The sequence below is a fragment of the Paroedura picta genome, chromosome 12 (assembly GCF_049243985.1).
Source record: "Paroedura picta isolate Pp20150507F chromosome 12, Ppicta_v3.0, whole genome shotgun sequence".
Taxonomy (NCBI): domain Eukaryota; kingdom Metazoa; phylum Chordata; class Lepidosauria; order Squamata; family Gekkonidae; genus Paroedura; species Paroedura picta.
In genome coordinates, this window is record NC_135380.1 from 5,124,901 (window position 1) to 5,235,162 (window position 110,262).

The 110,262-nt window shown below is 47.8% G+C and overlaps 1 protein-coding gene and 1 long non-coding RNA gene across 2 annotated transcripts; both read right to left on the reverse strand.

Moving 5' to 3' along the window:
• Positions 1–1,592: 1,592 nt before the first annotated feature.
• Positions 1,593–56,557, reverse strand: LOC143821378 (uncharacterized). The gene is made up of 3 exons (XM_077305271.1): positions 56,219–56,557; positions 54,658–54,774; positions 1,593–3,145 (listed from the first exon to the last, which is right to left on the reverse strand). Exons 1-3 carry the CDS (start codon positions 56,321–56,323, stop codon positions 3,011–3,013), a joined length of 357 nt encoding a protein of 118 aa, XP_077161386.1. The 5' UTR covers positions 56,324–56,557; the 3' UTR covers positions 1,593–3,010.
• Positions 56,558–57,077: 520 nt separating this feature from the next.
• On the reverse strand, positions 57,078–91,874 carry LOC143821379 (uncharacterized). The gene is made up of 5 exons (XR_013225787.1): positions 89,499–91,874; positions 74,757–74,932; positions 72,404–72,561; positions 63,587–63,693; positions 57,078–60,864 (listed from the first exon to the last, which is right to left on the reverse strand). It is a non-coding gene; the product is annotated as an uncharacterized LOC143821379 (long non-coding RNA).
• Between the last annotated feature and the right edge of the window lie 18,388 nt (positions 91,875–110,262).

The following is a 110,262-nucleotide window of genomic DNA, read 5'->3' on the forward strand; positions in this document are numbered from 1 at the left end:
CACAGTCCATCCATAAAAAGCAGCCATTTTATCCTGAAGACCAATTGTAATACCAGGAGATCTCCAGCCACAACCTGGAGTTTGGCAACCTGAGACAGCACTGTAGGATTGTAGGATTGCCAACTCTAGGTTCGAAATGCCTGGAGAATTTTGTTGGCAGAGTTTAAATATGCAAAGCAGATCACATAAACTTTATAGGGAAAGGAGAGAACAGAGTCCTGTCTGTATAACAAATTGTTCTGCATTCGTTCTGGAGGCAAGCAGGGAGGAAGTGTACTCAAAGGAGCAGGAAGTCTCCAGAGAGCCAATCAGGATGCTGGAGAGTATTTGAAAAACATCAGGAAGTTTTTAAGCTAACTATGCTAAATACACATCTCCTCCAATGCCCCCTGCAGGACATTCTTCTCATGTTTCTGAATCATGCACACTTCAGATCTTGCATATTCCAACAGTTTGGGGAGTGGAATTTGTGGGGGGGGGGCAGGGTTTGGGGTGGGGTATGCAGCCTTAGAATCCCCCTTCCAAAGCAGCCATTTTCTCCAGGGGAACTGATCTCTGGTGCCAGGAGATCCCAGGTGGCTTCCATCCTCACCCTCTCAGGCCCTCTCTCTGACATCTCCAGTGTGGACAATCTCAGGCAGTAAGTCCTGCAAAGGGACCTTGCTTGGCTTCTGGGTGAGTGTCAGTGGAGACTGAAGCGGACGGAATAATCAAATTAAAGATTTTGTTTTGGTAGTGTTTTTAAAAATGTTTGGGGGCATCAGCTTTGTATGGTGCTTTCCCGGGTACGAATAATGATAGGTTTTTGGCAGGCACACATGCCTTTACTGCTGTTGCCGGAAACGCCCGCTCTTTCTAACTATCATCACGGCATGTGAGAATCCCCTTGGATATAATGTTTGTGTGTGTTGCCCCCCTTCCCCCCCCCATTTCAAACTTACATTCCCGGTCTGCTAGAATTCATGCACCCTCCCCAACCCAAGTCTGCGCAACAGAGCAAGGCGCTTCCCACACACAGACATTCTTCCGCCTTCTGTGCTTTGTCCGCCTATCGGCTCAGACGCTGGGCGCTGTTAGGGGGCAACCAGGCTCCAGAGCTGCTCCGAGGTTCTTAAATAACCATCCCCACATGTCCGGGGGGCGGGGGGGGGGGGCTGAGATGGTCAGATGTTGAACCACCAAGTGAAAATATGAATAAAAGTGCCATCTTCAGGGTTGTGTCTGTAGACCTACCAGGAACCGAACTTGAAGTCTGAGGCAGGATCGTAGCTTACGATGTAATTGGCCATGCGCGGCTAGATCCCCTCTGCTGGATCCAGTCGGAACTGAAACTGACCAATCGCACACAATGGCTGGAAGATCCATTGTTTGCTTATGTACATCAGTTGTGGGGTTTTTTTGTGGGGGAGGGGTTTGTTCAGTTCTCAGTAGGGTTGTGCGCTTCGGCCACCTATGTGGCCGCTTGAGACCGAAGCAGCCAGCACCACGGCGCAGGGGGGAGGGGCGGCGCTGGCGCCGCCCCTCCCCCCTGCACCATGCCACTGTCTGCTTTGGTCTCAAATGGTCACATAGGTGGCCGAAGCGCACAACCCTCGTATCATGCTGGGGTCTTAATAAAGAGCTCAAATTACTACCAGTGTCTGTGTCCACCTCTGAACCCATGGATTTAACATCCAACGTGGGGAAAACCTTGAGATTTTGGGGGAGGAGCCTGAGGACGATGGGGGTTTTGGGAGGGGCGGAGCCTCACTGTGGTCTAGAGCCTACCTTCCGAAGCAGCCATTTTTCTCCAGGAGAAGCTCATTTCTGTCGTCTGGAGATCCACTGAAACCCCAGGAGGCGTTCCGCCACCACCTGGGAGTGAAGACGAATCAACAGCAAACAGAATAATAGAAATATGCAATCCCCAGCAAGTCAGCATTGCTGTGAAATGCTAACCCGAAGTGGAGACTCTCATCCGTAGCAAGTAAACACACCGAGTCACAAAACTAAGGCACGAGGCATTCACAGCAGAGGCCGAAATCCTGGGAGTTGGGAGCTCTAATTATGATGTTGAGTTAGGCAGAAGCAGAGAGCCAGCTTGGGGTCATGGTTTCTAATCTAGGGTTTGATTTCCCACTCCTCCTCCACATGCAGCCACCTGAGTGACCTTCGACTAGTCACAGTCCTGCTACAGCTGTTTTCAGAGACCAGGAGGAGACACACCGTTTACGGAATCTTAGTCAGGCGCAAGGGCAAACGCCTGTAATCAAACGCTTGACTTTGGTGACAGATGAGGGACGGCAGTGGCCGGCTACCGTGCCCCATCAGGTATCGAATGAAAAGCAAAGGACGGATTCTGAAGGTACCAGTGAGCTTTGGGCAACAGTAGTTTTACGGCCGTGACAGGCTTGGGGAAAGAAAAGCCGCATTGTGGGCCGGGATTAGCCGAACTGCAGGATTTCACTAATGACTGACTAGCTTTTTAGCAAAACAAAGAGAGTTAGGCAGTCAGAGAGAACATGGCCAGAATGAAATGGTGTGCGGTACGGCCCTTGCAGGAACGTACCACTTTGGACTGCAGGGGGGGGGGCATCATGTGGCTGAAGCCACCGCCGTGGAAAAGAAACCTCGTACAATGCAGCTTTCCCATCTCTCCGTTTTATTTGCTTTCCACCTGCAGGGAGATCCTTCTCCCCCCCCTCCCCCCCAGGCGGTTGACCATAGAGTTGCCAACCTCCAGGCAGAGATCTCGTAGAATTACCACTGATCTGAGGAAATGGCTGCTTTTGAGGATGGCTGAGGCCCCTCCCCTTCCCCAACCCCTCCCTCCTCAAGACAGCCTCCTAATCCCCAGGACTTTCTCAGCCAGGAGTTGGCAGCCCTCGTTTTCACAGCTGTGACTGATAAATGCAAAGAAATATGAAAGTCGGTCAAGGCCCTCACAGTCTGTCTCAATCCTGTGGATGGAAGAAGCGCCATGAAAGATCCAGCTAGAGACCGGGGTCTGAAGCCATCCAGGTGGGGTCATTCACTTCTGAAGCACCTCCTGGAGGGAGAAAGCCACATAAGGGGTGGTATTTGGATCCTGGGCCCACTCCAGTTTGGGCTTTTCCTGGTTTTCCCAAGTGCAAGCTTCTGGTTTCCTTTCCGACTTTCCTCCTACCTATGAAGAAAGGAAGAATCAATGAGTACTTTCCGCAGGGCCTGCAAGACAGAGCTCTTCCGCCAGGCGTACGGTTAAGCCAGGGTGGTACCCGGTGTTACCATCTGAGGATCTCTAAATTGAGGTCAACTAAGTTCCTCACTCCCAGTGAGAGAGAGTGATATGGTGACCCATATGCTGAACGGGGGAGGGGTTTGGTATTTTATTGTCTGCCATCTTGTTATGCTATATTATATTTTTGTATTAAGGGGTATTTTAGAGTATTTTACTGCATTTTTACTGATTTTTGCAAAGCTGGCCGCACCTTGATTGGCCCTGCCCCTACAGCTCCCGCCCTTCTTCCCTGGACGCTAGCCACTTTGCTCTCAGATGCCTGAGAGACACACACAGAGACACAGAGAGCCCTGCCAAAGCACAAACAACCCCTGATTACCTGCTAAGGCTCCTGCTGCGAGGGAGAGACAGAAACAGCCACCCCAAACTGCAAATGAGTCTTGATTCCCTCCTACAAGGAGCCCTGATTACCTCCTATGGCTCCTGCTGCCATAAAGAGAGAGATCTGTGCCTGCCAGTGTCCCCTGGGCCCATTGCATTCCTGGCTGCAATGGGCTTTCTTGCTAGTATAAATATAAATAAATAAATAAAATTACTCTGCATAAACAGCTCTAAGAGAACCACAACTGGCCCCAGGCCACCCAGCTGGCTGCACCTGGAGGAGCGGGGAATCCAACCCAGCTCTCCAGATTAGAGTCTGCCGCTTGTTAACCACCAAACCAAGAGGGATCAACATCAATGCAACATCTATCGCCATGAGACTTAGAACTCTCATGGTGTCTCATGTCAACCGGCTGCTGGTGGTGCAAGAGAGCTAGATGGCAAATCAACAGCAAATCAGCTTAGACAAGACTAAGGTTGCCAGCCTCCAGGTGGAGCCTGGAGAGCTCGCAGAATTGCCATTCATCTCCAGACTACAGACCTCAGTCTCCCTGGAGGGTCGCCTCTATGGCATTGTGTTCCATTGGGGTCCCTGTGCAGACTCCACCCCCCCACCCCCACCCCTACCCCCGATTGTCCAGGGATTTCACACCACAACCAGGGTCACTAGGAGACCCTGCCACAAGAGAGAGCTTGTTCCTCCCTAAGCACCACATTTAAATCAAGGCTAAATTCTATTATTTCCTGAGGGTTTTTTCAAACGTCGTGGTGGAAGTGATGGGGGGTGTGAGGCGAGAATTCCAAAGAAATCTTTACAATTTCTAGCCTTTCCTGGCTCCGCTGAGCTGAGAGAGACGGCTGCAGATTTTTCTGTTGAGGGAGGAAAGAGCTTGTTTCGGTGGGGGCAAAGAAAAAAAAAGTTAGGTGGCTTAACAGAGAGAGAGAGAGAGAAAAAGCCATGCCATTCACATGAATGTCACGCAGGCCGAAGCATTACGTTCGATCTCCAATGGAAAAGAATGCTAATTTCATTCGGGCCTTCGCCCATGCACTTCCTAGAGACCTTCAAGCAGCAGAAATCTTCTTCTCCCCCATTTGTTTAATGCAAGGTCGTGATTTCATTGGGGGGGGGGGTGGGCTCCCGACTGCGCTGGCAGGGGCTATCAACATTTCAGTGGGATTCTGATCACGGTGGGTTGTTTTTTTTTTTTTTTTTTTAAATATTGCATGCCGCTCTGCCCTCTCTGATTTCACGCTGAAACCTTAACAAGAGCTGACACTGGAGATTAGAAGCAGACAGCTGGAATGCCAGTTCTTTGTTGTAACATGGCGACGAGCCAACACCGTTCAACCGCAGCCAAAGACGACCTGGGAAAGTCTTCTTAAGAAAGGGGAGGTGGGGAAAGGGGAGCAGGGGGGGGGCGCGAGGAGGCCTGGGGGGGGGGACGGGACGGACGGACGCACACACAAGGTACTTTACTGGAGGGCGCAGGCCGGCCGAGGAAATCTGGAAAGGGTCCGCAGAGATGACAAACCCAACACTCGGAGTCATCTTGGAGCTGTGAAAAGGGGAGATGCTTGGTGGGGAGATGCTTGGTGGGGTGGGTGGAGGTAGAACTTCTGTTTGGAAGTTTGGAAGGGAAAAGGTCACCTCGTTTGGCCACCCCGTGATCTACCTGCGATGCCTGGAATGGGCTTCCAGGGTGGAATCAGGTTTTCTTTCTTCCTTTCTTCCTTCCTTCCTACCCTCCCTCTCCTCCTTCCTTCCTTCCTTCCTACCCTCCCTCTCCTTCCTTCCTTCCTACCCTCCCTCTCCTCCTTCCTTCCTTCCTACTCTCCCTCTCCTCCTTCCTTCCTACCCTCCCTCTCCTCCCTCTCCTCCTTCCTTCCTTCCTTCCTTCCTTCCTTCCTTCCTTCCTTCCTTCCTTCACTCTCCTCCTTCCTTCCTTCCTTCCTTCCTACCCTCCCTCTCTTCCTTCCTTCCTTCCTTCCTTCCTTCCTTCCTTCCTTCCTTCCTTCCTTCCTTCCTTCCTTCCTTCCTTCCTTCCTTCCTTCCTTCCTTCCTTCCTTCCTTCCTTCCTTCTGTTTAGATTTGTCTGGCTGCTCTCACCCGGATGCCAGCTCGGGGAGACAACAGGGGTAGTCAAACCTGTGGTCCTCCAGATGTTCATGGACTACAATTCCCAAACGCTGGCAGGGGCTCATGGGAATTGTAATCCATGGACATCTGGAGGACCACAGGTTGACTACCCCTGGTATATGCTATGTCCAAGGCAGCCATTTTCTCAAGGGGAACCGATCTCTTTAGTATGAAAACGAGCTATAATTCCAGGAGATCCTGCGTTGAGCAGGGGGTTGGACTAGGTGGCCTGTATGGCCCCTTCCAACTCACGCGTTCTCCTTCCTTTCAATGACCTAGCAGGGTTGGCATTCTGCTGTTGATAGTCCAGGGCTAAATACAATTAAATGACTTGAAATATCAACAATCTTTTTAACATCAGAGGCCTCTGAAGAAGCATGAACTACCAAACATATGTATCCACAGCGATCTCCTCTCCATATTCCTAAAAGAATGAGAAATACCTGCTGGCATTCCATGTAAATATGAGGGCTGTCGGACTCCAGGTGGTAGGTGCAGATCTTCCAAAATTACAACAGGTTTGGAGATCAGTTATGCTGGAGGATATAGCTGCTTTGAAGGGTGGACTCTAGAGAAGAAGAAGAGCTGTTTTTTTGTTTTGTTTTGTTTTTAATTCCTTGCTTTTACCCAAAGGAGCAGTTTGCAAACACCTTTCCCTTCCTCTCCCCATAATAGACAACTTGTGAGATAGGTGAGGCTGAGTGAGCTCTGAGAGAACTGTGAATGCCCAAGGTCACCCAGCTGGCTACATGTGGAGGAGTGAGGAATCAACCCCAGCTCTCCAGATTAGAGACCACTGCTCTTAACTGCTACACCACGCTGGCTCTCAATGGCTTATCCATGACTTTATGGCCTTATACCCTGCGTCGCCCACCCCTTCCCAAACCCCACTTAAATCTCTAGGAATTTTCTAACCCAGAGTTGGCAATGCAAGTACTCACACGTGAGTATCAATGTTGACCGTGGGTTACTATCATATTGCAAGCAGACTTAAGGCCTTCAAGCAGACTTAAGGCCTTCTAACCGCAGGAGAGCTCTCATTCTGGCCAATCTCTGCCTTTCAGTAATCCTTGAGAGAGATTATTCCAAGTTTGATTATGAAGCTCTATTTGTGGTCAAAGATGTCAGTTACGATTAAACTTCCCTTTGTTAACATCTGGAAGCAAGCTGATTGCCCTGATTCTTGTCCTGCTTTTTTTGGGTGGGTTTTGAATTCCAGTCAGCAGAAAACAGCTTATTTACTGGAGGGACCCACAAATGGCCTATGGAATTTCCTTTATGATTGGTCCTCATATTTTTTGTCATGGGGGGAAAATGTTAGGAAGAATTTTATAAAGTCAGCATGGCATAGGTCAATAGTTCTCAACATGGGGGTCGGGACCCCTTTGGGAGTAGAATGACCCTTTCACAGGGGTCGCGGCAGGGCAAGCAGCTTGCCCAGGGGGTGCCATTTATACAACAGCCTTGCAGGGTAGATCAAGATTGTGCATTTGTCTGTCTGGAGCAGCGGAAAATATCGAGATCGACATGGTGAGACAAGAGGTAGAACTGAACTGAGAAACCCCAGAAAGAAAAAAAACATGTATATGCAATCATGACCAATGGATCTTCACCCCATTGATCAGTTTTGGTTTAATTTCTGTGAAAGAACACTGGCCTAATTTTATGGTTGGGGGGTCACCACAACACGAGGAACTGTATTAAAGGGTGGCAGCATTAGGAAGATTGAGAACCACTGTCGTAGGTGGTTTTGGGAGATACTCAGTGGCGTTCTAGATCTATACATGCTCCCCGCGCTTGGCCGGTCAGCTGATAGCTTTGGAAAAAAAGACAATCAATATACACCCCTGAAATACAGAAGAAAAAAATTTTGGGAAAAAAACCCCATGCTGAAATAAGACAGTGGATGGAAACGAAATAGCCATCAGTGAATCTGCTAATACCTATCGACCTTTCCCACATTTGCATCATTAGTCCAAGTTAACGAGAGACCTCCCATGCTTGTTATCATTATCCCTCATTAGAAGTCACTCTCCGAGCGCTAGACAAGCATTTCGGGGCCTTGTTAATTGGTTTTACTCAGCAACGTCGATACCAGCCGATGGCTCCCGAGATGAGCTGCCGAATGGCCTTCGGGGCAAAGCGTTGTGGCGATTCATGCTCAGTGTCTTGGAGCATGAGAAAAAAAAGAGCTTAATGGCAGAACGGCTTGCACCGATGGACGGAAGAGGGTCAAGCGTGCATGGGCAGAGGGGCCGGCTCTTTTTTCCTGAATCCTAACACGGAAGAAGGAAATCATAGTTAGGTAGAACTAGGAGACTGGCTCAGAGTAACCTTCGTCGTATTTCACCTTCGGGTAGGATGTTAGCAGGTTTGGTACCATTTCCCTTACAGCAGGCGTTCTCAACCAGGGTTTTCTTGCTGGCCCTGGAAGAGTTTTCCGAGTGGGTGGGAGTGAATTAATTTTAAATATATATGTATTTAATGGGTTAAACTTTATTGGGTGATATGACCATATATGGTCATGTAAAATCCATTTCTTTCCTCCCAAATCGGCCAGGACCTTGGACTTCTTATAGCAATGCTGTAGTGAAGGCCATTAGTAGGATTTTCAAACTGCAGGTTATGGGGGGGGGGAGGAAGGGAGGCAGGGGCTTGCCAATGTCCCGCCAGTGATTTTGCAGCAGAGGCCAGACTTGAAGTGAGTAGACCAGAGGTAGTCAAACTGCGGCCCTCCAGATGTCCATGGACTACATTTCCCATGAGCCCCTGCCAGCGTTTACTGGCAGGGGCTCATGGGAATTGTAGTCCATTGACATCTGGAGGGCCACAGTTTGACTATCCCTGGAGTAGACCTTATAGCTCCTGTGCTTTAGCTACTACACTGTATCAGCTACCAAGAACTCCCTAATCTAAAAAAAGGCAGTCAGGGAAGGAGGAAGAGGCAGGGCAGGGTCCAGAGAGGACTGAAGATGGGTAAGACACATTTCGGGGAGAGGACAAAGAAATCTGGTTGGCCCCTGTGTGAGGCAGGATGCTGGACTAGATGGACCACTGCTCTGATCCCGCAGGGCTCTCTCTCTCGTTCTTGAATCCAGTGAAGATGGGGATTAGTAAGATTCCCATCCCCCTACCCCACCCCTTGGTAGGACAGCAAAAGTCCTATTAGGACAATACTGGAATGAGGACTTGCTTGGTGAGAGATATTCAAATGCACACCTGCATGTGACATACAAGGAGATTAAATGGGTCTCAACCCAGGGCATTTTCAGCCCTGGCTTGTGGAATGCTCTGTCAAATGAGTTCAGAGCCCTGCAGAACCTTAATTGGTTCCGCAGGGCTTGTAAGATGGAGTTGTTCCACCAGGCCTATGGTTGAGGCCTGAAATGACATCTGGAACCACTGGTCTCCCTGCCAGAAATCTGCCAAATCGTATGATATCCTAACAAAGGGGGCCTTTATGTGACCCTCCCCCCTGCCTTCTCCCCTGTGAGAGAGGGACTTGGGCATTTTTAGCATTCATTCTCTGGTTTTAAATTGTTTTAACGCATTTTAATTTCTCTTTTGCCCTTTACCTTTCTCTGCACAAACCCATTTTGCTGCAATCTGCCTTGAGTCTCAGGAGAGAGGGCAGAAAACAAATATAAATGCATGCACACATAAAACATACAAGCAACTAGAATCCTAAGTGCTTACAGTTTTCATTATGCAGGGGTCTATTTGAATGTCCGGACGCTTTCCATAACTGATGCTCTGCTTTTCTATGGGGAATGGCCACACCACAGGAGTCTGGTTCGTTTAGGTGCCAAGTAGACACTCATTCACACATGTGCACATCTCGCAGGAGTGTGGATGCCAGCCTCCAGGTAGGACCTGGAGGTCCTGGGAATTACAGCTCATCTCCAGATTACAGAGAACACCTTCCCTGGAGAAAATGGATGCTCTAGAGCAGGGGTAGTCAAACTGCGGCCCTCCAGATGGCCATGGACTACAATTCCCAGAAACCCCTGCCAGCATTCGCTGGCAGGGGCTTCTGGGAATTGTAGTCCATGGACATCTGGAGGGCTGCAGTTTGACTACCCCTGCTCTAGACAGTGGACCCCACGACATTGGACCCCCCAGGTTCCAGCAAATGCTGGCAGGGGCTCATGGGAATTGTAGTCCATGAACATCTGGAGGACCACAGGTTGACTACCCATGCTATAACCCTCAATTTAGAACATTAAGAAAACCCCTCTGAGGAAGATCACGTGGCAAAAAAAGGACCAGGGGTGGGGGTGGGGGAGTTGCACTGTTTCAAATGACCATGGCACTTCATTAATGGAGGGAAACTTGCTGTATGATATCCCATCCCCGTATTGTTTTAATCAAAATTAGGCCAGCAACAAACAACATCCGGCTTAGAATGATAATATGTAAAAATGCACTGCAATGAATGCAATTTTTCTCTTTATGGACGGATGTCTCTGCAGTCCCCCTCTCCCATGGAGTGCCAAACAGACAAACGGCATTCCAGGTAAGGCCACTGCCTTTAAAAAGATATCGTAGATCCAGGATCCTTTAAACACTCTGCTGCTGCCCACCCCTTGCTGCTTCATTATTCACTCTTTCCTGTAAGAACAAAGAGTCCCGGGAAGTGGTGAATTATCATCAATTGTCAGCAAAAATTCCTCGTTCAGCATTCTGGGCTGATTTACATTCAGCCCACACATTCCAAACAAAACAGGTGGAAAGGCAGGGTGGGTGGCTGGGTGGCTGGGTGGCTGGGAGCCAGCTACCAAGACCAGCCAATACATACATAATGTGTGACTCAATGGCTCCAAATTTACCAGCATGGATTTCCACGGAAAACACCGGACTGTTCAAATGCACTGCAACTTCCATAATATACGAAAATGAAGCACACGGGGACTTGGCGGATGATTCATCCTTCTGATTTTAGCCAAGGGTGAGATGCCCAAAGTGATCTTACTGTGTTGGTGTCAGTTCAGAGGTCCTTCCTGGCCCATTTCTCCTTTATCATGTTTTTCTTTGCTCCAGAAAATGTTCACCTGCTCATGCAGACTCTCCAAAAGGAGAGAAAAAAAGAAGAGACAAACACACAAAGCTGCCTTATACTGAATCAAACCCTTGATCCATCGAGGTCACTAGAGTCTACTCAAAGGGGCAGTAGATCTCCAGGATGTCAGGCAGAGGTTTTACCCATCACCTGGTCCTTTTAACTGGAGATGCTGGGGATTGAACCTGGGACCTTCGGCATGCCAAGCTGAGGCCCTTCCACTGAGCCAGGGTCCTCCAGTCATTTTCTGCATGCAGGGCTCTGAGAAGAAATTCCGAGAGGGGGGAGTGGGAGGAGCCAATGGGGGGAGTGCAGTAGATTTAGCTCCTCCCTCCCAGTCCTTTTCCACTGTATGTGAATTCAACAAGGCTACTGAAGACCAGAGAGATAATCAGAAAGCCACTGTGTCCTCATGACTCTTTCCTGGGATACTTAATTAATTTTAAACAAATTAAATCCCCTTCCCCCACAACTGGAGTAACCCTGGAGTAAACCTAGGATTACTAGTAACCCTGGCTAAAAATGACTGGTCCAAGGCATTCAAATATATGATCCTCCAGGCCTTCCTGTCCTCTACCATTCCTCAAAGTCCATTTAAGTTTACTAAAATAGTCTCAAAGTATAATCTATATAATCTCTATTACATATAGTATGTATACCTATTCTATTTCTATCTTTAATGGAAAAATAAAAATCTATTTAAAATATAGAGCAGGCAGGGGTAGTCAACCTGCGGTCCTCCAGATGTCCATGGACTACAATTCCCATGAGCCCCTGGCAGGTTGACTACCCCTGCTCTAAGGTGTAAAACAGTGCTCCCAGGTAAACATGAGGAGGGTTATAGCATTAATCGTGCCAATTTACTTTTGTGCCAGAAGAGAAGCAAAGGAACTCAAGGCCCACTTCTTTGATGCTCAGATTTTGGAGCCGGTTGTCTCTGTAGCCTCGGAACTTGCTTAAAACAAACAAACAAACCAAAGCAAACTGAAATGCTCAGGATGCAGGCCAACAGCACGAGAGTTTCCCCTTCATCAGGGGGACGATTTCTTGTCCAGTCCTTCTCTGAGGCCGCCTACAACAGTCATTTAAGTCCCGGATTGGAAACCACATGTTATATGGCTTTCAGTTCAGCTCTTCCATAGGACCTGACTCTGTATCTTCCAAGAAGGGAAACATTCCCAGTCGACATACGGTATAATTATATATCATTATTAAATTACAATGTTCTGACGAAGGCGTCTTCATTTGTTTCATTAAGCATATTAGCTGCATGTTTCACTTGGCCGGCTCCGCCCTGCTCGTTCCTGGTGGCTGACTGGAGCCCCCCCCCCCCCCCCCCGAGCAAAGAAAAAGCTTTTCGATCCCAGATTCTTAACCACACTTTCCACCTTTTTGAGTAGGCTTCCAAGTCTAGTCCAACCCCCTGCAGGATGCAGGACACTCACAACCCTCTTTCACCCCATTGGTTCTGGTCTGTCTGTCCAGGGCAAGAGAGAACAACTCTGCTCCATCCTCTACATGGCAGCCTTTTAAATACTCAAAGATGGTTATCAGATCCCCTCTCAATCGCCTCCTCTCCAGGCTAAACAGACCAAGCTCCCACAACCTTTCCTCCTACGTCTTGGTCTCCAAACCCCTCACCATCTTTGTTGCCCTCCTCTGGACACGCTCCAGTTTGTTGACATGATTGCTCTCTTGAAGTATTTGAAAGGTTGCCCCTTGGAGGAGGGTAGGGAGCAGTTCCACTTGGCACCAGAGGATAAAACCCAAAGTAATTGGTTTAAAGTATGTGGAGAACACTACAGGCTAGATCAGGGCAAGATATTAGGAAAACAACTGCTCACAATTTCAGTAGCAGAGCAGAGGAATGGGCTGCCTATGGAGGTGGTGAGCTCCCCCTCACTGGCAGTCTTCAAGCAGCAGCTGGACAGAGACTTATCCTGGATACATGAGGCGGATCCTGCATTGAGCAGGGGGTGGGACTAGATGGCCTGCATGGCCCCTTCCCTCTCTATGGCGACACCCTCTCTTCTCCGGATTGGTCGAATCCGCTGCACAAACTCCCTGGCACTCCTCCCCCTTATCTCCGAGACCCCTGGCATATAGCAAATAGTGATGATTCGATATCCTGTTCTTCTTGGACTGAAATAGTTATTAAACTCTTGAGTGGGGAGTGGGGGAAATGCTAGCATTTTTGTTCATCAATTCAGATTAAAATTTTAATTTCACGGTACAATGAACCCATACACAACTATATCTATTAAGGTCACCCGTTTCAGAAAGCTGCCGTAGGAACCAATGGACGCAAAGCTCTTTAGACGATAAGAACCGCTCACCTTCTGAATTGCCATTCTAAACACGAGACTGGCTGTTTTTTCTGCCCCACCCCCCACCCCAATACCCAACATGATGTTCTCTGGCAGAAAAGACTCTGATCTCTCCATCGATTAATACAGGAGGTTGAATACCTGGAATAGTGCTTCTGATTTTCTTGGGGGGTTAGGGGGTGGGGGGGAATAAAAATAAACACAGTGCCAGGCAGAGCTGAGATATATTTGTTCATTATTACCGCCATTGTGATATTGTAGAGTTTTAGAGTTATTTTATGGGGAGATTGTTTTATACTGTTGATATTGTTGTTCTATGCTTATGGATTGGATCTCTATTTTACATGCTTGTAAACCGGTGCGAGCCAGTTCGTTGAGAGCAGTGGTCATATAAATCCAAATAATAAATAAATAAGCCCTTTTCACATGTTACAGTGAAGGAATATACATCCCATCTGTAGGGTCACCAGCTCTAAGTTGGGAAAAGGGCTGGAGACCTGGGGGTAGAGGGTGGGGAGGGCATCATGCCGTGGGGTCTGCCCTCCAAGTCAGCCACTTTCTCCATTGGAACTGACATCTGTTGCCTAAAGATGAGTTGTAAGTCCAGATCTCCAGCCACCCCCTGGACAGCTGGCAATCCTAAAATGCACACATCTGTTTGCAAGAGAGAACCAATGTGCGTTTACACCACAAAGGAGACTGTGGACCAGTGTCTGGCTAAATGTGGGGTTAGTTACCACACATTTCCACTGCCCATGCATTGAACAGAAGATGAGAATTAGCGGCACACATGTAGAACAGTCGAATCCACACTGTACTCACAGAATGCGCTGAGGTTCACTGTAATTTGCAAAGAGGGCTAGTTTTTCATCAGAACTTTCAGCGTTCCCTTCCTCCCGAGATGATAGTTCCTTGAAGAAAGATGTTATTCTGCACCTGTTGGATGATGCCCTTTAGAAGCAGATTGTCCTGTTCCGCACAGGAACATCCACCTGCAAAAGCACATTACCCAATGTGTGCGGAATGAGCCAGAGTTTGATCTATTTGCTTCTGTTCAGCCCTGGGAGCCTCAGAGCAGGAGTAGAGCCACCTTCTCACTACTAACCCCTTTCTCAGAATGGCACTGAGGCTTACCCCCTCAAACAAATGGAATAAAGGTTTTATTTACACAGAAGAAAAGGTTGTTGGAATGGAGGAATCACTTTTCCTCTTGCAAGATCAGTAGTTTCACAGTTTCTAGGGCTTAGGAACAGACCTCCCAGTCTTTCACAGCCTTTTCTTAAGATTTCTTTTTAACTGAGAGGTTTCTTTCACTGCATTCATCCTGAAACATCTTAGTTTTACTTTGTAGGTAGATTCTCCATGAACTCTGCTTCTTAGAAAGTGGACACACACTGAGCATGCACCACAACTGTCTCTCTTCCTAAGGTGACTGAAGCTCTCCCTCTCTCAGGAAACACACCCGATTTCCCCTTCCAACTGGGCTGAACTCCTCCTTCTCTTCCCTAGAAGGTTTCACCTTTCACTTTGACCTCATTTGGGAGCAAACATCTGTCTCCCCAAATTGCCTCTGCCAAACAACTGCCCTAGCTGACCAGACACTGTGTGGGTTAGCTCTGGAGCTCCTCCCAAGAGGAATTTTTCAGCTATAAGGATTTGAGCCACGCCTCTCTCCTCCCCACAGCCAATATAACAACTCCCACTCAGCTGTGACTGGCCAATCACAGGGCTCAAAGCAGCCTGTAGCTCTGGCTCTGAGCCCTGGCTCAGTTTAACCCCTGCAGCTGTTGTTACAACACTCAGAACTTCCTTTCCCAGGTGTTGTCCGTCACTCATGCCAATTTTACCCCTTCATTCCTACGGCTGCCATTTGAGTTCTATGGGGAATAGAACTTGGTTGCCATAGAGATGACAGCTGTCATTCACTATGGCCACCCAATGGATCAGCCACTGTGGAAAGGAGAGGGGCTGTGCCTCAGTGGAAGAGCTTCTGCTTGGCATGCAGAAGGTCCCAGGTTCAATCCTTGGCATCTTCAGTCAAAAAGACCAGGCAGGAGACAACGTTGAACCATCTCTACCAGAGACCCTGGGGAGCTGCTGATGAAGTAGGACCATACTTGAGGGACCGATGGACTGATTCAGCTTCATGTGGGTGGATGTTCACCACTCAGAGGTCTTGCTCTGGTGAGACAAATAACAGCAGCCATCTGAGAGAGATCTTCCCAGCTCTGCCACTTAAAGTGGAACTGCTGGGGGAATGCAATGCGCAACTGGTGCTTGTAGTGCAGATGTTCTCCCTCCCTTCCATGGGCCTTTGGCTTTGCACAAATGGTGCATTCTCAAAGGCAGCAATCCCTTCCCTACACAGACCGTCCTGAGGAGAACCACCATTCAACAGATGGATCCAGCAACATTACCCATCTACTTTACGGTGACCAACTCCAGGTTTGCAGATTCCTGGATGTTTTTGGGATGGAGCCAGGGGGCAGCAGGGTTTGGGAAGAGGACAGACCCCAGAGGGGTTTGCTGTCATAGAATCCACCCTCCAAAGCAGCCATTTCCCTCCTGGGGAACTACTCTGGAGAACTCCAAGAGATCTCCAGGCCCCACCTGGAGGTTGGCAGCCCTGTAGGCACATTGGGGTTCCTGCCATGTGTTTGCAGGAATGCAGCCCTGGATGTTTTTGTATCCTACTCAGGTCTGGTAAAAATCTAAGTCGCTCAGAACAAAAATGTACCTATGACCAGCAGATATGTACCTTGTGCATTGCACCCAAGAGATGGAGCACATAACCGCTGGGTTTGTTGTCCTTAAGGCCTTGCTGAATGGGCTCTCTTGTCCGCCCGGGAACTGGGATGACTCCACCGCACGGCTCAGAACAGTCATTATCGGTCTCTTTCAGCCCGGCGTGCATGTGCGGAATTGACAAAGGAGAGCTTTCAGAAAGCGCACGGAGGGTCTGGAGACACATGGCCTCCGGACTGGAAGCTATAAATGGTGTCCCCCCTGAGCCGGGGTTGTATTTGATAACAGGATTAGCCACAGATCACGTTTACCATGTGAATGGAGAAGCCAGAGAGGAATTCACACACTGGGGCTGCCGGCAGGGAATGGGGTGTTTTCTTCACAGAGTCTACCAGGGATGGCCCAGAGTAGCCACCTCCGTTGCTAATCTCAGGCAACCGCCTGAATCAACACATTTGAATGTCGGCCCATGAAGCTGCCTTGGCAGGATTCTCTCCAGGTCTCAGAGAAAGGTCTTTCCCATCATCCTTTTTGGATGGAGATGCTGGGGATTGAACCGGGGACCTTCTGCACGTCAAGCAGACAATCTACCACTGAGCCACAATCTCTTCCTGGGAAACCAGGCCCTAGAAACAGACTCTTCCATGCCATACGTTAGGTGGCATTTTTTTCTTCACAGCATATTGACCTTGATTCAGTAAAATGTGTCCTGATGATGACTGGAGTCTTAGTGGGGAGGGGGATTACAGGGAGTAATGAAGGAGAGGGGGGTCCGGTCATAATGTCACCTCCTCCATATGCAAAGGCTGTGCAGGTTGGGATGCCGCTTGCTTGGGCTTCTCAGTGGAGGTAGCTGCGTCTTTTGTGCAACGTTTAGAACAGAAGAGAAGCCATGTTGGATCAGGCTAATGGCATATCCAGTCAAAAGCTGTGTCACACAGTAGCCAAAACCCAGGGGCCATCAGGAGGTCCACCAGCAGGGCCAGAACCTTAGAAGCTCTACTGTTGCCCCCCAAGCACCAAGAATACAGAGCATACATGTCTCAGACATGAGAACACAAGAGAAGCCACGTTGGATCAGAGGAATGGTCCATCCAGCCCCACACAGTGTCACACAGTGGCCAAAACCCTTGTAACCATCAGGAGGTCCACCAGCAGGACCAGAACTCCAGAAGCCCTCCAACTGTTGCCCCCAAGCAGCAAGAAAAAGAAGGGAGTTGGTTTTTATACCCCACTTTCACAGACTGAAGGAGTCTCAAAGGGCCTTCCCTTCCACTCCCCACAAAAGACACCCTGTGAGGGAGGTGAGGCTGAGAGAGCCCTGATATTCCTGCTCGGTCAGAATAGCTCTATCAGGACTATGACTAGCCCAAGGTCACGCAGCTGGCTGCATGTGGAAGAGCGGGGAATCAAACCCGGCTCTTCCGATGAGAGGCCGCCGCTCTTAACCACTACAGCAAGCTGGCTCAGGCAGAGCGTCCCACCTAGACCTTGGGGCTAATAGCCACTGATGGATGCCCACCCCATGTGTTGATCCAGTCCCCTCTTGGAGTTGACTCTGCTCCTAGCTGCCATGGCAGGGAATGCCACATGCAAAGGACGGTTCGGGTGGAGAAATGTGTTGGTTCCATGAAACACCAGTCTGGGCACTGCAGAAAATGGAAGGCTGAACTCAATGAGGGCCAAGGTCAAAGTCTGCCCAGCAGACGAAAAAACCTCTAGCCAGTCCTGACTCAGGCATGGGTCACTGTAACCAAGTAAATTTGGACTTGTGGGTCAGCATACTGAAAAGGCTGTGAATCACTGGGCGATCGCACTTTGCGGAGTAAGCCCAGATTTGACCTTGCTGCTGCACGTGGTATACAATAGCCCAGATCGGTGGTTCTGGATGTCAGAAAGGCAACCAGCATGCTGCAGTGGTTAACAGGGGTGGCCTCCAATCTGCAGAGGTGGGTTTGATTCCCCACTCCTCCTCCACATGCAGCCAGCTGGGTGGCCTTGTGCTAGTCACAGTCCCATTAGAGCTGTTCTCACAGAGCAGATCTATCAGAGCTTCCTCAGGCCCACCTACCTCACAGGCTGTTTGTTGTAGGGAGAGGAAAGGAAGGCAATTGTCAGCCACTATGAGGCTCCTTCAAGTAGTGAAAAGTGGGGTATAAAAAACAACTTCGAATCATAGAGTTGGAAGGGATTCCAAGGGTCATCTAGTCCAACCTCCTGCAGATTGCAGGAAATTCACAACTTCTTCTTCTTCATTATCTGTCTGTCTGTCCATCCGAAGATTTGTGGTGCACTTTCCCAGCCAAACCATGTACATCCTGGCTTCCTTCGGACACAGCGTGAAGCCATGGCTTCTTTTAACTCCGGCTAATTTTGGAAAGAAAGGTTTGGTCCGCAGACAATTATTCCAAGCCCGTCTTGCTTTGCCGAGCAGAGGCCCCCTGGGGACAATTTAAGTCTGCGATGAATAAACCAACGTGGTTTCGGACCCCAGTTTGATGGACCAAAACCAACCCAGTTTGGTGGGCTGGGCCATATTTGGAGGATTGCTGTTTTGCACTGAACCGAGTCAGGAGTATTAAAGGAAGTTTGCACAGCACAGTGGTTAAATGAACAAGCTGTAACTTTGGAGGCCTCTGCTTCAAATCTTCTTTCATAGAACCATAGTGTTGGAAGGTACCTACACGGTCATCTAGTCCAACCCCCTGCACAATGCAGGAACACACAGCTACCTGCCTACCCACAGTGACCCCAATTTCATACCCAAACGATTTGCCCCCAACCCCCAAATATCTCCAGCTTAGCTCCCAGCTTAGCTCCCAAGCCATTATGACTCTGCACCTGATCAGCAATATAAGGATACTGGTCTACCTTAAAGGGCTGTTCCAAGGGATGCCAAAAGTGCTCCAGACACTGGAAATGCTCTTTTTATGCCACTACGTCATAAGTCACAGCTGACTGGTGGCGACCTCACAGGGTTTTCAAGGCAAGAGATGTTATGAGGAGTTATGCTGTGGCCTGACTCTGCTTAGGTACTCTGGACTTTCTTGTTGGTCTCCCATCCAGCTGCTGACCAGGGCTGACCCTGCTCAGCTTCTGAGCTCTGACAATCTCAGACTAGACTGGGCCACCCAGGTCTGGGCATGGGAACACTGAATAAATGCTACTCTTCCTACTGTCGTCTCATTTGAATTTTGTTTGTCCCTGGTAACAAGGGAGACCTGGTTAGAAAAGCATGCAATTTAAGATCCAGCATGGTGGTGAAGACTGGCAACCTCTAATCTGGAGGACCGAATTTGATTCCCCACTTCTCCTCCACCCGCAGCCAGCTGGGTGACCTTGGGCCACCCTAGTTCTCTCAGAGCTCTCTCTGCCTCACCTCCCTTACAGGGTGTCTGTGGTGGGGAGAGGAAGGCGATTGGAAGCCGCTTTGAGACTCCTTCAGGTAGTGAAAAGTGGGGTACAAAAAGCCCAGCTCTTCTTCTTAGCCTGGGAGGGGGCACCTAAAGATGGACAAAGAATCAGACACAGAGCAGCAAAGGTCATTTGTGCCAAGCAAGCAGACCTGGCAAGCCGCCTGTGGTGACAGGACTCTCCCCCACTGAAGGGGGTGACAAGATTTGCACAGAGGTGGGAGCACCTGAGTTTAGCTATGGCCAACTGGGCCAATCGCACTTTGGATTGGGTTTTCGGTTTTCTCTGGAGGCGATCCATGGGTCAGTGCTCCAAGTGGGTTGCTGGCTGGCCGTCTGGGATGAGCGTGGAGCCCTGCTGGACAGAGACTGTGAGGGGCCACGACAACTGCAGGGGGAGCTCTTTACACAGAGCTACCCCAGCATGGATTAGAAGTGTTCCTGGAGAACAGAATCACACGGTCACCAGACGATTTCAACCCTGGCTTGCCAGGTGGACAGATGGCCTCCTTGAACGCTGTGCCAACAGGCTTTTGATGCCCTCTGCCTTCACTGGGGCAATGAGGCATGATGGGAAACTCCCTTGTTTGATGTTCTCGTATGGACCAATGGGAGCCAAGGAAATGAACCTTATTGGGATGCAATATCAAGCAAGAGGGACCTTTGATTCCTGAAAGCTCATACCCTGAACATCTTTATCAGAGTCCAGTGGCACCTTTAAGACCAACAAAGATTTATTCAAGGTGTGAGCGTTCGACTGCAAGCACTTCCTCTTCTGAGGAAGAGTGCTTGCACTCAAAAGCTCACGCCTTGAATAAACCTTTGTTGGGCTTAAAGGTGCCACTGGACTCTTGATTTTGTTTTGTTTTGTTCGTGCCGCTTCAGACCAACACAGCTACCCACTTGAATCTACCTGAAAATCTTGTTCATCTTTAAGGTGTCTGGACTCAAACCTAGCTCTTCTTCTGCAGACCCACTCAAATAATTTCCCCCAAAATAGGAAGCCATGGCTTCAAAGGGGCGGGATCAAGGAAGAGGTGCCAGTGAGCTTAATGACTGAACAGGATTTGAATCCACATCTTCCCAGAGTCCTATTCGGACTCATTAACCAGGATGCCACACCACTACATAGCAGATCACACTTTGAATTTCCACGTGATTCTGCCATTATTTGGGGCTTTGCACCCCGATATAGCCTTTTCATGCCCAGCTTGGAACTCGCTGTATGATTTCCACATTTGGTGCGAAAGGAGGCATTATCCATCATGCATTATGCTCTCCCCATGCTTAGAAAAATTTAGCGAACCACGCTGGAATCTTTACTTCCTCTGCACCACATCCAGGTTCCATTCTGTGCCCTCCCTAATGTGTCTTCAGATGCATGTCTACCATCCTTTCTTCCCTTTCACTTATGAGAATTAAAAAAAATAAAATCCATTGCATTGCAATGCAGTCAAGCAGTCAAAATCACAGTGTTTAACAGATTATAAATTTCACATCTACTTTGTGGGTTGATTTATTACTGTTTTTGTGGCTTTAAACTTCACTTTATTGGGATTTTTATAGTGAATGATTATGGATTTTAATGTTCCCTTTCTAGGAGACTCCTGCAGAAGTCAGATTTTCAAATTTTTTTCAAATAGGATTTTGGTCCATTTTGATTAGGCAATGTTTAAACAGAGGCTGGATAGCCATCTGACGGAGAGGCTGATTCTGTGAAGGCTCAAGGGGGTGGCAGGTGACAGTGGATGAGCGAGAGGGTGGTGAGTGTCCTGCATAGTGCAGGGGGTTGGACTAGATGCCCCAGGAGGTCCCTTCCAACTCTATGATTCTATGATTCTACATTTCAGCTCTCCTATAAATTTCCCCTCTGTCAAGTGAGGATCACGACATGGCTGGGGGAGTGTGCTCAACTCATAATTGGTGATGTCCCTAACACTGTCCAATAGGCACCCATGATAGGTACACTTAGGCAGTGCTCCAAATGGCCTTATTGGCACGCAGCAAGTAGCAACGCACTTCTCTAGCAGTTATATATTGTTGTTTCAGTGCTGGGACAATCTGATATCCCTGAAACAGAAGTACTCCTTCAGGAGAGCCAAGTTCTCTTGGCAGGTTGCTTTTCTATTGATTTGGTGAAGAGCGGAAGTCATCAAAGGGAAACCCATATTGCCTGAAAGCCAAATAACCTGCAGGACCACCATTGGTAGAAACACTGACTGGCATCATGAAACTGATTATAGCAGTTCATTGGACTCCACCGGAAAACCTAGGCTAATTTTTATCTTGTGCGGATGTGTTATGTAAAGCAGGGTGGGTGTGGGGGGGGGCAGGCGTAGAGGAGGCCCCGCCCTCCTTCCAGAAAGTGTCCTTGAAGCCACAGCCCAGGGCCAGACCATTCACACTTGGGTGGCTTAAATTTCCTCTCATTTCAATCATCGGCCCAATATTATTATTTTCCCCTCCCCAGATCTTCCGAATGTCTTCAACGGGTCAATGGGTGCTTTTGGCGCGCAATTACGGAATGCTTTTAAAGACGGCGAAAAGCCTTCATTTTGGCAATCGATGGGAATGCACAAAAAATATGCAGAGTGGTCCAAATAATTTTTTTTAAAGGAAAGAGAAAGTGTGTGTGTGTGTGTGTGTGTGTGTGTGTAGAAGCGAGTGTGTCATTAGTGCTGTCAATTTAGCCCGCAGTGCTGTGGCATGAATGTCACTAGAAGAGACAGAAGCTATTACTGAAATGAGATTAGAATCATTTTGAAACATCAACAGCAGCATCACAGTTGCTAATACTTCCATCTCAATACAGGTGACATTGACAGTCAACAATGCCGCTGGGGAGGGGAAGGAGATGTCGAGCAGAGAGAGACGGGATTGTTTTAGTACGCATGGGTTTTTCCCAGGGTGGATTCCGATACGGCGCCAAATTGGCTGCATTTCCCCACCCAAATGGATCGGATTTCTCTCTTGGTTCTTCCCATCTCCCTGAAAGCTGTCCAGTCATGCGTGAGAAGTCCATCCAAAATGGAGGACCTCAGTAGGGATGCCAGCCTCCAGGTGGGACCGAGGGATCCTCTGGGATTACCGCTCATCTCCATGCAACAGAGATCAGTTTCCCTGGAGAAAATAGATGTTCTAGAGCAGGGGATGTCCATGGACTACAATTCCCATGAGCCATGGACATCTGGAGGGCCACAGTTTGCCCACCCCTGCTCTTTTAAAAGCTCAAGTCCATTTTGTTTGACCCTGTTCTAGAGGGTGGACTCTATAGCCTTCTGTCCCACTGAGAACATGACCTGGACAGCCCAGGGAAACCCGATCCAGGGTCAGCCCTGGCTAGCACTCAGAAGGGCAACCTTCAAGGAACACCAGGGTCATGGCACGGGGGCAGGCAATGCAAGCCAGCCCCAAACAGCATTTGATTGGCTGCCAGACAATGTTGGGTTCTCCTGGCCACATTACACACATGCCATAAGATAAATTCATCATAATAAATAACCCCGCTGAGGTCTCTGTCTTCCACAAGCCCCATCCCCAAATCTCCAGGCATTTCCCAACCCCACCCCATCCCCTACCAGTGGTCAGGGGGCACCAGGCTCCCCAGAACCCAGCAACTGAGTAACCAGCATGACGATAGTCTTCCCCACTGATGGTGCTGGGAAGAAGGTTGCACCCTGGTTTTATAGAAATGCATCAAGAACAGATCACCATTGAGCGATATTGGCCATAGTCTTATCTTCAGCTGGAGATGAAGAAAAATGGGCTACAGAGAGAACACACGCTTGCTGGTTGTGGTGTGTGCACTCATCCCAAAACTGCCATTGATGGAGGGAGGGGGGAGGAGTGCTGTATGGACACTGAAAAATTACGTCACACCCTCTTACAAGCTTCATTGGAGTCTAGTAGCATCGAAGACACCAACAAGACTTTTAGGGTATGAGTTTTTGAGAGTCAAAGGTCCCTTCATCAGATCTTTCTCCCCCTGAAGCTGACGTTCCCTCCAGAGGAACTGGTCATGTACTCTGGATATCATCTCGAATTCTGGGACAACTCCCGGTCCCTCTGGGAGATTAGCTATCCTGGTGAACCCTCCTTTCTCAACCTTTTTGCCATTGAGAAACCCCTGAAACATTCTTCTGGCTTTGAGGAACCACAGAATTGGTACGATTGTGTGGAATATGGTTGGGGAGCAGAGCTGTGGTCATGTCCACCCCGGGTGCCTCCCCTTCCCACCCCCTCCAGGCCCATCTTTGGCCATTTCAGGAGTGGAGGCAGGTCGACACGGCCATATATATTTAACAGTAAATGTTTAGCAAATTTAAAATATATATATATTAAAAATGAATCAACTCTCACCCATTTGGGAAACCCTTCCAGGGCTCTTAAGGAAACCCAGGGTTTCACGAAATCCTGGTTGAGAAAGCTTGTGGCAAACATTGACTTCAGTACTTCTCAGAAACCCATAGTTCTGGGGAAAGGATCTCAAAACACTAAATCAGCTTGCATGTCTGAAGATATTTTGAGGGGGTAGCCCTGGCACTTAAGGAGGTACAAAAACATATATCTGCGATGTATAGCACACCTGTCAGGCAAAGCAGCTAGCCCTTATCTTGCAGGAGTAGCAAGGCATAGATTATCTCCAGTGGCCTAGAATGGCAGGCGAAACACCCATAAATGTTTCGGTTCACAATGGAAAGGTCAACAAACCCATTTGAAAAGGTCGTTTTCTTTAACAACTGTGCTTTCTGGTCTCTTTACCTGTTTGCAAAGAAGAGTCGTCTGTGCCAACGTCCCAGTGGCTGCAACCATGATGTGCAAGGGACTGCCCTCAAACCGGTGCTCAAGTCATGCTGGCCTCCGAGCCTCCTTCGTTTTGGCAAACTGGGGGGGCAGCAAAGGATGTGTGACAAGACATGATTGGGATTTCCCAATGGTCTTTTAAAAGCTCAAGTGCAGCATCCCAGAGCCCCAGTTTGAATTGGGGGTAAGCAAAGAAGGGAACTGCCAATTTTTGATGGAGAAATGGAACTTGTTTGAGACTTTCTGGTCCTCAGCTCCATCATCCACCCAAAGGGAGACGGCAACCATGAAATCAGGAGGACATTAAGACTGGGAAGGGCAGCTACGAAGGGGCTAGAAAAGATTCTTGAGTGTCAAGATGTGTCACTGGAGAGAAGGCTCAGGATAATTCCTATCATAGGATTCCCCATCAGGAAGCATGGGTGTGAAAGTCAGACAATGAAGGAAGCTGATGGGATGAAAACGGATTCCTTTGAAATGGGACATTGGAGGAAAGTATCACTGACCATCAGAAACACAAATGAGTTCTAGATCAAATAAAGCCTGGCCACATTTTGAGAAGACAAGAGCCAAGAGAAATGACAATAATGCTAGGAAAAGGTGACAGCAGCAGGAAAAGAGGGAGACCCAATGAAGGAAGCCACAGCTCTCAGTTTGCAAAACGTAAGCAAGGGTGTTAAGGACAGGACATCTTGGAGGCCATTGCCACTGTACATTCCTGGAGGTTGAGAGAACACAGAGCATTTGCCATTGTCTCTTATCTTGCCCACTGATTGTTACATTATACACTGATGAAGTTTACTGAAACAAGAGTAATTCACCGGGACTTGTTTGTTATTGTCTTGGAAATTGGCACACTCATGTTAGGAGGTTCCCTCATTAAATGGCTTATTGAGCCTGCATGGATTCATTTGGTGTTTACTTGACAGCAATTAAGCCACACCTAGGGAAGAAGGGATTCTCACCCTTTTACCCCACACCCACTATGCCAAATCAAAACTGGGCTTGCACGACATAACCTTTTTTTTTAGGGGAAAAAGACAAGCAAAGGATATGTTACTCCCTTTTTCTTATTTTTGGGGCCAACTGCAATGTAATTAGTGAAATCATGCAAAGTAGAAGGGTGACCCTTTCCCTTCTACCTTTGACTCCGGCCTGCATCAGAGGTTGTGCATGGCTGCAATTCATCCTCTGAAGACTGTGATCTGTGCCACACCTAGGTTGTCCAAGATGCATGGCGCAAATCCCTCCCTCTGCTCCCAAAATAGAGATCAAGACATTTTGAGAGTCCAAATGGTGCACAGAAAGAAATCCAACCCCCTGGAGATAAGGCAGAATAACGGCAGTTGTTTGGGAAAACAGCAGGAGCACTATGTCAGCTAAGAAGAAAATCAAAGAACTCCCTGCCAGGTCTATTAGCCCCAAAGTTCCCACCTGGATAATACTGGCTGATAGGCTCCACAGGTGTTATTTTACAGCTCTTTGGGCTGAATAATGAGCTATCAGCGTGGAAAAGGTCAGCAGGCTGGGTTTGATCCCACAGCTGTAAGAACTGAGACAGACAGGCTTTCCCACCAATATAGTTATGAATTAAAGTGGATGACCATGAATCCTACCTGATGTGTCTCGTCCTTCAGGGGAACTGAACTCTGTAATTCCAGGGGATCCCCAGGTCCCACCTGGAGGTTGGCATCCTTAATGTGTAAGGAGGCAGAAGGTCCCTTGAGTTGCAACCATAGGAAGGAATATTTTTCTTCTTTCTGTATTCGGCAGCTTTCTCGACTGGTTTTATATTGGGGGGGGGGACATTCAGAGGTTTACAAAGAAAAACTACCAAGAAATGATCATGCAGCTTGCTTAATCCTGTTTGCATTTCTTTACTGGAAACTACCGTGTTGCTGTAGTATATATTATAATTGGAAATGGGGAGGGGGGAGAGAAACAGGGCTGTCAGCAAGGTCAAGTTGACCCAGCTATGCATTTAAGAAGATGTGTGCTGCCAACTTTTGGTGTGGTTTGCATCCAGATTTGTCAAACTCGCAATCGTAGACTTGACCTAAACGGAAAGGCCTTTCCACAGTTTCTTAGGATCCCTTCTTGACATCCAGGGATTTTCTTTCTTTCTTTCTTTCTTTCTTTCTTTCTTTCTTTCTTTCTTTCTTCCTTTCTTCCTTCCTTCCTTCCTTCCTTCCTTCCTTCCTTCGACTTAGTCTTGTTTCCTTCCTTCCTTTCTTCTATACCTCAATCTTTTCCTTCCTTCCTTCCTTCCTTCCTTCCTTCCTTCGACTTAGTCTTGTTTCCTTCCTTCCTTTCTTCTATACCTCAATCTTTTCCTTCCTTCCTTCCTTCCTTCCTTCCTTCCTTCCTTCCTTCCTTCCTTCCTTCCTTCCTTCCTTCCTTCCCATGAGTTCTTGCCCTCATGAGCCCTCCCATCATAATTACTGAATTAGCCAGCTAAACTGCGTCAGTTGTAGAATTTGTTGAGATTTTATTGTGTTTGTACAGTTTTAAATGTGTAGAATTGTTGTAAACTGCCCCATGCCTGTCTTTGGGGAGGAATGGTCTATAAAGTGAACTATTAAATAAGTAAGTAAGTAAATAAGTAAACAAGCAAGCAAGTAATAGCACATTCTACTAATAAGGCTGGTTCTTATGCAATTGTAAATGCAGTCAAAGACCGTTGGTCTCTCTAGTTCAGGACTGTTTACTCTGATTGGCATTTGTTCTCCAGGCTTTCAGGCAGAAGTAATTCTCTACTGGGAACTCAACTTGTGAGCATGTAATACCTCCTGTCTCTAAATTAGAGGCCCTGCCCAAGACAAAACCATTGAGGTGGCCTTTGGTGAGATCAATGTTCTTGGAGCGGAATACTTATTGACGACAGTCTTCCTTTGGGAAGCCCAGAGTGGCTTCTTTGGTGCTCCTAGCCAGCCACTGTCTCATTGGTGATGTCACAGATGCTGTCCAATAGGGGCCCCTTTGCAGCCAGGGAACCACAATCCAGACAGCGCTGCAAATTGCAACCACCTGTTTCAGCAGGGGGAAAGAAGCGCACCCTTTACAAGCAACAGTGTAATATAATATGGATGTTCTGAGTGCCAGGAAAACGCAACCTCCACTCTCTTCCCCGACACCAACACACCCAGATAAGTCATTTCCTTGAAGGAGTGTGTCTGGGTGGCTCATGGGTTGTGCTATGAGATCATTCTGGAATGGCCCTGATTCTCTACTGCGTTTCAGCCTTTGCCTGCCCAGCATATGTAGTAAGTCAGCTGTAAATAGGGCCCCAATCCACAACCTTAGGTTCTCGCTCAGAAACAAGAAAGCTGTTGCGAGGATTTCAACAAGACGGTCACCCAAAACGAGAAAGTTCTTCCTTCTCTGCCAAACCTTGAGAGAGGTTTTTGGAGGAAATAAAAGTTTTCATCTGAAAAGGACAACGGTTTATTCGACCCGTCCCATCTCTCCCTAATCCGGAATGCTGACGCTCGTAGGGTCTTCCAGTAACTTTGCAATTATCTTTTGGGACGAATTCCCAGCGGCTCTGTTCTCTTTGGCCACGCAAGGCTTCCCACCGCCCAATAATGCTGGCGCAGCAGCCGAGCATGGCTGCATTGGTTCAAGTGAATGGCGGAATGCGGATTTACATCCGCCGGTCATGGGTCCCTTTGTCCCGGCCGGCCTCCTGCTGTTTGCCTAGTATGATAAACCGATCCGATTATCATTATTAGATTGAGTCGGGCATTGGCATCCTCAAGACATTATTTGACAAACCGTCTACTCTGTCGCTCTCTGAAATGATTTCATATTCCTAGACCATCTTCCCTCCTCCTGGTTTTTAGGGTAGCAGAAGACAAAGCCCCCCAGCCTTAAAGAGCGCTGCAAAGTGACGTATAAAAGCGTTCCGTTTTCCTAACAAAAGCGGTTCATGAAGTCCACCCCCCCCCCATATAAATGGAGCAGAGCGAGGGATCTCTTCCCTCCCGCCTTAGCTTAAAATCAATCAGATGCTATTATTCTGCCTAAGCCCAACCTCATTGTCCACGTCTTCCTTCAGAGGCCGATTTGATGCCAGGTAGAAAATTAAGTTTCCTTTACTTTTCTTCCCTACACAATTCTCTGGCGTCTCTGCGCCATTTGTTCGGTGTGGGAACCCACTTCCTGTCTCAATAAACAAGAGTATGGCAATGCCTTTTTCTCCCCCCCCCCTTGGGATGCATAATGGGTCCTCTCTCCTCCCGTCTACCCCCTTTTTTTTTATTTGATACAAAAAAATCATTCCACACTTAACACATCAATGAATCCACTTAAGCTCTGCTGCATCTGAATTAAAAGGGGAATTGTGTGATCAAAGAGTGTGAAAGAACCACACATGGAGTTCTTCAGACGCCCTACTTTTGTTGCGTTTGATACATAACAAACTCAATAAATATATGCTTATCCCGCAAACTGGTTTTCATTATCTCCGAAGCTTCTGTTTAAGAGCATTTCCTGAAATGGGGCTTCTTTTCCTCCTCGACAACCATGTTTTAGGTGCTAAAATTTACCAAAAAAAAAGAGAAAAGAAAGAAAAAATTGGGTAAATGTCAAGAGTTTTTGAAAGAAGAAATATATCCCGGCAGACCGAGAGAGAGCAAGATGCATGGCAAACAAACAAGCAAAATGTTTTGGACTGGGTTTTCCTCTAATCTTTTCAGGCTGGGATGGACTTTGTCCCATTGAATGTCACACATATACATAAGTATCCCGGGCCTGGCAGAAGAAAAGAACTGAAACATTTTTTTTTTGTGTGAGAATGGCAATAATTAGGAGCACTATTCAGTAGGGTGGACAGTTGGAGAAAAGTCTGAATAGCTGAGGCCACGGATGCAGTGCCCAATCAGGGGGCTGCATCTGTGTTGCTCCTGGGAAACTGGGATTTCCATTTGGACAACCAAGACGATATGCAGAAATTTCTGGAAAGGACACTGCTCTGATCGCAGCGGAATCTGAATTTCACCTCCCGTGAGCAACCATGGCCAAAACACAAATGCTTTGTCCTATGAATTCAGTGAGTCTCACTCCTAAAAAACGGCATCATCTAGCATTTATTTGATATATTACCTCTTGAGAAACAGATAATGAAACAGGCTGTTAGATTCTTGCAAAACTAATCAAGCAGCATTTCAAAGTTGCGAACATGGAATCATCCAGTCTGCAGTCTAGAACTTGTCACATACGAGAGCAAGGGAGGCTCAACTCTGGTTCTCCAGATGTCCATGGATTACAATTCCCATGAGCCCCTGCTGTTTCTTGCCCTGGTCTGCCAACAAGATGACTTCTGGCCCAGGGTCCCTGCTGCTCTGCTAATTTCCCACTTGCATTTTGGAGAACATCCCAAAATGTGACGCATTCCTTTGTGCTCTAAAGCAGCGCACATGTTCTGCAGCATCTGGAATTGGTGGGTAGACTTGCCAACCTCTAGGTGGGACCTAGAGATGTCCCAAAATAACAGCTGATCTCCAGAATATACAGATTATCGCCCTTGGGGAGAGCGCCTGCTTTAGGAGGAGCTCTGTGGGATTGTGCCCCACTGAAATCCATCCCCTCCCCAAATTCTGCCCTCAGTAGGTTCCATCCTCAGATCTCCAGGAATTTCCCAATCCAGAGCTGGCCAAGGAAACCTCCCATGGCTTTCTCCAAACTACAACAAACGGATCAAAGTTGGAGTCTGTTGGCCCCTTTAAGAACTATTCAAGGTATAAGCTGAGCCTTCGGGGAGGGCGGTATATAAATCTAAATAAATAAATAAATAATAAATAAATAAGCTCTCATGAGCATGTCTACCTCTGCAGATACCATGAAATGGAAGTTACCAGTCCAAACGTATATTGGCAGGGGGTGAGCAGCAAATTGGCACACAATATAATGAAGATGTTTAAGAGACTGGAGGACCAAACAGGAACAACAAGCTCAGTTTATATGATCACCATTTGTTTGGGCTTAATTTTAGGACCAGCAGTAATGGCTTTAAGTTACGTGTAGAATAGTACCAGCTAGATATCAGGGGAGAAATCATTTCACAGTCAGAGTAGTTCAGCAGTGAAATAGGCTGCCTAAGGAGTTTTTTTGAAGGGGAGGTGTGTCATTTTGCAACCTATAAGGTTTGCATGGCAACCCCACACAGAGTTTTGAAAGCACGAGACATTCAGAGGTAGCTGAGTATTGCCTGCCTCTGCATAAAGGCCCCGGACTTCCTTGGGTGGGGGAGGGGGGGTCTCTAACCAAGGCCGACCCTTGTTTAGCTTCCAAGATCAGACGGGATTGGGCTATCTGTGTCAGGGTATCCCACTTAGCGACCCACTTTTCAAACAGCAGTTTGTGATATGGAACAAGGGGTGGGTGAAAAATCCAAGCTCTTGGCTAGATACCCCCAAGTGTCCTCGTGATACCAACCACCCGCATCTCACATGGCAGGCAAACGCATTGAGTCGACAAGAGGTTCCTCGAAGGAAGCGCTCCCGCTGCCAGATTAAAATTTCACTGCTGTTATGTCTACAGCCTCCTGCCTCCTGCACATTTAATTAACCAGATGTCAGGGTCTGTAGAATTTGGATGCAAGAGGACAAGTAAGCTAAGGGGGGGGGGAGTCCTGGATCTGGAGAAATTGGTCATGCTATGTAAACGTCAGGGTCCCATCCCAGCTAAAGTTAGTCATGGCCAAAAACCATTTCTCAAGGAGGTGTCTAGGATGGGCCAATGCCGTCTCTGGAGCAGCCTTTCTCAACTTTTTTACCACTGAGAAAAATGCCCTGGGACATTATTTGGGAACCAAGTGGTGTGATGGTGCAGAATCTGGTTGGGAAGCAGAGCTGTGGACACGCCCACCTGGGGCCCCTCCCCTCCAGGCCCATAATTGGCCATTTTTGGGAGTGGCAGCTGGTTGACATAACCATATATGGTCGTATCAACTGACAAATGTTTCATACATTTAATAAATATATAAAAAATTAATTAACTCCCACCCATTCGGGAAACCCTGGTTGAGAAAACCTACTCTAGAGTGAGGAGGTCACTTGAATGAATGATCCTCCAGACAGGAAATACCAATAATGATTAACACACAAATCTCCAGGTTCCACCGATAGACAGCAAGGTTGCCAACCACCAGGCGGGGGCTGGAGACTTCTGATCTCCAGGCTGAATGGATTGCTTATTTATTTAAAACATTTATTCTACTTCTCTTGGAGAAAACAGCCGCTTTAGAAGGTTGGCTGTAGAACGTTATACTCATCAAGAGCCCTCCCCTGCCTAAATCCCATTCCCCTCAGCTGGGCCCCCAGATCTCCAGGCATTTCCAAACCTGGAATGGGCAAACCTAACAGAAAGCTATCAATGGAACAGTTGAGGGATGGGAGGTTAAAATGGAGCCAGAGATCAAGTCTCTTATCTTGATAGGGCTGTAACTGAAAAGAAATCCTAACCTTGTACCTGATGGATGATGACCACGAGGTCTGGGTGACCTTGGGCCAGTCACAGTTCTCTCAGAGCTCTCTCCACTTCACCTACCTCACAGGACGTCTGATGTGGGGAGAGGAAGGGAAGATGATTATAAGTTGCTTCGAGACTCCTTTGGGTAGTAAAAAGCAGGCTATGCACACCCCCCCCCCCCCGAGAAGCTCTTTTCCATCAGCCGCCACACAAAATGTGGTGCTCAGCTCGGAAAGTGGCTGTCGGGTTCCTCAGCGGGGCCACCCCCCATTCAGACGTCTCCCGCTTTAATACCTCCTGTCTTACATTTACTAGCAGCTGTCTTCGAATTTTCACTTCGGCACGGGGAGGGAGATAAAGCCAGCCAGCCTCAGCCCATTAGACATGTCCGACAAAGGAAAGCCAACGGAGAGGCAATGTTCAAAATGAGTTTGGGTTTTATAAGGGGTGTTTTACTGTGCAGAAGGACTCCGGGCCGGATTCAATAAAAAATGGCGTCTGGCAGCCGCACAGCTTCCCACTCACCAGTTATCTGTGCCCGTGAACCCTGTTCGGAAGGGACGACGGAAGCCGGTTTGGTCGGAAACCTCTGCAGAACAAAAAAGGAAGCGAAGCTGGCCCCAGGTCTATTGCCAAACAAGTCGGGATGTACCACCGAGAGCCTTAGGGCCTGCTTTCCCTCCTGACTTCCAGGCTGCTGACCCCTGCTAGGATCTGTTCTCTTTCGACAGACTTCTGGGCCAGGGGACTGGCACGTTTTGGGGGATTCAAGTTCTTGAGAGGCTGAAGAGCCTTGGTGGAAACAAAGCACTTGGCAATTTGGCATTTTGCAAAGGGCTACGCTGGGGAGTCGAGTTTCAGTACTTTTGCTCCATGTTGTTCTTCAGATCCATTTTTAAACCTAGCAGACACGGGTTTATTCACTACCTGCGACAACCGACAGTGACCTGCACACATGAACGGGCCAAAATAATAGACACGCACCTGAGCTGGATAGCCCAGGCTAGCCGATCTCATCAGATATTGGAAGCTAAGCAGGGTCGGACCGAGACAGAATTGGGATGGGAGCCCAGCAAGGAAGACTTGGGTTGCAGTTCAGAGGCAGGCAACGGCAAGCCACCTCGGAACATCTCTCGCCTTGAAATCCCCAATGGGTTGCCATAACTCAGAGGAGGCAGGCAATGGCAAAGCACCTATAATGCTCCTGCCTTGACCTAATGGCCCAGCCAAGGCTGGCCTTGTCAGAGCTTGGATGATAAACAGGTCAGCCCTGGATAGCACTTGAATGGGAGACCACCAGGGACATCCAGCATCGCTGCACAGAGGTGGTTGTTGTTAGTTGCGAAATCATGTCCGACCCATCGCGACCCCATGGACAATGATCCTCCAGGCCTTCCTGTCCTCTCCCATTCCCCGGAGTCCATTTAATTTCGCACCGGCTGCTTCAGTGACTCCATCCAGCCACCTCATTCTCTGTCGTCCCCTTCTTCTTTTGCCCTCGATCGCTCCCAGCATTAGGCTCTTCTCCAGGGAGTCCTTCCTTCTCATGAGGCGGCCAAAGTATTTGAGTTTCATCTTCAGGATCTGGCCTTCTAAGGAGCAGTCCGGGCTGATCTCCTCTAGGACTGACCGATGGACGATGGCAAATCACCCACATTCAATTCTGCGCTCACCTGTCTGTCTCAGGCAGGCCTGATCTGCCCAGATCTTAGAAGCTAAGCAGAGTTGGCTCTTGTCGGTACTTGGATGGGAGACCACCAAGGAAGTGCAAAGCCACCTCTGAACATCTTATTTATTATTATTTATTTATTGTATTTCTTGCCTTGAAAACCCTCCGGGTAAGAATATGCATAAGGCAGCCGATTTGTTTTCCCGATTTTGCCTGGAAATGAGACATTCCTCAAGAATGCCAGAAACCTGCTTCATAGACATGACAGGAGATGTGCTGGAACTTCCGGAGGGTCCTTCCGAAAAGACTGACTCATTAATGAGTCTCGCATACTTGGAGAAGAGGCCAACAGAAGAAGAGGGAGGCTTTGACGGATCGCTTTCGGTAGCACCCTAACGGGCGTCGGAGATTTTCAGTGGGATCCCTAACCAAGCTAAGCCATCACAATGTGATCCCCAAGCTCTGCGGTCCCAGTTTGACATCACTCGGCCAAAAGCGACCCATGAAACCCAAGCGCCAGGCTGCGGCTTAGGCTCCGAGGGAGTTAAATATTCCTGCAACAGCCAATAAACCCTTCCCTCATGAAAGCGCTTTTATAACCAGCATGCTGGCTGCCGTTCCGTTCCGTCTAGAGGCAGGGTGTTTCAGTCAGACAATTACGCCCAGCAAAAATGTCGATCGCTTCCCGAGCTGGCGGTATCGCTCACGCCTGGCTTCAGGGCCTTTAGGGGTGCAGTGATGAATATCCTTCTGTATAAATATAGAAAGCTCTCGAGATTCCAGTTTTGCTCTAGACAGATGCGAATGGTGCATAAAAGCCTTGGGAGGGGGGAGGGCATTTAAGGAGCCATTTTGCGGTCCCGGCTGGGGAGGGGAAGAAGAAGGGCGGAGCTTGCTTCCTCCTTGAGATGATCGTCATGTAATATTAATACCCAGAGAAAATATTTTCAGTCCGTGTATGTATTTATGAGGTCCTCAGGGAGGAGGAAAATTCCTCTTGGCCGCAGGAGGGGCCCAGAGAGCGAGGCAGGGAAAGCAGGCGGCTGACAGATAACGCAGACGACGGGAATTTGTCTGCTACGGTTTCGTCTGAGCGACGGTTTCGGTGGAAGGCCAGGGCCGGCGGTGTTGGTTTCCACCGTACAGGCCGCTTTAATTGTTTCTGCCTGTTCATGGCTTTGTACACTGAAACCGCTCGCCCGGGGGAAGTTTTCAAAGGGAGGGGAAGTAAATCAAAAGGCAGGTCTGAAGTTAAACAGGAAATTAACCCTGCTATGGTAGGAATATTAAATTCAAGAGTCAGTTGAGGAATGAGCCGGGGATCGTGATTTGTGGCTGCACGAGCCGCTCCCCCCCCCCCTTGTACTTGTTGCTCCTCGCAAAACGGATTGGAGGCGAGTGATTTATTCGACTCCGAGTAATACTAATGCAGAGCATCATCAACGTATGGGGTGCTTTCCAAAGCAGGATTTTAAAACGATGCTCCAGTCCCTGCCTCTAAGGAACTTGGCAAGGTCCATTTGAAAGGAAAAGGAGAATACAGAAAGGGAGAGCGAAGTCTCCTGGAGCCTTGTCGATCAATTCTCTCATCACAGGACTGGGCTGCGTTGAGGCAGGGAGCGTCTGGGCCGGGCCGTCTAACCTTCCTCTGAATGGCTTCCATACTTTCCTCTGAATGTAAATCAGAACAGTTGTGCTGGATGAGACCAATAGGGCATTTGGGCCAGCGCCTTTTCCAAACAGGGGCCAACCAAAAGAAGAGGCAGTGTGGTGTAGTGGTTAAGACTAGAGAACCAGGTTAGATGCCCTGCTCCTCCACACGCAGGCCACTGGGGGACCTTGGCCTAGTTGCAGTTCTCTTAGAGCTGTTCTCACACAACAATTCTCTTCAAGCTCAGTTCTCTCAGCCCCGCCCACCTCATCAGGTGTCTGTTGTGGGGAGGGGAAGGGAACGGGGTTTGTAAGTTGCTTTGGGACTCCTTTGGGGAGTGAAAAGCAGGGTGTAGAAACACCCGGCTCTTCTTCTTGTCTTCAAAAACTGCCAGAAAGCCTGCAAGCAGACATGTCAACTCCAGGTTGGGAAATCCCTGGAGATTTCCAGCCGGGATGTATGGTCGCCAAACTCCAACTGGAATCTGAAGATCTTCTGGATCGCCAGATAGCTAGCTAGCTATCACTTGGAAAAAAATGGCTGCTCTGGATAGTAGACTCTATGGCAATTATACTACACCGAGGCCCCTCCCTTCCCCAGAGTCTCTCCCCTTCATGAATTTCACAACTGGAAATTGGCAACCTTAAGAATGGGGAGAGACCTCAAGAAGGGAGAGACCTCAGCAAGCCAGACGAGAAGCCAGTTGCTCGTAGCCTGCTAGCAGGAGCTTCGTTTGAGTTATGCTGCATCCACTGGCTGTGCCACAGCACCAGTTTGAGATGTATCAAGGCAGCTGTGGAGCATGAAATGGCATATGCGTCCACTGTGTTTAGTGATAATAAGGCCTTAGTGCTTCTAAGAACATCAGAAGAGCCCTGCTGGATCAGACCAGTGGTCCATCTAGTCCAGCATCCTGTCTCACACAGGGGCCAACCAGTTCCTCTGAAAGGAGAGGCCAAGGTGTTCCCCCGATAAGAACATAAGAGCTATGCTGGATCAGACCAGTGGTCCTTCTAGTCCAGCAACCTGACTCCCATGGTGGCCAACAAGTTTATCTGGAGGTCCAGCAACAGGACCAAGAGGCTAAGACCTTTCCCTGATGTTGCCTCCTGGCTTTGGGATCCAAAGGCTCAGAGCCCCTGAATGTGACGATTCCCCTCAATCACCGTGGCAAGATAAGAACATAAGCATGGATTCACTGGCATGTGCACCAGACACACAACACCTCCATATGCCGTACAGGGAGTTCCAGAGCAACGTAAAGCTGCCTTACCCCTGGGTTGCCCATATGTATCAGTTGGGTGCCGTCAAGTCGCCTCCTGCTAATGCCAAGTCAATGACCTCCAAGATGTCCTCTCGTTAACAGCCTTGCTCAGGTCTTGTCAAATGAGGGCTGCAGCTTCAATCCATTAGGTGTTGGGTCTTCCTTTTTTCCTACTGCCCTCACCTTTTCTATTTAGGTGGAAAGGCTGCACGGAAATGTCTTAGATAAGCAAATCCATAAAACTCCTGATGGGGCCAAGAATGGCCACTCACTTGCATTCTACAGAGCTTGCTCCCTCTGGAGAGAATGCCTTATTTGCAGGGTGGAGTCTGGGCCATTATACCCATCCCTAGTCTGCACTCTCCCCGAGTTCCTCTGACAAATTTCCAGGGATTTCCCAACATGGCATTGGCAAACCTGTACCCTTCTGATTCCATTGGCCAATGAACTCAGAAGGCTTTAAGTCTGCCCAGAAATAAACTGTGCTGTCAGCTTCTATCTAGAACAAAATCTGAGTTTTGTGGCACCTTTAAGCCCAATCAAGTTTAATTTGAGGTCTAAGCTTTTCTGTGCACGTTAAACCCTTCAGACCAACCTGGCGAGCCACCTCACTAGACCTTCATGTTGATGTCTAGGAATTCGCACGAACACAATGTGAAGATGGCACTCCCCAATACTGGGACAGGGATTCATCCGGATGGGACCGGAAAATAGGAAATAGGGATGCTTGGAGCATATGGATGAATACAAGATGCACCGACACAAAATGGCACATTTTTAAAGCTGCGTGCTCCGGGAATGAATTTTGGCTGGAGCAGACAGGGGCAAGTGGAACGGCAATCCATCGCCTCTTGCTCACCTTTCGGGAACAATGGATTTGGGTTGGGTCCAGCTGCAGAAAAGGGGGCGGGTGGCCACAAACGTTCAGCGTATCCAACCCCACACCTTGTTCTGAGGCATATTCCCGTTTCATTGTCTAAGGGCTTTCCGGAAGCGTGGGGTGGCGACGTGCGGGGGAAGGGGGAGAGGATTCATTTGAAATCTCGTTCGATGGGAATAGCAATGATAAATTAGCAATAAAAATAATCCCCAGCCCCGCCGGAGTGATAGTTCAAGGCGAGCCGAGCGACAGGGCAGGAGACAGGTAGCATTCCGTGCGGCTCGCTCACTACCTCCGACATGATAAATGGCGAGGCGTTTACCATTTCCTTGGATTATGAATCATAAATTTCACGGTCGGGGAAAGGGGAGGTGCGCGGCGAGCAGATCTGCGATGCCAACAGGCATGAAGAATCCCGTATATTCAAGGTGATGTATTAGCCATCCAACCTAGCGGCATTAAAATTCAATAACGCGTGCATTAAGGACCTGTTTTTTTAAAAAAACATTTGGAAGAAAACAGTTTCCCATCTTTTAGGTGTCTCTCTCTCTCTCTGACACACACACACACACACGCACACACACACACACAAATGCTACAGACTGCAGGCATTTCTAGTCTTTCTCTGTCAAACACAATTCTTTCTTGATGAATGACAAGGTAGGATAATGGGGCTGTGGTTACCCTGGCAACCAGACAGCCGAGCTGTGTGTCTTGCATTTTTGTCATCTGAAAATGAAACCAGAAGCTAAGGGGAAAAGGAGGGGGGGGGGGGCGGGAGGAGAGAAAGCCGAGAGTGTAGCCACAATTACGGGGCCTGCATTCACACATTATCCTCCAATTCTGATATATTTATTTGCTTCGCTGTGTTCCCCCCCCCCTCCTGCCCCCGCCCCCGGAATTAAATCCAAACAAAGGGTGGCCATATAAACGCGGCTTGTTATTCCCGTTCGGTCTTTGCATCTGTTCACCATCTTCTTTATGGGGGATGCTAATGGGCTGCTCCCCCTCTACCTATACGGACTGGTAAGTCGCCATGGGAGGATAAGGAGCTGGTACCTTGAGTAAAACTCTCGAGGCCTTAAAGGTGCCCCTGGACTCAAATGTTGTGGTATAGCCAATAGATTAACTCATATAGGCAAGAGTGGGGTGGAGGGGTGCCAGCCCCCAGGTGGGACCTGAGAATCTTCCGGTTTTGCAGCTGATATCCAGGCTAAAGCAATCAGTCCGCTGGGAGAAAGTGGCTACTTTTTGGAGGGTGGTCTCCAGAGCAATATAATCCACTGAAGTCTCTCCCAACCCCAAATCCCATCCAATCTCAAAGTCTACAGGTTTTTTCCCAACCCACTCTAGGGAAGTGGCAGGAAGAAAAGAGAAAATCTGGGGTGGAGGGGAAGACTGAAAGATGAGCATCATGTGGAATGCATGGCATAGTCATGGCGGCAACCATAAGCAGACAAGGCCCACCATGAGCAATTGGGAAAGGTGTTGCCCATGGTGGAAGAGGATAGACCCCACAGGGTTGCCAATTCCAGGTTTGGAATTCCTGGAGATTTGTGGGAGAGGAGGGCTGCCAGCTTCCAGGTGGGGGCTAACAAGAAAAACAAAACCCTTGTAGCTTTAAGACCAACGGAGTTTCATTCATGGTATAAGCCAGCCTTTCTCAACTTTATTACCACTGAGAAACTCCTGAAACCTCAGAAGTGGCTCAATTATGCAGAGCGTGGTTGGAAAGCATAGATGTGGACACGCCCACCTGGGACCCCTCTCCTTCCCAGTACAGGCCCATCATTGGCCATTTGATGGTGGTGGTGGTGGTGGGGGGGTGACATGTTCCTTTGATTGGTTAGTTCCTTGGCTGGCAGAAGCCCTCATTCCCATCAGTGGCCAAATGTCCACAGACATAATAGTCCTATCACCTGATAAATGTTTAACAATTTAAAAAATATATATATTAAACCTTAATTAACTCCTACCCACTAGGGAAACCCTTCCAGGACCATCTAGAAACACCTGCTTGAGAAAGCCCGGTATAAGCCCCAGACTTTGTCAGAACTTCTATTTCACTGCATCGGACGAAAGCTTATACCCCGAATAAAACGTAAAAATACCCCAGACTTAAAAGTGCCACTGGACTCAAACTTTCTCCTATGGGCTGGATTTGGCTGAGCATGCAGGACTGGCCCAAGAACAGCCAGTAAACTTCCATGGCAAAGGGAGAACACTGCTCAGATTCTTTAAACGCTGTGCCACACTGGCTCACATCACATGGCTCTTTGGCACACACTAAAACTTCCCACGCAAAATGCTCTCATAGATTACGGAACGCCAGTCTGACTCAGCATAATTTGCATGGATGCTGTGAACTGAGAGTTACATGAACTCTCAGGGCTGTCACACAAATCCCCAGTTTGGTCGCCCAGAAACCCGTCTTAATGAAGCAGCTAAACACTTCTGGGAGACTTCAGGCGCAGGACAAAACAGAGCACAGCCTCCCACGTTTTGCTTCCAGCATCTTCTATAAATATCCACACCAATAGAAGCTCGGTTGTTTAATGATGGATGAATATACCTTTTTCGTTGAGTGCTTTCACTTTGCCAGCTTTTCACTGCTTCGTTCTCCAGCACTCCCCCCCTCCACCCACCTTCTATGGCATTTTGTTTAAATGCAATGTCATACACCACATATGTGCTAAAATGAGGCAAATGATTCTGCTGAAAATGCATGCATTCGAATGGGGAAATTCAACGAGACACCAATTGGGCATGTCACCCACACAGGAGAAACACAAACTGAAACAGGGTTTGGGGAAGGGTGCAAAATTCAACAGCGTCCCTCCAATTTTTAAAATAATAATCTGCACAAAGCAATGAGGCTTCACCCAATTGGGGGGGATGCGAATCTGAAGATAGAAGACCTCAAGATTAATCCACATGACCCAGATCAACAAAAAAAAAGCAATCCAGCTCTAAAAGGGCCCCATAAGTTTTATGTTCAAAGCCACACACTGCAAACTCCAGAGCAGGTGTGGCCAAACTGTGGCTCTCCAGATGTCCGTGGACTACAATTCCCATGAGCCCCTGCCAGCATTTGAAGAAGAGTTGGTTCTTATATGCCGCTTTTCTGTACCCGAAGGAGTCTCCAAGTGGCTTACATTCACCTTCCCTTTCCTCTCCCTTGTCAAGGAGGTGAGGCCGAGAGAGTCCTGATATTCCTGCTTGGTCAGAACAGCCTTATCAGTGCCATGGTGAGCCCAAGGCCACCCAGCTGGCTGCATGTGGGGGAGTGCAGAATCAAACCCAGCTCGTCAGATTAGAATTAGAATATATGGAATTTACTGGTTTTCCTGAGTTTTCACTTCCCCAAGATGGTATGTTTGAGAGGATATAAACCCATACAAATAAAGTGCGCAAATAAACACCCAGTTTTTATTTTATTTTTTAAAATCAAAGCCAGCCCTGGGCCTCCAATGAAGTTCAATCTGAGTACAGGCGAACCTCTGCCTGGTTGCCTAGTGGGAAAGGAACCCACTTCCACCTCATGGTTTCAGCCACTGGAAGAAATCCGCACTTCCTACATCTCTTTCCCCAATGAACTTTGAGAAGAGTGTCTGAAAATTTGGCATGAAATCTCGGAGGGGCGGAGGGGAATGTTCTCTCTGACCGTTCTCCGACTTATGGTGGCAGCTTACAGAAGTTGTTGTTAGGTGCGAAGTTGTGTCCGACCCATCGCGACCCCATGGACAATGATCCTCCAGGCCTTCCTGTCCTCTACCATTCCCCGGAGTCCATTTAAGTTCACACCCACTGCTTCAGTGACTCCATCCAGCCACCTCATTCTCTGTCGTCCCCTTCTTCTTTTGCCCTCAATCGCTCCCAGCATTAGGCTCTTCTCCAGGGAATGGCTGAAGTTAGCAGAAAGCAAATGGAAAAATTTGCAATTGAGAGTCCCCGGTTTTGGATTGGGAAATTCCCAGGGATTTGGAGCTGAAGCTTGGGTTAGAACCTCAGTGAGGTATATATCCCTAGGGCTCCCCCTCCAAAGCAGCCATTTTCTCCGGAGGAACTGACCCCTGTAATCTGGAGATCAGAGAGAGATCTCTAGTCCGAGAGATCTCTAGGCCCTGCTCTTTTTGCAACGGTACTTCATTGGTGCGATGATCAAACTTTCTGCATAACATGGCCACATCTGGAGTATTCAACACCCGGAGCATAGGGAGCCCTTCCCCCAGGGATGGCTGCTTTTTGATAGGTCTGCAGATTTCTGTTTTCCATAAAGGGACAGAATTTACTTGAAGACACCGCCCCTGTTTCCAACTCAAAGTCGTCTGGTCCACGAAAAGCTATGGGCCTTGATTCTGCTGACTTAAATCAAAAAGCCTTAGAACAGGTTGCGTGGAGAATAGACCTCTCGAAGATCCAGAACAAGCAGAAAGACAGCTGATAGGTATTAAGGAGGGGTAATTAAAAGCAGGAAGCGGTGACAATAGGTCATGGTTTGCAATTCAGCTTAATTCATTACCTGTCACTGAGGTTTGCAAAATTGTGGTTGGCAGTGCAAGTTCATGTCCAAAAGGACTGACAAAAACAAGCAGCGTTACAGTTAGATTTGTGTCCATTGATGCCTTTGAAACCAATAAGATTTTGGGGGCATGAGCATGAGATCTCTCCAAGCTGCCAGTGGGGGAGGAGGTGCCCATACCTGGAGTGATGAGAGACAGAGAATGTATCACCCCTCTAGGATGTTATCAGATAGGAATAAGGAATTAATTTTTAAAGTTGCCACGTTTGTCTGGCTGGCAACTAGGCTCAGCAACGTCTGGAGTAAATGAGGGAAGGAATGATTTCATTCCATAGTTTATGTATTTTATGCTGTATTCTACTGTTTTATATATTTTATATTATATGTATGGAATATGCATTTTGTATTTTGTATTTTGAAATCATTTTTTGTTTGCCTTGTCTTGGACAAAAAGACCTTGGTTTGATACCATGGTTTTATACGTAGGGAAAACGGGCTCCTTGGCTTTTTTCAACAAGGAGTCCACCTATGGGGCCGCGTACCTTCAGGAGACAGTAAGACAGTGCGTTCTCTGTTGAGGCACCTCACCTGTACAAAGCTTTTGCCATAACCATCTTTCGATGACCTTTCAGCCCCAAGTTAAGATTTCCATTTCCTTTGGGTCATTGATGGGATTTTTAAACCACCTGCTTCTTTTTTCACAAGGCTGATTAATCATCACACTTGCTTTTTGTGCTCTTTTTGTGCTTTTTGTGCTCTTTTAGTTACCAAATGCATGAAACTGCCTTACTCTGAGTCAGATTGTGAATCCATCGAGATTGGTATCATCTAATCCAGGGGTAGTCAAACTGCGGCCCTCCAGATGTCCATGACTACAATTCCCATGAGCCCCTGCCAGCGAACGCTGGCAGGGGCTCATGGGAATTGTAGTCATGGACATCTGGAGGGCCGCAGTTTGACTACCCGTGATCTAATTGGACTGGCCGTGGCTGTCCAGATTCTCAGGCGAGGGTCTTTCGTGTCACCTTCTCCCTGCATATGCCAGGGATCTTCTCCATGCCAAACAGATGCTCTACCACTGAGTCACCGTCTCCTCAACTGCTGGTCTGAATTCTGTGTGCGTACTTTCTTGGAAGTTCAATAGCCGGATTTAGAACATGTGTGTTGATTAAGAAACATAGGGAGAGGTCCCATCTCTATGCCAATATATGCATGTGAACCGAGGTTAAAAGTTGAACCTCCTAATTCAAGCGTTGAGAATGTCAATGCCAGACAGTATATGTCATATCTGGAAATGGTATTTCCTCCTTATGCCCCCCTCTGAGCACTCTGCTCTGCGGGTATGAATTTGCAGAAGGTCTGGGGGGCCCGGGAGGCGTGCCGGGCATTGACCAGGGCCAGGGCCTTTTTGGTCCTGGCCCCTACCTGGTGGAATAAGCTCCCAGGTGAGCTACAGGCCCTGTCGGGACTCTCAGGGCCTGCAAAATGGAGCTCTTTCACCAGGCATTTGGTTGAGGCCGGGTGGGAGCCCTGGGGCATTTGATCGGTTCCACCCCGCTGGCTCCTACCGCAGTGCTAGATCGCACCAAGAGCCTGATTCTACCTTCCCAGCCGATTATACCTATCTATATTGAGGCCGATCCCCGGAGCATGGGGCAATATCTTTTTAGGACGTTTAGTATACCGCCATTTTGTATTTCTAGGCGATGGAGTTGTTTTAATGGGATATGTATAACTGATATTGTTGTATTTTTCTCTTTTTTTTTGTGAACCGGTTTCACAAAACCCTGGCTGAAAAAGCTGGTACCAGGCCCTAGCTCTAGTCGAGGCCATCTTTAGGGCCAGGGACCACCACCAAATGCTCTCCAGGGAATTTATTGGGAGAGGCAGTCAAGTGCGCAGGGCCCAGAGCCGGTAGGGCTTTTAGATTAGGCAGCTAATGGAGAAGGTCAAGCAGCAACTCCCAGAGGGACAGAATCACCCCAAGGGCTTCTATCTAACTGCTGTCTCTATTTTAAGTTATCAGAGTTTTTAATCAGAATTGGCAGAGCAGTTCCAAACATCCGAGATGTATCTAGTGATTCCAGCATGGCATGATGCTGGAAGGTGCCATCAAATTGCAGCCCAGAGGGCTTTCAAGAGACAAACAGAGGCAGCTTGCCCCTGCCTGACTCTGCATAGCAACCCTGGACTTCCATCGTAGTATGACCAGGGCTGACCCTGCTTAGCTTCTGAGATCTGATGTGATCACGCTAGCCTGGACCATCCCAGTAAGGGGAAAACACAGTGACCCCAGCACCATAGGGCAGGGGTAGTCAACTGTGGTCCTCCAGATGTCCATGGACTACAATTCCCATGAGCCCCTGCCAGCATTTTGGGAATTGTAGACCATGGACATCTGGAGGACCACAGGTTGACTACCCCTGGTATAGAGGCCAGAATGGCATATTTCAGGGATGGCCAAACTGTGGCTCTTCAGATGTCCATGGACTACAATTCCCATGAGCCCTTACTCCACCCCTGGTATATACTGGTTAGAGCAGGAGATCCCCAAAGTGGTCTCATGAGCGCCATGGTGTCTGCCATCTCCTTTCCTGGCAACCACCGTTTTTAGAAAGTGGGTGTGGCCAGATGGGGCTTTTGTCCAGCAGAGCTTCTAATTGGCTACTGGAAGATTGATTGGCTGTTAAGATCTTTTTGAAAAAATGTTGCTTTAGCAGGAACAACCACCGCAGCACAAGGCTCTTCAGTGTCTGACGGAAGGCGAGCTGCCTGTATTGAAGGAAATATTTTAAAACAGTGTGTTCATTTTAAGAGGGTATCCTGTTAAACAGATCTTTGCCTGAAACGCTGAAGAGATGAGACACTATAAAAAGTCACGCGTAGCCTAAATCCCTGACATTCTGTAGTTAGCTCCGCCTCCTGGGACAGCCATTTTGGGGTTGCATCCAACACCATGCGTCAGAATTCTGAAGGAGCACACGGCTTGAAAAGGCAAAGGGCCCTGGGTTAGAACATCAGGCTAGGATCTGGGAAATCCAGGTTTGAATCCTTTCTTTGCCCTGGAATCTCACTGGGTATCTTTGAGCCAAATCAAAAAATACTGAAGTCCTTGGTGGAAAGGCACAATAGAATCAGTTGAAGAACTGTTGGTACAATCAAGGTTACTGGTAGCATGAGCATTTTAGGGGAGGGGGGAATTGGGGGTAGGACTCAGATTCTTAATTCAGGGACCTTTACAAGTTTCTGCTTGGATACGCTTAAAATTTAAAGCAAGGTTGGGAACTTCAGATTCCTTGGTCATCTGCTGCTCATCTTTTGGTTACTCTTCCAGTTGGAGGGGGGGATGAAACTTTGCTGAAAATGAAATGTGAAAAGAATTGTGGGGAAGGCAAAGCATCTGCAGAATTCCAAGGAATGATTAATGAACAATAAAACCTACATGCAGCCCTTGGTGGAACTTCTGGACATCACTACACGGCCACTAACATGCTCTTAATGAGAAAACTGCAAATTTGGAGTTCTTCCTCAGACAAATCATCTATGACACTGGAAGGGAAGTAATCCAAGAATGTCGACAAAACTAGCAAAATTCTCAGGGGGTGGGATCTGTATAATTCCTAACTGAGGTCATGCGAATTTTCAGGAAGGTTGTGAGTTCCCAGGTGGGCCCTGGGGATCTCCTGGAATTATAGCTCATCTCCAGACAAAAGAGATCAGTTCCCCTGGAGAAAATGGCTACTTGGAAGGCTGGACTTGAGAGCATTATATTCCACTGTGGTCCCTCCCCATCCCAAATTCCGCCCACTCCCAACTCCGCCTCCAAAGTCTCCAGTTATTTCCCAATCCTCAGCTGGCAACCCTATTCAGTAGGTTGCCAGCCTCCATGGAGATCTCTGGAGATCTCTCACTATTACAATGGATTTCCAGACACAGAGATCAATTCCCCTGGAGAAAACGGCTGCTTCGGACGGTGAAGTCCATGGTGTTGTACTCTGCTGACGTCCTTCCCTTCCCCAGACCCCTCCTCGGAATCTCCGGTGTTCTCCAACCCAGAGCTGATAACTGTAGCTTTCAGCCAACTTAGGTCCACCCCCCCCCAAATAAAGACACCTGCCCGGTCTACGTTCTTAGAATTTAACCACAGACAGCCACTCAGTTAGTACTGAGCTGAAATTGGGGTGGGTTTCGGTAACACCGCTCACCTCTGCAATCACCCCTTCCTGTACTTTTTGTGATGCACGCAAAGGGGGAGAAAATGGTACCTACTGTTAATGTGCCGGTCACCATCTGAAAACCATTGATGTGCACTGCCTGATCCTTCCCCCCATTGTTGGCAGATTTTGCTGGGAGACGGGAAGACACACAAGGCCTGCCATGACTAGCCTCATTCACATGGTGCCGTGACCACAATGCAACCCCCCTTCCCCCGCCCCTGCAATGGAACTGTGCATTGGTCAATGCAGAAAAGGGGGAGGGGGAAAGAAACTCAATATATATATATTAAAAGCAAGAGGCGCATTGTCTTTACACAGGAAGTCTACACCTTCCACATACAGCCATCTTTTGTGCCAAAAACTGAACACCATGAAAATTTGGTGCAACTCTGGTCTCCCCTTCAAAATGTCAGCTGTCTCCAAGCTATTCTTGGTCATGGCCAGTAAAAGCAGAGGTTCAGGTGGGACCTTCACCTCCCTAGGGCAGGGGTAGTCAAACTGCGGCCCTCCAGATGTCCATGGACTACAATTCCCAGAAGCCCCTGCCAGCGAATGCTGGCAGGGGCTTCTGGGAATTGTAGTTCATGGACATCTGGAGGACCGCAGTTTGACTACCCCTGCCCTAGGGTATCCATGACACCCAACCACATTGTGATTATGAAAATGCCCTCACCCATTATGGCTAAGTAGCTTTTGATTAGCTTCATTTTCTAAAGGACTGGCAGAGGGAACAGTCCTCCACTGGGTTGGCCGTCTGGCTGTTTGCTCAGGGGTTCACACTCAATTGTGCTAAAGAGACACCACCGAGATGCTGAACTCTGTTGGGGATAACCGGCTTCTTGCTTCCAGGGGGCCCAGGTAGTTCTTTTTTTGCCGCTCTCGAGGAAAGGAAGGAAAATGTAAACGTTTTCCTATCTTCATCTGGGAAGCTGCCTCTTGGCGGGAGAACATGGTGAGGAACACCCCAATGCACCAGAGCATGGGCACCCAATTCCACCCGCCCACCCTCTCCCATCCCATCAAAAGAACAATAAGAATCAAACACAGGCATTGTTCATTTTGGCAAATGGGGAGGGGGAGGTGTGGGCTGCATACGCCCCGAATTCTTTGTACAGGCGGCGAGTCAGCCTGGAAGGACGATGCAGCGGAACAAAGAAATGGGAGGGGGGGGGAGCCACCAAATGTACCAGTCTGCAGAATGCAACAGGTGCCTCACCAGGAGAACCACGATGGCTATTTTTAAAAACACAAACAACAGGGCACCAATATCCACCTTTCTCAATCACCGCTAAATTCAAAGACCAGAGCTTCTCCTCGAATGAGCCCAGAGGAACAAACCAAGGTTCTGGCCCCCTGGCTGAGGACGCAATCCGCTGCATCACAATGCTGTCCCTGCTGCAGACTACCTACGATTTGTATTCAAGCCTTTACGGAATGCCTTATTCCTTCCTGATTTATCCCCCTCCCACGCCAATTAGCTGCAGATCACACTGCCTCCCAGGTCCATATGACTGCCAGCCCGAATTTCGTCCCTTCCCCAATTCCCTCTCTTCGAATCACCTGCCTGCCTATGTTCTGTGCATACTTTGGACCCCACATTAATTGGGTCCTATGTCAATCCTGCAAACATGCTGATCCTCTAAAAAAAACTTTATTCCGTCCCCCCCTTTCTCAGTCTTTCACACAAGCACCTTACATCTGTCTGAATGGCTGCGCCTGCAGGCGCTAACGCGACAGGCCAGCACCCAGTTCTGGAAAACAAAGAAACACACAAAGCCCGTTGGACAAACCCCGCGAGACAAGCAGGTTCTTAAAGAACGGCCACCACAACCTGCTTGGAAATCCCCCTAGACCTGGGGTGAGCAAACTGTGGCCCTCCAAATGTCCATGGACTACAATTCCCATGAGCCCCTGCCGGCTCATGGGAATTGTAGTCCATGGGCATCTGGAGGGCCACAGTTTGCTCACCCCTGCCCTGGACCATCACTCATGAGCCTGGGCAAATCAGTTGGTTTCCCCTTGGCCCTACTGGGAGCATTCAACCATTTTTTTCCGTCTCTCGGACCCTTGAGACTCTCTGCCTTATAGACCTTCCCTGCAAGTGCTGAGCATAATTGGATTTCAAATATGGCAGGTCCCTTAATATCCTGCCACAAAATCATAATCCCTGGGGAGGTATACATGGCTGCATCTGAACTACCGCAGGTAAAGCTCAATAGTGGAGGTTCGGGCAAATTGTTTCAGAATCGGCAGCCATTCTGACGGCACCATCAAATGTCTCCCCCAAGGGCAAGTGGAACGCCCCGAATCCTTTGGATCATCACCTGTCCAATTGACTCAGGGAACCCGGTGCGTTTGGATGACCGGGGCCCGCACAACAAGAAGAAGGGCCTTGACATGCTTACATTAGGCAGCGTCAAAGCGGGGCTTCAAAAGAAAACACCATTCCGTCCATCGTAGCGTTTCACAAGCATGAATCATTTTAAATTACCTTGAAACATAAGCGGCCTATTGTCAGAGGTGAGTCAGCAAAGGCCATGCGTGTATCTATAGTTAAAGCTGTATGAGTTCTGCAGACCCTGCAGTATAATTGCGTGCGCCTTGAGCACGGGTGGCGACACCAAAGAGCTGTGGGAGACGATGCATCCAGACATCCTCTGCATTCCCTGCTTCCCAGGTGCTTCTGTGCAGTGCCTGCTCATTTGCAGAAGATCCCCCGGACAGGCACCCCCTCCCCTTTCGGGCTCCTCTCTGGGATGCATAGAGCTTGGCACCTGCTGAAAGACCCCTTCCTCTAAGGAGAAAAAGAACCTCCTTCAATCCCACCCTCACGGCTGGTCCTATTCTGATCTCATTTTACTCCACTGGAACATCACCAGCTACTTTACCGGATGTCACATGATGTAAGTTTTTTTTCCTGAACGGTATCCATGACTATGGGCCGGGAATCCTCATTGGGTTTCAAATTTAAGGCACAAGCAGAAAAGGGAGGGGAAGTTATATAACTCTCGGATCGGTTCCTAGAAGCTGGCAAGTGGGTTTTAAAATCATCCAAAAGAGGGGAGGGGAGGGGAGGGGGAGAGAAATGCAGCTCCCCAACAAACCATGTCAGGAGTTGCAGGAAAGCTCAAGGTCTGGGCACAAAAACTATAAATCAAAGCCATTCAGGTTTTGTTTTGTTTTTTTTAAACCATCAGAGCAATCAGCAGCCTAGGCCCGATAAGGAGTCCTTTTTGCTAACCTAAACAGAAGGAGAGCAATCAATAAATTGCAGGCCCAGTTTTTCTCCAGCCTTGTTCATCCTCTTTGATTCGACGTTGGACGCTCTGTCCCTTACTGCGACTACGAGACACATATATACATACGTCTGCAAATGGTTAATCCCTTTGGTGTAGGAAGAAGAATCTGGGAGGAGGAGGAGGCGTAATTGATAAGCACACAAATCCATGTCACATCTTGGATATTTAACAAAAATTGGCTGGAAAATGAACAGGGCAGGGGTGGGGGAAGGGATTGTGGAAGGGAGACTTGAGTTTATATCACTGAATTTTACAAAACATATAGGCTCCCGAAGGCTTTGGGGGAGAGGGGAGAATCTCTTGTGTTAATTAGCCCCAGATATCAAGGAATCATTTAATTATCGCGACTTGTGCGGACTGAAATATGTCCTGCTAACGTACACTATCTGCTTATTGTCCCCCCTTAATGATGCCTTTATAGTCTGTTTTCCTTTGTTCCTCCAAGTATTTCGTTAGGAGGCTAGGGGGTGAAAAGGAGAATAGCGCGGAACAGAGAGAGAACTGAGAATATGTGTTTTTTACAAAAAACGATACAATATACACTGCGGAGGTGGTGAAGACGGAACCTAAACAGCTAGCAGATCCGGATTTAAAGATTTGCACTTACAATAGGAACCAGGAGGTGGGGGGGGGGACGAGAGAGAAAAGTCCCAGCCCGAAAAAGCAACAGTCCAATTCTTTCACTAAAAATGTAAATTAGCAAGGAATGCGTTTAACAAGAAAAGAGGTAAATTATGATAATTACTCTGACTGGTAGGGTCCTTGAGCATTACTAATTAGCATTTATTGCCCAGATTATTGAAACAATGTGTGTGTTCTCTGGAGTATAGGGGCTGGGATGCTTTTTCCTGGGGGGGGGGGGGGGAAGAGAAGGCCAAGGTAGGCAGCCTTGTTGAACAGTTAATATGCAGGGTCTCCCCTCGTAAGCTTTGTGGACAGCATGGTTTGCAAAGGTGCAAGACAGCAGTTTGGCCAAAAGTCTTGCTTGCTGTTGCATCCTGCCCATGAGCTTCCTTCTCGGATGCAGCATCCCTGCAGCTGCTGAAGCGACAGATCTTTGCCTCCCGCCATCCTTATAGAAAATAAATTCCCCAGGAGGAGGGGACGTGGGTTGGATGCTCTCTGCACATCAGCGTAGGGCCAAGTGTGTCCCCACGTTAGCCGGTAGAAGAATGCGTCCAGTCCAGTCTTGGGAAAAGAAAATTGCATCCAGGCTATGAATTTTAAAACCAGAACCCCCCCATCCCCCCCCCCCCAGATTTTAAAATGGGATCAAAGGAAGCCCAAATGGACCGCCTCCTGTTGGGACTCCCTTCCCTGCTGCCTTTCAGCAAGGATTTAAAAAAAAAAAACCCCGAAAGGAGCTTAAAATTAGAAATCAATTAGGGGCGAATCTATCATCTCATCAGCACCAGCCCTTTTAATTGTGTACCAGGCATCTAATTGGTAATGGGCCCAAGAAAAGCCTGAAGCACCCTAGAAGGCATTAGAAAGGGAAAGGTAGAGGGAAAAAAAACGGGTCCCCGCTTCAGCTTCCGAACGCCGGAGCACTCGCATTCAAAAGCTCTCGAAACACAAAGTAGAACAAAGAACTTTCGGAGGAGAGGCCTGGACAATCTCTGAGACATGGCGAAGAAGGAGCTCCTGGCGCATCACGAGATTCAGGGCTTCCAAATCAAAAGCCTGCAGGTTTCAAGTTGAGCAAAACGGATTTGGAGGGGTTTTCTTTTAGGAAAATTAAAAAAAAGAGTCAATAAAGGGGGGGGTGAGTAGACACCGAATATGAGGTTTGAAAAGGCAAAGATTTCCTCAACCGATGCACTCGAGTACCTGTTCTGCTACTTTTCATCAAGACCTCTCAGACGGTCTGCAATTCAGACTAATCGCGGACGCCGGACGCTATTGTGGCCCTCGCTGACCAAGACACATCTGACGTTGTTCTATATACTGACTTTAAAATAAAAACAGTTAGACTTGGCCAGCGACTCTCTCGTATCCCTTCCCTCCCCCCCACGGTAAATGAAACAATTCTCTCCCTCGGCAAAACAAGCACCCCGGTTACAAAAATACCAAAATAATTACAGACTGACCCAAGTGTCTTGATTTTATATAGTTGTGCTATTCAAACTTTGTAATATAATACACTCCTGGCAAAGGGGGGGGGGGGTTGGGGGGAGGGAGGGAGGAGGGAAGAATCATTTGCTGCAAGGAGGCAAAAGGAAACCTGCTTCAGATTATTCAGTCGGATTCCTCTTTGATTGCGCAGAAATGCTCCCAACTGGATACATTTATAATGCAATTAGATGTCCACACCACCGTTACCTCTGAGCGGGCACCATATGCCACGCCTCAGCTAAGGAAGCTCTTGAGCAAAGCCAGAGTGTCCCTTGCACATTAGAAAGGGTGTACTGGAAGGGTGGGGGGAGGATGTGCAATACTGGAATGGGGGGCAAGGGGGGGGTAGAAAACAGTGTGCATTATGCTACAGTTTTCTTTCTTTCCCCTCTATAAGGTCTGCCTTTCTTAATAATCCTCACATGTTATCCTCATCATCATTTCTTTTCTTCCTCCCCCCCCCCCCCCCCCAGCCAAGCTAAGATTTCGCACTTCAGGAATTAGGGAGATGCGTATCAATAAGGGCCTGCTTATTTGGAGTGTGCTTTCCCTTTAAAGGAAAAAAAAAAGACAGTTCCCCCCCCTCTAATTGATGTGTCTGGGCTAGTCTAGACTGGTAGTGATTGAAGCAACTCCCAATTATGTTATTCATTTCACTGAACTTCAGTGATGTTCTTCTGGGAGGGAGGGAGGGCGAAGGAGGGAGGGCGAGGCAGAGAACCTGACTTGTACTACAGGCAAGAGGGGTCGTGCATTCTCATGCACAGAGGGCCCAGCACTTGGCTTCTTCCTGTAATCTATTCCCTGGCAGTCATCCGCAGGTACCATCGCCCTCCGGGGATGGGGTGGGAAAGAGATCATTTCCGTAGCACCTCCAAGACCGCCAGGTTGCTAGACCATATTATTCTGCACAATTTAATTTGGGCATCCCTAAGGAAGGGCAGGGCTGGAGAGGCTTTATAGGTAGCAAACAAACCCACCCCTACAAGCTGATCTCGTTTTTTTTTAATTTCAGGTGGACTCCTCCGTTTATTTTTAACAGAAGATACCTGTCCTTAGATGTTTCAGGAGAGAGATTCGAAACAAAGACCATTTGTCTGATTTGATGCCTGACCGAGCCTAGGTTGTCCCTTGCACTTTGCAAATGTGTGTTTTTATTTTTTTTAATGTAATCTGTTTTAATTTATCATTGCAGACAAACAAAGGCAGCCTCCTTCGCCTCAGACATTTCCCCTCATTACTCCCAGGAATGAAGCACAGCACGGAGGCTGTAGCAGAGAATATTGTTTCATTTAAACCACGGAAAAGCAAGTTCATCAATTCAGAGATAGCAAAAAATGCCAATCACTGACGTTATACCCTAAAGGTGGGGGAAAGGGCAGAAGATGCACAATTCGACTGATAAAGTGCCTTGCCTTTCCTCTTGAAGGGGAGCTAAAGGCACCAAGATCGATAAGGTTTCTGGGTTCCCTTTGGACTATCAAAGGTGTAGCCTGAGCTACAGGGTCTTCGCAGCAGAGATGGAGTTCTATGGGACGTATGCTCAATGGGACATGTCCAAATAACTGCAGCTCTCAAGCCCAATCCTATGTATTGACCCAGACATAAATATAAATAGTTCAATGGGGTGTTCACGTAAGGCAGACCACAAATGTTAAATTAGTCCTCCACCAGTGACTATTTCCTGCAGTGTGGTGCATTAAAACCAAACCCAGAGACCATCCAGACAGTACATTAGCCCCATTATGAATGCATACTTCATAAAGAAATATGAACGCAGGTACCATAGGAATCATCCTCCTCTCCACTGTGCCAAACCACCTACGATTAGCATCATATCCGGATACCATGTTGCACAATAGAGCACGATTAAGAGAACAATGCATATCGGCATATATACATACACACACACACATTAAAAAGCATTCTGTTAGTTTGTTGCAAGGCATACAGAGATCGCTATAAAGCCTAGACAAAAAATGCAACCGGCGAACGCTACTGAAATTTTCTCTTTTGTTTCTTTCATTATGGAACGCTGAAACGAAAAAGGAAAGTCATGCACAGAGAAACAAGTTCCTCTCCCTGGTTCTTCTGTCTGCCCCCCCCACCCGCACCTCTCTCTCTCTCTCCCTCTGTCTCTGTCCACAGGGCACCCCTAAGACATATTGTTCGGCTTTAAACTTGGAAGCGGACGGCATGCTGGGATTGCGGCTGAGATGGACTGAGGTCAGGCACCAAGGTACCGAGCTGTATCTTTTACGCTCTGGAAGTACTGTATGCTGCTCTCAAGACGGAGGGGGGTGGGGTGGGGTGGGGAGGTAGGTGCCTCTACTGACAGGCCCCAAGCAGAGCAAAAGCTTTACTGCCTCTCGAGATCAGATATTTGTCATCAGTGACATTTATTTATGAACAGACATTAGAACTCCCAATACCTGAACGCCGCAAGGCAAATTAAAGCAGCTTGGGAGGTTAGAAGCATATTCGAACCTTCTTGTATAGTATGGGACATAAAATAGCACCATATTAGAGAATCCAAGCAGTGCAATCCAAGTAAGTGGAGTTCTACTGTGTGTCTGGGGGGAAAGAAACATATCCTTCATCCGGTTTCTGTGTTTATTCACCTTCCTAAGACTGTCCACACCTGGATTTCTAGGTCCCTCGAGCTAGCGTACACAAACCTGCCAACTGCCCTCGATATACACGTACAATGAAAGAGCCGACCTGGATTTTGATATGAGACGCAGTACCAATTAACAAAAAAACCCCATCTGACTTTAAAATGTATTTTTGAAGTCAGCGGGCAAACCAACACTACAAAAGTTGGCAGGGGGGGGGGAGTTGGAAGTCCCCAACAAAAGGCAAGAAAGACTGGGCTTTAAAAGAAGTTTCTTTTTGAGCTGTCCCTACGTTCAGAACAGACTTCGGAAAGATGCAGTGGCACAACTCACAGCTCCCAAGAGCCTAACCCGTGGACTTAAAAACGAAACGTCACAAGTTAGGGTCTCAGGGACAGAGAGGGGCGCAGTCCAGGGTCACTTGCATGCCACACACATGGAGCACCACTTATCTGCGCAACCCATCAACCATTCCGAAAAGGAAAAGGAAGGGGGGGAAAAAATCAAAATTAATCAGGTCAGGACAAACGGGTGCCAAGAAAGTGAGAGATTCTAAGCCGAAAGAGCGAATGCTGGAGGGAACGCATTCAAACAGTTGGTACCAACTGGACCCCCTCCCCCCTTCCAGCTTCCAGCATGACATGACCACCCCCTACATCTGGCTCTTTTTGTACCTTGATAGAGCGATCCAGCCTGCATCCCGCTGGCATTTTAGAACTGCCTTTCTTGGCCACCTCTGCAAGGCAATCCCGCAGCAGAGTTCTCCACCAGGTACCAAACAAGCAACCGGCACCGGGGCAGGTTTTGATCTCTTCGGAGGGTAGGGGGGATTCAAAGACACCATCGAGACATCCCCGAGCAGGGGACAAAAATCATTCATCCACTCACCCTTCCGAGGTGGCGAAGGATCCGGTCTTCAACAAATGCGAGAGCACATTTTGGGGGGAACGTCGAGAGGCGCAGAAGAAGGGCTGGAAAGGAGGCGCGGGCGAGCTGCGGGATCTCCTGGAGCAAGAAGCGGACCTCTGGGAAGCCGATCCCAAAACCCCCACCGCTGGACCCCACTGGCATTTGGGGGACGGGCAGAGGCAAACCCGGAGTGAGCGGGAGCAGCCGTGCAGGCTGCCTTCTTGAAGCAGTTGCTTCTTTCAATAAAATAAAATAAAATGGGGGGGGTTCCTCCTTTTCTTTCTCTCCCCCCCCCCTAGTTCGGGGCCAAGCCGGGCTCTGGGTGCCTAGAATCAAGGCCAGTCTTAACAACAGACAGCTCCAGTTTGCCTGTGGATGGGGAGAGATGAGGGGGGGGGAGAGAAGTAGCGCAGCCCCTTCTGAGAGCCCCCCCTCCATCCTCTGGCTAGCCTACATGGGGGGGGGGGAGAAGGAGGAAGACAATGATCACCTTCCTTCCTTCCACAGTCAGTCAGAAGGCGCTGGCAACAGGCGAGTGGCGGCGGAGAGGGGGGGTGGCTCTCCCCTCTCCTGCCCCCCCTCCAACCACACACCTAATGGATGCCGGTGCCACCCGCGCGGGGCTGCCCCCCCCCCCGGCTGGACAGAATTCTGCACTGATTCCCGCCCCCCCTCCAGACGCACAGAGCCGGGCTCGGGAGACTCCCCCCGCCCCGCCCCCTGCCCCACCCCCGCGCCAGAAACCACTTTGATCTCCGATTTCTCCTCCCGCGACTTCCCTGCCGCGTTTCCTCCTCCTCCCCCCCCGCCCCCCCCCCGCCTAAGAGAGCGGCCTTTTGCAGTCTCCGTCCCCCCCCCCGCCCGGCGAAAGAGGGGAGGGGGGGTCGGGCGCCCAGAAAGCGAAAGCAGCCCCGTCTGGCGGCGGGGGAAGGAGTTAAAATAGAAATTGGCGAAGCCCGGAGCACGTCGAGCCCCCCCCCCCCTTCTCCCTCCCTGCCGGCGCGTTGCGGGGCTCCGCCAACCTCCGCCCCCCTCCCCTCCCCTCCCCTCCCCTCCCCCCCCCCGCCGGGCGCCTCCTTCCTCCCTCCCTCGGAGGGGCGACGCAGACGGGCGGTCGCAGCCCCTGCCAAGAGCCGGCAACTTTGCGGCGCCCCCCCCTTTTCCCCGTCCGCAGCGCCCCCCCCCCACAAAAAAACTGGCAAATAAAGGATCTGCCTCCACGACGGCGGGGGGGGGGAGGGGGTGCATTCCGGCGGCCCACCTCTCCGCTCACCTTCGCAGGTGGCCAGACCCCCCCCCCCAGCGCCCCCCGCGCCCCTCTCCCTTCTCCTGGCTCAGCCCAGGGACCGGCATCGCTCAGCCGCCCTCCCTCCCTGCTTGGGGGGGGGGGCGCCGTCTGCAGGCCCCGCCGCGCCAAGGGGCCGGAGCCGAAACGGGGGGGCTGGAGGAGGAGGGGGGGAGAGCGGAGCGGAGGGGAGCGGCTGCGGAGGCTCTGGGCGCGCCCCTTCCTTTCTCCCCCGTTTCTTCCCCCGGCCCGCACCTGGGCTCCGTCCGCCGCAGCGGCCTCGCCCCTCGCTTCCCGCAAGCGCCGCTCGCTCCCTGGCTGCCTGGCTGCCTGGCCGCCTTCCCCGCCGGCCGGTCCCATCCCGGGCTCGCTCGCTCGCTCGCTGCCTGCCAGGCTGGCCGCCTCCCTCCCGGGCGCCTCTCGCGCCGCAGCGCCCGCCCCGGAGCCTCCAGGCAAGCAAGCAGGCGGACTGCTAATGAGCCCCGGGAAACTCCGGCGGCGCGGCCGGGCCCGCCAGCGGGGCAGCCGCGGGGGCCGGAGACACGACGGCGGCGCCCAGCCTGCCAGAGACGCGTGTGCGGGTGAACGTGTGCACTTGGCATCCGCGCGCCCGCGCGCGTTGCATGGGCGCACCCAGACAGAGGCGTCTTGCCCAGACGACTAGACACGCACGCACGCCGAGGAGCAACAATAAAAAAAAAAAAACAGGAGGGTGGTGTGCGGGGGGGGGGGGGTTGGACAGGACGCATGAGCCCCCCCTCCCGAAAGAGAGGAGGGTGTTAAAAATAGGGGTCGGGGGAGGGGAATGTCCTCGCATCTGATTTTTCGAAGAATAAATTACAGGCGGCCGGCTCCTGTTCGCTCCCCCCCCAACCCCACCCACTCGCCCCTCCCTCCCTTTATTGCAGCATGGTGTTAGGAATAGACACATTAAGATGGCATTATGGAAAGCAGACTCAATGTCTCATGCTGGGGACAACTTCAAAGCGCTCAGCCTCTGTCTGTCTCTCTCTCTCTACCCCCCCCCCCTTCCCATCTCCTGTTCAAAATAGCCCATCCGCACAGCTCCAGTTTAGTCAGTGGCAAGGCTGCCTCCCCGCTTTCACACCCAGCGGACTATATTTGCAATATGCAGTAATTCACTAGCTAGCTATACATGCCCTTGGCTTTTGAGATGGACTCATTAGTCAGGGAATCCAGCAAGGGATGCGCTGGCTCTCTCTCTGACACATGTGCATGCACAGAAGGCCAGTACATGTTGCTCCTTCTCCAGTCATTCCTCCGCCACCCCAAAGTCTGTCCAATCCATCTAATTTCTTAATTGATCGCTGAAGCCCCAAATTGTGGCCAAACACCTTCAGAGGCAGCCAACGACGGAATATTAATAAAGAGGAAAAGGAGGACAAATCAACAAACCCTGCCGGGTGCCCTGTTTTCTTCCATTCTGAAGACTGCCTCGTGCGCATCTTTTGTGTAGCCCCAATAATTAGGCTCATACCCTACCCATGACACAATCTGCGTTGTTTGGACACACGAATGCATGCGCTTACATGCATAGGTGTGGCCCAATCTCCAAAGCAGCTTTGCCTAGCGGTGCGCTAGTAGAGTAGCACGGAATAAAGGCATTGTTATCGCATGGAAGGGGAAGCAAGAGGATGCAAGGCCAGGAAAGAAGGTTGCCTAAGTGTCAGAGCTCCCCTTTAGAGATGGGCTTTTCTTTAAGGTCACTGACTGAAATTCGCTAGCCACAAGCCACTTAAGGGTGTGCCTTTGTTATCCTGCCAGGTTTCTCTGCCATGGTGATGCATTGTCTGCTGCACTGAAGAGGCGCAGAACATGGAGATAGAGAAGCGGCTACTCTGAGGAGCAGGTGCTGTTGGCCTTGGACCCAAACCAACACAACACCGGACCCAAAACCATGGTCACGGCCCCAAGGAGCTTACAGTCTCCTTTTGGACACAGGGGCCAGATGCACTTAGGGATGAGGAGGCCCGGGTGGGGGGTGTCGGAAAGGTTGTACAGGGTGGGGTCCTCAAGAGGCCCTTGAGTCATTGGGGGTGCCTCCTTTGGCGACTGCTCAGAAGCATGACAAGCAATGGCTCAGAGTAGGCGAGGAACAAAAAACGCCAGGGAAGGAGGGAGAACGGAGTAATGCAGAACAGATAGCTAAGAAAGTGGGCCAGTGCAAAAGGAAAGGGTGGGGTTTCTGTGAGATTTGTCACAAGGTCTGACATTTGGTCTGTCAACCGGCTTGCCACAGCAGCCTATCAGAGAGCCAGTTTGGTTCAGAGAGGGGGGACTTTCATCTAGGGAACTGGGTTTGAATCCACACTTCTTCATGTGAAGGCCTGCTAAGCGACCTTGGGCCAGTCCCAGTTCCTCTCAGAGCTCTCTCAGCCCCATGGACCTCACAAGGTGTCTGTTGTGGGAAGGGAAGGCAATTGCCACCCAGGTCCCCAGGGGATGAGACTAGAACCCCCTTTTGACTCTAGAAGGTTGGGATGTATATTTTTGGGCCACACACCTGGTTCTTTGGACTGGAATTGTTGCTCGTGGACACACAGAAGCATATCTCCAGGCATCTTCTGCTACTAGGCTGAAATCCCAAAACTGACCCAGCTAGAATGAAGCTGCCTCTAGCTCGGGAATCCCCATTGCCCATAAGTGCCATGGGACCAACAGATACCTTTTCTAGCACTTGACAAGTATCAGGATTTCTAGGTGCTCACAGGCTCAGAGATATCATTTACTACGATGGATATACAATATATTGCTTCAGTTTGAAACAGAAGACGAACAAGTAAAAACATGTACGATTAAAAGGATGCATAATTTTAGGGAGAACTTGCCTGTGCACCAATGGGAACTGCTATGGGGAAAAGCCAGTCAGATGTTAAGAGAAAATTGGTATAAAATGTTTTTAGCTACTATATGACTCTAAAAGATATTGAGAAAATAGATTTTAAAATATAAAGAGAAAAGTTGGAAATGTCAAGATAGAGGCGGAACCTTTGACCATATGTGGTGGTCTTGTCAAACAAACAAAAAAAATGGAAGGGAATATATGGGGACATGCAAAATATATTAAAATTTAAATTCTCCATGCAAGGAAAGAATATGTTATTGCCTAACAAATTACCAAAGGTTTTGGAAGAGATATTTGAATATATGGGGATAGTGGCTAGAATAAGCTATGCAGCAAAATGGAAATAATCTGTCCACGTTTAGAAGAATGGGAAAATAAATTTGCTGACTATACAGTAATGGCAAAATTAACAACCTATTTGAGAAACTGATCAATTTTGAAATTTGAGGACAGCTGAAGTATTTAATATGCAAACAGGAGACACTCAGAATGATAAAGAATTTACAAACTGTATGTAAATGTATTGTAATATGTATAAATGAGAACAAGTTTTAAATATAAAAGTATAAGGAAGTGCATTTTGGACGAAAATATTCTCTGTTTTTCATTGTGAGATATATTGTAGACTTTCTTTTGGATTTGGGTATACTGAAAGAAGCGGTCATTGACAGAGACGAATGGAGAAAACTTTCCTATAGGCTCGCTGAAGGTTGGACACGACTGAATGGATAACATCACCATTATACTGAAAGCTATGGCCAGTGTGTGCAAATGATAAACCATGTAACTGGAGGGAATTTCTAAAATTAATTGGGAAACTGAATAGTGTACAGACGTGTTTTCAGTTCCTTTACACACATACACACCCTCCGTGTTGCACATATATAAGAAATAAGGATGCACCATCCATCACAGCCAATTCACGGCAAACCAACCCACAGGGCATTCCAGGGAAGAGATGTTCAGAGCTGGTTTGCCTTCCTCCAGGTAGCAACTCCCATCCAAGTACAACTAACTATGGCCAACTTTGCTTAGTTTCCAAGTTCTCATGAGCCCAGATCTAAAATGTGCATTGCAGGGCCAAAATGATACGTGGATTTATGTCCAAGACTCTGTTTTGTATGCTGTTTTCTTTGCCTTTCATATTATTCCCATTATCCTAAGCTGGACCATGCAGATTCTCAAGTAATAAATCCATTTGCTCAAACTGTAATAAAGGCACCTGTCGTATTCTTTAATCTCAGGCTCCAACATTTCATCATCAGACGGTATGATAACACCATCATTGTCATTTGTTCAATGAGATTAATGTCAGATGTACAGTCCAGAACCACCGAGTAGTATTTGGCTGAGTATGCACGCGCAGGGGGTAATGTCACTTCTGGTGATGTTACTTCCAGGTGTGTGGCAGGGAGGCATGGCCAGCTGACATCACTTCCGGGGCTGCTCAAAGCCTGAAAAATTATTTCAGGGGCTCCTCCATGGTCAGAAGGTTGAAAAAGGCTGTCTTAGGGAAAGGTCGGCGGGCAGTTGCAAAGTTCTTAGTGCAGAGATGTTTGCCCTTGCCCTTGCTCCTCTGCAGCAAGTATGCTCTGCACACTGCCATAGAAAAAATTCCCTCCTTTCTTCCCATCTCATGCAACTGTCTTTCCGCACATTTCTTTGCAAACATACAGGAATAGCTGTGGAGATTCTGGTGTTCCACTCTGGCTGTCCTCTGGGTACGGTTTGCTGTAGGAAGTGGTGTTTTCCCCTCCTTTAGCTCTAGGCTGTTCCCACTTTTGCCCCTTTGTTTTCCTTCACCCTTGCTTTGCTCCCTTGAGTAGCTACTCATTTGAATTTGCTCCCTTGAGTAGCTGAAGAGTTGCTTTTTGCAGCATTGGAAGTTACTTCCCCCCCCCCCGCCCAACAGAGTGGCTTCTGCTCCCCTCTGCTCTCATGCTTGTTTTGAGACAAGGGGAGGGAGAGTTGCGTTGTACCGGACAAGGAGATGCTTAGTTGGTTCGCTTGCTTCTTTTAGCCAGTCTTTGGAGAGCTAAAAAAAAATGAGTGGTTTCAGTGAGGCTTGTTCCCTTCAAGTCGATTGAGTCTTGTGGGATATCACTGAATCTCCTGGATTATTTTGAGATGCAGCAATGACCGGCAACATTATCTCAAAGCCGGAGGCTCTCATCCATAAGGTTTGCCTTGTTTTGAGCACTAATGAGCTCATCTCGCCCAGCCCAAACAACTAGCATCTTTCCCACCTTAATAATGACTTCAACTAGCCCACCGAGGGTGCAGTTTTCTGGTGTTGGCTTTATCAGGAAATGTCTTATTTGGTTGGGACCAGTGAGGATTCTATGGTACAACATCTTATTGAAACAAATCTGACAGAGAGGCTGATTCTGTGAAGGCTCAAGGGGGCGGCAGGTGACAGTGGAGAAGCGAGAGGGTTGGGAGTGTCCTGCACAGTGCAGGGGGTTGGACTAGATGACCCAGGAGGTCCCTTCCAACTCTATGATTCTAGACCAGGGTGGGGGAGGGGGACATATCTATGATCACAAGGACCCGGGAGGTGCCGCACTTTGCCCATGCACTATGCTCTAAGCCAGAAGGGGCCAAACTGTGGCTCTCCAGATGTTCATGGACTACAATTACCATGATTCCCTGCCAGCATGGCCCATTGGCTGGGGCTCATGGAAATTGTAGGCTGTGGACATCTGGAGAGCTACAGTTTGGTCACCCCTGCTCTGCATTATTTAGAAATGAAAAGAATAGGAGGGCTCCTAGTTCCTAGTTTGTGTTCGGCAACAAAACCAGGCAATTCAGAACTCCAGAAGACAGGATGAAATTCAGAGCAGGATTTTGGTAGCCGGCCTTCTGGGATCCACCGGAATTAGCCCTTGCCTTCTCTGTGTCCAGGTGAGAGGACCAGCTGTCCTAAAACGCAACATTAGAATTGTGGGCAATTGATTTAATTTTGGTCTGTCTGCTTTTTCATGTTAGTGCTTAAGCGTGTTAATGCTCATTACCAAATTCTCTTTGTTGTTGTTGTTTTCCATTGGTTTTAATAGGATGCACATTTTTGGCTGTCGTTTTCCAGGATCGTTCAGCTCCAGGTTGCCTATATAGTTTACATCCGTGTTTGCACAGAGAGGCTGTCAGCTCCCTGAGACAAGCACATGCCAGGGTGAGGCTGGTGCTGCTCAGAAAAGGAGCACGAACACTTGGGGCCCCGACTGCACGCTGAGAAAACGGTGCTTGTTGGGTACCAGTTCAAAGATGCGTGCCTGTGCTGCAAAGAGCGACGCATGTGGCTAGACCATTAATGCGTGTGCCATCTGCCCAACCCACCCACAAAAGCCTTCTGCACAGTTTGTGAACGCTATAAAATATTATGGCAATCCACCCAATACGGTAAGACTAAAAGGGGAAGAAAAGGAAGGGGGAAATTCTAGCACTAGCTAGATAGCAATGCTCCATCTTGGGAGATTTTTAGACAGAGGCTGGAGAGCCAACTGATGAAGAGGCCGATTCTGGGAAGGTTCAAGGGGGTGGCAGGTGACAGTGGATGAGCGAGAGGGTTGGGACTGTCCTGCATGGTGCAGGGGGTTGGACTAGATGACCCAGGAGGTCCCTTCAAGCTCTATTATTCTATGATTGTCTGTCACATGCTGCTCAGTTGCGTAGTGGCAAGCAACTGCAACAGCACAGCAAGCCATGGAAGAAATGCCCTTGGTGAGAAAATACTTCAGAATTGTGGCCCTTACCCTGTGGAATATACTCTCAGATGAGACCTGTGCCCTGACGGACTTGTTTAGTTTCTGCATGTAAAGATGAATTGCAAAGTTGGCCCTTGGAGGGTAACAAAATTTGGCTGTTTTAATAGTGATATGGCAACGGACCCTGTATTTTAATATTTGTTAATTATTTTTGTTGTTTTTACCTTATTGGTTTTAATGTTGTAAGTTGCCACGAGAACCTTTTGTCAGAGTGGCAGCTAAGAAACCGCTTGTATGAAAATATTGTTGGAATTGTTGTGAAATCACTGTTGCTGTTGATGCATTTAGTTGTATTTACTTGATGTTATTGTATTATGCTGTACTTACCCCCATGTTCTATGTAAGCTGCCTTGAGCCACAAGGGAAGGCGGTATAGGAAGGAAGGAAGGAAGGAAGGAAGGAAGGAAGGAAGGAAGGAAGGAAGGAAGGAAGGAAGGAAGGAAGGAAGGAAGGAAGGAAGGAAGGAACAAACGAACGAAGAATGAATGAACGAAACAATCGGGGAAAGAGAAGAGCTTTGGATCCCGTAGGATCCTATGATAGAAGTCTAGCAACTGCACAAGAATACCCACTGCGTCTGGACACCCGTTCTCTAGAGGAATGGGAAACGGATATGTATTTGACATCTTTTTCCTGAGTTTTGCTCAAAACACATCATTTCTTTACACAATTCAGCCAAGTCTTTGGAGGATACTTATTTCAAGCAGTTAACACCTGACCCCAATTTCTGTGGGTAATTAGTGAACGAGATACCACACAAAGTGGGTAATTATTCAGTACCCAAGGGTCTAGAATGAGTGGATAGTGGCTTGCTATGTGAACAAAAGCACATCTCTAATTATTGTATATTTGTGCCGGCCATGTTTAAAAAATACAGCTGCACTTCCCTCATGGTTCGTGAGAAATCGGTAAACTCCTGCCCGGCCCCTAGCACTGGCTCATGCTTGCTAATCAAAGGCAGACTGGATGCCAAAGAGAATTAAGTTCACTTACCTTTGAGGGTCTCATTGGATTGAAGCACACCTTGCTCATCTTGGCAGGGACCCAGATTTCCACCACGCGCCAATCCATGAAAAGAGGGCTCTTTGGGGTGCTATCCACTGAAATGGTAAGCATTTGAGCACATACACTAACACAACACGGGGAACTGTTTGATGCCGAATTGGGCAAGTATTGTCGATTCTGATTTCCTGAGTTTTGCTCAGTTTGGTGTAGTGGTTAGGAGAGAGCCAGTTTGGTGTGGTGGTTAGGAGTGCGGACTTCTAATCTGGCATGCCAGGTTCGATTCTGCGCTCCCCCACATGCAACCAGCTGGGTGACCTTGGGCTAGCCATGGCACTGATAAAACTGTTCTGATCGGGCAGTGATATCAGGGCTCTCTCAGCCTCACCCACCCCACAGGGTGTTTGTTGTGGGGAGAGGAATGGGAAGGCGACTGTAAGCCGCTTTGAGCCTCCTTCGGGTAGGGAAAAGCGGCATATAAGAACCAACTCTTCTTCTTCTTCTGATTGGCTGTGGCTTTCCAGAGTCTTAGCAAGACACCTTAGAGCAGGGGTGGGCAAACTGCGCCCCTCCAGATGTCCATGGACTACAATTCCCATGAGCCCCTGCCAGCGAATGCTGGCAGGGGCTCATGGGAATTGCAGTCCATGGACATCTGGAGGGCCGCAGTTTGCCCACCCCTGCTTTAGAGGCTGAGCGGCAAAATACACTAAATGTTAACATACAAATATTTATTATTATTCACGTGCACATTTGAGATTTCCAAAAACATCAATACTAATCACACCTATTTGCACAGATCCAATACATACTGACATATGGATAAAGTGACCTTATATGAGGCTTGCTCAAGCATGGTTTCTGGAAGGGTTTCCCAAATGGGTGGGGATTAATTAATTTTTTATATATTTTTAAAATTGGTTCAACATTTATTGGGTGATATGACCATATATGAGCCTCTTGTGGTGCAGAGTGGTAAGGCAGCCTTCTGACAGCTTTGCCCATGAGGCTGGGAGTTCAATCCCAGAAGCCAGCTCAAGGTTGACTCAGCCTTCCATCCTTCCGAGGTCAGTAAAATGAGTACCCAGCTTGCTGGGGGGTAAACGGTAATGACTGAGGAAGGCACTGGCAAACCACCCCGTATTGAGTCTGCCATGAAAATGCTGGAGGGCGTCACCCCAAGGGTCAGACATGACTCGGTGCTTGCACAGGGGATACCTTGACCTTTATGACCATATATGGTTATTTCGACCCATCCTGCCCTCCCAAAATGGCCAATGATGGGCCCAGAAGGGGTGGGCAGGTGGGCTTCCCAACCATATTCTGCACGATGGAAGCCTGAAAAATGTTTCAGGGGTTTCTCAATGCTAAAAAAGTTGAGAAAGTCTGCCTTACACAAAGGACCAAATGCATTTTAACCCCTCCTGGGGGCCTTCCTCAGTGGTCTGGTATTAAAATGCACTGATACAATCTTGCAATAAGGCGGTAAAAAGATTTCAAAGAGGCCCCTACTAGAAAAAAACGTCTCCAGATATCTCTCTCTCTAGGAGTCCCCCGTGCAAAATATTTATTTTCGAAAATTCCACTCTCATTATTTACTTATATTTATTTATTCTTTAGATTTCCATCCCGCCACTTTCTGAGGCGGGACATGTGGCGGCTTACATATTGTCCTCTCTTAGCCTGAGTGCATTCTTGTGTGTCTCGTATAAAGTATTTTAATATTTAATAGACTCTCCTGCTCAAACTCTTAAGGTCCCTAGCTTGTATACACTGGTTGGGTTATTTTGTTCCATCAATTGATGTTCTCCAGAGGTCTGAAACAGAGGTCTTCCCCATCATCTACTGCCTGGTGCTTTTAACTGGAGATGCTGAGGATTGAACCAGAGACCTTCCGCATGCAAAGCCCAGGCTCTACCACTGAGCCACAGCCTGTGGCCATCCCTTGGCTCAGCAAATGCAGACCGTTCTCGCTTTGGCTGCGATTCAACTGAGGGACGCCGAAGAACTGAAACTCTGCATCCAAGATGGATACAGATAAGAATTTGCCTTTTATGACCTATTCTGAGTTTCGCCTTGAGACCGTGTAGAGTTTCTTGGGTAATTTCCTTGCCCCTTTGCCCTTGGCTTCCTAACATTGGGCGCAATGACTCAGCAAGCCCCTCTTGACTTGCAATACACATTCTCGCCCGGACTGGGAGCTTGTTGGAGGGGGAGCTCCATGTTTACGTGGAAGGTCAGGCCCCATGACTCCTGGCTCTATAACAAGAGGCAGGCTGCAGCAAGGGGGCAGAATGGTTCAATTGCAACAGGCAAGGGAATGTGTTTGGCCTGCATCAAGCGTCTCTAGAAATATCCTGCTCTTGCTTGTCTCCCCTGCCTCTGCCCCGTCCCCCCCCCTGCCCCAGAAGCAAGGCCACGAATAGTGCTGGGACCAAAACGCAGCTGCTGATAATCTCCCGGTGCCTGTCTAGATTTCTGAATCATGTGGGTATTATAGTCCAGACTGGATTATGCCCAGCAGTTTGGCGAAACCATTTCAAAAGGCAGTCTCGGGGGGGAAGCGAGTTCCGTTCTTGCGACGTGACCAACCGAGGGCCGGAACGCAGATGAAGAGGAGAAATAAAAAGGCTGTTTATTTTGGACGTCTCAAGAGTCGGGTTGGGTGTCACATAACCCTTTATATCCAGAAGTGGTCTCTCTACCCCTTTCTTGTTTTTCATAAACAGAAAGGGTTACTTTTACAGACAGTGACAAGACAGCCTTTAGCTCTCAAGGCTTGTGTGCTTCCCTCCAGCTTCTTGCTGCTGCATTTGAAACTAGAACATCGAACAGAGTCACAGATAACATTTCTAGCCTCACTGCACTTCCTTCCCCCCAAAGGAAGACCCCCTTCTGATGCCCCAGACCCTTCCTCAAGACGGCTCAGACTACAGATGCCCTCCCCCCCTTCAATATCCACTCAACCTCTACGGTTGCCAACCACCAGGTGGGGTCTGGAAATTTCCTATGGAGGTGCAGGTCACAAGAGTAGCATGGCTAGCATTCTTCCACCTTCGCCAACTACTAGCACCCTACTTGGCCCCAGAACACCTAGCCACAGTCATCCATGCGGTGGTCACTTCTAGACTGAACTTCTGTAACTCACGCGACATGGGCCTGCCCTTGTCCTTGCTCTGGAAACTGGAACTGGCCCAAAATACAGTGGCCAGGGTCCTTACTGGTACACCTTGGAGGGCACGCATTCGACCTCTGCTCTGACAGCTGCACTGATTACCAGTTGAATTCCTAATCAAGTTTAACGTCTTAACCCACCAAGCCATTCATGGTCCTGTGTATCTGAGAGACCACCTCTGTACCTATACTCCTCGAAGGAAGGAAGGAATACATAAAATTAAAAAAACTGTTTGGTGGCAAGCAGGAAGGAATGTGCCAAGAAAGCAGGAAGTCTCCCACTGAGCCAATCAAAACACTGGAAAAGATTATTTTTAAACCATCAGGAAGTTCCTATCCTAACTATGCTAAATATCCATCTCCTCCAATGCCCCCTACAGGACACCCTTTATATTCTGCTCAGTTATGCATGCTGCGGCTCTTGCATATTGCAGCATATAATGGTATAGAGTCCATTCTCCAAAGCAGCCATTTTCTCCAGGGGAACTGATCTCTGCAGTCTGGAGATAACAGAGGGAGATCTCCAGGTATACCCTGGATGCTGGCAACCCTAGCTCAGACCCAGCCAGCCATGCAAATTATGAGTGTAGGCTCTCAAATTTCCTTCCTTCTGCATGACCCCAGATGATGCCAGGGAAGGTCCCTGCTTTCCAGTCGCCCATCAGGACTTCCCCTGGTCAATCAAAGGGCCCATCTGCCCCTGTTGGTTTTCTTCCCTAACCCTCCCCAAATCGGGGTAAGGCTCTCACATCAGCATTTTGCAAAAGGTAGTCTGATCTTTGCAGATTCAGGTGAGACACCATTTTGTTCTGAAACAGGAGAACGACGCTGGAGTTGAGCAACACCTTTGAAGCCAACCAAGTTTCATTCTGGGCATAAGCTTCCATGTGCAAGTCTGCTTCTTTGGTGCACAAAAAAGCTTCTACCTTGAATAAAATTGTGTTGGTCTTCAAGAAGCCACCGGATTGGAAGTTTGTTCTGATCTTGAGACACATACATGCCCCTACACAAGCACTGTGGGGTCCGTTTCTCCACAGGGCAGAATTTCTTAAGTAAACCTAGACTCCCGGGAAATCTATAGGCCTGTTTGGAAAAAGGAATTATATAAACTCCAGTGAGCCTCCACAGTTGCTTCGGAGTTGGCTGGGAGGAAACAAGCCAAGACCATTTGGCAGTGATCGCTTTCACAGTTCCAGGAAAGAAATTAACTCTTCAGACAATATTTTTTAAGAGCGTCCTGGTGATTTTTTGGTCACAACTCTTCCGTGGCTACTTCGAGCCAAGTTCTTGAAAAGTTTCTTGAAACAGACAGCATGGCACAGAAGCAGGAATATCCACCCTTCAGTATATCTCGGGATAAATCTAGTTTAGGGCATAACAACAAATCAAAGGTTGTGTGGGTGCAAAAATAATTCCTTTTTGTTGCAACTCTGCTGGGATTTAAGGAGCCGTCCTATGACCTCCCATGCCAAAACAGGAGTTGGGCTAGTAATTCTTGACATAGGAATGAAAATTCTCCAAATTTGCATTTCCAGCTTACCTTCTTTTGTTTCTAAAGATAAACTGACGCATTAGGAATATTCCATTCTTGCCTTCTTTAAAAAAATTCTGAATTGCACACAGATCAAACTTGCAGGCCTAACATGCCTCAGTTTCTACTTCTTTCTCTTTGTTTGTATATCTGCCCCTCACACTGCTGATGTTCAGGGGGTCAATCTCTACAAAAGAGCAACCTTGATGTGGTCGTATACACAACCTCATTGCGATTCTTTCAGTGCAGTGTTTTATTGATGTGTGCCGGGAGACGGAAGATATGCCAAGGAAATGAAAGGAAATGGGGAAAGGAAATGGGGGAAACCAGGCATACACCAGTTCCAGAACTAAAGACACATTTTCTCAGCGGTTGGAACGAAGGAGGACTGGGAGACTATGCCAAGTGCAATTCCAGATCAATGACGGAATTATTAATCAGGAGAAATCGGTTTCTGCCTACCTGAACAGCAGCCCCCCCCCATCCTCCTGATGCAAAGACCAAATGGCAAATTTCTTTTGAGATAGAGAACTGTTTCAAAAGCAGCTTGTAATATGGATGCAGGGCCTGTTATGCAAAACAGGACCACTGGGGGGGGGGAAAACAACAACACTGGATGGGTGCCAACCTTTGGGCAGCACTTTGGGCTAGGATCCCAACTCAGGGTTTGGAAAGACCTGGGGACTCGAGGTTAGAGCTTGGGGCAGTGCGGTTTAGGTAGGGGAGAGACCTCGGTAGGGTATAATGCCACGTGGTCTACCTTCCAAAACAGCCATTCCCCCCCCCCCAGGAGAAGTGCAATAAATGTTTTAAATAATAAATAAAAAGTGATCTATGAAATCTGGCAATCAGTTGTAATTCCAAGAGCTCCCCAGTCCGCCCCTGGAGGTTGGCAACCGTACTAAGGACCTTAGCTGTTTCATTCTGTTAGTCTGCTTTGGGTATCTCCAGCCTCACACATACAACTGCCTTTGACTGATTTGGACCACTGGTCCATCCGAGGCAGGACAGTCTTCCCAGACTGGTAACAGTTCTCTAAGGTCCCAGGCAGGGGTTTTTCCCATCACCTCCTACCTGATCCTTTCAACTAGAGATGCCGAGGGATTGAACCTGTGTATTTTCACAACTGGTGATGGCTCTGGGACATTCTGGCTCTGAGCTTACTACCTCTGCCTCATGGGGATTGCATGTGCAATAGTTGCAGATGCCCATCACACAGTCATAGACGTTCCCTCAAGGTCCAAGGAAGGTCTGAAAACCCAAAGCAAAGGGACTGGGATGCAGCCAAGTCACAATCTGACCTGGGGGCCTTTGTGTGGTGTCATGAAATCTCTGCAGGGCTTAGTGAATCTTCTCTTTCTCAGGAAGCAAATCAGGGAGACAGCATCAGATTGCAGATTGATGAAAGAGCAGAGATGTGGTAAACAGGTCTACTTGAGAGAAAGAGAGGGGCTCAGTCCGGATGTAATAAGAAACAGTGATGTAGTTGAATTGCAGCCAGTTTATAAAACAAAAATAACAGAATGGCTGTCCTAAGAGGTGGAGCCAATCACAAAATGGCTGCCTCAGGAGGCGGGGCCAAGCACAAAAATGCCAGAGCTTTGTACAACTCTAATAGCAACTTTTCAACATTTCAGGCAGAAGGTCTGTTTAATGAGTTACTTTTTAGTTTGCACAGCCAGTCAGGAGCTTGGCTGGGCACAACCCCCATATAGTCCCGCCCACTTTCTAAAAACACTTGGAGGCACCCAAGAGAACCAAGCTGAAGACCCCCATCATAGAGACTGCAACGAAATCTTGCACATGCAGTATACAGCATTGGGAGGACAAACAAAGGACTTTCCATTCCCCCTTTTAATTAATATGTCATTACAAAACATATATTTTTATATCGGGGAGATTTGGGCATGATCTACTTTTTAACAGACTTTGAAAATGTCACTAAACATACAATATCTAAAAGACAGAAGATGCTGGTGGACACCATTATTTCCCATGGTGAGAATTTACAAACAGACCAAAAAATCTGTTTTTCTCTCATAGGAAGTAAAGGAGATTGGCTAAGGGGACCCTCTTTGGGTGCCCCTAGAATTGGACCCCCTGGTCCAATCTTTTTACAACTTGGGGACTACTTTGAGAAAAGGCTCCTGCAGCCACGCAGCAAGCTTGGTATCTCTCCCTCAACCCTCCCCCCACCCCCAAGCATGGAAAAGACAAAAGGGAAAACTTCAATAGCAACATTGGCTTCAATGGCATCAGATCAATTTGGATGCTATTTGACTGAATCCAAAAATGTATCCGTGATTCTGATGAATCAGATTCGGTCCAAGTTGCTTTGGACCGAATCTGAAACAGTCCAAATTTCTGTTCCCTTGCCTGGAGATCCTTCCCTTGCCTGGAGAACTTCCAGGATCTCTCTGGACCCCGCCTGAGCCCAAAATAAATAGCAGAATACAAACCACAAAGCCACGAAGTGGACAGGGGAGTAGACACTACTGCAGCCTCCAGGTAGGACCTGGAGATCTCCTGGAATTACAGCTCATCTCCAGACTACAGAGATCAAGTTCTCCTGGGGAATATGGCTGCTTTGGAGGGTGTACACTGAGTTCCCTGTACTCCCCAGGCTCCACCCCCCCCAACCCCAGGAGTTTTCCAGCCTAGATTTGGCAACCCTGCCCCCACCCCCCCGCCCCCCACCAGTGTTCTGGGAGGGATGGTTTTGGCTTCCTCATCCTTGCTGCTTCAAACTCAACGGCATCATTCCGTTTTTGCGTTTCTCCCTTGTGCAAATTGAACCTGCGATTATCTTGCCATTTTCTGTTTCCCAGAGCCAATTTTTCCCCCATAAATGGTGCGCTTTTCCAACTTACTTATACATCAATAAACGAGCATTATACATTATATATACAAATGGTATGTATCAACACTATATAAATTGCATATAAAACAGCACAGTGTGCACAGACAACGCTGCAAAACAAACACTGAGAAAGCCGAGAACCCGAACCAAAAGCAGAGAAGTGACAGAAAACAGAAATAGATATAAAAAGGAAATCAGGTGGTAGATTTATCCCCCCCCCCCCGGCAAGAACAGCCATCAAGAAAAATATCAGATACCAATATATATCTCATGCTTAAAAGACTTTATCAGGGGGATATCTTTTCTTCGCTCTGTGGGGGCTAATCTGCTTGTGGTGTTTGGTCCCAGAGAAGCTATGGTTGGTCTCGACCTGGCTAGGGCTTTTTCGGTCCTGGCCCTGACCTGGAAGAGCTGAGGGCCCTGATGGAGCATTCTCAGTTCTACAGGGCTTGCAAAATGGAGCTCTTCTGCCAGGTCTTTGGTTGAGGACAGGAACAGAAGAAGAAGAAGAGTTGGTTCTTATATGCCGCTTTTCTCTACCCAAAGGAGGCTCAAAGCGGCTTACAATCTCCTTCCCTTTCCTCTCCCCACAACAGACTCCCTGTGAGGTGGGTGAGGCCGAGAGAGCCCTGATATCACTGCTCGGTCTGAACAGATTTATCAGTGCCATGGCAAGCCCAAGGTCAGCCCAAGCTGGCTGCATGTGGTGGAGTACAGAATTGAACCTGGCTCGCCAGATTAGAAGTCCGCACTCCTAACCACTGCATCAAACTGGCTCTAGGGTTCAAAAAGGAACAACTAGGGGCCTCTCCTCTGTCCAATGTGATACCAATCCGTGAACCTCTACCCTGTGATGGTTGACTGCAGAATGGGGGAGAATTGTGGGTTATGCTGCTTCTTGTGTGTTTATGGTATTAGGGGTTATGACTGTCTTTACTGGCGGTTGTAACTGGTTTTATGTAACCTGCTATGAGTCCTTAGAGAGTGGCAGGATATAAATTGAACTATCAACACTATCAAGGCTGTGATGAGCCCAAGGTCACCCAGTTGGCTACACGTGGAGGAGCAGGGAATCAAACCCAGCTTGCCAGATTAGAAGCCGCCGCTCTTAACCACGACCCCACGCTGGTGATTATGCAAATGCAAAACCAAGCCCATGTTTATCTTCAAAAATATACCAATGAAGGGAAGTGCTTCCACATTACATTTAATACCATAAATAGAACAGAACGACAAGCCTTACCTTTTTGGATAACTGCAGCTGCGTCCTTCTGCAGTCCTGGCTAGTTCCTGGTAGTCTGACGTCAGCCCAGGGGTTTTATTGCCAGAAGTTGCTTGAATCAGCCCAATGGGTCTAACTGCTGCAGCTCTAGGGCAGTCAGGGCTGCCCCCACAGCTCCCCTAGAGGTGGGGAAGAGTTGTTGCAGGGCAGAGATTCAGTACCAGGATGCTCCTGCTCTGTTGTGGGTGGCGGTGGTGGTGAAGGGACCTTGTACCATAGCTCAGGTAAACAAAAACCTCCACTGCCCACTTATCGGTATTGCCAACCTCCAGGAAAGGCCCAAAGTTATCCCAGATTTACTACTGATCTCCAGACTGCAGGGATCAGTTCCTCTGAAGAAGATTGCTGCATGGGAGGGTAGACTCTATGGCAGAGGTGACCAAACTGTGCCTCTCCAGATGTCCATGGACTACAAATTCCATGAGCCCCCTGCTGGCAGGGGCTCATGGTAAATGTAATCCATGGACATCTCAGTTGGCCACCTCTGCTCTATGGCATCACAACGTGTAGACATCACTCCCCCCCCTCTACTGTCCCCAGGCCCTGGGACAACCATCTCATCTTCCCTACATGTGGTGTGCCATTGGTCCATAGATAGTTGATGTTCTCCTCTGCCCGTTCCCACAGTTATGAGACTTGGCGATTAACTTACCCACAAAAGGGAAGCCTGGGCCAAGTTTTGAGCCCTCATTGGCCTTAAACTCTGTTTCCCCTCTCCTTTATGTGTAAAGAAAGCATAAGGTTCAAAGGGAAGCTGTGGTGTTTGACAAACCCACACGCACCATTTATTGAACGGTGCGATGCCGCTGATGCCACAGCCGTCAGGCTAATGAAAGAGAAAGGAAAATTCTAATCCAACCAAACCCGTCTTAACCATCCCCTTGAAAAATATTTGTGTGTGTGTACATATCCCCGTGCAACAGGTTTATAAGAAGCAGTCCAGGGGCCCTTCCACCGAAGTCAACAAAATTATTTAAAAGGCATTAATCCCAAAACCCACGGAGTGGAAATCCTTTTGTTGACGTGAATGGGTTTTGGTTAAAGCCATTTTAAAAGGGCAGGATTGTGGAATCACAACTGTAATTCTCTTCTGACATTCTTCGGTGGTTTATCATTTCTGGGAATGACTGTATTTCTCTGAACAGTTTTCAAGGGCTTCAAGAAGCCTCTCGAATCGAGTGGCTGCCATAGAATGGAGTGGACTCTGTGTTCGGTCATTTCATAGCTGAAGGTCTCCAACGGACGGAAAAGTCAGGAGGGAGCGAGAGAGAGGACTGCTCTAGTGTTCCAAAACCATCTGCAAACGGAGCTGTACACACAGATGACCCAGGGGAAGCAGCACAGAAGGTCCTACTGGAGAAGATGAACAAGCTGTCATGGCCTCCAAAGCAAGGACATCCCACTTCAGCCAAGCCCAAAGTACTTGCAGAGCTTTGGAAGGAGAGAAAAAGGGGGAGAAATTCCCGTGCAATAGGAAGGGAGAAAGACGGAAAGGATTTTAACCAAGTCTGTTTGGAGAAAGCTAATAAATTTGTCCTATGAAGTGAGGTGCCATTGTTCAACGTTGCCTAGAAGACGAGCCCAACTTCCTAATTCCAAAAGCAGTTGCAGAATATATAGGTGCCAGCTCTGGGTTGGAAAATACCTGGAGGTTTTGGGAATGGGTAAGATTTGGGGCAGGGAGGAACCTCAATGCTCTAGAGCAGGGGTAGTCAAACTGCGGCCCTCCAGATGTCCATGGACTACAATTCCCAGGAGCCCCTGCCAGCATTCGCTGGCAGGGGCTCCTGGGAATTGTAGTCCATGGACATCTGGAGGGCCGCAGTTTGACTACCCCTGCTCTAGAATCCACCCTCCCAAGCAGCCCTTTTCTCCAGGGGAACTGATCCCTTTAGCCTGGAGATGAGCTATGATTCCAGGAGGTCCCCAGGTCCCCACCTAGAGACTAGCATCCTAGCCAGCATGTGTTTTGAGTGACATTTCTCTTTCTCGCAACTTCATAGTCTCCAAGCATAAGTGATGGCCTTCCAAACAGGTCCTGGAGCCAATCTCCCACAAGCTTAGTTGAAGACCAACCATTTCCTCCAGGGGAACTGGCCCATGTCATATGGAAATCAGTCGTAATTCTGGAGGCTAGTCACCACAGGGAATTTTGTACATGGAGGGTTTGGAGTTGAAACCCATGAAGCATATAAAACCAAGGATTCAGAAAATTCAGCCAGAGAAAGCACACCTAAGACAAGGGCTGGGAGAGGACATTCCGGATCTCAAATCTACACTGGGGTTGCGACAGAAATATTAGAACTGTTCTCACCGTTTGGTGTTTTTTTTTTCAAGTAGCCAGCTGGGTTTTTCCCGGTACATTTTTGAGAAAATGGAGCTTAACCAGAAATTCTCCAAATGCCGTTTAGCTCTCTGAGAAAAAGTAATCCATTCAGCAGTCCGAAGTCCTCCGTGAATAACAAGAAAACCGTTCTAGAATTTAGATATCTGAACAAGAGGGGGGAAAGCGTAAAAACAAAACTAAATTAAAACAACAACAACAACAAAAACAACGAAAAGCAAAAGTTAGCAACTGCTGTAAACTCCTGGGAAAAATACGTGTGACATTAACAATACCCAAGCTTTAACCTGAGGATTGTGAAGGTCTTGGAACACATCCCAAATTGCCAGCTCTGTGTTGGATCCCCTGTCAGGAGACACGGGGAGGGGGGGGGAATCAATAAGCAGCGACTGTACCAGAACAGAACATTTCCAGAAATAGTGTCCCAACTCACAATCATGAACACACACAATACCTTTATTGGCATAAAGCAGATTAGCAAAATGAACAGAACTCATAATCATGGGCAGTTGTTAACACCCTTTGTTTTAAATACGACTGAGGCATTGCAGAATGGCAGATTCATACCGTCACTCTGCTGCTCTTACCAGAACTGACCGTACCAAGGTGCTCAGAACTGCAGCTATGACAAGAATTCTTGACACTTCAAGCAGATTTTTCTCAATGGCCTGAATAGAACTCTCAGGATCTTAGTCATCCCCAGTGAGTCACACGGGCTCATTTTGTCTCCATTCCTACAAACCTGACCAGGCCACATGACTCAGAGTGAAGAGAGGACAGGCATCCAGGCCCTACAATGGGGAGCCTGTCGTCAGTCAAGTATGCTTTCTCTCTCTACCTCTTAACCTGCTTCACTGAGCCATTGTGACGACAACATGGGGAAGGGAAAAAAACGTGTCATTTACCCTAAGCTCTTTTCAGGAAGGGCCGAAGGCAAATACCCTAGGATAAACAAAACATATTTTATTAAAAGGCCTTGTGAAATGTCTTGTAGAACTCCATCAGCTCTGGTCAAATGCATGGCTAGAAAAGCCTTGACTTCTTGCAGAGCATTTCACAGGTGGGCAGGGGGGTGGGGGAGTGGGAGAGAACAGCCCTTTGGCCTAGATTAATTTTTGTGAGATCAGCAATTCTATGTGTACTCCATTATGTCATATTCAAAAAGCCATGGGGCTCAATGGGAGAGCATCTGCTTGGCATGCAGAAGGCCCCATCTTCAAGCCCTGACATCCCCAGTTAAAGCAAACTTTCTCAATGATTTTATCCTTGAGAAACCCTTGAAATGTTCTTCAGGCTTCGAGAAACCCCAGGAGTGGGGCAGAATATGGTTGGGAAGCAGAGCTGTGGACATGCCCACCCAGGTCCCCTCCCCTCCCTACCCCCCCCCCCCAGGCCTATATTTGGCTGTTTTGGGAGGGGGGGGCAGGTTGACACGACCATAAATGCTCATATCACTGATAAAAGGAACAGGTAATGGGTGATGTGAAAGATTTTCACTTGAGACCCTGAAATCTGAGTAGACAAGAATGACCTTGATGGCCCAAAAGCTCTGATTCAGTAGAGGTCAGCTTGATCTGTACATACAGACGTACCTGTATGCACATCAACAACTTCCTCCTTAAACTTCACATCTCGGACATGATACCAAGCCATGTTCTTTCAAAAACCCATCATTCTACTACGGCAGGAAAGAACTCCAAGGAAGGAGGGCAGGGGTTTTATTGCTGCTTGTGGGATTTTATTGTGGCTTTTATCATTCTGTTGTCAACCATCGCAAGCTGGCCATTCGGAAAGTGGCAGTCAACCAGTCGAACAAACAAACAAGCAAGCAAACAAACAAGGAACCTATTTGAATTACGAACCCAAGGGGACCTTTCCTCTGCTCTTCTTCATCCGGGGTATGAGAGAAGATCCCGGGCGGACCATCCGGAACCCCACCCACCACCTTCCTTATCTTCATATTCTTTCTTCGAAAGGTATAGAGTGCTGATCTTGTGCCCACTGCAAAAGGTCCACACTTGTAACGTTGCCATGTTCTCCAGGAAGTCTAATTAATGTGATGGAAGCCATATGATGGAAGACTAATTACTGAAGAGACATATGGAAAACATATGATGGGAGGACATATGGAGGGCATATGATGGGGGGGTCACATGAGGACATATTAGGAATGCCGTAATTAACCATCAGCCCAATATTCTTATTAGGAGAAATGCTCTTTTCAGGAATTGCCAAATGGCCACCTTGTATCAATTTTGCTCTGGAACTGCTCCTCGCTTTTCCTTTTGTAAACACAATGAAGCCAGAAACATTCCCAGGCTGTCAGTATCTGGTCAGGAGGCACCAGAAAAAAGGCCATTTCACCAGCCGTAAAGAAGACCTCTATCCCACCAGCAAGACATTTCCCAGGGACTAGCATTTTCTGCCAAAATCCCATCATGGAATCATAGAGTTGGAAGGGACCTCCAGGATCATCTAGTCCAACACCCTGCAGAATGCAGGAAATCCACAGGTGAGCGTGGGCCATTCAAACCTACCTTGCAGGGTGGTTGGGAGGATAAAAGGAGGCGGGGTGGGAGGATATGTGCTGATAACAACCACACTGCTGCTGTGCCTTATGGTAACGCAAAGGGCCCTCAATGGAACTGTGGTGTATTTCAAAATGGCCGCTGGAGAGAACCCTCCCACCCTGTGCCTGACATTCCCAGGAAGAGCTTCACCAAGAGATCCTGCCAGTCAAAGAGATATGCCAAACCCACATGCCAGCAAAGAACACTCAAAGTTTTGGCAAGGGTGCTTTAGAATATTATGTAGGAAGTCACAGCTTCACAATCATAAGGGAATGAATTTGATTTTTTAAAATACACTGGGGGAGATTACTTTGCTTATAACGTTCGCAGAAGTTTCCTTTATTTACTCTCTTGACATGAGAACCAGATGCATTTCCCCCCCTTCCGTGAAAGCTGAAAGGACCAGGATTTTTAAAAAGCATGCCTATGAGCCACAAATCCGCACACCCCTTCCAAGACTTTTTGGGAGAGGGGAAAGGAGGAGACCTGATTGCAGAAAATCCCCACCAGGTTTTTTTTCCCTTTTTCTTTTTCTTTTAATGCACAAAGCAAGCCTTACCTGTCACTTCTCAACATGTGTGCAGACCAAAACATTCTCCAGGGGAAACCCAGACTCGCAGTTGTGTGCAAGACCCAAGGAAAGCTAGGAGGTTGTACAGTTATCTCCCTTGGTGTAATTCTAAACCATACAACCTACTACCTCAACCCGGATACATGCAAGCTGTCAAAAAGGTGGGCAGAACAGCCCTGCCCATCCAAGGCCCATCTAGGCCGGCGTTTATGCAAAAGAGCGGGCCAGAAACACGAGTCACTTCCGCAACACAACGAGTTGGGGGAAATGCTGTGTTCACAGCCAGATGTCACCGCCGGACATCAGATATATTATCTGATAGATTCGCCACCGGATACTGGATCGACAGACAGAAAGCACAATGGGGGCAACAGATAGAATTCCTGGAGGGATTGCCTGGAGAGAGGTGCAGGAGGAAGACTCAAGACTTACAGTTAAGAATAACCAGGGATGTCAGTTTCCAGGTAGGGCCTGGAGATCTCCTGGATCTCCTGTTTATCTACAGACTACAGACATCAGTTCTCCCCGTGAAAATGGATGCTTTGGAAGGTGAATTCTATGGCACTGCGCTCTAATGACATCCTTGTCCTCCCCAAGCCCCATCCCAAAATCTCCAGGAGTTTCCAAACCTGGACGTAGCAACCTGCCCTCCCTGGTGGCTAGAGGGGGGGGAGGGAATCTGAGAACCCCGGGAATACCAGGTCAAGATATGGACCCAACAAAACAGCAAGCCATCTGATCAAGATTTTGCAACGTGGTCACCATTCAAGAGGTCCCTACAACAGGCCAATCAGAGCTTGTCCAGCTGAGTACCTAGTGGGATGCTCAGGACTGCAATCTCCTTTACACAGGAGTAAGCCCCTTTGTGCCTGAGTCTTCCCAACGTCACACCGAGCCAGGTTCTGTTGGGACAATTGGAGGGTCCCCAGTTTGGGATATACTTCTTCTGACTCCTTGGGCAATGGCCACATTACTTTAAAAGTCATGTCCCCATGACAAGACGGCAAAGCGGACCCACCATCCCTGTTGCCCTAGGTCAGAGGCATTGCTATTTCAGATGAAGAGGCCTGTAAAGCCATTCCAAAATCTCTGCATAAGAAACTTCCTGTAAGGAACGGGGCTGGTAGGTGACCCTAGATGGGAGAGAAAACACACAGACAGATACATGTTGGCAGATAACTGATTGTGCAGTAATTTGCCAATACGGGGCTCAGAAGACATTGCAAGGAAGAGAAAACTGAGCATTAGTCAACAGTGTGGTACCATGGTAACAAAGGCCAATATCACGATTCGGCTGAAGCAAAGAAAAGCATTTTGGCCAAAACAAACGAAACGGCTGTCAAAATCTATTTGACATCGCACAACCTTGAAGAAGAAAACGACAGTCTGTTTTGGTTGTCCGGTGCCCAAGGGGATGTGGATCAATTGCACATCACAAATGCAAGCATGTCATGGCATTATGTGCCCCAGCCACGGGAAAACTTTGAACCACCAGAATATTTCATTTGAATAAACCTGCATTCATTTGTGTTAATATTACCTCCCTGTTTTATCCATTGAAAGGTCACTGGCGACCGTATTTCTCAAGCCATGATGACCCTCCAGACAGAGCCAGTGAAATCCAGAATGGAATGGAATAGTTCAAAGTCCAAATCCGAGGCGTGCTTGTTTAGAAGTTAAGTTAGTCTTGGAGAAACTCACCACAAAGATTAGGAAGTTCATAATGCATTGGACCCTGTGGAGAAACACCCACCAACCAAAAATTCACCTTAAGATGCCAACAATTGTGACCGCTCTCTGTCCATGCACAGCAACCCAGCTGCAGGCTCAAATACAGAACATTCAAGGTCCTGGCTGAAGTCAAACAATACATCTAACTGCAAGGCCACATCTCAGTGGGACCATTAAGAGCCAAGTAGTTAGAAAGTCAATGCTTCCTTCTGGGGGCAGAGGTATCCAAATGACCCCCCCCCCCCCAGGATAGGATGGACTTTTCCCAGGGTAGATTTTAAATGCTCAGACCATAAGGAAAAAACTCTCCAAGAGTCAGCTTGGTGTAGCAGTTAAGAGTTGCGGCTTCTAATCTGGCGAGCTGAGTTTGATTAACTGTTCCTTCTCTCCATGCTACCAGCTGGGTGACCTTGGGCTAGTCACAGTCCTGATAGTGCTGTTCTCATAGAGCAGCCCTTTCACAGCTCTCTCAGCCTACCTGTCTGCTTTGGGGAGAGGAAAGGGAAGGTGATTTTAAGACGCTTTGAGACTCCATCCAGTAGTGAAAGTGGGGTATAAAAACGAACTCTTCTTCTCTTGCTTTTTGAACAAGCCACGATGGCCTATGCTGTTAGAAATCAGATACTAATTTTGGAACATTGGCAATGCCACCTGGAAGGCATTTATGCCACTGTGATTAGTCTTATATAGCCTGTCACCTAGGGACTCCATCTTGTTCATGTGGCAAGAGAGAATGGGAGATGCCCCAACCATGATAACTAAGGGAACAATGAACAGTAAACTCCTGCATCAAGCTGGCTGTGCAACTTAAGTATCCTTTTAGAAGGGCCTACCATGGGGAAAAGGGACTGTATATCTTCGCCTTTTCTTTGCTCCCTTGCTCAGCCCGAAAGCTTGAATGAAACAAAGAAAACTTTCTAATATCTGAATGGTCTCTGAACCACAGCGTGGCTACCTGGTTTTGTTATCTGAAGTCTCCCAATTTTCCTTCCTCACTCCCATATGGAGGGAACCTCCATATTTAGAAGCAGTCAACCTATGAAATCCATTGTTTGGAGGAGACATCTGAAAAGGGCCCCAGCTTTTATGCCTGTTTCGTTGGCCCTCCAGAACTACTGGGTGAAAAAGGATGCTGATCGAGATGGACCATCGTCAATGATCCAATGATCCTCTAAAATCACAGCTCATCCCCAGACTACTGTCCTGATAGCAGTCAGACAGAGGTAGTTTCTCTACATCAGAATTTATCAAAATACAGGCCCGATGGTCTGTATACAGTTAGAAATAACTCGCAGCAGCAAATCCAAAGGACAATTCTGAAAGCAGAGTGCCTAAGATACAGGATAGGGTCAGATGCAAGGAAATCAGCCCAGAATACAGGCTGTAGGGTCAACACAACAGCTTCCTAGTTTGCTGTTTATCTGCATCATGCCAAGCACCTGCAGCTGCCACAGCCCTGCTCCTGCATGTACTCATTCTCATCTTTGATATGGAGCCAGGGCTGTGCCACCAACCTGGCACTGCACCTCCTGTCTTGCAGTTCCCTCTTTGTCTTCTTCCTACATGGTTCCTGAGGGGAGGATAACTGGCTGGCAGATGACTCCCTGTTGCCATCTTGGGGCTGAGGGGCCATTGCACTAGTACTGGGCTACGGATTTATGCCTGGCTCCTCCGAGACTGCCTCCTCCTGCAGCTTCTCTGCCATTGGCTGTGGCTCTGGGTCAGGTCTGCTGACTGCTTCTTCCTCAGAGGAGTCCTTTGCACCACTTTGCTCTGCTGGAGCTGGCTGGTCCATAACAACTACACAGATCAGTTCTCTTGGAAGAAAGGAATGCTTTAGAGCAGGGGTAGTCAAACTGAGGGCCTCCAGATGTCCATGGACTGCAACTCCCATGAGCCCCTCCCAGCATTTGCTGGTAGGGGCTCCTGGGAATTGTAGTCCATGGACATCTGGAGGGCCGCAGTTTGACTACCCCTGCTTTAGTGGGTGGGCATCATCACATCACACCACCTTGAGGTTGCTCTCCTCCCAGGGTATCACCCCAAAATCTCCAAGACAACAAGTGTTATCTGGCAACCCTACCCAAATATGGATGGGCCACGATTTACTTGTCTTGGCCATTTAAGGATTCCCCTACTTGTACCAGATTTGGTCCTCTAGAAGAAACTTGAGCACCTTCAGGTGCCTGTTTACAGGAAATGTGAATGTCCTAGCTTTAGAGGAATCAAATGGTTTAAAAAAAAAACAAGGTGAAAGAAAGAGTTTCCTTCTAATGTATTTTCTTCCCCATTGGCAGGATTTCCTTGTTGATTTCAAAGTGATTTTAGTCAATTACGTCTTTACCAAATTAGTGAAATTATAGATAATTACGCAATTAGTCTGCATATGTGCAGTCATGTAATAACAATGTGAAATTACAATATGTTCTGATGTCAAGAAGGCATTAGGAAGTAAGTGCAGTGATAGGGGAAATGATGTCTAGGGGAAACCATGACCTTTCTTGCGTGCTTAGGGAAATGCCAATTGACACTTTGGGGTCAGGAGGCAAATTTCATCCAAGCCAGACTGGCCAGGGATTCTGGGTTTTTTTGTTGGGAGCATTAGCTGGTCATGGAATTGGGGTCACTGTGGTTGGGCAGGTAGTTGAGAATTTCCTGCATTCTGCAAAGGGTTGGACTAGATGACCCTCGAAGTCCTTCCAACTCTATGATTCTATGAGTCCACTTTCCCAAGCTGCCATTTTCTCCAAAATGAACTGATCTCAGTTTTAATTCCAGGAGAGCTTCAGCCACCACTTGGATGTTGGCATCCTCAGTTCTTCAAAGAACCACACTAATAAACTAATTTGAAAAACAAAAGAATCCGGTGGCAACTTAAAGACTACCTCTTACTATGGTGTGATCTTCTGGGTCACACAGGCACATGTGGTTAATTTCTAATGTTCTTCCTTGGGGGGTGGGGGTTAATTGAGGAAGAGAGGTGCAGCCTAAAATTGGAAAACCCTCTCCTGGATCGGGGGTCTCGCAACCATAAGACTTTCATTCCAGAGACATATTCCGGGGGAGCGTGGGAGAGCCATGTTGCAATGAAACCAAACAAGAATCTTGTGCCACCTTAAAGACGGACAGATTTATTGTCCCACAAACTTTCATGGCTGGAGCCTATGGGTCTATTGTCAAATTCTAATGCAGTGAATTATTTATTCAGCAACCACTGTATGTCTTTGTGCTGACATAAAACTCTTCTTTGTTTCAAGGGAAGGAAAGCAATCACACCACAGGTCAAAATACATCCTGCCAGGGAGTCTTGACATCTTGCAACAAATTAAAGGTAAAGGTAAAGGTATCCCCTGTGCAAGCACCGAGTCATGTCTGACCCTTGGGGTGACGCCCTCCAGCGTTTTCATGGCAGACTCAATACGGGGTAGTTTGCCAGTGCCTTCCCCAGTCATGACCGTTTACCCCCCAGCAAGCTGGGTACTCATTTTACCTACCTCGGAAGGATGGAAGGCTGAGTCGACCTTGAGCCGGCTGCTGGGATCGAACTCCCAACCTCATGGGCAGACAGATTCAGACAGCATGTCGCTGCCTTACCACTCTGCGCCACAAGAGGCTCTTTGCAACAAATTAACAATTATTAAAGAAATAAATTAATTACGACCCAGGAGCCTGAAGCTTATCTTCCATGAACCCAGAGTGTGCATTGTGTGGGACGGTAAATGTGTGTATGTGGAATTCTATGTCTCTACAAGTGACAAAATATCAGATCCAACGTAAGAGGCTGCCTTCTACTGAGTCACTCGATTAGTCTTATAAAATCTAGTATTGTCTGCCCTGACTGGCAGCAGATCTCTGAGGCTGAGTTTTTTCACATTGCTTACAATCTGATCCTTATAACCAGAGATGCCAGGGATTGAACCCAGGACCTTCTGCATGCCAAACAGATGCTCTTCCACTGAGCCACAGCCCCTGGCATCATCACTGGACAGATGAAGCTGCTTTATGCTGAACCAGGCCAGAGGTCCAATGAGGTCAGTCATCCATTCAAGCTGACAGTGGATCTCCAGAGTCTTAAACAGAGATCTTTCCCATCTCCTACCGCCTGGTCCTTTTAAATAAAGATGCTGGGGACTGGACTTGGGAGATGCATGGCTCAGCCACAGCACCTGACTCACTACAAGGATCCCAGTCCTTGCCCCGCGATTTGAATAACGATCCTGGGAAAGCATCACCTACCAGGGGTAGTCAAACTGCGGCCCTCCGGATGTCCATGGTCTACAATTCCCATGAGCCCCTGCCAGTATTTAGTCCATGGACATCCGGATGGCTGCAGTTTGACTACCCCTGACCTACACGAACTCACTTTCAGAGTTGAATGACACATACCACGAGGGATCCATCATCAGATTAGATTCCCAAACCCTAAAATAGCAAATGCTGGGAGATTTGGAGGGTGTCACCTAGAGAGGATGGCATTCAGGAAGGATGTGACCTCTCATCTGAGTGATGTTCTAGGAATTTCCTGGGAAGTTCCTACAGTGTCACCTCCTGGCCTTTTTTTGTTCTCCACAGGGGGGTTACCCACCATGGGTTGGCCAATGGCAAACCTAGGTGGGCAAACAGAATTTGGCTCATTGCCACCGTGCTGGGGAGGGGATGTATACTGAGAAAAGGGGGACGAGGCAAAAATTCCATCGTCCCCTGTCCCAATCCAGCCTCCCCACTGTCATCTTTTAAAGGTCATCTTATCCCAAATAATGTGTTGCTTGGCCCACAAAGGACAGGCCTCAACTGGTTGAACAGTCATTTCCTCTCTCATGGAAACCTGGCAATTGCAGCTCTGTGAGGAGGACTGAGGACTCCCAATCCTTTCAGTAAACTACAATAACTGGGATTCCTCTGGAAGAAGCTATGACCGTTTATGCACTGGAGGTTTCATGCCGGGTTGCAGTCTGGAGTTTTAGTCGTGGCAGGTTGCCCCACCTCTTCCTGCACCCACACAGGGGAGTGTTTGGCCCGGTGCTCCTCATCCGCCCCCGATTTGTGCTCCTGCACAGGAGCTGGGGCAGTGAAGTTCCCAATGCGTAAACAGTCTATGACAGGTAAAGGTAAAATCCCCTGTGCAAGCACTAGGTCATGTCTGACCCTTGGGGTGACGCCCAATGCATTTTCATGGCAGACTCAATACGGGGTGGTTTGCCAGTGCCTTCCCCAACTATGACAGGTAGAAAACATATATAAATGCATTGCATACATGCCCCTTCTAAAAAGAAATTACATGACTGAGACATTACAGCTTTCAAACTTAAGGGAATCTGTCGATGTAGAGATTTCTGAAAACTTCATACACCAAGACAACACCAAAACAAAACATTTCCCCCCTTCACCAGACAGGGAGGGATTCAAGACCCCTCATCCCTGTTTTGTTACTCACTTTTCAATCGGCTTTCTTTGAATTAAAGTCAAATAATCCTGTTTTATTACATTCTCCCTTCCCCCAAGAGGGCCTAAGTTTGCAAGACTGGAAGGGCATTTTAATAGCAGCCACCGCTGACAACAAATACGATATCTGCACAGTGAGATTTACAGGACTAATTTTAATACTGCTGTGCAGGAAGGAAAGGGAAGGAAGGAACGGTAGCGAGCGTCCGCAAACAGCCAGTCGGGAGGCGGCCATCTTTAAAACGACGCAACGTTTACAATCCGTGTTCTGTGCATTAGCCGAGCAGACACATACCTATAGATACAAGCTTGTGAGGAATAGGAGCACAAGTTCGGATCTACGGGTTTGCGGCAACTGGCAGGAAGGTCTTCTGTTATAACCCAAAGAAATAACCCACTTCTGGAAATGGAACACCTGTTAAAGTCAAAAATCACTCGTAACATTTTCAAGGCACTTGCGGGGCATGGGTGGAGATGACACCAGTTGCTTCTCATTCTCAAATCCATCTCGAGAAAGGATGATATTCGGTCTACCCCAGAAAGTCTAAAAGAGGTTGTCAAAATCTTCCTAATACGTAAACCTGACACTACAGACAATGTAGTTGGCATTCGATCATTAGAGAAGTACTGTTTTGTTGGAGTACTGAAGTTGAATGCTGTATAAGACCTTAGAGGGACAGAGGTATGTATCTGGAGATGTGCAATGAAATCAGTTTGTAACTGGTGTACTTGTCATACTACAATGCTATACACTAAGAAATTAAATAATCAATTTACAAACTGGATGTGAAGAAGGGTGGAGGGGAAGGCTAGTTTTTCGCCCTTGGGAAGGGATAATATTATATTGTTTTTATTGAAGAGTTTATTGTAGGGTTTTTTTTTTACTTTGTAAAACACCACGAGCCAGCTAGCCTGGGAGCAGCGGGCTATAAATTTAATAACAACAACAACAACAACAACAACAACAACAACAATAACAGAAGCTATACTTCAATCTATTTTGGGATTATTCTTTAGAATCCTTTACTGTACAGCCTGTTTTATACACTGTTTTGTTCCTTGCATTTAGTTTAACTTTGGTTCCCCCATACAGGTATATCAGTTGATTACAGGCAGTCCAAAGTGAAATGTGTAGACGATGGAGGCCATCCAAAAAGCAGCACACATTAATGTCATGTGAAATGAAAGTTCTCTCTGTGGATCGGTGATGGCTCACGCACGGGAGTCCTAGGACAAGGGTGGCTAAACTGTGGCTCTTCAGATGCCCATGGACTACAACTCCCATGAGCCCCTGACAGTACATGCATGGAATTGTAGTCCATGGTCATCTAGAGAGCCATAGGTTGGCCACTGCAGTCCTACGTGCTGGCTGAGATGACCTTATGCCTGCTCAGTGCCATGTTGGGCTTGGAAGGTCCCTAGCTGTATAGGCCTCCTTCCCATCCATATCTCAGGAATTCTTATAACATTCCTGCAGGGAAGGGAGGAATTATTTTCTCATTATTGAACACTGGCTACATGGCTGAGAGAATAGCATCTCGCCTTGAACCTTTTCAGCAGGAGTGCTTGCTTAACTGATCTAAAGTATCTAACCAGATGTCTGCACATTTACCAGATTTATTTCCAAATGAGGCTTCCACACACAGACTAGTCCACGGGTAGTCAAACTGTGGCCCTCCAGATGTCCATTCGCTGGCAGGGGCTCATGGGAATTGTAGTCCATGGACATCTGGAGGGCCACAGTTTGACTACCCCTGGACTAGATGATTTGTGTTAGTGTTTTAGACACACACTGGGCCACAGTCTGGTGAGTTTTGTCACCTTCCAATACGTGACAGGGCAAAACTATTGATTCCCCTCACCCTTATGTGTTGATCAGAACTCTGGATGAAAAACATGCAGCTATGGAGGGTATAATAAACTGAAGCGGAAGTCTCTGAACCCTCAGCCAAATGCTCTTTTCTTCCCCCTACTATGTGCTGCTTTGGTTTGCCTTCTCCTGGACATAAGCTGAACATTCTCTGAAAGGAAAATCAACCCCTGAAGGGGGACCCTAGAATCCTGATCAGTCCAGAGTCTACATTTCTGGCATGTTTTCAAGAAAGACCCCCCTTAGCCGGTCTGCTAGAAATATGGGCGATCTCTTTACAGAGTCCCCACATTTTCCATAGGGCAAGTGGGCAAGAAGGGCTGAGTGTGCATGTGATGGCGTTTCCCCATCCACAGCGCCCCCATCTTGCGTGCTTGCCCTAGTGGTGATCAAGCAAAAGCATGGTGGCAGTTCAACGGATCAAGAAGGGGTTCTTTGATCAGTGGTTGGTCTCTTATCGGGACTTGGCCCCAGTAAGTGCCACCGCAAGCCATCTGCTGATTTTAGACCGGATTCTGCTAGATTCAGCAGTGACCGGAAACAAATAGACTTATAGCAGTGCTTGCTGGGAAATGTAGTCCGAGAGGGCAGGAAGTAGGAGGATGAAGGAGGCAAAGAAAGGACGGACCGTTTGAGACAACAGATTTTATAGCCACACACCATCTGTTATGACAATCACAGTTTTGTGAGGCATCTTTGCCGAACTCACCTCCCGCTTTGCAGTGAGCTGCCATAATTAACCGAGAGGGTCAAAACGTAGTTGGGACTTGCTACATTTATTTTTGAAATACCAAATCCCACACAGAGTCAGTTCGGAACTGAACGGGGAGGGCATTGTCTGTAACTGTCCCTGTGACGCCGAAAGTGGAGCCTTTTGCACGTGGTATCTGTTTCAGAGGATCGCCCCATGAAAAATTGTGTGTGTGGGGGGGAACTATTTAAAAACAAAAACTGAAAGAGATGGCAGGGCTGTGGTGGCGATCCAATACATCAATTATTTCATGGCATTCACATACAGAGATGCAAAGGTGGGGCCCGATCTAAGTGGCTGATCTTGAGCATTTCAAAGAATAGTGCAAGGGCATCCTGGCAGAAGAACCAAGGTAATTGGTGCGTAAGGGAGGTGGGTAGAAGCAGGACACAGAAGAAAACCACTGAGAAGCCATCTTGTTGAAATGATCATGTGACTCCTCCCCAGCAAATCATAAACAAAATTAATCTTTCCTTTGTCACAGCCTTAATAAAAAGCCACATTTGATTTAAAAACACACACACACACACATGCAGATGCCTTGCCATTTGTAAAATGTTTCCTTCTTCATGAAGGGGACTGATTCTAAGATGTACATGAATATTCTCTCTTCCCCATCATCCCCACTTGATAAATCTCCCAAAGGGGATGCAAAAATGCCTAGACATGGGAGAAAGTAGATTTTATATATGCTGCGAAGGGCAAGGGAACAGGGGTTAATATATGTCCCAATGAGTCTTGGACCTTACTCTGATTTCCAAAAATGGTTTCCTATACAAGTACTAAGAACTTGGGTTAATCTTGAGACGAGAGAAAATGCAGGACGCAGGCATTGTGATGAATCTTTCATGATGTTTGGGGATGAAACTATCTTTTTTTTAAAAAAAAAAACCCTCAATATTAATCACCCTGTCTTTTTCCTGACAAAGTAGTTAAAATGTTTTTAAAACCAAAAACATAAGATTTTACACATCTTGGATGCCAAATAAAACCAGGGAAATGGGGAGAATAGTATATTATTTTGTGTTTTCTCACTTCCAAATTAAAACGGAACTATAGAAGAACTCTCTACACATATATAAATAAATTAGACGTCAGGTTTGGTCTGCGTGCGGTTTTCATGCAAGCCACACTACTCTTTCCAAGAAATTTGTCACACAATCTGCAATACACTAGATAATCTGGATTAAAACTGTTGCCACATATCGTGTACCGTGTGTGTCTTGAACTGAGCATCTTTTGAAACAATAGTATTAATCAGAATTTTCTCTTCTGTGCCATCTTCCCTGCCTTCTATAGAAGCCAATCTCTTAAAAATATAATTCTTGGCAAAATTGGAATGAAAGTATTTACCGCTATGCCAAAAATTTGAGGGAATTCGTACGGCATGAAAGTCGCCATTTTGTTAGGCCTAGACCTTTGAAAAATGTATTTTAGGAGGGGAAAAAAACAGTTTACTTCTAAAAATATCTCCTTATACACAGGGTTAATATAGAGGGCTATGCCAAGTTTTAAAAATAATTTTGGTTTGGACTTGTAGAAAGAACGTGCCCAGCGGCGGAACGCACTTTTTAAAAACGGAAAGTAATTGTATCTATTTTGTTACGTACTCCGAATTTTCCTTCGGGAGCAGGAGCTGGGTCTCAAAAAAGGACACAATATAACTCGTCTCTTGCAGTCTGAAAAATTGTGCTCGTTTGAATACCACAAAGCATCGACAGCGGCACTTGAGACACATGAAATTTTGAGAAAATATAACAGAACAGAGAAACTTTACCTGGTTCCGCTCAGACTCATCAAGCCTCCCTTGTGATTTGGGAAGTCGCAGCACTGATGTCGGAATAATTGCTTCGCCGGACGAGGTTGCTGGCTTTTTTTTTTCTTTTTTGCTTTTTGTTTTCGAAAGAGTAGAAGAAATCCTCCATTGAGGCACTTTTGCGGATGTCGTTCTCCCCATGCAACAGCAGGATTCTTGGCTGCCAGTCCACATGTCTTTCTCTGGCCAAGTTCTCAAAATGCCGGTTTTGCCTTTCATTTCATTGTTCCTTTCACAACTACTTAAAAAACATGCAGCTGCAACTGGGGGTGGGGGGGGGCACGGAAATAAATAAATAACAATTTCAGTTTCGCATTGAGGACCATCTCTGGGACGGAAGCAGAAACACACCTACAAGGTGTCGAAGGGGCAGGGTTTCCTTTCCTAGAGACCCTTGCCTTTGCCCCGAATCACTCGAGGATGGCAGTCAACGAACGGGAGACACTAAAATGTCCGAATTTGTTAGCCACCATAGTTACGTAAAGGATGCTGTGGGGGAGGCGGCTTCCATGTGCCCATTTCTGCACTTTCATTTCCCTGTCTGTCTTCTTAAGCCTGGTCCTTTAAAACCAAAAACAAAGATTTATTTTTTTTAAAGAAAGGGTTTTTCCCCCCCTTCCTTGTTTTTAATACAGCCTGTGAGACTTTGGGCATTCTTAACCCGCTGCCTTTTTGAAGGGTATACCTCTCAAATAAACGTGGGTGCTTTGCCACATGACAGACTGCATTCACAGGACTCTGTTAGGAAGTTGTTCTGACCCAACTGGTGCTTGTCAGTGAAATTATTCCTTCAAAATAATTTTAAAAATGTATATCTTTATCTCTGTAGCTCAGCAATGACAGGAAAGAGGATGGGGATAGACAGCTAAAAGGCTAATGTTATTTCTTCATGACTGACTGTAAATAAGTATTACAATGGATACTATCAGATGAGAAACCTACTTTTGGGGGGTCATGACCTGGGGTTCGAATGCATCGCAAGCTATAGAAAGGTCAATAAGTGGACGTTACCTATATTTATATGTCTTTCTTTAACACTGCTCACTTATATAGGCACCTTAATAGCAGATCATATTGCTTCTAGGTAGATAATTAGAGGCCAGCGTGTAGGTATACAGTTAGATAAAGAGGACACGTGTCAATAAATGTTTATGTTATTCAGTACTGAGCCTTTGCAAACTCAGGCATAGAATTATAACAAAGGATAAAGTGATTTTGCTCCAGGAATAATCATTTGTGTGCCCCCCTCCCTCCATCACACACAAATCCAGATACTTCATCAGAAAATGAAGAATCGATTTTTTAGAAGGAAGAGAGGATGGGGGAAAGAGTATGACTTCAGTGACAGCAGAAATAATCCTGTTTAAACCACCAAGAGTTAAAATAAGCTATGTAGATGACTCAAAGAGGAGAGAGAAGAGCTAAAGTCCGAACCCTAAAATTTGAAAATCATATGGCAAGAACTGTGTTGCCCTCCATCAAAATGAATTGAACACTTTAAACACTTTTAAAACATTTGAGGGCTTATATAACTAAAACAGTTGCTTAAAAAAAAAAATTCAGAGCCGTACAAGATGGTTAGGTTTGTAGGGCGGGAAAAAAAGCAGACACACATATTTATATAGGAAAAAAGGATTAAAAGAAAAACAACCTGGAGAGATGGGGAGATTAATCCAGCGAACACATGCGATAGACAAAAGAGAAGGAAAATGGAAGAGGATCCACATTTCAGTCGAACTTTCTACTGTATAAAGAACACGGTTCTTGCTCTTACAATTGTCGCAAGAAACTTGGAAAGGCGACAAAAGGGCCTCTCAGCCTCCGCAGTCCTACTTACAAGAGAGATGGAGCTCAGTGGCGAGGCCGACCGAAATGGGTTTTCAGCCAGGGGGAAAAAATTACGAAAAATACGAAACGAAAAGTGACAGATGCCCTGATCTAGTCCAGTGCGAACATCCACTTACCGAAAATGTCTTAGAGCATTACGAACAGAACCCCCTTTTTGTTAAAATATGTCCCCCAAGTTTCTGGTTGACTTTTTTTTTTTTAAACAAAAAGAAGCAAAAATGGGAGACATTTTCCCTGTTTGTTGTTTTAGGAAAACTTTAAAAAGAAAAAAAAATATGTTTTTTTTCCATAAAACAATAATTCCAAGACTTTAAAAAAAAATCCCTATCCAGAGCAAAAATATCCATGGCTGCCCCTCGCTTATCTGTAGCTCTCAGCCACCTTCCTAACCTTTGCTGTGGTGTCTATGGCTGCTTCTCCTTGTTCTGTTGGAGTCTACTTAACTACAGAATGACAAGGAACATCTGTTTGTATAGAAGCCAACGTCAAGTCCTCCCCAAAAAATGTTTTTTTGGCTAGGCTTCTTTATTCCTCCCCCCCCCCCCCCGTGCTCCCTTAGCAGACAGCGTTTTCTTTTATTTAAAAAGAAAAGATGCAGAGAAAGATTTCAAAAGTCTCCCCCAGCGAAGCAGAAAACTGCCTCTCTCGAGTCATTGCAAAAATATAGCATTTCTAGGGTTCCACATCCCCTACACCAAATTCAGATTTATTCCCCATGGTATTAACATAGTAATACAGAACTTAAAAAAAAAAACCACACACACACAACATACCTTCTTCACTACCAAGCCACTCCCTCTTATAGGGGCTTGCTCTCCAGTTGTCAAGTTAAAAAAAAAAAATGTGGGAGGGGGGAGGAGAAAAATGGGAGGGGTTTAGGGCGGGAGAAAGCGAGAGAGAGGGAGAGAGAGAGAGAATCTTGCCAAAAAATGATTCTCCTTTGTTTTACAAGTTCTGTTCTAAAAATAATATCTATATATTTTTTTAAAAATCAAATGAACCCAAATGCGTTCCAAATTATTTAACAAACAACGGGCTGCCGTGGAATCTGTAGCCCAGCAAGGCGGAAAGAATAGAGGATGGCAAAGACAGCGGCTCCAAACGCCCAGATGGGAACTACGGGAGACAGCCCATAGTGGTTTCTTCGAATTAAAAAAAGTATTGAGAAACTCACTGTTCCCTTCTCTCTCTCTCTCTCTCTCTCTGTGTAATCGTGAACCACTAATTTAATCCCGTAATTGAACAAAAGAACAAGGGAGTAGATGGGAAATGAAGCTGTTTCGATACGAATTGAATGTTTTATTAACGGGGTGGTTTGGGAGAAGACTCCCGTACACACACACACACACACACGCACATGCACGCCTTCCCAACAACATTTTAAAAAAGATGTCAGACAAGTTGCTAAGGAGACCTCTACAAACTGCGAACACAAGCCTGGTTCCTTGCCCTTTCCCCCGATATTCCATCTTGTATTCTAATCACGCTCCACTGCGACACTGAAGCACCAATCCATCGCATTAATCTTGGCCTTTAATGTACTGACTGGCAAAGCGAACGGCGCGTATATATCATCTTTCAAACTTAACAAGTTAAGAGAAAGACGTGCAGGGAAGGAGAAAGGGGGGGGGGGAGGCAGAAGACGGCCTTAATTTTGACTGTAATTTATTTTTTAAGCAGCCAAGCTTAATAAGGAAATAAAGAGGAAGTGTTACCCAGGCATATGCCGAAAGCAGCCAGAGCGTCCCTCCCTCTGTCTTTCTCCTTATAACAAGATCCCACATTCCCTGGCAGATGTTGAAAGCATCTGAATTTCTGCCAAATCTAACAACGTAGAACCCAGCCTATGCCACGAGAATTTCGCACCGCAAAATCGTTCTCCCACTCCTGCCACCGCAACACTTGACAAATATTTTTTTTTTGCATACGCGTTATGAAAAAAAAATCTTAACGGTTTCCCCCCCATGCAGCTCGTCAAAAGTTGCTTTTCGGATTGGTGAGAGGGGAAAGGCATTTACTGTAAAAACAAAGCCAAAAAAAAAAAAACCCAACAAGCATTCAATCCAAAAAATGCAACTATCAGGAGACAAGGGAAGCGTGGCTTTGTCAAACCTTTGCTTTGCCTCCCAAACATTTCAGGCAGTAGGAATATCAATGCTCAAAGGAGAGGGGGAAAAAAAAAAAGATGAACAGTTGGATTTCCTTTCTTTATTTAATATGTATGTCCGGCCCTGAAATTAACATTTTCTTTCAATACACAGCCACAGTCAGCGTCTCTCTTTCTTTTCTTTCAGCTTTTTTTTCTTTCTTTCTTAACAATGTTGTGTGTCAGGAATTCTTAATTTCTCCTTTTCAGCGGTGGTCGAATGGGAAAAGTGTGTGCTCCTGGGGTAACTACATAGCAAAGGGTTTGCTTTTTTAAAATGTGTCGTCGTTCCCCCCCCCCCCCGACCCCCCTTCGTTTGATGGTGGCAGTTCAAAAGCTTTGGATTAAGACCTTTTCCCAAGCACAGTTTCCTCGAATATTTTTTTAAAATACGGCATGCACAAAATTCTGGCTTATGAGATCTTGCAAAAAGAGAAGAAAGAAAGGATGTCTGCCTATTGCTCTCAAGTCAGCCAATTTAATGCAGCGTCTCTTGACACATTATTTAATTTAAACCTTGTTCCTTGCAATCCCATTGTGAATTATCAGATATGTCTCATTCACGATGTTCTCCTCGGCCTGCGATGGAAGGCTCTCTTTGGCTTGTTGGTATTTGCACTACGCTTGCATGGCTGGACCCAAGTTGTGCATGACAAAAAACACAACTGGTGTGCAGGAAAATGGAAGGCTACCCTCAGGGGCCAGGTAGCAAACTTCACAATCGCAAGATGTCTTAGTCCTGCTGTACACCGCATTGGTCAGACCGCACCTGGAATCCTGGGTGCAGTTCTGGAGGCCTCGCTTCAAAAAGGAGATAGACAGAAGGGAGGGGGGGCAAAGGAGAGCAAGGAGGAGGATCTGGGGTCTAGGGACCAAGCCCTAGGAGGAAAGGCTGAGGGGCTTGTGAATGTTCAGCCTGGAGAAGAGGAGGTGGAAAGGGGACATGATGGCTCTCCTTAAGTATTTGAAAGGCTCTCACTTGGAGGAGGGCAGGGAAAGGTTCCTGTTGGCAGCAGAGGAGAGGAACTGCAGTAATGGCTTTCAGCGACATGTATGGAATCAGCTAGATATCAGGAAAAGGTTTTCTCAGTCAGAGTAGTCCAGCAGTGGAACCGGCCGCTGAAGAAGGTGGTGAGCTCCCCCTTGCTGGTAGTCTTTAAGCAGCAGCTGGACAGATACTTCTCATGGATGCTTGAAGCTGAACCTGCATTGAGCAGGCGGTTGGACTAGATGGCCTGGATGGCCCCTTCCCACTCTAGGATTCTGGGAGTCTAGTTCAGCAGTGGAATGGGCTGCCTAAGGAGGTGGGGAGCTCCCCCTCGCTGGCAGTCTTCAAGCAGCGGCTGGACAGAGACTTATCCTGGGTGCTTGAGGCTGATCCTGCCTTGAGCAGGGGGTGGGACTAGATGGCCTGGATGGTCCCTTACCACTCTATGGTTCTATGATTCCCACAAGGGATTCCAAGTACACAGATTCCAAGCAGCTGATGCGTGCATCACTGCTAGTCATGACGATCTCCAGAAGGACTGCATCCTGTTCTGGACATACAGGGCCTTTTCCATGCAGAGGGCCTCTTCAAGAAAAATGGGGGAAAGGTCCCTCTCCAGTCATTTACTCCCTCTCTAGCAGGCATGTGGTCTTTTATGTCCTTAGACGTGTATAACACAAGGTATGAATGATACCTAAAAAAGGGAGGCTTACACCGTTCAACAGTAAGATCATCTAAGTCTACTCTTGTCTCCTCTGCCAAGATCCTTATTTAACTGGAGAGTCCTGGAACTAAACCAGAGGCCTTCTGTATGCCAAGAAGGTATTCATCAAGTGGAACTGTTATGATCCCCTCAAGGGCTGCATCAAAGAGCTATTCCTACGATACTCCATGGAAGGAAAACTCCCACCCAGATACATGCACACCTTTAACAGCCCTATGTCGTATTCTGACCTCCATGTCTCAAGCTTGTCTGATCTCACCAGATTTTGGGAAACAGACCTGGTTCGTACTTGGATGGGAGACTCCATGGCGTCCAGGGTTGTTGATCAGAGATAGGCAGTGGCGAACCATCTCTGTTTATCTCTTGCCTTGTAAAGCTCTATAGGGTCACTGTAAGTCAGCTGTAGCCACAGCCCTTTTGACCATCCTCTATGGACCCGCAAACTGGAGTGGGAAACTTCTTTGTCATGGTCCCAATCATTAGGGGAATGCTTCCCTTACAATCTGGAAGGCAACTCCTTTTCCTCCAAGGTCTCTACTGATGAGCAAGGCAAAGCATTTTTTCATCACCAGCTTCAGAAACACGATCTTTCCAACTTTCTCAGAGACCAGTGACTCCTCTTGAGAGACTTCTCCTTTCCACAGTCTTCAGAGATGGCTGCAGACATGGCCAGGAAAACTTACCAGCATTTCTGGAGTAACTGAACCCAGGGCCTGAGAGACATCTCTTTGACTGGGTACTGATCTTCTCCAGAAGGTCACAACCAAAAATCACATACCTTCTCACCACAATAGCTCAGTCCTTGGTAAGCTAAAGAGAGAACAGGCCTCCAACAAACCTTGTCTTGGACCTAGCTGGTCTGTGATCTATCCTTGGTCCTGATACTGTCCCTTCATGACTTGTAATCCTAGTATTTCTGCTCCTTTCTGTTGATAATTCCACTGTGTTTCTTCTTGAATTAATGGCATACTCCATTGGTCAACCCACTGGGTGGCAATGCCTTCAGCATAAAACCATGGAAAGCAAAACCCTGGACATGTTCCCCTCCAAGCTCAGCTTTCCTGCCTGAGGCTAGACCAGGAAGGAAGCAGGAAGCAGCCAAAAAGGAGACGAAGGTGGTGACCTCTATCATACTGGATTTCCTGTCCACAGAGCTGCAGAGGAGGAGAGCAGAAGAGAAGCGTGAACTTGGTGGGACCAACTCAAGACTACTCATCAGCAGCTCAGTAGACTGGGTAGCCATCTGATGGGCAATCCAGGAAGAGTTGGTGATGGCAGATTCAACCGAGAAACCTCCTTTGAGGAGATTTCATGTGGGGATACCTCAGCACAGAAAATATGCTGTTTCCAATATGCATAATGGTGTAACAAGAAAATACACATACATGTGCATTCCTAATCATAAAGGCAAATAGCTAAAAGGCTCGAAATCTCATTACAAGTATTGTTAATCAATTTACGTATGTGAAAAGACTCTGGAAAGACGTTCTACTTACCCATCCTGCTAAAAAAGGGTTTTTTTGTAGATCCGTGTATCTGAAACAAATGACCAGATGAATTCATGAAACCCCTTTAAACGTAACGAGAATTTTAGATGAATAAGTGATTGAAAGGAAGTCCTTATGGAAAAGACGTTAAACTCATTTTCCAAACTGGGTATTGATGACAGGGTGATGTGGAATAAATGCAGATTCAGCACAGAAGCTCTTTCATGGCTTCTGGATCATAACCAGGGTCTCACCTAACCAGAAGATGACAAATAGTAATATTAGCTGGAGTTTAAAACTTTGGCCACCTCATGAGAAGGAAGGACTCCCTGGAGAAGAGCCTAATGCTGGGAGCGATTGAGGGCAAAAGAAGAAGGGGACGACAGAGAATGAGGTGGCTGGATGGAGTCACTGAAGCAGTAGGTGCAAACTTAAATGGACTCCGGGGAATGGTAGAGGGCAGGAAGGCCTGGAGGATCATTGTCCATGGGGTCACGATGGGTCGGACATGACTTTGCACCTAACAACAACAACAAAACAGAAAGGAAGAAATGGATGGAAATGGGCAGGGAAAGAAGAAAGGAGAGGATGAGAGAGGGGTAGGAATCAGCATTGACACTAAAATCTGGTTCTTCAAGAAGCTGTGAGAGTTTTGATCAGTTGATACCTGACGAACAGGAAACTTACATTGCGTTGGGAGGGCATGGGCTTCCATTTGGGTCACTGGGCCACAAGTCAAACCCATAAGCGCCATGACACTGCCTTCTTCTGAATCAGTCCACCAGTATGGCATCTCTCCAGGGTTTTTCACATCCCCTGATCTTTTTAACAGGAGATGCCGGGGATTGAACCTGGGACCCTGGGCATGCCAAGCAGATGCTCTGCCCCTGAGCCACAGCCCTTTCAAGCCCTTTCATCCAAGGGCTGCAATCCTAAGTCTATACCTTCTGGAAACAAATGAAACCAGCCTCAGTAAATTTAGGATTGGGTCATAACCCAGAAAGAGATAGGCAAAAGACCGCTCTCTTTTTTTATTGACTTATTTTTACCGCAGCCTACAACAGCACGGCAGCAAGTGTCTTAGCACTGCCTGCATTTAAATTATTCAGAATATGCAAATGAGCAATTAGCAAGAGCTGCCCCGCCCTTTCCTTTCTCTGGGAGAGAAAGTGACGCCACGGAGGCCGACGGGGGCAGAAAGGATCGACTCAAGAGGAGTGAAAGACAGAAATCTATCTCACGGCAGCCTCTCTGCTCAGAAAGGGAGGGAGAGAGAGAGAGAGAGAGAGAGCAATCGCATCACTGCAGTGTAGCTTTTGGCTTCGTGTCCCTCTGCAGCAGACAGAGCCTCAGCTCAGCTCTCAAAATCTAGGTCACCTGAATGAGTGCCTGCCTGCATTTCTTAAATGATACCTCCCGGCGGCATCTCATACCCCAGTGCCGGGTTGGGGATGACTCAGAAACAGCCTTGCTAAGGCGTGTCGTCTGGAGCAAGCCTGGCACAGTATATCAAAGGGAGGGAGTGCATTGAGCAGGGCTGGAGGGGGGGAGGAGGAGGAGGGGAGAAGGGGGTGGCGTGCTTCTGGCAAAGGACCTCATGCTTCTCCCTGCAGACAGAGGAGGAAAGGGAGGGGAGGGGGGGGACACAGACGATCCATTATTGGCAATCAGGGGATCGCTCCGCAGAGAATGGACTTGGAATTTGCAATCAGAAAGGAGGAGCATTGATTTTGTTGCCTGCTGGTAGGGGCTGGGGTGGAAGAGGAATTGCCGAAGCTGGGCGTACGCTCTGCCGTTCTTTGGAAACACAGAAAAGCTGCCGCGTTCGGCATTCGCTACGGATTTCAGCTGCCTGGGAAATCTCAGGGGTTGTTTTCTATGCAATTTCTGGGCCTTATGCCTGCAAAGAAAGTGAGAGAGGTTCGTGTCTAGCAGCATCTTCGCAAAGCAGAGTAATGGGATGCTCGGTAGAATTTCCTATGACCATGGCTTATTCTCTCCCCCCTCACCACCAATGGCTATCAGAATCAATCATTCCAAAGAGAGAGATGAAAATAGATTTTGCTTTGAAGATTACACAGGTTGTGGATGTGGCACAGGCTGATCTTGTCAGATCTCAGAAGATAAGAAACGTTGATTCTTGGGTGGGGGACCATCAAGGACGGCTCTGCAGAGGAAGGCTGTGGCCGGCCACCTCTGCTTCTCTCTGGCCTTGAAAGCCCCTTGCTGGGGGGCCATAGGTTGGTGGTGACTTGCCAGCACATACATGCATACATACACATACAGGTTATAGATTTAGGGTTTTTTTCAGCCCCTCATTATTCAGGCATTAGGCCATTCCTCTCCCCCCCCCACCACCACAAAAATAGCTAATTGTTTTTATACAGCTCCCTACACAGCCCATGAATGATAATCACCCTTTTGGGAGAGGCATTCCCTCTTTTTTACCTCCCAAGACAGAATGCCTCTTCCAAACTGGCCAGCTTCCACATACTAGTATGCTAAAAGGTAAAAGGTAAAGGTATCCCCTGTGCAAGCACCGAGTCATGCCTGACCCTTGGGGTGACGCCCTCTAGCGTTTTCATGGCAGACTCAATACGGGGTGGTTTGCCAGTGCCTTCCCCAGTCATGACCGTTTACCCCCCAGCAGCAAGCTGGGTACTCATTTTACCGACCTCGGAAGGATGGAAGGCTGAGTCAACCTTGAGCCGGCTGCTGGGATTGAACTCCCAACCTTATGGGCAAAGCTTTCAGGCGGCTGCCTTACCACTCTGCGCCACAAGAGGCTCTTGCGCCACAAGTATGCTAGAAACTAGTAAAATAAGGTTTATGCCATCCTTTTCTGCTAAACTGCAGGATCACAGCAGTCCACAGATCAATCTAAGTAATAAAATGGCCACCAGAAAGCAGCACAAAACGCAACCCGGCTGACAATCTCCTATTGATCAGTCCTCTCTGTTTGTGGAAGTCTTCAGCCAGCCTCGCTATTTCAAGACAGCCCCTTCTAGGCCTTAGGAGACGAAGGCTAAGGCTGGAGGGTATCAGACCATTTCAAAGCCGTATCAAAACACCAGGAATGGCTGCCTGTAAGACATGGGAGGAGTTAGGCAGGTGAACAGAAATGACATACAGTTTCATACAAGGAGAAACTATCCGTCAGGCACACGGCCTCTGGCCACAACAGCCGAGAACCTGAGCTGAGAATTGTGGTTTCAGCTGTATACAAATGTATGCAGAGTTTATATTTTAAAAGATCAAATGGGGTCTTTGTAAGCACGCAGTAGACACCTTGGCTTGGGTTCAGCATAGGATTGTCAGCTCTCAGTTGGAAAATAACAGGAAACATTGGTGGTGAAGCCGGGAGAGGGTGGAATTTGGGGCAGGAGGGACTTCAGTGGAGTATAATGCTACGGGGTCCACCCTCCAAAGGGTGGTTTGACTTCCTCACACCTTTGCCTACACAGTGACTCACAGATCCCCAGCCCGAGCATGGAGAAACTTTGCTGAAATGTTCCCAGAAGGGTGGGGGCAATTCCCCCCTCCCCCTCCCCCTCCCCCTCCCCAAATAGCTTTCTCTTCCAAAGTATATGGTTTTAGTCAATTGCCATTTCAAGAAGGAAGCTGGTGGTGTTTTTTTTTTTTTTTTTTTTTTTGAAGCCTTCTCATTTGACAAGCCAGCATGATATTTGTGAGTGGATCGGCAAGCCAAAACATGTTCTCCCTCATTCATAATACCGGACTTTTCTGCGTTAAACAGCCGATTAGCGTGAATGAAGTGGGTGTGTAACTTCCTCGAAATCCTCCAGAGAGCTGTCAAAGCAACGCCACAACAGCACAGCTCTTGCTGTGAAGCAGGGAGGAGCGCAGGTGTAACAGCGGCGCACTGTTTGACACCCGGGAAGGAGGACGCGGGATTGGCATGCCAGTTTTGTTTGCCAAGGATTGCTTTGAATTAAAGGTGCTCTATATTGCCAGAGTCTTCACACCTTAACATTCCTGGCATGCTTTTGGCCTGACAGAAGACATTGCTGGGGACCGGCTATGTAAGGCAACAACTGGGCCACGGGAGAGAATTAATTTCCCTCCAAGGCAGCATTTCCCTGATCAAAACTGTCCCCTTGAGCTTTCTGGCCCCAGCAGGGGAGGTGGGAAGGAGAGGAGCAGCCCCAGCGTCCCTTGCATGCTTCAGGATATCTCTGTGAACCACAACGCAGAAAGGTTTAGGCCTCTGTTTACAGAGAAATGAGAAGAGCTGGCATCTAAGCATGTGCAGAGTGCTGACGGCGGCTCCCTCCCACACATGGGCATGTAAAGGCTGAATCTGGCAGGAGGGATGGCAGGCCTATTCTGCCCACAATAGATAATGCACTTTAGAAGTAGATTTTCCTGTTCCGCACAGGAAAATCCAGCTGCCAAAGCACATTGAAAGTGCATTATGTGTGCGGAATGGGCCCTGGTTTCTTGGCCTCTTTATGGCTCACAGTTCGCTTCTGCGCTAGTGCTGAGAGCTGATACTGAACTTTGTGATGTGGTGTCGTGGTTAAGAGCCTCTAATCTGGAGAGCCGGGTTTGATTCCCCACTCCTCTTCCACGTGCAGTCAGCTGGGTGACTTTTGGGGCAGTCACAGAGCAGTTCTGTCAGAGCTCTACGCCCAACTTCACAGGGTGTCTGTTGTGGGGAGAGGAAGGGAAGGTGATTGTCAGGCGCTTTGGGACTCCTTTGGGTAGTGAGAAGGAAGGTATCAAAACCAACTCTTCTTCTAAACACAGGCCAGCCCCAGTAGCTCTGCAGGAGCCACTCAGCTGAGACGATACCAACAGCACCTAGGATGGGTGTCGGTGAACCCATGGCTTCCTCTTGCACCACTGACAGAAATTTAGCTGTCAAAACTGTACAGCTTCAGTTGCACCACTTTTCAGAAAGTGGGTGGGCTCTTTGTAAAGCAGGGCTTGTGACAGGCTGTCCTCACTCCAATGGAAGGAGTTTCCACTGGAGGATCAGAAGGACTGGGAGACACCTGAATCAGTATGTGGTTCCATATCCCCACCACGCTTTCCTTCTTCCTGGGAGCTGCAGGGCGGGGCATTTCATTCAGCTCCACCTCTTGGGGCAGCCATTGGGGGTTTGGCTCCACCTCCTCGGCAGGCTTTATGGGGGGGAGGTGCTCACTGCCTGTCCTTGAAATGCCAAACATACTCTCGGGATCAAAAAGGTTGCCGACTGCTGGCTTAAATAGTTTTCTGTGAGCCAAGAGAGAAAGCAGTTCATTGGCAGAACATGTGTTTTGTCCTCTAAAAAGCCCCAGTCTGGTCATCTAAAACATTTGTATGCCACCTTTTCACTCAAAAGGGTCCCCAAACTGGAGCACTCAGTCCCTAATTTCTCCGGTTAAAAAGGTAGTAGAGGGTAGCAGTAGGCCTCTGCCTGAAACCCTGGGCGGCTTTACGCTTCTTATTCTTAATGTTTTTAAAATTTATATCTCACTTTTCCCCCTGATCCTAAAACGGCTTTTCACATTATTCTCCCTTCCGCCACAAATATGTCAGATTAAAAGATTATGGCAAGATCAGAGTCGCTTCTCAAGCTTCCGTAACATAGTGGAGATTCGAACCCAGCTCCCTAGGTCCTAGTCATGCACTCAGAGTTCCATACCACCAAAACACCATATCAGCTCTCTGCCAGTCAGTGCTGACCATGATAAACCAGTGGCCTGACTAAGCAAAAGGCCATTCTGTATACTCAGTTCTGTCCTTAATACATTAAACAGATCTCTGGTAGGAATGCTGTGGATTTACCAAAGCACACTCACAATCTCAAAATGCCACAGGCCTGACGTGTAGCCTAGACCAGCAGGGCAGAAGGAGCTGAAAGGCAGCATCTTCGCGAACATTCATTGGAATATCCAAGATCTGTAGATGGCATGATTCAAAAGGATATGGAGAATCTCCTGCAGGGGGCATCAGAGAAGATTTGTATTTAGCACAGTCAGATTAGGAACTTCCTGATATATATATTTTTTCAAATAGTCTTCTCCTGGAGAGACTTCCTGCTCCTCTGAGCAGACTTCCTTTCTGCTTGCCTCTACAACAGGACAGAATAAAGACAACAGAACAGTTAGACAGTTAGGTCTCTCTTTCCTCTTCCTATGCCAAGTATACGTCTCTTCTTAATAAAACATCTTCTTTTAAGCAGCTTGGTGCTTTGCCCCTCTTTGCATGTTTAAATTCTGCCAACAAGAGTCGTTTGTGAGTTTGTCTCAGTTGTGGGATTTGAACCCGGGACTTTTGGGGTCATAGCTTGATCTATAGACACAGGGGGAGAGAGGCTTTGGGAGAGCTGCTGCCAGTCAGAGGAGGCACTGCAGGGCTTGGTGGTCCAGTGGTCTAATTCAAGACACTTCCCTCCCCCCTGCAGGGTGTTAGGTAACCCCACTCTATGCTCTACCAGAAGGTTTAAAACATCATGAATATGAAACACATGAAACTGCCTTATATCGAATCAGATCTGTGGTCCATCAAGGTCTGCGCTCCCTACTCAAACTGGCATCTCCAGGGTCTCAGGTGGACGTCTTTTGCATCACCTACAACCTGGCCCTTTCGGATGGAGATGCTGGGGGACTGAACCCACATCTGCAAGCCGAGCAAAGGGTCTTTTAACTGAGTCAGGACACCTCCTTGTGAAGCTGCCTTGTCCTGAATCAGCCCGTTGCTCCATCAAATGACATCATCTCAGACAGGTAAGGTCTCAGGCACAAGTCTTTTGCATCATCTACAACCTGAACCTTTTAACTGGACATGCCGGGGATTGAACCGGGGACCTTCTGCCTGCCAAGCAGAGGCTCTGCTGCTGAGCTACGGCCACTGAGCTCCAACCCCTGCTGCGGCACTGCAGTAAGGGCCAACCGCAGTGGGAACTGAAGCTGTATAAGGAGAGGGGGCCCTCCCCTTCCCCGTTACCTTTTTTAAACCCTGCAGGAATTCAGCTGCTGGCAGCAGGACGGGGAGCGAAGTTTCCATTTGCATTACCCCGACGGGCAAGAACATTCGTTTCTCTATTTGTCTCTGGCCGACACTCACAGCTGCCTTTGGAATGGACCGGTGACTCAGGCTGCAGAAGATGCACTTTGTACATTCAAATCCATTGGTGGGAAGGCGGGAAGGAGGGGGGGAAACCCAGTAAACCTCTTGGGGAGGGCGAGGGGGCACAGGTCCCCCCTTGTCTGATTCATTTCCTGAGGAAATAAATGCCATAGAGAGCCGCCAAGTGATTAATCCATGCCTGACACATACTGGAAGAACGATGCGTAGTCCTTTTGCTATGTGAAAAAAGAAAAAAAAAGAACAACAACCCCCCAAAAAACCCCAATCCGGCACACAATTAGCCACAACCTGTTGCCAAAAATGTGGGGGGTATTTTAAAGCCAGGAGAAGGATTTTTTCTTTTTTAAATGAGCAGCAGGATGATTAAAGGCAGCAGGAGATGAAGGAGCAAATCAAGGAGAATTATGAAGGTCCCGAACTTAGCAGGAGGAAGGAAAGGCTCTTCTGGATCTGCTTGCAATTTGTACATTCGAGCCTGCTTCTACGGCGCTTGCATTACACCGAGTGAAAACCTTGGTCCATCCAGGTCAATCCTGTCTACTCAGGCTGGGGAGTTGGGCAGAGGTCTTTCGCCTCACTTACAGCCCAGTTCTTTTAAGAGGAGCTGTCGGGAATTGAACCTGGGACCTTCTGCCCGCCTAGCAGATGTGCTACAACTGAGACATGGAATCAAATCCATGCAGAGGAAGGCCCTTTGGAAGGCCCAGTTCCTGCGCTCTTGATATGGACACTTGCTATAATAAGTTGGGCAAATTTAAACTACAACGATATAGGCTAGATATCAGGAAAAAAATTTTCACAGTCAGAGTAGTTCAGCAGTGGAATAGGCTGCCTAAGGAGGTGGTGAGCTCCCCCTCACTGGCAGTCTTCAAGCAAAGGTTGGAGACACACTTTTCTTGGATGCTTTAGGATGCTTAGGGCTGATCCTGCGTTGAGCAGGGGGTTGGACTAGATGGCCTGTGTGGCCCCTTCCAACTTTATGATTCTATGATTCTATGAAATTAAACAAAGTACATCCCCCCTGATCTGATCAAAAGAGGACCACAGTTCAGTGACTGAGCGCAGGAATTGGAAGGTCCCATGTTCAGTCCTTAGGGCTGTTCCATTAAGGATCTTCTGCAGCAAATGCGGTGGATGGATGCCTTTCTGTGCTTCAGCCGCAGCTCAAGGGCACAGCATTGACGCGTCATGCAGAGCACTCCAGGGTCATCACCGGCACCTGCAGGACCACCTCTTCCACTGTACCCCCCAAAATATCATTAGAACTGAGGAATCAAAATCTACCCAGGATCCCTGGCCCCAAAGAAATATAACTGGTACTGACTTGGTAGAACGCTCTCCCTAGGGACAGCAGGGCCTGTGGTACCTTCAACATTTCTGGAGAGCCTGCAAGACAGAGCAGTTATGCCAGGCCTCTGGTTGAGGCCAGGAAATAACATCTGGTATTATACATGAATATTATTGTAATCTGGTATTATACATGAATATTATTGTAATTATTGTTATTTTATTGATGCTATCTTCCCTGAGCCTGTTGGGAAGGGTGGACTATAAATTTTTTATTCTTCTTCTTGTTGTTGAAAAAGGCCTTGATGGAACTTAAACTGGGCTAGACCAGACCGGCACAAAACAGATTCATATACTGAAGTGGCATTAAGAGAGCAGGACAGGGTATCTTTATGTGATTTAGATCAGGAAAACGGCATAGGGGGAATACAGGTAACCCAATCGCCCGGTTCCACATCACCAATCTGGGTGCAAGAGCTCCCCCTGAGCTACTTAAGATTTTAATAACAGAGGAGATCAAGTCACAAATCTCCTGTTGTCAGAAGGAGGTGTTTCCCCAGCTCCGCTAAACCGCTTTCTCTCTCTCATAAGATCGTGGGCCCAGCTCCAACAGCCCCAGATGAAATTCTCAAAGAGATGGCCCATTTCAGTTTAATAGAAGGGATCTCTGTGGGAAACAAAGGGCAAAAGCCGTCGTTGCCGTATTGAAAATTGCAGAGATAATCAAGCCGGCTGCGCTGAAGTCTGCCTCTGCCTCCAGCTTCCTTGGCTTAATCTGCACGCTGGAATGCTACCAGGCGGAACGAGACAGTCGGTCCACTGATGTCTTGCATTCCACAGGCCTGCCCCAAATTGGGGTCCGGCACCTGGTCCACCCAAAACCTGGCAACCGGTCTCAAAGCAAGCTTTCAGGTACCTTTCCTAACTGTTCCATCTCTGGCACGGATCACAGCAAAGCTATTGTTTAGTCAAGGTAAAATGACCTGCATTGAGTTCACTGGCTCAATGACTTCAGGAGAATGACTGGGTTTGAGATAACTGGGGGAGGGGGAGGGGGAGGTGATGGGGATCGTGCTGGTTCTGACTGCGCTGGGGGCAAAAGTCCAGAAATACAGTCAAGAAGGAGAAGGGAGAAGGGAGAAGGGAGAAAGGAGAAGGAGAAGGAGAAGGAGAAGGAGAAGGAGAAGGAGCAGGAGCAGGAGCAGGAGCAGGAGCAGGAGCAGGAGGAGGAGGAGGAGGAGGAGGAGAAGAAGAAGAAGAAGAAGAAGAAGAAGAAGAAGAAGAAGAAGAAGAAGAAGAGCTGGGTTTTGGTACCCTGCTTTTTACTGCCCAAAGGAGTCTCAAAGAGGTTTACAATCACCTACCCTTCCTCTCCCCACAACAGACACCTGAGAGGTAGGTACTGCCAACATTCCAGAATCCAGGGCAGGCAAGTCTACCACCTTGGAGGGTCAAGGACCAATCCATCAAATTTCCCCCCCACCCAGCAAGAGCAACAAAGATGGCAATCCAACAGTAGATAGGCCCCAGACTGGCAGCCTGTGTCCCCTCCAGCTCCAGCTCCTGGTCTCTGCCTAAGTAAATCAAGAACTTGGCAGGTTGAGGCTTAATCAAGCCCTAGACGGATGACTCCCTGAAACAAGTGCAGGGACTCTTGCCCTCCAGGATGCCTAAGCCCTGGACTAAGTAGGAACCTAGCTGGTTCAACCCATTCTTATGGTCAGCTTGCTTTTATGCTACCCATGAGACTAAGCTTACCTTCTGAACCTGCTTCAAGCCCTTGCTGTTAAGGATGCCAGGTGGGACTGGGGATTCCCTGAAATTATAGCTCATCTCCAAACTAAAGAGGTCAGTTCCCCTGGAGAAAAGGGCTGCTTTGGAGGGTGGACTCCATAGCACTATACTCCACTGAGGTCCCCTCCTGCCCCAAATCCTGCCCACTCCTGACTCCACTCCCAAAGTGTCCAAGTATTCCCCAACCCAGAGCTGCTATTGGACTCTGAACATCAGTAGTAGTCTGTTAGGGGTCTATCTACAGATCTTGAATCTTTCTCTGGATCATCTGAGTCCGGGACTATGGGTATTTCACCAAGTCTGTTGGTAGAATAGGTAGGAAGTAGAAGCTATCTTATCGTGGTGGGGCTAACTTCTGCAGACACTACGACCATCCTGTTCCGTTGATCCAATTGTTTTTTGGAAGAAGACCTATTCCTCAGCTTCCTCGACGGGTAGTTAACATTCTCTCAGCTTCACCAGCCTTACAGAGTTATTGTGAGAGACGCCAGAGAAGAATGTTATGGGTATACTGAAACGTGATTTTAAAAAATCAATAATGGCAGATTCTCGGAAATGGCTGATCAACCAGGAATGGTGAAAACGGAAAAACCTTGTTGGGTACCAGGCCAAAACCCAGAGAATTCAAGATGGCCCTGTTTCCCCACACACTGGACTACCGTTTAATCTAGAAACATATTGCTTAATATTCTCGATGACGCACGAACAAGTTCTAGGAAAGAAATCTTTTTTAAAAATGGAAGTCGTCAAAAAACGAACAGCTCAGCTTACTTACCTAATAGGCAAGGCTAGAAGAAGAAGAAGAGTTGGTTCTTATATGCCGCTTTTCTCTACCCGAAGGAGTCTCAAAGCAGCTTGCATTCGCCTTCCCTCTCCTCTCTGTGTTGGGATTCGACCTCCAGGCAGGCCTCTTAGGAATTGCAGTGAAATAACAGGGCTGCCATGCAACTCCTGGCCACCACCAATGGCCCTTTGCACCTTAAGTGTTTCTGGAGGGTCTACACTTCAAGCCATATAAGCCCGACGGACTTTTCTTTGCTTGCGGGGGCTTAGAGGAGGACCATAAGTGGGGACAATGGTATTGGTTTTAAAATGAAAGGGGAAATCCTACAGCCAGGGGTGGGGGGTGGGGATGTCTTGGTAACCACATTTCCTCTCCAGCTGCATTTGTGACTTGCTGGGGGGTGGGGCGGAAGGGGGCGCGCACTCCATTTGGACGAAGGAAGTTGGGCCCGGATTTTCTTTCGACACTTTTCATTCCCCCTACCAAATATTGACATGTCCATTCATCTGTGTTGTGACATTTCCTCCCTGTCTTATAATCTTCTCCACAAATAAGGCTGGCTAATCCATCTTAGATACACACAGACAGACCAACGTCTTTCTGCCCATGGGTAGTCATTCACTGCCCTGCGGAGGGGTCAGCAAAAGTTCTATGGGCACCATTTAAATCCCCCACTTCAAGCTGCAAAATGCGGCTCAAGTGGCCCGCAGGCCATCCCCGCGGCCCCTTGACACAGACCTGAATCGTCCCCTGAATGAAGCACTTCCGGAGGTGCAATTTAGGAGCTGGCTGGCCTCAGAGGAGGGGAGATGATAGAGCTCATTGTTAAAGCTAAGTAGGCCTCAGTCTAGTCAGTTTGGGAGATTGGGAGGCCATGTTTCTTGGAAATAGCACAAAGACCCAGAAGGAGTGTGTGGATTCCAAAATGTGTTGCCAACAATATACATCCAAAGCACACTTGGCCGGTTATTTGTTCCCAGTACGGCGCCGTGCCAGGATTGAGAGTGGACCTTCTCAGCCATTAAGTCTCATAAGAACCCCCACAGGACCTCATTGGGGTTCTTATAAGGATTGTCCAGAATAATGAGATCTGGAAGATTTTCTTTGCATTGAAAAGATGAGAGAACAGAGCTGGAAGGTACCTCAAGGGACATCTAGTCCAACCCGCTGCACAATGCAGGGGATTCACAGCTACCACCCCCACACAGTCCCACAGTGACCCCTGCTCTATGTCTATATCTTTAAAATCAAAGGTTACTGTTCCAAGGAAGACAGCAAAACTGTGGGATTTGTACACAGCATGTACACACCCGAACAAGAGAATCCCAGTGAACCATTCTTTATGCTGTACACTAGAAGGAAGTGGAAATGAAAGGGTTGTTATGAGCTAGTCATTTCGCTTTTCCGTATCCTCTCCATCCTCACTTTTTGGACCAAAATACACCTCCAGCCTACAATAATACCTGATTAGGTCTGGATATGGGGCCTGTGCAGAAAATGCAGGGGAGTTGATTGAATTTTTGTGTTAAATTACCTGAAATAAAGTCTGACCCTTGGTTTTCCTTGCTCCCTATAGTCTACTCTGGCTCCCACAAAAAAACAAAACAGCAACGAGCACTGCTCTGTTTACATTATTATAAAGATCTACCTACCTATAAAAGACAGTGACTACTGAAGTTCTCATACTTTGGTCACATCCTGAGAAAACAAGACTCCCTAGAGAAGACAATAAGGCCAGGGAAAGCTGAAGGTGGTACGAGAAAAGGAAGACCCAGCAGGAGATGGACGGGCTCAACCGAGGAAGCCACAAATTCCCTCCATTTGCAAGACCTGAACAAGGCTTTTAAGGACAGGATGTTTGGGGGAGACAGTCATTCATAGAGTTGCCATAACTTGGAAGTGACCTGACTGTATGTAACACGCACAGACAAAATATTTAAAAAACGTAAGATATATCTTTAAAGCATACAAGTGTTGTAAATTGTTGAGGCTTATATGCTCATAAGCATTCATTACAAAACTATAGCGCAGCAACGCACATGACAGACAACGGCATAAATATTGTTAAATATAGGAACATGTTGTGCCTACATTTATCAGTAAGCTGAAATCAGTGGTTAAGGAATCCTAAGCACTTTATATGTTTAACTGTGAACTGTTTTAACTGCCTGTTTTAAATTTTCATTGTGTCACCTGGATGTTGTAAACCACCCAAAGCCAGTCTCTGGGAGAGGCGGTTGTACAAATCTCAATATAAAATAAATTTAAAAAATTATTTTCAGACTTTTTGCCTGTCCTTCCCTGAGGGCTCAGGGCAGAGAATAACAACTAAAATTACAACCCAACATTTCATAAAACGCTTATGTTCCAGCGTTTAAATCTATCCTGTTTGGTGTAGTGGTTAGGAGTGCGGACTTCTAATTTGGCATGCCGGGTTCAATTCTGCACTCCCCCACATGCAGCCAGCTGGGTGACCTTGGGCTCGCCACGGCACTGATAAAACTGTTCTGACTGAGCAGGAATATCAGGGCTCTCTCAGCCTCACTGACAGGGTGTCTGTTGTGGG

Coding starts and splice junctions, on each gene's coding strand:
- LOC143821378 (XM_077305271.1), bottom strand. CDS start 56,323: ATGGGACCGGCCGGCGGGGAAGGCGGCCAGGCAGCCAGGCAGCCAGGG. Junction 54,775..56,218: donor CTGCGGCGGACGGAGCCCAG/GTGCGGGCCGGG, acceptor TTCTTGCTCCAG/GAGATCCCGCAGCTCGCCCG. Junction 3,146..54,657: donor TCCTTCGCCACCTCGGAAGG/GTGAGTGGATGA, acceptor CTTTCTTCATAG/GTAGGAGGAAAGTCGGAAAG.